This window comes from Scyliorhinus torazame, chromosome 23, assembly GCF_047496885.1.
Source record: "Scyliorhinus torazame isolate Kashiwa2021f chromosome 23, sScyTor2.1, whole genome shotgun sequence".
Lineage (NCBI taxonomy): Eukaryota > Metazoa > Chordata > Chondrichthyes > Carcharhiniformes > Scyliorhinidae > Scyliorhinus > Scyliorhinus torazame.
Genome location: NC_092729.1, coordinates 38,794,437 through 38,908,372, shown reverse-complemented (window position 1 = coordinate 38,908,372; position 113,936 = coordinate 38,794,437). Strand labels below are relative to the sequence as shown.

Below are 113,936 nucleotides of genomic sequence, written 5' to 3'. Positions count from 1 at the left end.
TTTGATGGGGACAGTGTAGAGGGAGCTTTACTCTGTATCTAACCCCGTGCTGTCCCTGTCCTGGGAGTGTTTGATGGGAACAGTGTAGAGGGAGCTTTACTCTGTATCTAACCCCGTGCTGTACCTGTCCTGGGAGTGTTTGATGGGGACAGTGTACAGGGAGCTTTACTCTGTATCTAACCCCGTGCTGTAACTGTCCTGGGAGTGTTTGATGGGGACAGTGTAGAGGGAGCTTTACTCTGTATCTAACCCCGTGCTGTACCTGTCCTGGGAGTGTTTGATGGGGACAGTGTAGAGGGAGCTTTACTCTGTATCTAACCCCGGGCTGTACATGTCCTGGTAGTGTTTGATGGGGACAGTGTAGAGGGAGCTTTACTCTGTATCGAACCCCGTGCTGTACCTGTCCTGGGAGTGTTTGATGGGCACAGTGTAGAGGGAGCTTTACTCTGTATCTAACCCCGGGCTGTACCTGTCCTGGGAGTGTTTGATGGGGACAGTGTAGAGGGAGCTTTACTCTGTATCTAGCCCCGTGCTGTACCTGTCCTGGGAGAGTTTGATGGGGACAGTGTAGAGGGAGCTTTACTCTGTATCTAACCCCGTGCTGTACCTGTCCTGGGAGAGTTTGATGGGGACAGTGTCGAGGGAGCTTTACTCTGTATCTAACCCCGTGCTGTACCTGTCCTGGGAGAGTTTGATGGGGACAGTGTAGAGGGAGCTTTACTCTGTATCTGACCCCGTGCTGTACCTGTCCTGGGAGTGTTTGATGGGGACAGTGTAGAGGGAGCTTTACTCTGTATCTAACCCCGTGCTGTCCCTGTCCTGGGAGTGTTTGATGGGAACAGTGTAGAGGGAGCTTTACTCTGTATCTAACCCCGTGCTGTACCTGTCCTGGGAGTGTTTGATGGGGACAGTGTACAGGGAGCTTTACTCTGTATCTAACCCCGTGCTGTACCTGTCCTGGGAGTGTTTGATGGGGACAGTGTAGAGGGAGCTTTACTCTGTATCTAACCCCGTGCTGTACCTGTCCTGGGAGTGTTTGATGGGGACAGTGTAGAGGGAGCTTTACTCTGTATCTAGCCCCGTGCTGTACCTGTCCTGGGAGTGTTTGATGGGGACAGTGTAGAGGGAGCTTTACTCTGTATCTAACCCCGTGCTGTCCCTGTCCTGGGAGTGTTTGATGGGGACAGTGTAGAGGGAGCTTTACTCTGTATCTAACCCCGTGCTGTACCTGTCCTGGGAGTGTTTGATGGGGACGGTGTAGAGGGAGCTTTACTCTGTATCTAACCCCGTGCTGTCCCTGTCCTGGGAGTGTTTGATGGGGACAGTGTAGAGGGAGCTTTACTCTGTATCTAGCCCCGTGCTGTACCTGTCCTGGGAGAGTTTGATGGGGACAGTGTAGAGGGAGCTTTACTCTGTATCTAACCCCGTGCTGTACCTGTCCTGGGAGAGTTTGATGGGGACAGTGTCGAGGGAGCTTTACTCTGTATCTAACCCCGTGCTGTACCTGTCCTGGGAGAGTTTGATGGGGACAGTGTAGACGGAGCTTTACTCTGTATCTAACCCCGTGCTGTACCTGTCCTGGGAGTGTTTGATGGGGACAGTGTAGAGGGAGCTTTACTCTGTATCTAACCCCGTGCTGTACCTGTCCTGGGAGTGTTTGATGGGGACAGTGTAGATGGAGCTTTACTCTGTATCTAACCCCGGGCTGTACCTGTCCTGGGAGTGTTTGATGGGGACAGTGTAGAGGGAGCTTTACTCTGTATCTAGCCCCGTGCTGTACCTGTCCTGGGAGTGTTTGATGGGGACAGTGTACAGGGAGCTTTACTCTGTATCTAACCCCGTGCTGTACCTGTCCTGGGAGTGGTTGATGGGGACAGTGTAGAGGGAGCTTTACTCTGTATCTAACCCCGTGCTGTACCTGTCCTGGGAGTGTTTGATGGGGACAGTGTAGAGGGAGCTTTACTCTGTATCTAACCCCTTGCTGTCCCTGTCCTGGGAGTGTTTGATGGGGACGGTGTAGAGGGAGCTTTACTCTGTATCTAACCCCGTGCTGTCCCTGTCCTGGGAGTGTTTGATGGGGACAGTGTAGAGGGAGCTTTACTCTGTATCTAGGCCCGTGCTGTACCTGTCCTGGGAGAGTTTGATGGGGACAGTGTAGAGGGAGCTTTACTCTGTATCTAACCCCGTGCTGTACCTGTCCTGGGAGAGTTTGATGGGGACAGTGTCGAGGGAGCTTTACTCTGTATCTAACCCCGTGCTGTACCTGTCCTGGGAGAGTTTGATGGGGACAGTGTAGACGGAGCTTTACTCTGTATCTAACCCCGTGCTGTACCTGTCCTGGGAGTGTTTGATGGGGACAGTGTAGAGGGAGCTTTACTCTGTATCTAACCCCGTGCTGTACCTGTCCTGGGAGTGTTTGATGGGGACAGTGTAGATGGAGCTTTACTCTGTATCTAACCCCGGGCTGTACCTGTCCTGGGAGTGTTTGATGGGGACAGTGTAGAGGGAGCTTTACTCTGTATCTAGCCCCGTGCTGTACCTGTCCTGGGAGAGTTTGATGGGGACAGTGTAGAGGGAGCTTTACTCTGTATCTAACCCCGTGCTGTACCTGTCCTGGGAGAGTTTGATGGGGACAGTGTCGAGGGAGCTTTACTCTGTATCTAACCCCGTGCTGTACCTGTCCTGGGAGAGTTTGATGGGGACAGTGTAGAGGGAGCTTTACTCTGTATCTGACCCCGTGCTGTACCTGTCCTGGGAGTGTTTGATGGGGACAGTGTAGAGGGAGCTTTACTCTGTATCTAACCCCGTGCTGTCCCTGTCCTGGGAGTGTTTGATGGGAACAGTGTAGAGGGAGCTTTACTCTGTATCTAACCCCGTGCTGTACCTGTCCTGGGAGTGTTTGATGGGGACAGTGTAGAGGGAGCTTTACTCTGTATCTAGCCCCGTGCTGTACCTGTCCTGGGAGAGTTTGATGGGGACAGTGTAGAGGGAGCTTTACTCTGTATCTAACCCCGTGCTGTACCTGTCCTGGGAGAGTTTGATGGGGACAGTGTCGAGGGAGCTTTACTCTGTATCTAACCCCGTGCTGTACCTGTCCTGGGAGAGTTTGATGGGGACAGTGTAGAGGGAGCTTTACTCTGTATCTGACCCCGTGCTGTACCTGTCCTGGGAGTGTTTGATGGGGACAGTGTAGAGGGAGCTTTACTCTGTATCTAACCCCGTGCTGTCCCTGTCCTGGGAGTGTTTGATGGGAACAGTGTAGAGGGAGCTTTACTCTGTATCTAACCCCGTGCTGTACCTGTCCTGGGAGTGTTTGATGGGGACAGTGTACAGGGAGCTTTACTCTGTATCTAACCCCGTGCTGTACCTGTCCTGGGAGTGTTTGATGGGGACAGTGTAGAGGGAGCTTTACTCTGTATCTAACCCCGTGCTGTACCTGTCCTGGGAGTGTTTGATGGGGACAGTGTAGAGGGAGCTTTACTCTGTATCTAACCCCGGGCTGTACATGTCCTGGTAGTGTTTGATGGGGACAGTGTAGAGGGAGCTTTACTCTGTATCTAACCCCGTGCTGTACCTGTCCTGGGAGTGTTTGATGGGGACAGTGTAGAGGGAGCTTTACTCTGTATCTAACCCCGTGCTGTACCTGTCCTGGGAGTGTTTGATGGGGACAGTGTAGAGGGAGCTTTACTCTGTATCTAACCCCGTGCTGTACCTGTCCTGGGAGTGTTTGATGGGGACAGTGTAGAGGGAGCTTTACTCTGTATCTAGCCCCGTGCTGTACCTGTCCTGGGAGTGTTTGATGGAGACAGTGTAGAGGGAGCTTTACTCTGTATCTAACCCCGTGCTGTACCTGTCCTGGGAGTGTTTGATGGGGACAGTGTAGAGGGAGCTTTACTCTGTATCTAACCCCGTGCTGTACCTGTCCTGGGAGTGTTTGATGGGGACAGTGTAGAGGGAGCTTTACTCTGTATCTAGCCCCGTGCTGTACCTGTCCTGGGAGTGTTTGATGGGGACAGTGTAGAGGGAGCTTTACTCTGTATCTAACCCCGTGCTGTCCCTGTCCTGGGAGTGTTTGATGGGGACAGTGTAGAGGGAGCTTTACTCTGTATCTAACCCCGTGCTGTACCTGTCCTGGGAGTGTTTGATGGGGACGGTGTAGAGGGAGCTTTACTCTGTATCTAACCCCGTGCTGTCCCTGTCCTGGGAGTGTTTGATGGGGACAGTGTAGAGGGAGCTTTACTCTGTATCTAGCCCCGTGCTGTACCTGTCCTGGGAGAGTTTGATGGGGACAGTGTAGAGGGAGCTTTACTCTGTATCTAACCCCGTGCTGTACCTGTCCTGGGAGAGTTTGATGGGGACAGTGTCGAGGGAGCTTTACTCTGTATCTAACCCCGTGCTGTACCTGTCCTGGGAGAGTTTGATGGGGACAGTGTAGACGGAGCTTTACTCTGTATCTAACCCCGTGCTGTACCTGTCCTGGGAGTGTTTGATGGGGACAGTGTAGAGGGAGCTTTACTCTGTATCTAACCCCGTGCTGTACCTGTCCTGGGAGTGTTTGATGGGGACAGTGTAGATGGAGCTTTACTCTGTATCTAACCCCGGGCTGTACCTGTCCTGGGAGTGTTTGATGGGGACAGTGTAGAGGGAGCTTTACTCTGTATCTAGCCCCGTGCTGTACCTGTCCTGGGAGTGTTTGATGGGGACAGTGTACAGGGAGCTTTACTCTGTATCTAACCCCGTGCTGTACCTGTCCTGGGAGTGTTTGATGGGGACAGTGTAGAGGGAGCTTTACTCTGTATCTAACCCCGTGCTGTACCTGTCCTGGGAGTGTTTGATGGGGACAGTGTAGAGGGAGCTTTACTCTGTATCTAACCCCTTGCTGTCCCTGTCCTGGGAGTGTTTGATGGGGACGGTGTAGAGGGAGCTTTACTCTGTATCTAACCCCGTGCTGTCCCTGTCCTGGGAGTGTTTGATGGGGACAGTGTAGAGGGAGCTTTACTCTGTATCTAGCCCCGTGCTGTACCTGTCCTGGGAGAGTTTGATGGGGACAGTGTAGAGGGAGCTTTACTCTGTATCTAACCCCGTGCTGTACCTGTCCTGGGAGAGTTTGATGGGGACAGTGTCGAGGGAGCTTTACTCTGTATCTAACCCCGTGCTGTACCTGTCCTGGGAGAGTTTGATGGGGACAGTGTAGACGGAGCTTTACTCTGTATCTAACCCCGTGCTGTACCTGTCCTGGGAGTGTTTGATGGGGACAGTGTAGAGGGAGCTTTACTCAGTATCTAACCCCGTGCTGTACCTGTCCTGGGAGTGTTTGATGGGGACAGTGTAGATGGAGCTTTACTCTGTATCTAACCCCGGGCTGTACCTGTCCTGGGAGTGTTTGATGGGGACAGTGTAGAGGGAGCTTTACTCTGTATCTAGCCCCGTGCTGTACCTGTCCTGGGAGAGTTTGATGGGGACAGTGTAGAGGGAGCTTTACTCTGTATCTAACCCCGTGCTGTACCTGTCCTGGGAGAGTTTGATGGGGACAGTGTCGAGGGAGCTTTACTCTGTATCTAACCCCGTGCTGTACCTGTCCTGGGAGAGTTTGATGGGGACAGTGTAGAGGGAGCTTTACTCTGTATCTGACCCCGTGCTGTACCTGTCCTGGGAGTGTTTGATGGGGACAGTGTAGAGGGAGCTTTACTCTGTATCTAACCCCGTGCTGTCCCTGTCCTGGGAGTGTTTGATGGGAACAGTGTAGAGGGAGCTTTACTCTGTATCTAACCCCGTGCTGTACCTGTCCTGGGAGTGTTTGATGGGGACAGTGTACAGGGAGCTTTACTCTGTATCTAACCCCGTGCTGTAACTGTCCTGGGAGTGTTTGATGGGGACAGTGTAGAGGGAGCTTTACTCTGTATCTAACCCCGTGCTGTACCTGTCCTGGGAGTGTTTGATGGGGACAGTGTAGAGGGAGCTTTACTCTGTATCTAACCCCGGGCTGTACATGTCCTGGTAGTGTTTGATGGGGACAGTGTAGAGGGAGCTTTACTCTGTATCGAACCCCGTGCTGTACCTGTCCTGGGAGTGTTTGATGGGCACAGTGTAGAGGGAGCTTTACTCTGTATCTAACCCCGGGCTGTACCTGTCCTGGGAGTGTTTGATGGGGACAGTGTAGAGGGAGCTTTACTCTGTATCTAGCCCCGTGCTGTACCTGTCCTGGGAGAGTTTGATGGGGACAGTGTAGAGGGAGCTTTACTCTGTATCTAACCCCGTGCTGTACCTGTCCTGGGAGAGTTTGATGGGGACAGTGTCGAGGGAGCTTTACTCTGTATCTAACCCCGTGCTGTACCTGTCCTGGGAGAGTTTGATGGGGACAGTGTAGAGGGAGCTTTACTCTGTATCTGACCCCGTGCTGTACCTGTCCTGGGAGTGTTTGATGGGGACAGTGTAGAGGGAGCTTTACTCTGTATCTAACCCCGTGCTGTCCCTGTCCTGGGAGTGTTTGATGGGAACAGTGTAGAGGGAGCTTTACTCTGTATCTAACCCCGTGCTGTACCTGTCCTGGGAGTGTTTGATGGGGACAGTGTACAGGGAGCTTTACTCTGTATCTAACCCCGTGCTGTACCTGTCCTGGGAGTGTTTGATGGGGACAGTGTAGAGGGAGCTTTACTCTGTATCTAACCCCGTGCTGTACCTGTCCTGGGAGTGTTTGATGGGGACAGTGTAGAGGGAGCTTTACTCTGTATCTAACCCCGGGCTGTACATGTCCTGGTAGTGTTTGATGGGGACAGTGTAGAGGGAGCTTTACTCTGTATCTAACCCCGTGCTGTACCTGTCCTGGGAGTGTTTGATGGGGACAGTGTAGAGGGAGCTTTACTCTGTATCTAACCCCGTGCTGTACCTGTCCTGGGAGTGTTTGATGGGGGCAGTGTAGAGGGAGCTTTACTCTGTGTCTAACCCCGTGCAGTACCTGTCCTGGGAGTGTTTGATGGGGACAGTGTGGAGGGAGCTTTACTCTGTATCTGGCCAGTGCTCTACCTGTCCTGGGAGTGTTTGATGGGGCAGTGTAGAGGGAGCTTTACTCTGTATCTAACCCCGTGCTGTACCTGTCCTGGGAGTGTTTGATGGGGACAGTGTAGAAGGAGCTTTACTCTGCATCTAACCCCGTGTTGTACCTGTCCTGGGTGTGTTTGATGGGGGCAGTGTAGAGGGAGCTTTACTCTGTGTCTAACCCCGTGCAGTACCTGTCCTGGGAGTGTTTGATGGGGACAGTGTAGAGGGAGCTTTACTCTGTATCAAACCCCGTGCTGTACCTGTCCTGGGAGTGTTTGATGGGGACAGTGTACAGGGAGCTTTACTCTGTATCTAACCCCGTGCTGTACCTGTCATGGGTGTGTTTGATGGGGACAGTGCAGAGGGAGCTTTACTCTGTATCTAACCCCGTGCTGTACCTGTCCTGGGACTGTTTGATGGGGACAGTGTAGAGCGAGCTTTACTCTCTATCCAACCCCGTGCTGTACCTGTCCTGGGAGTGTTTGATGGGGACAGTGTAGAGGGAGCTTTACTCTGTATCTAGTGTTTGATGGGGACAGTGTAGAGGGAGCTTTACTCTGTATCTAACCCTATGCTGTATCTGTCCTGGGAGTGTTTGATGGGGACAGTGTAGAGGGAGCTTTACTCTGTATCTAGTGTTTGATGGGGACAGTGTAGAGGGAGCTTTACTCTGTATCTAACCCCGTGCTGTACCTGTCCTGGGAGTGTTTGATGGGGACAGTGTCGAGGGAGCTTTACTCTGTGTCTAACCCCGTGCTGTACCTGTCCTGGGAGTGTTTGATGGGGACAGTGTAGAGGGAGCTCTACTCTGTATCTAACCCCGTGCTGTACCTGTCCTGGGAATGTTTGATGGGAACAGTGTAGAGGGAGCTTTACTCTGTATCTAACCCCGTGCTGTACCTGTCCTGGGAGTGTTTGATGGGGACAGTGTAGAGGGAGCTTTACTCTGTATCTAACCCCGTGCTGTACCTGTCCTTGAAGTGTTTGATGGGGACAATGTAGAGGGAGCTTTACTCTGTATCTAACCCCGTGCTGTACCTGTCCTGGGAGTGTTTGATGGGGACAGTGTGGAGGGAGCTTTACTCTGTATCTAACCCCGTGCTGTACCTGTCCTGGGAGTGTTTGATGGGGACAGTGTAGAAGGAGCTTTACTCTGTATCTAACCCCGTGCAGTACCTGTCCTGGGAGTGTTTGATGGGGACAGTGTGGAGGGAGCTTTACTCTGTATCTGACCCCGTGCTGTACCTGTCCTGGGAGTGTTTGATGGGGACAGTGTAGAGGGAGCTTTACTCTGTATCTAACAGCGTGCAGTACCTGTCCTGGGAGTGTTTGATGGGGACAGTGTGGAGGGAGCTTTACTCTGTATCTGACCCCGTGCTGTACCTGTCATGGGAGTGTTTGATGGGGACAGTGTAGAGGGAGCTTTACTCTGTATCTCACCCCGTGCTGTACCAGTCCTGGGAGTGTTTGATGGGGACAGTGTAGAGGGAGCTTTACTCTGTATCTAACCCCGTGCTGTACCAGTCCTGGGAGTGTTTGATGGGGACAGTGTAGAGGGAGCTTTACTCTGTATATAACCCCGTGCTGTACCTGTCCTGGGAGTGTTTGATGGGGACAGTGTAGAGGGAGCTTTACTCTGTATCTAACCCCGTGCTGTACCTGTCCTGGGAGTGTTTGATGGGGGCAGTGTAGAGAGAGCTTTACTCTGTATCTAACCCCGTGCAGTACCTGTCCTGGGAGTGTTTGATGGGGACAGTGTGGAGGGAGCTTTACTCTGTATCTGGCCAGTGCTCTACCTGTCCTGGGAGTGTTTGATGGGGCAGTGTATAGGGAGCTTTACTCTGTATCTAACCCCGTGCTGTACCTGTCCTGGGAGTGTTTGATGGGGACAGTGTAGAAGGAGCTTTACTCTGCATCTAACCCCGTGTTGTACCTGTCCTGGGTGTGTTTGATGGGGGCAGTGTAGAGGGAGCTTTACTCTGTGTCTAACCCCGTGCAGTACCTGTCCTGGGAGTGTTTGATGGGGACAGTGTAGAGGGAGCTTTACTCTGTATCAAACCCCGTGCTGTACCTGTCCTGGGAGTGTTTGATGGGGACAGTGTACAGGGAGCTTTACTCTGTATCTAACCCCGTGCTGTACCTGTCATGGGTGTGTTTGATGGGGACAGTGCAGAGGGAGCTTTACTCTGTATCTAACCCCGTGCTGTACCTGTCCTGGGACTGTTTGATGGGGACAGTGTAGAGCGAGCTTTACTCTCTATCTAACCCCGTGCTGTACCTGTCCTGGGAGTGTTTGATGGGGACAGTGTAGAGGGAGCTTTACTCTGTATCTAGTGTTTGATGGGGACAGTGTAGAAGGAGCTTTACTCTGTATCTAACCCTATGCTGTATCTGTCCTGGGAGTGTTTGATGGGGACAGTGTAGAGGGAGCTTTACTCTGTATCTAGTGTTTGATGGGGACAGTGTAGAGGGAGCTTTACTCTGTATCTAACCCAGTGCTGTACCTGTCCTGGGAGTGTTTGATGGGGACAGTGTCGAGGGAGCTTTACTCTGTGTCTAACCCCGTGCTGTACCTGTCCTGGGAGTGTTTGATGGGGACAGTGTAGAGGGAGCTTTACTCTGTATCTAACCCCGTGTTGTACCTGTCCTGGGAGTGTTTGATGGGGACAGTGTAGAGGGAGCTTTACTCTGTATCTAACCCCGTGCTGTACCTGTCCTGGGAGTGTTTGATGGGGACAGTGTAGAGGGAGCTTTACTCTGTATCTAACCCCGTGTTGTACCTGTCCTGGGAGTGTTTGATGGGGACAGTGTAGAGGGAGCTTTACTCTGTATCTAACCCCGTGCTGTACCTGTCCTGGGAGTGTTTGATGGGGACAATGTAGAGGGAGCTTTACTCTGTATCTAACCCCGTGCTGTACCTGTCCTGGGAGTGTTTGATGGGGACAGTGTGGAGGGAGCTTTACTCTGTGTCTAACCCCGTGCAGTACCTGTCCTGGGAGTGTTTGATGGGGACAGTGTGGAGGGAGCTTTACTCTGTATCTGACCCCGTGCTGTACCTGTCCTGGGAGTGTTTGATGGGGACAGTGTAGAAGGAGCTTTACTCTGTATCTAACAGCGTGCAGTACCTGTCCTGGGAGTGTTTGATGGGGACAGTGTGGAGGGAGCTTTACTCTGTATCTGACCCCGTGCTGTACCTGTCATGGGAGTGTTTGATGGGGACAGTGTAGAGGGAGCTTTACTCTGTATCTCACCCCGTGCTGTACCAGTCCTGGGAGTGTTTGATGGGGACAGTGTAGAGGGAGCTTTACTCTGTATCTAACCCCGTGCTGTACCAGTCCTGGGAGTGTTTGATGGGGACAGTGTAGAGGGAGCTTTACTCTGTATATAACCCCGTGCTGTAGCTGTCCTGGGTGTGTTTGATGGGGACAGTGCAGAGGGAGCTTTACTCTGTATCTAACCCCGTGCTGTACCTGTCCTGGGACTGTTTGATGGGGACAGTGTAGAGCGAGCTTTACTCTCTATCTAACCCCGTGCTGTACCTGTCCTGGGAGTGTTTGATGGGGACAGTGTAGAGGGAGCTTTACTCTGTATCTAACCCCGTGCTGTACCTGTCCTGGGAGTGTTTGATGGGGGCAGTGTAGAGGGAGCTTTACTCTGTGTCTAACCCCGTGCAGTACCTGTCCTGGGAGTGTTTGATGGGGACAGTGTGGAGGGAGCTTTACTCTGTATCTGGCCAGTGCTCTACCTGTCCTGGGAGTGTTTGATGGGGCAGTGTAGAGGGAGCTTTACTCTGTATCTAACCCCGTGCTGTACCTGTCCTGGGAGTGTTTGATGGGGACAGTGTAGAAGGAGCTTTACTCTGCATCTAACCCCGTGTTGTACCTGTCCTGGGTGTGTTTGATGGGGGCAGTGTAGAGGGAGCTTTACTCTGTGTCTAACCCCGTGCAGTACCTGTCCTGGGAATGTTTGATGGGGACAGTGTACAGGGAGCTTTACTCTGTATCAAACCCCGTGCTGTACCTGTCCTGGGAGTGTTTGATGGGGACAGTGTACAGGGAGCTTTACTCTGTATCTAACCCCGTGCTGTACCTGTCATGGGTGTGTTTGATGGGGACCGTGCAGAGGGAGCTTTACTCTGTATCTAACCCCGTGCTGTACCTGTCCTGGGACTGTTTGATGGGGACAGTGTAGAGCGAGCTTTACTCTCTATCTAACCCCGTGCTGTACCTGTCCTGGGAGTGTTTGATGGGGACAGTGTAGAGGGAGCTTTACTCTGTATCTAGTGTTTGATGGGGACAGTGTAGAAGGAGCTTTACTCTGTATCTAACCCTATGCTGTATCTGTCCTGGGAGTGTTTGATGGGGACAGTGTAGAGGGAGCTTTACTCTGTATCTAGTGTTTGATGGGGACAGTGTCGAGGGAGCTTTACTCTGTGTCTAACCCCGTGCTGTACCTGTCCTGGGAGTGTTTGATGGGGACAGTGTAGAGGGAGCTTTACTCTGTATCTAACCCCGTGTTGTACCTGTCCTGGGAGTGTTTGATGGGGACAGTGTAGAGGGAGCTTTACTCTGTATCTAACCCCGTGCTGTACCTGTCCTGGGAGTGTTTGATGGGGACAATGTAGAGGGAGCTTTACTCTGTATCTAACCCCGTGCTGTACCTGTCCTGGGAGTGTTTGATGGGGACAGTGTGGAGGGAGCTTTACTCTGTATCTAACCCCGTGCTGTACCTGTCCTGGGAGTGTTTGATGGGGACAGTGTAGAAGGAGCTTTACTCTGTATCTAACCCCGTGCTGTACCTGTCCTGGGTGTGTTTGATGGGGGCAGTGTAGAGGGAGCTTTACTCTGTGTCTAACCCCGTGCAGTACCTGTCCTGGGAGTGTTTGATGGGGACAGTGTGGAGGGAGCTTTACTCTGTATCTGACCCCGTGCTGTACCTGTCCTGGGAGTGTTTGATGGGGACAGTGTAGAAGGAGCTTTACTCTGTATCTAACAGCGTGCAGTACCTGTCCTGGGAGTGTTTGATGGGGACAGTGTGGAGGGAGCTTTACTCTGTATCTGACCCCGTGCTGTACCTGTCATGGGAGTGTTTGATGGGGACAGTGTAGAGGGAGCTTTAGTCTGTATCTAACCCCGTGCTGTACCTGTCCTGGGAGTGTTTGATGGGGACAGTGCAGAGGGAGCTTTACTCTGTATCTAACCCCGTGCTGTACCTGTCCTGGGACTGTTTGATGGGGACAGTGTAGAGCGAGCTTTACTCTCTATCTAACCCCGTGCTGTACCTGTCCTGGGAGTGTTTGATGGGGACAGTGTAGAGGGAGCTTTACTCTGTATCTAACCCCGTGCTGTACCTGTCCTGGGAGTGTTTGATGGGGGCAGTGTAGAGGGAGCTTTACTCTGTGTCTAACCCCGTGCAGTACCTGTCCTGGGAGTGTTTGATGGGGACAGTGTGGAGGGAGCTTTACTCTGTATCTGGCCAGTGCTCTACCTGTCCTGGGAGTGTTTGATGGGGCAGTGTAGAGGGAGCTTTACTCTGTATCTAACCCCGTGCTGTACCTGTCCTGGGAGTGTTTGATGGGGACAGTGTAGAAGGAGCTTTACTCTGCATCTAACCCCGTGTTGTACCTGTCCTGGGTGTGTTTGATGGGGGCAGTGTAGAGGGAGCTTTACTCTGTGTCTAACCCCGTGCAGTACCTGTCCTGGGAATGTTTGATGGGGACAGTGTACAGGGAGCTTTACTCTGTATCAAACCCCGTGCTGTACCTGTCCTGGGAGTGTTTGATGGGGACAGTGTACAGGGAGCTTTACTCTGTATCTAACCCCGTGCTGTACCTGTCATGGGTGTGTTTGATGGGGACAGTGCAGAGGGAGCTTTACTCTGTATCTAACCCCGTGCTGTACCTGTCCTGGGACTGTTTGATGGGGACAGTGTAGAGCGAGCTTTACTCTCTATCTAACCCCGTGCTGTACCTGTCCTGGGAGTGTTTGATGGGGACAGTGTAGAGGGAGCTTTACTCTGTATCTAGTGTTTGATGGGGACAGTGTAGAAGGAGCTTTACTCTGTATCTAACCCTATGCTGTATCTGTCCTGGGAGTGTTTGATGGGGACAGTGTAGAGGGAGCTTTACTCTGTATCTAGTGTTTGATGGGGACAGTGTCGAGGGAGCTTTACTCTGTGTCTAACCCCGTGCTGTACCTGTCCTGGGAGTGTTTGATGGGGACAGTGTAGAGGGAGCTTTACTCTGTATCTAACCCCGTGTTGTACCTGTCCTGGGAGTGTTTGATGGGGACAGTGTAGAGGGAGCTTTACTCTGTATCTAACCCCGTGCTGTACCTGTCCTGGGAGTGTTTGATGGGGACAATGTAGAGGGAGCTTTACTCTGTATCTAACCCCGTGCTGTACCTGTCCTGGGAGTGTTTGATGGGGACAGTGTGGAGGGAGCTTTACTCTGTATCTAACCCCGTGCTGTACCTGTCCTGGGAGTGTTTGATGGGGACAGTGTAGAAGGAGCTTTACTCTGTATCTAACCCCGTGCTGTACCTGTCCTGGGTGTGTTTGATGGGGGCAGTGTAGAGGGAGCTTTACTCTGTGTCTAACCCCGTGCAGTACCTGTCCTGGGAGTGTTTGATGGGGACAGTGTGGAGGGAGCTTTACTCTGTATCTGACCCCGTGCTGTACCTGTCCTGGGAGTGTTTGATGGGGACAGTGTAGAAGGAGCTTTACTCTGTATCTAACAGCGTGCAGTACCTGTCCTGGGAGTGTTTGATGGGGACAGTGTGGAGGGAGCTTTACTCTGTATCTGACCCCGTGCTGTACCTGTCATGGGAGTGTTTGATGGGGACAGTGTAGAGGGAGCTTTAGTCTGTATCTAACCCCGTGCTGTACCTGTCCTGGGAGTGTTTGATGGGGACAGTGTAGAGGGAGCTTTACTCTGTATCTCACCCCGTGCTGTACCAGTCCTGGGAGTGTTTGATGGGGACAGTGTAGAGGGAGCTTTACTCTGTATCTAACCCCGTGCTGTACCAGTCCTGGGAGTGTTTGATGGGGACAGTGTAGAGGGAGCTTTACTCTGTATATAACCCCGTGCTGTAGCTGTCCTGGGTGTGTTTGATGGGGACAGTGCAGAGGCAGCTTTACTCTGTATCTAACCCCGTGCTGTACCTGTCCTGGGACTGTTTGATGGGGACAGTGTAGAGCGAGCTTTACTCTCTATCTAACCCCGTGCTGTACCTGTCCTGGGAGTGTTTGATGGGGACAGTGTAGAGGGAGCTTTACTCTGTATCTAGTGTTTGATGGGGACAGTGTAGAGGGAGCTTTACTCTGTATCTAACCCTATGCTGTATCTGTCCTGGGAGTGTTTGATGGGGACAGTGTAGAGGGAGCTTTACTCTGTATCTAGTGTTTGATGGGGACAGTGTAGAGGGAGCTTTACTCTGTATCTAACCCCGTGCTGTACCTGTCCTGGGAGTGTTTGATGGGGACAGTGTAGAGGAAGCTTTACTCTGTATCTAATCCCGTGCTGTACCTGTCTGGGAGTGTTTGATGGGGACAATGTAGAGGGAGCTTTACTCTGTATCTAACCCCGTGCTGTACCTGTCCTGGGAGTGTTTGATGGGGACAGTGTAGAGGGAGCTTTACTCTGTATCTAACCCCGTGCTGTACCTGTCCTGGGAGTGTTTGATGGGGACAGTGTAGAGGGAGCTTTACTCTGTATCTAATCCCGTGCTGTACCTGTCTGGGAGTGTTTGATGGGGACAGTGTAGAGGGAGCTTTACACTGTATCTAACCCCGTGCTGTACCTGTCCTGGGAGTGTTTGATGGGGACAGTGTAGAGGGAGCTTTACTCTGTATCTAACCCCGTGCTGTACCTGTCCTGGGAGTGTTTGATGGGGACAGTGTAGAGGGAGCTTTACTCTGTATATAACCCTGTGCTTTATCTGTCCTGGGAGTGTTTGATGGGGACAGTCTAGAGGGAGCTTTACTCTGTATCAAATCCCGTGCTGTACCTGTCCTGGGAGTGTTTGATGGGGACAGTGTCGAGGGAGCTTTACTCTGTATCTAACCCCGTGCTGTACCTGTCCTGGGAGTGTTTGATGGGGACAGTGTAGAGGGAGCTTTACTCTGTATCTAACCCCGTGCTGTATCTGTCCTGAGAGTGTTTGATGGGGACAGTGTAGAGGGAGCTTTACTCTGTATCTAACCCCGTGCTGTACCTGTCCTGGGAGTGTTTGATGGGGACAATGTAGAGGGAGCTTTACTCTGTGTCTAACCCCGTGCTGTACCTGTCCTGGGAGTGTTTGATGGGGACAGTGTGGAGGGAGCTTTACTCTGTATCGACCCCCGTGCTGTACCTGTCCTGGGAGTGTTTGATGGGGACAGTGTGGAGGGAGCTTTACTCTGTATCTAACCCCGTGCTGTACCTGTCCTGGGAGTGTTTGATGGGGACAGTGTGGAGGGAGCTTTACTCTGTATCGACCCCCGTGCTGTACCTGTCCTGGGAGGGTTTGATGGGACAGTGTAGAGGGAGCTTTACTCTGTATCTAACCCCGTGCTGTACCTGTCCTGGGAGTGTATGATGGGGACAGTGTAGAGGGAGCTTTACTCTGTACCTAACACCGTGCTGTAGCTGTCCTGTGAGTGTTTGATGGGGACAGTGTAGAGGGAGCTTTACTCTGTATCTAACCCCGTGCTGTACCTGTCCTGGGATGTTTGATGGTGCAGGGTAGAGGGAGCTTTACTCTGTATCTAACCCCATTTTGTACCGGTACTGGGAGTGTTTGATGGGGACAGTGTGGAGGGAGCTTTACTCTGTATCTAACCCCGTGCTGTACCTGTCCTCGGAGTGTTTGATGGGGACACTGTAGAGGGAGCTTTACTCTGTATTTAACCCCGTGCTGTACCTGTCCTGGGATGTTTGATGGGGACAGTGGAGAGGGAGCTTTATTCTGTATCTAACCCCGTGCGGTACCTGTCCTGGGTGTGTTTGATGGGGACAGTGTAGAGGGAGCTTTATTCTGTATCTAACCCCGTGCTGTACCTGTCCTGGGAGTGTTTGATGGGAACAGTGTAGAGGGAGCTTTACTCTGTATCTAACCCTGTGCTGTACCTGTCCTGGGAGTGTATGATGGGGACAGTGTAGAGGGAGCTTTACTCTGTATCTAACACCGTGCTGTAGCTGTCCTGGGAGTGTTTGAAGGGGACAGTGTAGAGGGAGCTTTACTCTGTATCTAACACCGTGCTGTACCTGTCCTGGGAGTGTTTGATGGGGACAGTGGAGAGGGAGCTTTACTCTGTATCTAACCCCGTGCTGTACCTTTCCTGGGAGTGTTTGATGGGGACAGTGGAGAGGGAGCTTTACTCTGTATCTATCCCGTGCTGTACCTGTCCTGGGAGTGTTTGATGGGGACAGTGTAGAAGGAGCTTTACTCTGTATCTAACCCCGTGCTGTACCTGTCCTGGGAGTGTTTGATGGGGACAGTGTAGACGGAGCTTTACTCTGTATCTAACCCCGTGCTGTACCTGTCCTGGGAGTGTTTGATGGGGACAGTGTAGAAGGAGCTTTACTCTGTATCTAACCGCATGCTGTACCTGTCCTGGGAGTGTTTGATGGGGAGAGTGTAGAGGGAGCTTTACTCTGTATCTAACCCCGTGCTGTACCTGTCCTGGGAGTGTTTGATGTAGACAGTGTGGAGGGAGCTTTACTCTGTATCTAACCCCATGCTGTACCTGTCCTGGGAGTGTTTGATGGGGACAGTGTCGAGGGAGCTTTACTCTGTATCTAACCCCGTGCTGTACCTGTCCTGGGAGTGTTTGATGGGGACAGTGTAGAGGGAGTTTACTCTGTATCTAATCCCGTGCTGTACCTGTCCTGGGAGTGTTTGATGGGGAAAGTGTAGAGGGAGCTTTACTCAGTATCTAACCCCGTGCTGCACCTGTCCTGGGAGTGTTTGATGGGGACAGTGTAGAGGGAGCTTTACTCCGTATCTAACCCCGTGCCGTACCTGTCTGGGAGTGTTTGATGGGGACAGTGTAGAGGGAGCTTTACTCTGTATCTAACCCCGTGCTGTACCTGTCCTGGGAGTGTTTGATGGGGACAATGTAGAGGGAGCTTTACTCTGTGTCTAACCCCGTGCTGTACCTGTCCTGGGAGTGTTTGATGGGGACAGTGTGGAGGGAGCTTTACTCTGTATCGACCCCCGTGCTGTACCTGTCCTGGGAGTGTTTGATGGGGACAGTGTAGAGGGAGCTTTACTCTGTATCTAACCCCGTGTTGTACCTGTCCTGGGAGTGTTTGATGGGGACAGTGTAGAGGGAGCTTTACTCTGTATCTAACCCCGTGCTGTACCTGTCCTGGGAGTGTTTGATGGGGACAATGTAGAGGGAGCATTACTCTGTATCTAACCCCGTGCTGTACCTGTCCTGGGAGTGTTTGATGGGGACAGTGTGGAGGGAGCTTTACTCTGTATCTAACCCCGTGCTGTACCTGTCCTGGGAGTGTTTGATGGGGACAGTGTAGAAGGAGCTTTACTCTGTATCTAACCCCGTGCTGTACCTGTCCTGGGTGTGTTTGATGGGGGGAGTGTAGAGGGAGCTTTACTCTGTGTCTAACCCCGTGCAGTACCTGTCCTGGGAGTGTTTGATGGGGACAGTGTGGAGGGAGCTTTACTCTGTATCTGACCCCGTGCTGTACCTGTCCTGGGAGTGTTTGATGGGGACAGTGTAGAGGGAGCTTTACTCTGTATCTAACCCCATGCTGTACCTGTCCTGGGAGTGTTTGATGGGGACAGTGTAGAAGGAGCTTTACTCTGTATCTAACAGCGTGCAGTACCTGTCCTGGGAGTGTTTGATGGGGACAGTGTGGAGGGAGCTTTACTCTGTATCTGACCCCGTGCTGTACCTGTCATGGGAGTGTTTGAAGGGGACACTGTAGAGGGAGCTTTACTCTGTATCTATCCCCGTGCTGTACCTGTCCTGGGAGTGTTTGATGGGGACAGTGTAGAAGGAGCTTTACTCTGTATCTAACAGCGTGCAGTACCTGTCCTGGGAGTGTTTGATGGGGACAGTGTGGAGGGAGCTTTACTCTGTATCTGACCCCGTGCTGTACCTGTCATGGGAGTGTTTGATGGGGACAGTGTAGAGGGAGCTTTACTCTGTATCTCACCCCGTGCTGTACCAGTCCTGGGAGTGTTTGATGGGGACAGTGTAGAGGGAGCTTTACTCTGTATCTAACCCCGTGCTGTACCAGTCCTGGGAGTGTTTGATGGGGACAGTGTAGAGGGAGCTTTACTCTGTATATAACCCCGTGCTGTAGCTGTCCTGGGTGTGTTTGATGGGGACAGTGCAGAGGGAGCTTTACTCTGTATCTAACCCCGTGCTGTACCTGTCCTGGGACTGTTTGATGGGGACAGTGTAGAGCGAGCTTTACTCTCTATCTAACCCCGTGCTGTACCTGTCCTGGGAGTGTTTGATGGGGACAGTGTAGAGGGAGCTTTACTCTGTATCTAACCCCGTGCTGTACCTGTCCTGGGAGTGTTTGATGGGGGCAGTGTAGAGGGAGCTTTACTCTGTGTCTAACCCCGTGCAGTACCTGTCCTGGGAGTGTTTGATGGGGACAGTGTGGAGGGAGCTTTACTCTGTATCTGGCCAGTGCTCTACCTGTCCTGGGAGTGTTTGATGGGGCAGTGTAGAGGGAGCTTTACTCTGTATCTAACCCCGTGCTGTACCTGTCCTGGGAGTGTTTGATGGGGACAGTGTAGAAGGAGCTTTACTCTGCATCTAACCCCGTGTTGTACCTGTCCTGGGTGTGTTTGATGGGGGCAGTGTAGAGGGAGCTTTACTCTGTGTCTAACCCTGTGCAGTACCTGTCCTGGGAGTGTTTGATGGGGACAGTGTAGAGGGAGCTTTACTCTGTATCAAACCCCGTGCTGTACCTGTCCTGGGAGTGTTTGATGGGGACAGTGTACAGGGAGCTTTACTCTGTATCTAACCCCGTGCTGTACCTGTCATGGGTGTGTTTGATGGGGACAGTGCAGAGGGAGCTTTACTCTGTATCTAACCCCGTGCTGTACCTGTCCTGGGACTGTTTGATGGGGACAGTGTAGAGCGAGCTTTACTCTCTATCTAACCCCGTGCTGTACCTGTCCTGGGAGTGTTTGATGGGGACAGTGTAGAGGGAGCTTTACTCTGTATCTAGTGTTTGATGGGGACAGTGTAGAAGGAGCTTTACTCTGTATCTAACCCTATGCTGTATCTGTCCTGGGAGTGTTTGATGGGGACAGTGTAGAGGGAGCTTTACTCTGTATCTAGTGTTTGATGGGGACAGTGTAGAGGGAGCTTTACTCTGTATCTAACCCCGTGCTGTACCTGTCCTGGGAGTGTTTGATGGGGACAGTGTCGAGGGAGCTTTACTCTGTGTCTAACCCCGTGCTGTACCTGTCCTGGGAGTGTTTGATGGGGACAGTGTAGAGGGAGCTTTACTCTGTATCTAACCCCGTGTTGTACCTGTCCTGGGAGTGTTTGATGGGGACAGTGTAGAGGGAGCTTTACTCTGTATCTAACCCCGTGCTGTACCTGTCCTGGGAGTGTTTGATGGGGACAATGTAGAGGGAGCTTTACTCTGTATCTAACCCCGTGCTGTACCTGTCCTGGGAGTGTTTGATGGGGACAGTGTGGAGGGAGCTTTACTCTGTATCTAACCCCGTGCTGTACCTGTCCTGGGAGTGTTTGATGGGGACAGTGTAGAAGGAGCTTTACTCTGTATCTAACCCCGTGCTGTACCTGTCCTGGGTGTGTTTGATGGGGGCAGTGTAGAGGGAGCTTTACTCTGTGTCTAACCCCGTGCAGTACCTGTCCTGGGAGTGTTTGATGGGGACAGTGTGGAGGGAGCTTTACTCTGTATCTGACCCCGTGCTGTACCTGTCCTGGGAGTGTTTGATGGGGACAGTGTAGAAGGAGCTTTACTCTGTATCTAACAGCGTGCAGTACCTGTCCTGGGAGTGTTTGATGGGGACAGTGTGGAGGGAGCTTTACTCTGTATCTGACCCCGTGCTGTACCTGTCATGGGAGTGTTTGATGGGGACAGTGTAGAGGGAGCTTTACTCTGTATCTCACCCCGTGCTGTACCAGTCCTGGGAGTGTTTGATGGGGACAGTGTAGAGGGAGCTTTACTCTGTATCTAACCCCGTGCTGTACCAGTCCTGGGAGTGTTTGATGGGGACAGTGTAGAGGGAGCTTTACTCTGTATATAACCCCGTGCTGTAGCTGTCCTGGGTGTGTTTGATGGGGACAGTGCAGAGGGAGCTTTACTCTGTATCTAACCCCGTGCTGTACCTGTCCTGGGACTGTTTGATGGGGACAGTGTAGAGCGAGCTTTACTCTCTATCTAACCCCGTGCTGTACCTGTCCTGGGAGTGTTTGATGGGGACAGTGTAGAGGGAGCTTTACTCTGTATCTAGTGTTTGATGGGGACAGTGTAGAGGGAGCTTTACTCTGTATCTAACCCTATGCTGTATCTGTCCTGGGAGTGTTTGATGGGGACAGTGTAGAGGGAGCTTTACTCTGTATCTAGTGTTTGATGGGGACAGTGTAGAGGGAGCTTTACTCTGTATCTAACCCCGTGCTGTACCTGTCCTGGGAGTGTTTGATGGGGACAGTGTAGAGGGAGCTTTACTCTGTATCTAACCCCGTGCTGTACCTGTCCTGGGAGTGTTTGATGGGGACAGTGTAGAGGGAGCTTTACTCTGTATCTAGCCCCGTGCTGTACCTGTCCTGGGAGTGTTTGATGGGGACAGTGTAGAGGAAGCTTTACTCTGTATCTAATCCCGTGCTGTACCTGTCTGGGAGTGTTTGATGGGGACAATGTAGAGGGAGCTTTACTCTGTATCTAACCCCGTGCTGTACCTGTCCTGGGAGTGTTTGATGGGGACAGTGTAGAGGGAGCTTTACTCTGTATATAACCCTGTGCTGTACCTGTCCTGGGAGTGTTTGATGGGGACAAAGAACAACAAAGAACAAAGAAATGTACAGCACAGGAACAGGCCCTTCGGCCCTCCAAGCCCGTGCCGACCATACTGCCCGACTAAACTACAATCTTCTACACTTCCTGGGTCCGTATCCTTCTATTCCCATCCTATTCATATATTTGTCAAGATGCCCCTTAAATGTCCCTATCGTCCCTGCCTCCACTACCTCCTCCGGTAGTGAGTTCCAGGCACCCACTACCCTCTGCGTAAAAAACTTGCCTCGTACATCTACTCTAAACTTTGCCCCTCTCACCTTAAACCTATGCCCCCTAGTAATTGACCCCTCTACCCCGGGGAAAAGCCTCTGACTGTCCACTCTGTCTATGCCCCTCATAATTTTGTATACCTCTATCAGGTCGCCCCTCAACCTCCTTCGGTCCAGTGAGAACAAACCGAGTTTATTCAATCGCTCCTCATAGCTTATGCCCTCCATACCAGGCAACATTCTGGTAAATCTCTTCTGCACCCTCTCTAAAGCCTCCACATCCTTCTGGTAGTGTGGCGACCAGAATTGAACACTATACTCCAAGTGTGGCCTAACTAAGGTTCTATACAGCTGCAACATGACTTGCCAATTCTTATACTCAATGCCCCGGCCAATGAAGGCAAGCATGCCGTATGCCTTCTTGACTACCTTCTCCACCTGTGTAGCCCCTTTCAGTGATCTGTGGACCTGTACTCCTAGATCTCTTTGACTTTCAATACTCTTGAGGGTTCTACCATTCACTGTATATTCCCTACCTGCATTAGCCCTTCCAAAATGCATTACCTCACATTTGTCCAGGTTAAACTCCATCTGCCATCTCTCCGCCCAAGTCTCCAGACAATCTAAATCCTGCTGTATCCTCAGACAGTCCTCATCGCTATCCGCAATTCCACCAACCTTTGTGTCGTCTGCAAACTTACTAATCAGACCAGTTACATTTTCCTCCAAATCATTTATATATACTACAAAGAGCAAAGGTCCCAGCACTGATCCCTGTGGAACACCACTGGTCACAGCCCTCCAATTAGAAAAGCATCCCTCCATTGCTACCCTCTGCCTTCTATGGCCTAGCCAGTTCTGTATCCACCTTGCCAGTTCACCCCTGATCCCGTGTGACTTCACCTTTTGTACTAGTCTACCATGAGGGACCTTGTCAAAGGCCTTACTGAAGTCCATATAGACAACATCTACTGCCCTACCTGCATCAATCATACAGTCTAGAGGGAGCTTTACTCTGTATCAAATCCCGTGCTGTACCTGTCCTGGGAGTGTTTGATGGGGACAGTGTAGAGGGAGCTTTACTCTGTATCTAACCCCGTGCTGTACCTGTCCTGGGAGTGTTTGATGGGGACAGTGTAGAGGGAGCTTTACTCTGTATCTAACCCCGTGCTGTATCTGTCCTGAGAGTGTTTGATGGGGACAGTGTAGAGGGAGCTTTACTCTGTATCTAACCCCGTGCTGTACCTGTCCTGGGAGTGTTTGATGGGGACAATGTAGAGGGAGCTTTACTCTGTGTCTAACCCCGTGCTGTACCTGTCCTGGGAGTGTTTGATGGGGACAGTGTGGAGGGAGCTTTACTCTGTATCGACCCCCGTGCTGTACCTGTCCTGGGAGTGTTTGATGGGGACAGTGTGGAGGGAGCTTTACTCTGTATCTAACCCCGTGCTGTACCTGTCCTGGGAGTGTTTGATGGGGACAGTGTGGAGGGAGCTTTACTCTGTATCGACCCCCGTGCTGTACCTGTCCTGGGAGGGTTTGATGGGACAGTGTAGAGGGAGCTTTACTCTGTATCTAACCCCGTGCTGTACCTGTCCTGGGAGTGTATGATGGGGACAGTGTAGAGGGAGCTTTACTCTGTACCTAACACCGTGCTGTAGCTGTCCTGTGAGTGTTTGATGGGGACAGTGTAGAGGGAGCTTTACTCTGTATCTAACCCCGTGCTGTACCTGTCCTGGGATGTTTGATGGTGCAGGGTAGAGGGAGCTTTACTCTGTATCTAACCCCATTTTGTACCGGTACTGGGAGTGTTTGATGGGGACAGTGTGGAGGGAGCTTTACTCTGTATCTAACCCCGTGCTGTACCTGTCCTCGGAGTGTTTGATGGGGACACTGTAGAGGGAGCTTTACTCTGTATCTAACCCCGTGCTGTACCTGTCCTGGGATGTTTGATGGGGACAGTGGAGAGGGAGCTTTATTCTGTATCTAACCCCGTGCGGTACCTGTCCTGGGTGTGTTTGATGGGGACAGTGTAGAGGGAGCTTTATTCTGTATCTAACCCCGTGCTGTACCTGTCCTGGGAGTGTTTGATGGGAACAGTGTAGAGGGAGCTTTACTCTGTATCTAACCCTGTGCTGTACCTGTCCTGGGAGTGTTTGATGGGGACAGTGTAGAGGGAGCTTTACTCTGTATCTAACACCGTGCTGTAGCTGTCCTGGGAGTGTTTGAAGGGGACAGTGTAGAGGGAGCTTTACTCTGTATCTAACACCGTGCTGTAGCTGTCCTGGGAGTGTTTGAAGGGGACAGTGTAGAGGGAGCTTTACTCTGTATCTAACACCGTGCTGTAGCTGTCCTGGGAGTGTTTGAAGGGGACAGTGTAGAGGGAGCTTTACTCTGTATCTAACACCGTGCTGTACCTGTCCTGGGAGTGTTTGATGGGGACAGTGTAGAGGGAGCTTTACTCTGTATCTAACACCGTGCTGTAGCTGTCCTGGGAGTGTTTGAAGGGGACAGTGTAGAGGGAGCTTTACTCTGTATCTAACACCGTGCTGTACCTGTCCTGGGAGTGTTTGATGGGGACAGTGGAGAGGGAGCTTTACTCTGTATCTAACCCCGTGCTGTACCTTTCCTGGGAGTGTTTGATGGGGACAGTGGAGAGGGAGCTTTACTCTGTATCTATCCCGTGCTGTACCTGTCCTGGGAGTGTTTGATGGGGACAGTGTAGAAGGAGCTTTACTCTGTATCTAACCCCGTGCTGTACCTGTCCTGGGAGTGTTTGATGGGGACAGTGTAGACGGAGCTTTACTCTGTATCTAACCCCGTGCTGTACCTGTCCTGGGAGTGTTTGATGGGGACAGTGTAGAAGGAGCTTTACTCTGTATCTAACCGCATGCTGTACCTGTCCTGGGAGTGTTTGATGGGGAGAGTGTAGAGGGAGCTTTACTCTGTATCTAACCCCGTGCTGTACCTGTCCTGGGAGTGTTTGATGTAGACAGTGTGGAGGGAGCTTTACTCTGTATCTAACCCCATGCTGTACCTGTCCTGGGAGTGTTTGATGGGGACAGTGTAGAGGGAGCTTTACTCTGTATCTAATCCCGTGCTGTACCTGTCCTGGGAGTGTTTGATGGGGACAGTGTAGAGGGAGTTTACTCTGTATCTAATCCCGTGCTGTACCTGTCCTGGGAGTGTTTGATGGGGAAAGTGTAGAGGGAGCTTTACTCAGTATCTAACCCCGTGCTGCACCTGTCCTGGGAGTGTTTGATGGGGACAGTGTAGAGGGAGCTTTACTCCGTATCTAACCCCGTGCCGTACCTGTCTGGGAGTGTTTGATGGGGACAGTGTAGAGGGAGCTTTACTCTGTATCTAACCCCGTGCTGTACCTGTCCTGGGAGTGTTTGATGGGGACAATGTAGAGGGAGCTTTACTCTGTGTCTAACCCCGTGCTGTACCTGTCCTGGGAGTGTTTGATGGGGACAGTGGAGAGTGAGCTTTACTCTGTATCTAACCCCGTGCTGTACCTGTCCTGGGAGTGTTTGATGGGGACAGTGTGGAGGGAGCTTTACTCTGTATCGACCCCCGTGCTGTACCTGTCCTGGGAGTGTTTGATGGGGACAGTGTGGAGGGAGCTTTACTCTGTATCTAACCCCGTGCTGTACCTGTCCTGGGAGTGTTTGATGGGGACAGTGTGGAGGGAGCTTTACTCTGTATCGACCCCCGTGCTGTACCTGTCCTGGGAGGGTTTGATGGGACAGTGTAGAGGGAGCTTTACTCTGTATCTAACCCCGTGCTGTACCTGTCCTGGGAGTGTATGATGGGGACAGTGTAGAGGGAGCTTTACTCTGTACCTAACACCGTGCTGTAGCTGTCCTGGGAGTGTTTGATGGGGACAGTGTAGAGGGAGCTTTACTCTGTATCTAACTCCGTGCTGTACCTGTCCTGGGAGTGTTTGATGGGGACAGTGTAGAGGGAGCTTTACTCTGTATCTAACCCCGTGCTGTACCTGTCCTGGGAGTGTTTGATGGGGACAGTGGAGAGGGAGCTTTACTCTGTATCTAACCCCGTGCTGTACCTGCCCTGGGAGTGTTTGATGGGGACGGTGTAGAGGGAGCTTTACTCTGTATCTAACCCCGTGCTGTACCTGTCCTGGGATGTTTGATGGGGACAGTGAAGAGGGAGCTTTACTCTGTATCTAACCCTGTGCTGTACCTGTCCTGGGAGTGTTTGATGGGGACAGTGTAGAGGGAGCTATACTCTGTATCTAACCCCATTTTGTACCGGTACTGGGAGTGTTTGATGGGGACAGTGTAGAGGGAGCTTTACTCTGTATCTAACCCTGTGCTGTACCTGTCCTCGGAGTGTTTGATGGGGACACTGTAGAGGGAGCTTTACTCTGTATCTAACCCCGTGCTGTACCTGTCCTGGGATGTTTGATGGTGCAGGGTAGAGGGAGCTTTACTCTGTATCTAACCCCATTTTGTACTGGTACTGGGAGTGATTGATGGGGACAGTGTGGAGGGAGCTTTACTCTGTATCTAACCCCGTGCTGTACCTGTCCTCGGAGTGTTTGATGGGGACACTGTAGAGGGAGCTTTACTCTGTATCTAACCCCGTGCTGTACCTGTCCTGGGATGTTTGATGGGGACAGTGGAGAGGGAGCTTTATTCTGTATCTAACCCCGTGCTGTACCTGTCCTGGGAGTGTTTGATGGGAACAGTGTAGAGGGAGCTTTACTCTGTATCTAACCCTGTGCTGTACCTGTCCTGGGAGTGTATGATGGGGACAGTGTAGAGGGAGCTTTACTCTGTATCTAACACCGTGCTGTAGCTGTCCTGGGAGTGTTTGATGGGGACAGTGTAGAGGGAGCTTTACTCTGTATCTAACCCCGTGCTGTACCAGTCCTGGGAGTGTTTGATGGGGACAGTGTGGAGGGAGCTTTACTCTGTATCTAACCCCGTGCTGTACCTGTCCTGGGAGTGTTTGATGGGGACAGTGTGGAGGGAGCTTTACTCTGTATCTGACCCCGTGCTGTACCTGTCCTGGGAGTGTTTGATGGGGACAGTGTAGAAGGAGCTTTACTCTGTATCTAACAGCGTGCAGTACCTGTCCTGGGAGTGTTTGATGGGGACAGTGTGGAGGGAGCTTTACTCTGTATCTGACCCCGTGCTGTACCTGTCATGGGAGTGTTTGATGGGGACAGTGTAGAGGGAGCTTTACTCTGTATCTCACCCCGTGCTGTACCAGTCCTGGGAGTGTTTGATGGGGACAGTGTAGAGGGAGCTTTACTCTGTATCTAACCCCGTGCTGTACCAGTCCTGGGAGTGTTTGATGGGGACAGTGTAGAGGGAGCTTTACTCTGTATATAACCCCGTGATGTAGCTGTCCTGGGTGTGTTTGATGGGGACAGTGCAGAGGGAGCTTTACTCTGTATCTAACCCCGTGCTGTACCTGTCCTGGGACTGTTTGATGGGGACAGTGTAGAGCGAGCTTTACTCTCTATCTAACCCCGTGCTGTACCTGTCCTGGGAGTGTTTGATGGGGACAGTGTAGAGGGAGCTTTACTCTGTATCTAGTGTTTGATGGGGACAGTGTAGAGGGAGCTTTACTCTGTATCTAACCCTATGCTGTATCTGTCCTGGGAGTGTTTGATGGGGACAGTGTAGAGGGAGCTTTACTCTGTATCTAGTGTTTGATGGGGACAGTGTAGAGGGAGCTTTACTCTGTATCTAACACCGTGCTGTACCTGTCCTGGGAGTGTTTGATGGGGACAGTGTAGAGGAAGCTTTACTCTGTATCTAATCCCGTGCTGTACCTGTCTGGGAGTGTTTGATGGGGGCAATGTAGAGGGAGCTTTACTCTGTATCTAACCCCGTGCTGTACCTGTCCTGGGAGTGTTTGATGGGGACAGTGTAGAGGAAGCTTTACTCTGTATCTAATCCCGTGCTGTACCTGTCTGGGAGTGTTTGATGGGGGCAATGTAGAGGGAGCTTTACTCTGTATCTAACCCCGTGCTGTACCTGTCCTGGGAGTGTTTGATGGGGACAGTGTAGAGGGAGCTTTACTCTGTATCTAACCCTGTGCTTTATCTGTCCTGGGAGTGTTTGATGGGGACAGTGTAGAGGGAGCTTTACTCTGTATCTAACCCCGTGCTGTACCTGTCCTGGGAGTGTTTGATGGGGACAGTGTAGAGGGAGCTTTACTCTGTATCTAACCCCGTGCTGTACCTGTCCTGGGAGTGTTTGATGGGGACAGTGTAGAGGGAGCTTTACTCTGTATCTAACCCCGTGCTGTATCTGTCCTGAGAGTGTTTGATGGGGACAGTGTAGAGGGAGCTTTACTCTGTATCTAACCCCGTGCTGTACCTGTCCTGGGAGTGTTTGATGGGGACAATGTAGAGGGAGCTTTACTCTGTGTCTAACCCCGTGCTGTACCTGTCCTGGGAGTGTTTGATGGGGACAGTGTGGAGGGAGCTTTACTCTGTATCGACCCCCGTGCTGTACCTGTCCTGGGAGTGTTTGATGGGGACAGTGTGGAGGGAGCTTTACTCTGTATCTAACCCCGTGCTGTACCTGTCCTGGGAGTGTTTGATGGGGACAGTGTGGAGGGAGCTTTACTCTGTATCGACCCCCGTGCTGTACCTGTCCTGGGAGGGTTTGATGGGACAGTGTAGAGGGAGCTTTACTCTGTATCTAACCCCGTGCTGTACCTGTCCTGGGAGTGTATGATGGGGACAGTGTAGAGGGAGCTTTACTCTGTACCTAACACCGTGCTGTAGCTGTCCTGGGAGTGTTTGATGGGGACAGTGTAGAGGGAGCTTTACTCTGTATCTAACCCCGTGCTGTACCTGTCCTGGGAGTGTTTGATGGGGACAGTGGAGAGGGAGCTTTACTCTGTATCTAACCCCGTGCTGTACCTGTCCTGGGAGTGTATGATGGGGACAGTGTAGAGGGAGCTTTACTCTGTACCTAACACCGTGCTGTAGCTGTCCTGGGAGTGTTTGATGGGGACAGTGTAGAGGGAGCTTTACTCTGTATCTAACCCCTGCTGTACCTGTCCTGGGAGTGTTTGATGGGGACAGTGGAGAGGGAGCTTTACTCTGTATCTAACCCCGTGCTGTACCTGTCCTGGGAGTGTTTGATGGGGACAGTGGAGAGGGAGCTTTACTCTGTATCTAACCCCGTGCTGTACCTGTCCTGGGAGTGTTTGATGGGGACGGTGTAGAGGGAGCTTTACTCTGTATCTAACCCCGTGCTGTACCTGTCCTGGGATGTTTGATGGGGACAGTGTAGAGGGAGTTTTACTCTGTATCTAACCCTGTGCTGTACCTGTCCTGGGAGTGTTGGATGGGGACAGTGTAGAGGGAGCTATACTCTGTATCTAACCCCATTTTGTACCGGTACTGGGAGTGTTTGATGGGGACAGTGTAGAGGGAGCTTTACTCTGTATCTAACCCTGTGCTGTACCTGTCCTGTGAGTGTTTGATGGGGACAGTGTAGAGGGAGCTTTACTCTGTATCTAACCCCGTGCTGTACCTGTCCTGGGAGTGTTTGATGGTGCAGGGTAGAGGGAGCTTTACTCTGTATCTAACCCCATTTTGTACCGGTACTGGGAGTGTTTGATGGGGACAGTGTGGAGGGAGCTTTACTCTGTATCTAACCCCGTGCTGTACCTGTCCTCGGAGTGTTTGATGGGGACACTGTAGAGGGAGCTTTACTCTGTATCTAACCCCGTGCTGTACCTGTCCTGGGATGTTTGATGGGGACAGTGGAGAGGGAGCTTTATTCTGTATCTAACCCCGTGCGGTACCTGTCCTGGGTGTGTTTGATGGGGACAGTGTAGAGGGAGCTTTATTCTGTATCTAACCCCGTGCTGTACCTGTCCTGGGAGTGTTTGATGGGAACAGTGTAGAGGGAGCTTTACTCTGTATCTAACCCTGTGCTGTACCTGTCCTGGGAGTGTTTGATGGGGACAGTGTAGAGGGAGCTTTACTCTGTATCTAACACCGTGCTGTAGCTGTCCTGGGAGTGTTTGATGGGGACAGTGTAGAGGGAGCTTTACTCTGTATCTAACCCCGTGCTGTACCTGTCCTGGGAGTGTTTGATGGGGACAGTGGAGAGGGAGCTTTACTCTGTATCTAACCCCGTGCTGTACCTATCCTGGGTGTGTTTGATGTGGACAGTGTAGAGGGAGCTTTACTCTGTATCTGACCCTGTGCTGTACCTCTCCTGGGAGTGTTTGATGGGGACAGTGGAGAGGGAGCTTTACTCTGTATCTATCCCGTGCTGTACCTGTCCTGGGAGTGTTTGATGGGGACAGTGTAGAAGGAGCTTTACTCTGTATCTAACCCCGTGCTGTACCTGTCCTGGGAGTGTTTGATGGGGACAGTGTAGACGGAGCTTTACTCTGTATCTAACCCCGTGCTGTACCTGTCCTGGGAGTGTTTGATGGGGACAGTGTAGAAGGAGCTTTACTCTGTATCTAACCGCATGCTGTACCTGTCCTGGGAGTGTTTGATGGGGAGAGTGTAGAGGGAGCTTTACTCTGTATCTAACCCCGTGCTGTACCTGTCCTGGGAGTGTTTGATGTAGACAGTGTGGAGGGAGCTTTACTCTGTATCTAACCCCATGCTGTACCTGTCCTGGGAGTGTTTGATGGGGACAGTGTAGAGGGAGCTTTACTCTGTATCTAATCCCGTGCTGTACCTGTCCTGGGAGTGTTTGATGGGGACAGTGTAGAGGGAGTTTACTCTGTATCTAATCCCGTGCTGTACCTGTCCTGGGAGTGTTTGATGGGGAAAGTGTAGAGGGAGCTTTACTCAGTATCTAACCCCGTGCTGCACCTGTCCTGGGAGTGTTTGATGGGGACAGTGTAGAGGGAGCTTTACTCCGTATCTAACCCCGTGCCGTACCTGTCTGGGAGTGTTTGATGGGGACAGTGTAGAGGGAGCTTTACTCTGTATCTAACCCCGTGCTGTACCTGTCCTGGGAGTGTTTGATGGGGACAATGTAGAGGGAGCTTTACTCTGTGTCTAACCCCGTGCTGTACCTGTCCTGGGAGTGTTTGATGGGGACAGTGTGGAGGGAGCTTTACTCTGTATCGACCCCCGTGCTGTACCTGTCCTGGGAGTGTTTGATGGGGACAGTGTGGAGGGAGCTTTACTCTGTATCTAACCCCGTGCTGTACCTGTCCTGGGAGTGTTTGATGGGGACAGTGTGGAGGGAGCTTTACTCTGTATCGACCCCCGTGCTGTACCTGTCCTGGGAGGGTTTGATGGGACAGTGTAGAGGGAGCTTTACTCTGTATCTAACCCCGTGCTGTACCTGTCCTGGGAGTGTATGATGGGGACAGTGTAGAGGGAGCTTTACTCTGTACCTAACACCGTGCTGTAGCTGTCCTGGGAGTGTTTGATGGGGACAGTGTAGAGGGAGCTTTACTCTGTATCTAACTCCGTGCTGTACCTGTCCTGGGAGTGTTTGATGGGGACAGTGTAGAGGGAGCTTTACTCTGTATCTAACCCCGTGCTGTACCTGTCCTGGGAGTGTTTGATGGGGACAGTGGAGAGGGAGCTTTACTCTGTATCTAACCCCGTGCTGTACCTGTCCTGGGAGTGTTTGATGGGGACGGTGTAGAGGGAGCTTTACTCTGTATCTAACCCCGTGCTGTACCTGTCCTGGGATGTTTGATGGGGACAGTGTAGAGGGAGGTTTACTCTGTATCTAACCCTGTGCTGTACCTGTCCTGGGAGTGTTTGATGGGGACAGTGTAGAGGGAGCTATCCTCTGTATCTAACCCCATTTTGTACCGGTACTGGGAGTGTTTGATGGGGACAGTGTAGAGGGAGCTTTACTCTGTATCTAACCCTGTGCTGTACCTGTCCTCGGAGTGTTTGATGGGGACACTGTAGAGGGAGCTTTACTCTGTATCTAACCCCGTGCTGTACCTGTCCTGGGATGTTTGATGGTGCAGTGTAGAGGGAGCTTTACTCTGTATCTAACCCCATTTTGTACCGGTACTGGGAGTGATTGATGGGGACAGTGTGGAGGGAGCTTTACTCTGTATCTAACCCCGTGCTGTACCTGTCCTCGGAGTGTTTGATGGGGACACTGTAGAGGGAGCTTTACTCTGTATCTAACCCCGTGCTGTACCTGTCCTGGGATGTTTGATGGGGACAGTGGAGAGGGAGCTTTATTCTGTATCTAACCCCGTGCTGTACCTGTCCTGGGAGTGTTTGATGGGGACAGTGTAGAGAGAGCTTTACTCTGTATCTAACCCCGTGCTGTACCTGTCCTGGGTGTGTTTGATGGGGACAGTGTAGAGGGAGCTTTATTCTGTATCTAACCCCGTGCTGTACCTGTCCTGGGAGTGTTTGATGGGAACAGTGTAGAGGGAGCTTTACTCTGTATCTAACCCTGTGCTGTACCTGTCCTGGGAGTGTATGATGGGGACAGTGTAGAGGGAGCTTTACTCTGTATCTAACACCGTGCTGTAGCTGTCCTGGGAGTGTTTGATGGGGACAGTGTAGAGGGAGCTTTACTCTGTATCTAACCCCGTGCTGTACATGTCCTGGGAGTGTTTGATGGGGACAGTGGAGAGGGAGCTTTACTCTGTATCTAACCCCGTGCTGTACCTATCCTGGGTGTGTTTGATGTGGACAGTGTAGAGGGAGCTTTACTCTGTATCTGACCCTGTGCTGTACCTCTCCTGGGAGTGTTTGATGGGGACAGTGGAGAGGGAGCTTTACTCTGTATCTATCCCGTGCTGTACCTGTCCTGGGAGTGTTTGATGGGGACAGTGTAGAAGGAGCTTTACTCTGTATCTAACCCCGTGCTGTACCTGTCCTGGGAGTGTTTGATGGGGACAGTGTAGAGGGAGCTTTACTCTGTATCTAACCCCGTGCTGTACATGTCCTGGGAGTGTTTGATGGGGACAGTGTAGAGGGAGCTTTACTCTGTATCTAACCCCGTGCTGTACCTGTCCTGGGAGTGTTTGATGGGGACAGTGTAGAGGGAGCTTTACTCTGTATCTAACCCCGTGCTGTACCTGTCCTGGGAGTGTTTGATGTAGACAGTGTGGAGGGAGCTTTACTCTGTATCTAACCCCATGCTGTACCTGTCCTGGGAGTGTTTGATGGGGACAGTGTAGAGGGAGTTTACTCTGTATCTAATCCCGTGCTGTACCTGTCCTGGGAGTGTTTGATGGGGACAGTGTAGAGGGAGCTTTACTCTGTATCTAACCCCGTGCCGTACCTGTCTGGGAGTGTTTGATGGGGACAGTGGAGAGGGAGCTTTACTCTGTATCTAACCCCGTGCTGTACCTGTCCTGGGAGTGTTTGATGTAGACAGTGTGGAGGGAGCTTTACTCTGTATCTAATCCCGTGCTGTACCTGTCCTGGGAGTGTTTGATGGGGACAGTGTAGAGGGAGCTTTACTCTGTATCTAACCCCGTGCTGTACCTGTCCTGGGAGTGTTTGATGTAGACAGTGTGGAGGGAGCTTTACTCTGTATCTAATCCCGTGCTGTACCTGTCCTGGGAGTGTTTGATGGGGACAGTGGAGAGGGAGCTTTACTCTGTATCTAACCCCGTGCTGTACCTGTCCTGGGAGTGTTTGATGTAGACAGTGTGGAGGGAGCTTTACTCTGTATCTAATCCCGTGCTGTACCTGTCCTGGGAGAGTTTGATGGGGACAGTGTAGAGGGAGTTTACTCTGTATCTAATCCCGTGCTGTACCTGTCCTGGGAGTGTTTGATGGGGAAAGTGTAGAGGGAGCTTTACTCAGTATCTAACCCCGTGCTGTACCTGTCCTGGGAGTGTTTGATGGGGACAGTGCAGAGGCAGCTTTACTCTGTATCTAACCCCGTGCTGCACCTGTCCTGGGAGTGTTTGATGGGGACAGTGTAGAGGGAGCTTTACTCCGTATCTAACCCCGTGCCGTACCTGTCTGGGAGTGTTTGATGGGGACAGTGGAGAGGGAGCTTTACTCTGTATCTAACACCGTGCTGTACCTGTCCTGGGAGTGTTTGATGGGGACAGTGTAGAGGGAGCTTTACTCTGTATCTAACCCCGTGCTGTACCTGTCCTGGGAGTGTTTGATGGGGACAGTGTAGAGGGAGCTTTACTCTGTATCTAACCCCGTGCTGTACCTGTCCTGGGAGTGTTTGATGGGGAAAGTGTAGAGGGAGCTTTACTCAGTATCTAACCCCGTGCTGCACCTGTCCTGGGAGTGTTTGATGGGGACAGTGTAGAGGGAGCTTTACTCCGTATCTAACCCCGTGCCGTACCTGTCTGGGAGTGTTTGATGGGGACAGTGTGGAGGGAGCTTTACTCTGTATCGACCCCCGTGCTGTACCTGTCCTGGGAGTGTTTGATGGGGACAGTGTGGAGGGAGCTTTACTCTGTATCTAACCCCGTGCTGTACCTGTCCTGGGAGTGTTTGATGGGGACAGTGTGGAGGGAGCTTTACTCTGTATCGACCCCCGTGCTGTACCTGTCCTGGGAGGGTTTGATGGGACAGTGTAGAGGGAGCTTTACTCTGTATCTAACCCCGTGCTGTACCTGTCCTGGGAGTGTATGATGGGGACAGTGTAGAGGGAGCTTTACTCTGTACCTAACACCGTGCTGTAGCTGTCCTGGGAGTGTTTGATGGGGACAGTGTAGAGGGAGCTTTACTCTGTATCTAACTCCGTGCTGTACCTGTCCTGGGAGTGTTTGATGGGGACAGTGTAGAGGGAGCTTTACTCTGTATCTAACCCCGTGCTGTACCTGTCCTGGGAGTGTTTGATGGGGACGGTGTAGAGGGAGCTTTACTCTGTATCTAACCCCGTGCTGTACCTGTCCTGGGATGTTTGATGGGGACAGTGTAGAGGAAGCTTTACTCTGTATCTAACCCTGTGCTGTACCTGTCCTGGGAGTGTTTGATGGGGACAGTGTAGAGGGAGCTATACTCTGTATCTAACCCCATTTTGTACCGGTACTGGGAGTGTTTGATGGGGACAGTGTAGAGGGAGCTTTACTCTGTATCTAACCCCGAGCTGTACCTGTCCTGGGAGTGTTTGATGGGGACACTGTAGAGGGAGCTTTACTCTGTATCTAACCCCGTGCTGTACCTGTCCTGGGATGTTTGATGGTGCAGTGTAGAGGGAGCTTTACTCTGTATCTAACCCCATTTTGTACCGGTACTGGGAGTGATTGATGGGGACAGTGTGGAGGGAGCTTTACTCTGTATCTAACCCCGTGCTGTACCTGTCCTCGGAGTGTTTGATGGGGACACTGTAGAGGGAGCTTTACTCTGTATCTAACCCCGTGCTGTACCTGTCCTGGGATGTTTGATGGGGACAGTGGAGAGGGAGCTTTATTCTGTATCTAACCCCGTGCTGTACCTGTCCTGGGAGTGTTTGATGGGGACAGTGTAGAGAGAGCTTTACTCTGTATCTAACCCCGTGCTGTACCTGTCCTGGGTGTGTTTGATGGGGACAGTGTAGAGGGAGCTTTATTCTGTATCTAACCCCGTGCTGTACCTGTCCTGGGAGTGTTTGATGGGAACAGTGTAGAGGGAGCTTTACTCTGTATCTAACCCTGTGCTGTACCTGTCCTGGGAGTGTATGATGGGGACAGTGTAGAGGGAGCTTTACTCTGTATCTAACACCGTGCTGTAGCTGTCCTGGGAGTGTTTGATGGGGACAGTGTAGAGGGAGCTTTACTCTGTATCTAACCCCGTGCTGTACATGTCCTGGGAGTGTTTGATGGGGACAGTGGAGAGGGAGCTTTACTCTGTATCTAACCCCGTGCTGTACCTATCCTGGGTGTGTTTGATGTGGACAGTGTAGAGGGAGCTTTACTCTGTATCTGACCCTGTGCTGTACCTCTCCTGGGAGTGTTTGATGGGGACAGTGGAGAGGGAGCTTTACTCTGTATCTATCCCGTGCTGTACCTGTCCTGGGAGTGTTTGATGGGGACAGTGTAGAAGGAGCTTTACTCTGTATCTAACCCCGTGCTGTACCTGTCCTGGGAGTGTTTGATGGGGACAGTGTAGAGGGAGCTTTACTCTGTATCTAACCCCGTGCTGTACATGTCCTGGGAGTGTTTGATGGGGACAGTGTAGAGGGAGCTTTACTCTGTATCTAACCCCGTGCTGTACCTGTCCTGGGAGTGTTTGATGGGGACAGTGTAGAGGGAGCTTTACTCTGTATCTAACCCCGTGCTGTACCTGTCCTGGGAGTGTTTGATGTAGACAGTGTGGAGGGAGCTTTACTCTGTATCTAACCCCATGCTGTACCTGTCCTGGGAGTGTTTGATGGGGACAGTGTAGAGGGAGTTTACTCTGTATCTAATCCCGTGCTGTACCTGTCCTGGGAGTGTTTGATGGGGACAGTGTAGAGGGAGCTTTACTCTGTATCTAACCCCGTGCCGTACCTGTCTGGGAGTGTTTGATGGGGACAGTGGAGAGGGAGCTTTACTCTGTATCTAACCCCGTGCTGTACCTGTCCTGGGAGTGTTTGATGTAGACAGTGTGGAGGGAGCTTTACTCTGTATCTAATCCCGTGCTGTACCTGTCCTGGGAGTGTTTGATGGGGACAGTGTAGAGGGAGCTTTACTCTGTATCTAACCCCGTGCCGTACCTGTCCTGGGAGTGTTTGATGTAGACAGTGTGGAGGGAGCTTTACTCTGTATCTAATCCCGTGCTGTACCTGTCCTGGGAGTGTTTGATGGGGACAGTGTAGAGGGAGCTTTACTCTGTATCTAACCCCGTGCTGTACCTGTCCTGGGAGTGTTTGAAGGGGACAGTGTGGAGGGAGCTTTACTCTGTATCTAATCCCGTGCTGTACCTGTCCTGGGAGTGTTTGATGGGGACAGTGGAGAGGGAGCTTTACTCTGTATCTAACCCCGTGCTGTACCTGTCCTGGGAGTGTTTGATGTAGACAGTGTGGAGGGAGCTTTACTCTGTATCTAATCCCGTGCTGTACCTGTCCTGGGAGAGTTTGATGGGGACAGTGTAGAGGGAGTTTACTCTGTATCTAATCCCGTGCTGTACCTGTCCTGGGAGTGTTTGATGGGGAAAGTGTAGAGGGAGCTTTACTCAGTATCTAACCCCGTGCTGCACCTGTCCTGGGAGTGTTTGATGGGGACAGTGTAGAGGGAGCTTTACTCCGTATCTAACCCCGTGCTGTACCTGTCCTGGGAGTGTTTGATGGGGACAGTGTAGAGGGAGCTTTACTCTGTATCTAACCCCGTGCCGTACCTGTCTGGGAGTGTTTGATGGGGACAGTGGAGAGGGAGCTTTACTCTGTATCTAACACCGTGCTGTACCTGTCCTGGGAGTGTTTGATGGGGACAGTGTAGAGGGAGCTTTACTCTGTATCTAACCCCGTGCTGTACCTGTCCTGGGAGTGTTTGATGGGGACAGTGTAGAGGGAGCTTTACTCTGTATCTAACCCCGTGCTGTACCTGTCCTGGGAGTGTTTGATGGGGACAGTGTAGAGGGAGCTTTACTCTGTATCTAACCCCGTGCTGTACCTGTCCTGGGAGTGTTTGATGGGGACAGTGTAGAGGGAGCTTTACTCTGTATCTAACCCCGTGCTGTACCTGTCCGGGGAGTGTGTGATGGGGACAGTGTAGAGGGAGCTTTACTCTGTATCTCACACCGTGCTGTACCTGTCCTGGGAGTGTTTGATGGGGACAGTGGAGAGAGATTACAGACACACGGAGATTGACAGCGAGCTGTTTATTGAGTACGTGGACAGGGGCCTGGTTACTGGATGCCGCGCCAGCGCAGAGACGTGTAAATAACCGTCTTGTCCTTGGTGACAGAGCAAAGCAGGACAGTCTTCTTGACGTTGGAGCCCAGGCGACCGGCTGTCACCGTGTCGTGCAGAGGCAGCCCTTCCTCGTACGGGACGCAGATTGCGATGAAATGGGCGTGGAATCGCATTGGGTCACCTGGGAGGGAGGAGAGGGGGAAACAGAGAATCAGATAAACAGATAATCAGAGGGCTCTGACTGGCACCGGGGGGGGGGGGGGGGAGAGGGGGGGGGGGGGTGAGAGAGGGGGCACCGGGGGAGGGGAAAGAGAGGGGGCACCGGGGGGGGGGGAAAGAGAGGGGGCACCGGGGGGGGGAAAAGAGAGGGGGCACCGGGGGGGAAAGAGAGGGGGAACCGGGGGGGGGAAAGAGAGGGGGCACCAGGGGGGGGGAAAGAGAGGGGGCACCGGGGGGGGGGGGGAAAGAGAGGGGGCACCGGGGGGGGAAAGAGAGGGGGCACCGGGGGGGGAAAGAGAGGGGGCACCGGGGGGGGGAAAGAGAGGGGGCACCGGGGGGGGGGAAAAGAGAGGGGGCACCGGGGGGGGGGGGAAAGAGAGGGGGCACCGGGGGGGGGGGGAAAGAGAGGGGGCACCGGGGGGGGGAAAGAGAGGGGGCACCGGGGGGGGGAAGAGAGGGGGCACCGGGGGGGGGGAAAGAGAGGGGGCACCGGGGGGGGGAAAGAGAGGGGGCACCGGGGGGGGGAAAGAGAGGGGGCACCGGGGGGGGGGGGGGGGGGGAGAGAGGGGGCACCGGGGGAGGGGAAAGAGAGGAGGCACCGGGGGGGGGGAAAGAGAGGGGGCACCGGGGGGGGGGAAAGAGAGGGGGCACCGGGGGGGGGGGGGGGGGAAGAGAGGGGGCACCGGGGGGGGGAAAAAGAGAGGGGGCACCGGGGGGGGGAAAAAGAGAGGGGGCACCGGGGGGGGGAAAAAGAGAGGGGGCACCGGGGGGGGGAAAAAGAGAGGGGGCACCGGGGGGGGGAAAAAGAGAGGGGGCACCGGGGGGGGGAAAAAGAGAGGGGGCACCGGGGGGGGGGAAAGAGAGGGGGCACCGGGGGGGGGGAAAAGAGAGGGGGCACCGGGGGGGGGAAAGAGAGGGGGCACCGGGGGGGGGAAAGAGAGGGGGCACCGGGGGGGGGAAAGAGAGGGGGCACCGGGGGGGGGAAAGAGAGGGGGCACCGGGGGGGGGGGGGGGGGAGAGAGGGGGCACCGGGGGAGGGGAAAGAGAGGGGGCACCGGGGGGGGGGAAAGAGAGGGGGCACCGGGGGGGGGGAAAGAGAGGGGGCACCGGGGGGGGGGGAAAAGAGAGGGGGCACCGGGGGGGGGGGGGGGGGAAGAGAGGGGGCACCGGGGGGGGGGGAAGAGAGGGGGCACCGGGGGGGGGAAGAGAGGGGGCACCGGGGGGGGGAAGAGAGGGGGCACCGGGGGGGGGAAGAGAGGGGGCACCGGGGGGGGGAAGAGAGGGGGCACCGGGGGGGGAGGGAGGGGGGGCACCGAGGGGGGTGGAGAGAGGGGGCACCGGGGGGGGGGGGAGGGGGCACCGGGAGGGGAGAGAGGGGGCACCGGGAGGGGGCACCGGGAGGGGAGAGAGGGGGCACCGGGAGGGGGCACCGGGAGGGGAGAGAGGGGGCACCGGGAGGGGAGAGAGGGGGCACCGGGAGGGGAGAGAGGGGGCACCGGGAGGGGAGAGAGGGGGCACCGGGAGGGGGGGGCACCGGGAGGGGAGAGAGGGGGCACCGGGGGAGAGAGAGGGGGCACTGGGGGGGGAGAGGGGGCACTGGGGGGGGAGAGGGGGCACTGGGGGGGGAGAGGGGGCACTGGGGGGGGAGAGGGGGCACTGGGGGGGGGAGAGGGGGCACTGGGGGGGGGGGGGAAGAGAGGGGGCACCGGGGAGGGAGAGGGGGCACCGGGGGGGGGGAGAGGGGGCACCGGGGGGGGGGAGAGGGGGAAGAGGGGGGGGGGAGAGAGGGGGCACCGGGGAGGGGGGGGGAGAGGGGGCACCGGGGAGGGGGGGGAGAGGGGGCACCGGGGAGGGGGGGGAAGAGGGGAAAATTGTAGGGGCTGGAGGAGGTTACAGGGATAGGGAGGGACACGCGGGGAGGGGAGGGGGGACGAGGGAGGGAGAGAGGGGCGGGTGAGAGATGGGGTGAGGTTGGTGCGGGGGGGCGAGGGAGGGAGAGAGGGGCGGGTGAGAGAGGGGGTGACGTAGGGAGGGATGACTGGGTGGGGGGGTACTGGTCAGACCTGGGTAGATGAGGTAGTCTCCACCGAACTTGCCGCCACTGGTCAGCTGGTAGCCCTTGTCGTGGAGGTCCTTGAAGACGCAGTAGCGGAGAGCGTGGGCTGGGTCGCCGGGGTAGTGCCAGTCGGTGGAGGGAACACGCCAGTTCACCACATCCAGCTGGCGCGCGTGGGGGCAGGACGTGTGGATCTGCGTCAGCGTATTCTCCAGTGTGAAGGAGAAATTCCGATCCAAATCTTCCAGCTCCCTCGATGGGCCCAGCGAAACATCAACAGCCTCGGAGCCTGAAACCGAGAGAGGGGAACATCACTGACCGAGGGACACGGAGACGGGAACTGTGCACGGTGCTCCGAGTGTGGGTCTAACCGAGGGATACGGAGACCGGGACTCTGCACAGTGCTCCGAGTGTGGGTCTAACCGAGGGATAGGGAGACCGGGACTGTGCACGGTGCTCCGAGTGTGGGTCTAACCGAGGGATACGGAGACCGGGACTGTGCACGGTGCTCCGAGTGTGGGTCTAACCGAGGGATAGGGAGACCGGGACTGTGCACGGTGCTCCGAGTGTGGGTCTAACCGAGGGATACGGAGACCGGGACTGTGCACGGTGCTCCGAGTGTGGGTCTGACCGAGGGACACGGAGACCGGGACTGTGCACGGTGCTCCGAGTGTGGGTCTAACCGAGGGATACGGAGACCGGGACTGTGCACGGTGCTCCGAGTGTGGGTCTAACCGAGGGATACGGAGACCGGGACTGTGCACGGTGCTCCGAGTGTGGGTCTAACCGAGGGATACGGAGACCGGGACTGTGCACGGTGCTCCGAGTGTGGGTCTGACCGAGGGACACGGAGACCGGGACTGTGCACGGTGCTCCGAGTGTGGGTCTAACCGAGGGATAGGGAGACCGGGACTGTGCACGGTGCTCCGAGTGTGGGTCTAACCGAGGGATACGGAGACCGGGACTGTGCACGGTGCTCCGAGTGTGGGTCTGACCGAGGGACACGGAGACCGGGACTGTGCACGGTGCTCCGAGTGTGGGTCTGACCGAGGGACACGGAGACCGGGACTGTGCACGGTGCTCCGAGTGTGGGTCTAACCGAGGGATAGGGAGACCGGGACTGTGCACGGTGCTCCGAGTGTGGGTCTAACCGAGGGATACGGAGACCGGGACTGTGCACGGTGCTCCGAGTGTGGGTCTAACCGAGGGATACGGAGACCGGGACTGTGCACGGTGCTCCGAGTGTGGGTCTAACCGAGGGATACGGAGACCGGGACTGTGCACGGTGCTCCGAGTGTGGGTCTGACCGAGGGACACGGAGACCGGGACTGTGCACGGTGCTCCGAGTGTGGGTCTAACCGAGGGATACGGAGATCGGGACTGTGCACGGTGCTCCGAGTGTGGGTCTGACCGAGGGATAGGGAGACCGGGACTGTGCACGGTGCTCCGAGTGTGGGTCTGACCGAGGGACAGGGAAACCGGGACTGTGCACGGTGCTCCGAGTGTGGGTCTGACCGAGGGATACGGAGACTGGGACTGTGCACGGTGCTCCGAGTGTGGGTCTAACCGAGGGATACGGAGACCGGGACTGTGCACGGTGCTCCGTGTGTGGGTCTGACCGAGGGATACGGAGACCGGGACTGTGCACGGTGCTCCGAGTGTGGGTCTAACCGAGGGATACGGAGACCGGGACTGTGCACGGTGCTCCGAGTGTGGGCCTGACCGAGGGATACGGAGAGCGGGACTGTGCACGGTGCTCCGAGTGTGGGTCTGACCGAGGGATACGGAGACCGGGACTGTGCACGGTGCTCCGAGTGTGGGTCTGACCGAGGGATACGGAGACCGTGACTGCGCACGGTGCTCCGAGTGTGGGTCTGACCGAGGGATACGGAGACCGGGACTGTGCACGGTGCTCCGAGTGTGGGTCTGACCGAGTGATACTGAGACCGGGACTGTGCACGGTGCTCCGAGTGTGGGTCTGACCGAGGGACACGGAGACGGGAACTGTGCACGGTGCTCCGAGTGTGGGTCTGCCCGAGGGATACGGAGACCGGGACTGTGCACGGTGCTCCGAGTGTGGGTCTGACCGAGTGATACTGAGACCGGGACTGTGCACGGTGCTCAGAGTGTGGGTCTAACCGAGGGATACGGAGACCGGGACTGTGCACGGTGCTCAGAGTGTGGGTCTAACCGAGGGATACGGAGACCGGGACTGTGCACAGTGCTCCGAGTGTGGGTCTGACCGAGGGATAGGGAGACCGGGACTGTGCACGGTGCTCCGAGTGTGGGTCTGACCGAGTGATACTGAGACCGGGACTGTGCACGGTGCTCCGAGTGTGGGTCTGACCGAGGGATACGGAGACCGGGACTGTGCACGGTGCTCCGAGTGTGGGTCTAACCGAGGGATACAGAGACCGGGACTGTGCACGGTGCTCCGAGTGTGGGTCTGACGAGGGATACGGAGATCGGGACTGTGCACGGTGCTCCGAGTGTGGGTCTGACCGAGGGATACGGAGAACGGGACTGTGCACGGTGCTCCGAGTGTGGGTCGAACCGAGGGATACGGAGACCGGGACTGTGCACGGTGCTCCGAGTGTGGGTCTGCCCGAGAGATACGGAGACCGGGACTGTGCACGGTGCTCCGAGTATGTGTCTGACCAAGGGATACGGAGACCGGGACTGTGCACGGTGCTCCGAGTGTGGGTCTGACCGAGGGATACGGAGACTGGGACTGTGCACGGTGCTCCGAGTGTGGGTCTAACCGAGGGATACGGAGACCGGGACATTGCACGGTGCTCCGAGTGTGGGTCTAACCGAGGGATACGGAGACCGGGACTTTGCACGGTGCTCCAAGTGTGGGTCTGACCGAGGGATACGGAGACCGGGACTGTGCACGGTGCTCCGAGTGTGTGTCTAACGAAGGAATACGGAGACCGGGACTGTGCACGGTGCTCCGAGTGTGGGCCTGACCGGGGGATACGGAGACCGGGACTGTGCACGGTGCTCCGAGTGTGGGTCTGACCGAGGGATACGGAGACCGGGACTGTGCACGGTGCTCCGAGTGTGGGTCTAACCGAGGGATACAGAGACCGGGACTGTGCACGGTGCTCCAAGTGTGGGTCTAACCGAGGGATACGGAGACCGGGACTTTGCACGGTGCTCCAAGTGTGGGTCTGACCGAGGGATACGGAGACCAGGACTGTGCATGGTGCTCCGAGTGTGGGTCTGACCGAGGGATACGGAGACCGGGACTGTGCACGGTGCTCCGAGTGTAGGTCTGACCGAGGGATACGGAGACCGGGACTGTGCACGGTGCTCCGAGTGTAGGTCTGACCGAGGGATACGGAGACCGGGACTGTGCACGGTGCTCCGAGTGTGGGTCTCACCGAGGGATACGGAGATCGGGACAGCGCACGGTGTTCCGAATGTGGATCTAACCGAGGGATACGGAGACCGGGACTGTGCACGGTGCTCCGAGTGTGGGTCTCACCGAGGGATACGGAGATCGGGACAGCGCACGGTGCTCCGAGTGTGGGTCTGACCGAGGGATACGGAGACCGGGACTGTGCACGGTGCTCCGAGTGTGGGTCTGACCGAGGGATCCGGAGACCGGGACTGTGCACGGTGCTCCGACTGCGGGTCTAACCGAGGGACACGGAGACCGGGACTGTGCACGGTGCTCCGTGTATGGGTCTGACCGAGGGATACGGAGACGGGGACAGTGCACGGTGCTCCGAGTGTGGGTCTAACCGAGGGACACGGAGACCGGGACTGTGCACGGTGCTCCGAGTGTGGCTCTAACCGAGGGACACGGAGACCGGGACTGTGCACGGTGCTCCGAGTGTGGGTCTGACCGAGGGACACGGAGACCGGGACTGTGCACGGTGCTCAGAGTGTGGGTCTATCCGAGGGATACGGAGACCGTGACTGTGCACGGTGCTCCGAGTGTGGGTCTGACTGAGGGATACGGAGACCGGGACTGTGCACGGTGCTCCGAGTGTGGGTCTGACCGAGGGACACGGAGACCGGGACTGTGCACTGTGCTCCGAGTGTGGGTCTGACTGAGGGATACGGAGACCGGGACTGTGCACGGTGCTCCGAGTGTGGGTCTGACCGAGGGATAGGGAGACCGGGACTGTGCACGGTGCTCCGAGTGTGGGTCTGACTGAGGGACACGGAGACCGGGACTGTGTACGGTGCTCCGAGTGTGGGCCTGACCGAGGGATACGGAGACCGGGACTGTGCACGGTGCTCCGAGTGTGGGTCTGACTGAGGGATACGGAGACCGGGACTGTGCACGGTGCTCCGAGTGTGGGTCTGACTGAGGGACACGGAGACCGGGACTGTGTACGGTGCTCCGAGTGTGGGTCTAACCGAGGGATACGGAGACCGGGACTGTGCACGGTGCTCCGAGTGTGGGTCTGACCGAGGGATACGGAGACCGGGACTGTGCACGGTGCACCGAGTGTGGGTCTGACCGAGGGATACGGAGACCGGGACTGTGCACGGTGCTCCGAGTGTGGGTCTGACCGAGGGATACGGAGACCGGGACTGTGCACGGTGCTCCGAGTGTGGGTCTAACCGAGGGATACGGGGACCGGGATGTGCACGGTGCTCCGAGTGTGGGTCTAACCGAGGGATACGGAGACCGGGACTGTGCACGGTGCTCCGAGTGTGGGTCTAACCGAGGGATACAGAGACCGGGACTGTGCACGGTGCTCCGAGTGTGGGTCTGACGAGGGATACGGAGATCGGGACTGTGCACGGTGCTCCGAGTGTGGGTCTGACCGAGGGATACGGAGAACGGGACTGTGCACGGTGCTCCGAGTGTGGGTCTAACCGAGGGATACGGAGACCGGGACTCTGCACAGTGCTCCGAGGGTGGGTCTAACCGAGGGATACGGAGACCGGGACTGTGCACGGTGCTCCGAGTGTGGGTCTGCCCGAGAGATACGGAGACCGGGACTGTGCACGGTGCTCCGAGTGTGGGTCTAACCGAGGGACACGGAGACGGGGACTGTGCACGGTGCTCCGAGTATGTGTCTGACCAAGGGATACGGAGACCGGGACTGTGCACGGTGCTCCGAGTGTGGGTCTAACCGAGGGATACGGAGACCGGGACTGTGCACGGTGCTCCGAGTGTGGGTCTAACCGAGGGATACGGAGACCCTGACTTTGCACGGTGCTCCGAGTGTGGGTCTAACCGAGGGATACAGAGACCGGGACTGTGCACGGTGCTCCGAGTGTGGGTCTAACCGAGGGATACGGAGACCGGGACTGTGCACGGTGCTCCGAGTGTGGGTCTGACCGAGGGATACGGAGACCGGGACTGTGCACGGTGCTCCGAGTGTAGGTCTGACCGAGGGATACGGAGACCGGGACTGTGCACGGTGCTCCGAGTGTGGGTCTCACCGAGGGATACGGAGATCGGGACAGCGCACGGTGTTCCGAATGTGGATCTAACCGAGGGATACGGAGACCGGGACTGTGCACGGTGCTCCGAGTGTGGGTCTCACCGAGGGATACGGAGATCGGGACAGCGCACGGTGCTCCGAGTGTGGGTCTGACCGAGGGATACGGGGACCGGGATGTGCACGGTGCTCCGAGTGTGGGTCTAACCGAGGGATACGGAGACCGGGACTGTGCACGGTGCTCCGAGTGTGGGTCTAACCGAGGGATACAGAGACCGGGACTGTGCACGGTGCTCCGAGTGTGGGTCTGACGAGGGATACGGAGATCGGGACTGTGCACGGTGCTCCGAGTGTGGGTCTGACCGAGGGATACGGAGAACGGGACTGTGCACGGTGCTCCGAGTGTGGGTCTAACCGAGGGATACGGAGACCGGGACTCTGCACAGTGCTCCGAGGGTGGGTCTAACCGAGGGATACGGAGACCGGGACTGTGCACGGTGCTCCGAGTGTGGGTCTAACCGAGGGATACTGAGACCGGGACTGTGAACGGTGCTCCGAGTGTGGGTCTGCCCGAGAGATACGGAGACCGGGACTGTGCACGGTGCTCCGAGTATGTGTCTGACCAAGGGATACGGAGACCGGGACTGTGCACGGTGCTCCGAGTGTGGGTCTGACCGAGGGATTCGGAGACTGGGACTGTGCACGGTGCTCCGAGTGTGGGTCTAACCGAGGGATACGGAGACCGGGACTGTGCACGGTGCTCCGAGTGTGGGTCTAACCGAGGGATACGGAGACCGGGACTTTGCACGGTGCTCCGAGTGTGGGTCTAACCGAGGGATACGGAGACCGGGACTGTGCACGGTGCTCCAAGTGTGGGTCTGACCGAGGGATACGGAGACCGGGACTGTGCACGGTGCTCCGAGTGTGGGTCTAACGAAGGAATACGGAGACCGGGACTGTGCACGGTGCTCAGAGTGTGGGTCTAACCGAGGGATACGGAGACCGGGACTGTGCACGGTGCTCCGAGTGTGGGTCTAACCGAGGGATACAGAGACCGGGACTGTGCACGGTGCTCCGAGTGTGGGTCTAACCGAGGGATACGGAGACCAGGACTTTGCACGGTGCTCCAAGTGTGGGTCTGACCGAGGGATACGGAGACCGGGACTGTGCACGGTGCTCCGAGTGTAGGTCTGACCGAGGGATACGGAGACCGGGACTGTGCACGGTGCTCCGAGTGTAGGTCTGACCGAGGGATACGGAGACCGGGACTGTGCACGGTGCTCCGAGTGTGGGTCTCACCGAGGGATACGGAGATCGGGACTGTGCACGGTGCTCCGAGTGTGGGTCTGACCGAGGGATACGGAGACCGGGACTGTGCACGGTGCTCCGAGTGTGGGTCTGCCCGAGGGACACGGAGACCGGGACTGTGCACGGTGCTCCGAGTGTGGGTCTGACCGAGGGATACGGAGATCGGGACAGCGCACGGTGCTCCGAGTGTGGGTCTGACCGAGGGATACGGAGACGGGGACAGCGCACGGTGTTCCGAATGTGGATCTAACCGAGGGATACGGAGACCGGGACTGTGCACGGTGCTCCGAGTGTGGGTCTCACCGAGGGATACGGAGATCGGGACAGCGCACGGTGCTCCGAGTGTGGGTCTGACCGAGGGATACGGAGACGGGGACTGTGCACGGTGCTCCGTGTATGGGTCTGACCGAGGAATACGGAGACGGGGACAGTGCACGGTGCTCCGAGTGTGGGTCTAACCGAGGGACACGGAGACCGGGACTGTGCACGGTGCTCCGAGTGTGGCTCTAACCGAGGGACACGGAGACCGGGACTGTGCACGGTGCTCCGAGTGTGGGTCTGACCGAGGGACACGGAGACCGGGACTGTGCACGGTGCTCAGAGTGTGGGTCTAACCGAGGGATACGGAGACCGTGACTGTGCACGGTGCTCCGAGTGTGGGTCTGACTGAGGGATACGGAGACCGGGACTGTGCACGGTGCTCCGAGTGTGGGTCTGACCGAGGGACACGGAGACCGGGACTGTGCACTGTGCTCCGAGTGTGGGTCTGACTGAGGGATACGGAGACCGGGACTGTGCACGGTACTCCGAGTGTGGGTCTGACTGAGGGACACGGAGACCGGGACTGTGTACGGTGCTCCGAGTGTGGGCCTGACCGAGGGATACGGAGACCGGGACTGTGCACGGTGCTCCGAGTGTGGGTCTGACTGAGGGACACGGAGACCGGGACTGTGTACGGTGCTCCGAGTGTGGGTCTGACCGAGGGATACGGAGACTGGGACTGTGCACGGTGCTCCGAGTGTGGGTCTAACCGAGGGATACGGAGACCGGGACTGTGCACGGTGCTCCGAGTGTGGGTCTAACCGAGGGATACGGAGACCGGGACTGTGCACGGTGCTCCAAGTGTGGGTCTGACCGAGGGATACGGAGACCGGGACTGTGCACGGTGCTCCGAGTGTGTGTCTAACGAAGGAATACGGAGACCGGGACTGTGCACGGTGCTCCGAGTGTGGGCCTGACCGGGGGATACGGAGACCGGGACTGTGCACGGTGCTCCGAGTGTGGGTCTGACCGAGGGATACGGAGACCGGGACTGTGCACGGTGCTCCGAGTGTGGGTCTAACCGAGGGATACAGAGACCGGGACTGTGCACGGTGCTCCGAGTGTGGGTCTAACCGAGGGATACGGAGACCGGGACTTTGCACGGTGCTCCAAGTGTGGGTCTGACCGAGGGATACGGAGACCAGGACTGTGCATGGTGCTCCGAGTGTGGGTCTGACCGAGGGATACGGAGACCGGGACTGTGCACGGTGCTCCGAGTGTAGGTCTGACCGAGGGATACGGAGACCGGGACTGTGCACGGTGCTCCGAGTGTAGGTCTGACCGAGGGATACGGAGACCGGGACTGTGCACGGTGCTCCGAGTGTGGGTCTCACCGAGGGATACGGAGATCGGGACAGCGCACGGTGTTCCGAATGTGGATCTAACCGAGGGATACGGAGACCGGGACTGTGCACGGTGCTCCGAGTGTGGGTCTCACCGAGGGATACGGAGATCGGGACAGCGCACGGTGCTCCGAGTGTGGGTCTGACCGAGGGATACGGAGACCGGGACTGTGCACGGTGCTCCGAGTGTGGGTCTGACCGAGGGATCCGGAGACCGGGACTGTGCACGGTGCTCCGACTGCGGGTCTAACCGAGGGACACGGAGACCGGGACTGTGCACGGTGCTCCGTGTATGGGTCTGACCGAGGGATACGGAGACGGGGACTGTGCACGGTGCTCAGAGTGTGGGTCTATCCGAGGGATACGGAGACCGTGACTGTGCACGGTGCTCCGAGTGTGGGTCTGACTGAGGGATACGGAGACCGGGACTGTGCACGGTGCTCCGAGTGTGGGTCTGACCGAGGGACACGGAGACCGGGACTGTGCACTGTGCTCCGAGTGTGGGTCTGACTGAGGGATACGGAGACCGGGACTGTGCACGGTGCTCCGAGTGTGGGTCTAACGAAGGAATACGGAGACCGGGACTGTGCACGGTGCTCCGAGTGTGGGTCTAACCGAGGGATACGGAGACCGGGACTGTGCACGGTGCTCCGAGTGTGGGTCTAACCGAGGGATACAGAGACCGGGACTGTGCACGGTGCTCCGAGTGTGGGTCTAACCGAGGGATACGGAGACCAGGACTTTGCACGGTGCTCCAAGTGTGGGTCTGACCGAGGGATACGGAGACCGGGACTGTGCACGGTGCTCCGAGTGTAGGTCTGACCGAGGGATACGGAGACCGGGACTGTGCACGGTGCTCCGAGTGTAGGTCTGACCGAGGGATACGGAGACCGGGACTGTGCACGGTGCTCCGAGTGTGGGTCTCACCGAGGGATACGGAGATCGGGACTGTGCACGGTGCTCCGAGTGTGGGTCTGACCGAGGGATACGGAGACCGGGACTGTGCACGGTGCTCCGAGTGTGGGTCTGCCCGAGGGACACGGAGACCGGGACTGTGCACGGTGCTCCGAGTGTGGGTCTGACCGAGGGATAGGGAGACCGGGACTGTGCACGGTGCTCCGAGTGTGGGTCTGACCGAGGGATACGGAGATCGGGACAGCGCACGGTGCTCCGAGTGTGGGTCTGACCGAGGGATACGGAGACGGGGACAGCGCACGGTGTTCCGAATGTGGATCTAACCGAGGGATACGGAGACCGGGACTGTGCACGGTGCTCCGAGTGTGGGTCTCACCGAGGGATACGGAGATCGGGACAGCGCACGGTGCTCCGAGTGTGGGTCTGACCGAGGGATACGGAGACGGGGACTGTGCACGGTGCTCCGTGTATGGGTCTGACCGAGGGATACGGAGACGGGGACAGTGCACGGTGCTCCGAGTGTGGGTCTAACCGAGGGACACGGAGACCGGGACTGTGCACGGTGCTCCGAGTGTGGCTCTAACCGAGGGACACGGAGACCGGGACTGTGCACGGTGCTCCGAGTGTGGGTCTGACCGAGGGACACGGAGACCGGGACTGTGCACGGTGCTCCGAGTGTGGGTCTGACTGAGGGATACGGAGACCGGGACTGTGCACGGTGCTCCGAGTGTGGGTCTGACCGAGGGACACGGAGACCGGGACTGTGCACTGTGCTCCGAGTGTGGGTCTGACTGAGGGATACGGAGACCGGGACTGTGCACGGTACTCCGAGTGTGGGTCTGACTGAGGGACACGGAGACCGGGACTGTGTACGGTGCTCCGAGTGTGGGCCTGACCGAGGGATACGGAGACCGGGACTGTGCACGGTGCTCCGAGTGTGGGTCTGACTGAGGGACACGGAGACCGGGACTGTGTACGGTGCTCCGAGTGTGGGTCTGACCGAGGGATACGGAGACTGGGACTGTGCACGGTGCTCCGAGTGTGGGTCTAACCGAGGGATACGGAGACCGGGACTGTGCACGGTGCTCCGAGTGTGGGTCTAACCGAGGGATACGGAGACCGGGACTTTGCACGGTGCTCCAAGTGTGGGTCTGACCGAGGGATACGGAGACCGGGACTGTGCACGGTGCTCCGAGTGTGTGTCTAACGAAGGAATACGGAGACCGGGACTGTGCACGGTGCTCCGAGTGTGGGCCTGACCGGGGGATACGGAGACCGGGACTGTGCACGGTGCTCCGAGTGTGGGTCTGACCGAGGGATACGGAGACCGGGACTGTGCACGGTGCTCCGAGTGTGGGTCTAACCGAGGGATACAGAGACCGGGACTGTGCACGGTGCTCCGAGTGTGGGTCTAACCGAGGGATACGGAGACCGGGACTTTGCACGGTGCTCCAAGTGTGGGTCTGACCGAGGGATACGGAGACCAGGACTGTGCATGGTGCTCCGAGTGTGGGTCTGACCGAGGGATACGGAGACCGGGACTGTGCACGGTGCTCCGAGTGTAGGTCTGACCGAGGGATACGGAGACCGGGACTGTGCACGGTGCTCCGAGTGTAGGTCTGACCGAGGGATACGGAGACCGGGACTGTGCACGGTGCTCCGAGTGTGGGTCTCACCGAGGGATACGGAGATCGGGACAGCGCACGGTGTTCCGAATGTGGATCTAACCGAGGGATACGGAGACCGGGACTGTGCACGGTGCTCCGAGTGTGGGTCTCACCGAGGGATACGGAGATCGGGACAGCGCACGGTGCTCCGAGTGTGGGTCTGACCGAGGGATACGGAGACCGGGACTGTGCACGGTGCTCCGAGTGTGGGTCTGACCGAGGGATCCGGAGACCGGGACTGTGCACGGTGCTCCGACTGCGGGTCTAACCGAGGGACACGGAGACCGGGACTGTGCACGGTGCTCCGTGTATGGGTCTGACCGAGGGATACGGAGACGGGGACAGTGCACGGTGCTCCGAGTGTGGGTCTAACCGAGGGACACGGAGACCGGGACTGTGCACGGTGCTCCGAGTGTGGCTCTAACCGAGGGACACGGAGACCGGGACTGTGCACGGTGCTCCGAGTGTGGGTCTGACCGAGGGACACGGAGACCGGGACTGTGCACGGTGCTCAGAGTGTGGGTCTATCCGAGGGATACGGAGACCGTGACTGTGCACGGTGCTCCGAGTGTGGGTCTGACTGAGGGATACGGAGACCGGGACTGTGCACGGTGCTCCGAGTGTGGGTCTGACCGAGGGACACGGAGACCGGGACTGTGCACTGTGCTCCGAGTGTGGGTCTGACTGAGGGATACGGAGACCGGGACTGTGCACGGTGCTCCGAGTGTGGGTCTGACTGAGGGACACGGAGACCGGGACTGTGTACGGTGCTCCGAGTGTGGGCCTGACCGAGGGATACGGAGACCGGGACTGTGCACGGTGCTCCGAGTGTGGGTCTGACTGAGGGATACGGAGACCGGGACTGTGCACGGTGCTCCGAGTGTGGGTCTGACTGAGGGACACGGAGACCGGGACTGTGTACGGTGCTCCGAGTGTGGGTCTAACCGAGGGATACGGAGACCGGGACTGTGCACGGTGCTCCGAGTGTGGGTCTGACCGAGGGATACGGAGACCGGGACTGTGCACGGTGCACCGAGTGTGGGTCTGACCGAGGGATACGGAGACCGGGACTGTGCACGGTGCTCCGAGTGTGGGTCTGACCGAGGGATACGGAGACCGGGACTGTGCACGGTGCTCCGAGTGTGGGTCTAACCGAGGGATACGGGGACCGGGATGTGCACGGTGCTCCGAGTGTGGGTCTAACCGAGGGATACGGAGACCGGGACTGTGCACGGTGCTCCGAGTGTGGGTCTAACCGAGGGATACAGAGACCGGGACTGTGCACGGTGCTCCGAGTGTGGGTCTGACGAGGGATACGGAGATCGGGACTGTGCACGGTGCTCCGAGTGTGGGTCTGACCGAGGGATACGGAGAACGGGACTGTGCACGGTGCTCCGAGTGTGGGTCTAACCGAGGGATACGGAGACCGGGACTCTGCACAGTGCTCCGAGGGTGGGTCTAACCGAGGGATACGGAGACCGGGACTGTGCACGGTGCTCCGAGTGTGGGTCTAACTGAGGGATACGGAGACCGGGACTGTGCACGGTGCTCCGAGTGTGGGTCTGCCCGAGAGATACGGAGACCGGGACTGTGCACGGTGCTCCGAGTGTGGGTCTGACCGAGGGATACGGAGACTGGGACTGTGCACGGTGCTCCGACTGCGGGTCTAACCGAGGGATACGGAGACCCTGACTTTGCACGGTGCTCCGAGTGTGGGTCTAACCGAGGGATACAGAGACCGGGACTGTGCACGGTGCTCCGAGTGTGGGTCTAACCGAGGGATACGGAGACCGGGACTTTGCACGGTGCTCCAAGTGTGGGTCTGACCGAGGGATACGGAGACCGGGACTGTGCACGGTGCTCCGAGTGTGGGTCTGACCGAGGGATACGGAGACCGGGACTGTGCACGGTGCTCCGAGTGTAGGTCTGACCGAGGGATACGGAGACCGGGACTGTGCACGGTGCTCCGAGTGTGGGTCTCACCGAGGGATACGGAGATCGGGACAGCGCACGGTGTTCCGAATGTGGATCTAACCGAGGGATACGGAGACCGGGACTGTGCACGGTGCTCCGAGTGTGGGTCTCACCGAGGGATACGGAGATCGGGACAGCGCACGGTGCTCCGAGTGTGGGTCTGACCGAGGGATACGGGGACCGGGATGTGCACGGTGCTCCGAGTGTGGGTCTAACCGAGGGATACGGAGACCGGGACTGTGCACGGTGCTCCGAGTGTGGGTCTAACCGAGGGATACAGAGACCGGGACTGTGCACGGTGCTCCGAGTGTGGGTCTGACGAAGGATACGGAGATCGGGACTGTGCACGGTGCTCCGAGTGTGGGTCTGACCGAGGGATACGGAGAACGGGACTGTGCACGGTGCTCCGAGTGTGGGTCTAACCGAGGGATACGGAGACCGGGACTCTGCACAGTGCTCCGAGGGTGGGTCTAACCGAGGGATACGGAGACCGGGACTGTGCACGGTGCTCCGAGTGTGGGTCTGCCCGAGAGATACGGAGACCGGGACTGTGCACGGTGCTCCGAGTATGTGTCTGACCAAGGGATACGGAGACCGGGACTGTGCACGGTGCTCCGAGTGTGGGTCTGACCGAGGGATTCGGAGACTGGGACTGTGCACGGTGCTCCGAGTGTGGGTCTAACCGAGGGATACGGAGACCGGGACTGTGCAGGGTGCTCCGAGTGTGGGTCTAACCGAGGGATACGGAGACCGGGACTTTGCACGGTGCTCCGAGTGTGGGTCTAACCGAGGGATACGGAGACCGGGACTGTGCACGGTGCTCCAAGTGTGGGTCTGACCGAGGGATACGGAGACCGGGACTGTGCACGGTGCTCCGAGTGTGGGTCTAACGAAGGAATACGGAGACCGGGACTGTGCACGGTGCTCCGAGTGTGGGTCTAACCGAGGGATACGGAGACCGGGACTGTGCACGGTGCTCCGAGTGTGGGTCTAACCGAGGGATACAGAGACCGGGACTGTGCACGGTGCTCCGAGTGTGGGTCTAACCGAGGGATACGGAGACCGGGACTTTGCACGGTGCTCCAAGTGTGGGTCTGACCGAGGGATACGGAGACCGGGACTGTGCACGGTGCTCCGAGTGTAGGTCTGACCGAGGGATACGGAGACCGGGACTGTGCACGGTGCTCCGAGTGTAGGTCTGACCGAGGGATACGGAGACCGGGACTGTGCACGGTGCTCCGAGTGTGGGTCTCACCGAGGGATACGGAGATCGGGACTGTGCACGGTGCTCCGAGTGTGGGTCTGACCGAGGGATACGGAGACCGGGACTGTGCACGGTGCTCCGAGTGTGGGTCTGCCCGAGGGACACGGAGACCGGGACTGTGCACGGTGCTCCGAGTGTGGGTCTGACCGAGGGATACGGAGATCGGGACAGCGCACGGTGCTCCGAGTGTGGGTCTGACCGAGGGATACGGAGACGGGGACAGCGCACGGTGCTCCGAGTGTGGGTCTCACCGAGGGATACGGAGATCGGGACAGCGCACGGTGCTCCGAGTGTGGGTCTGACCGAGGGATACGGAGACGGGGACTGTGCACGGTGCTCCGTGTATGGGTCTGACCGAGGGATACGGAGACGGGGACAGTGCACGGTGCTCCGAGTGTGGGTCTAACCGAGGGACACGGAGACCGGGACTGTGCACGGTGCTCCGAGTGTGGCTCTAACCGAGGGACACGGAGACCGGGACTGTGCACGGTGCTCCGAGTGTGGGTCTGACCGAGGGACACGGAGACCGGGACTGTGCACGGTGCTCAGAGTGTGGGTCTCACCGAGGGATACGGAGACCGTGACTGTGCACGGTGCTCCGAGTGTGGGTCTGACTGAGGGATACGGAGACCGGGACTGTGCACGGTGCTCCGAGTGTGGGTCTGACCGAGGGACACGGAGACCGGGACTGTGCACTGTGCTCCGAGTGTGGGTCTGACTGAGGGATACGGAGACCGGGACTGTGCACGGTACTCCGAGTGTGGGTCTGACTGAGGGACACGGAGACCGGGACTGTGTACGGTGCTCCGAGTGTGGGCCTGACCGAGGGATACGGAGACCGGGACTGTGCACGGTGCTCCGAGTGTGGGTCTGACTGAGGGACACGGAGACCGGGACTGTGTACGGTGCTCCGAGTGTGGGTCTAACCGAGGGATACGGAGACCGGGACTGTGTACGGTGCTCCGAGTGTGGGTCTAACCGAGGGATACGGAGACCGGGACTGTGCACGGTGCTCCGAGTGTGGGTCTGACCGAGGGATACGGAGACCGGGACTGTGCACGGTGCACCGAGTGTGGGTCTGACCGAGGGATACGGAGACCGGGACTGTGCACGGTGCTCCGAGTGTGGGTCTGACCGAGGGATACGGAGACCGGGACTGTGCACGATGCTCCGAGTGTGGGTCTAACCGAGGGATACGGGGACCGGGATGTGCACGGTGCTCCGAGTGTGGGTCTAACCGAGGGATACGGAGACCGGGACTGTGCACGGTGCTCCTCCGAGTGTGGGTCTAACCGAGGGATACGGGGACCGGGATGTGCACGGTGCTCCGAGGGTGGGTCTAACCGAGGGATACGGAGACCGGGACTGTACACGGTGCTCCGAGTGTGGGTCTAACGAAGGAATACGGAGACCGGGACTGTGCACGGTGCTCCGAGTGTGGGTCTAACCGAGGGATACGGAGACCGGGACTGTGCACGGTGCTCCGAGTGTGGGTCTAACCGAGGGATACAGAGACCGGGACTGTGCACGGTGCTCCGAGTGTGGGTCTGACGAGGGATACGGAGATCGGGACTGTGCACGGTGCTCCGAGTGTGGGTCTGACCGAGGGATACGGAGAACGGGACTGTGCACGGTGCTCCGAGTGTGGGTCTAACCGAGGGATACGGAGACCGGGACTCTGCACAGTGCTCCGAGTGTGGGTCTAACCGAGGGATACGGAGACCGGGACTGTGCACGGTGCTCCGAGTGTGGGTCTGCCCGAGAGATACGGAGACCGGGACTGTGCACGGTGCTCCGAGTATGTGTCTGACCAAGGGATACGGAGACCGGGACTGTGCACGGTGCTCCGAGTGTGGGTCTGACCGAGGGATACGGAGACTGGGACTGTGCACGGTGCTCCGAGTGTGGGTCTAACCGAGGGATACGGAGACCGGGACTGTGCACGGTGCTCCGAGTGTGGGTCTAACCGAGGGATACGGAGACCGGGACTTTGCACGGTGCTCCAAGTGTGGGTCTGACCGAGGGATACGGAGACCGGGACTGTGCACGGTGCTCCGAGTGTGTGTCTAACGAAGGAATACGGAGACCGGGACTGTGCACGGTGCTCCGAGTGTGGGTCTAACCGAGGGATACGGAGACCGGGACTGTGCACGGTGCTCCGAGTGTGGGTCTAACCGAGGGATACAGAGACCGGGACTGTGCACGGTGCTCCGAGTGTGGGTCTAACCGAGGGATACGGAGACCGGGACTTTGCACGGTGCTCCAAGTGTGGGTCTGACCGAGGGATACGGAGACCAGGACTGTGCATGGTGCTCCGAGTGTGGGTCTGACCGAGGGATACGGAGACCGGGACTGTGCACGGTGCTCCGAGTGTAGGTCTGACCGAGGGATACGGAGACCGGGACTGTGCACGGTGCTCCGAGTGTAGGTCTCACCGAGGGATACGGAGATCGGGACAGCGCACGGTGCTCCGAGTGTGGGTCTGACCGAGGGATACGGAGACGGGGACTGTGCACGGTGCTCCGAGTGTGGGTCTAACCGAGGGATACGGAGACCGGGACTGTGCACGGTGCTCCGAGTGTGGGTCTAACAGAGGGATACGGAGACCGGGACTGTGCACGGTGCTCCGAGTGTGGGTCTGACCGAGGGATACGGAGACCGGGACTGTGCACGGTGTTCCGAGTGTGGGTCTAACCGAGGGATACGGAGACCGGGACTGTGCACGGTGCTCCGAGTGTGGGTCTAACCGAGGGATACGGAGACCGGGACTGTGCACGGTGCTGCGAGTGTGGGTCTGACCGAGGGATACGGAGACCGGGACTGTGCACGGTGCTCCGAGTGTGGGTCTGACCGAGGGACATGGAGACGGGGACTGTGCACGGTGCTCCGAGTGTGGGTCTGACCGAGGGATACGGAGACCGGGACAGTGCACGGTGCTCCGAGTGTGGGTCTGACCGAGGGATACGGAGACCGGGACTGTGCACGGTGCCCCGAGTGTGGGTCTGACCGAGGGATACGGAGACCGGGACTGGGCGCGGTGCTCCGAGTGCGGGTCTGACCGAGGGTCACGGAGACCGGGACTGTGCACGGTGCTCCGAGTGCGGGTCTGACCGAGGGATACGGAGACCGGGACTGTGCACGGTGCTCCGAGTGTGGGTCTGACCGAGGGATACGGAGACCGGGACTGTGCACGGTGCTCCGAGTGTGGGTCTGACCGAGGGATACGGAGACCGGGACTGGGCGCGGTGCTCTGAGTGTGGGTCTGACCGAGGGATACGGAGACCGGGACTGTGCACGGTGCTCCGAGTGTGGGTCTGACCGAGGGATACGGAGACCGGGACTGTGCACGGTGCTCCGAGTTTGGGTCTGACCGAGGGATACTGAGACCGGGACTGTGCACGGTGCTCCAAGTGTGGGTCTGACCGAGGGATACGGAGACCGGGACTGTGCACGGTGCTCCGAGTGTAGGTCTGACCGAGGGATACGGAGACCGGGACTGTGCACGGTGCTCCGAGTGTAGGTCTGACCGAGGGATACGGAGACCGGGACTGTGCACGGTGCTCCGAGTGTGGGTCTCACCGAGGGATACGGAGATCGGGACTGTGCACGGTGCTCCGAGTGTGGGTCTGACCGAGGGATACGGAGACCGGGACTGTGCACGGTGCTCCGAGTGTGGGTCTAACCGAGGGATACTGAGACCGGGACTGTGAACGGTGCTCCGAGTGTGGGTCTGCCCGAGAGATACGGAGACCGGGACTGTGCACGGTGCTCCGAGTATGTGTCTGACCAAGGGATACGGAGACCGGGACTGTGCACGGTGCTCCGAGTGTGGGTCTGACCGAGGGATTCGGAGACTGGGACTGTGCACGGTGCTCCGAGTGTGGGTCTAACCGAGGGATACGGAGACCGGGACTGTGCACGGTGCTCCGAGTGTGGGTCTAACCGAGGGATACGGAGACCGGGACTTTGCACGGTGCTCCGAGTGTGGGTCTAACCGAGGGATACGGAGACCGGGACTGTGCACGGTGCTCCAAGTGTGGGTCTGACCGAGGGATACGGAGACCGGGACTGTGCACGGTGCTCCGAGTGTGGGTCTAACGAAGGAATACGGAGACCGGGACTGTGCACGGTGCTCAGAGTGTGGGTCTAACCGAGGGATACGGAGACCGGGACTGTGCACGGTGCTCCGAGTGTGGGTCTAACCGAGGGATACAGAGACCGGGACTGTGCACGGTGCTCCGAGTGTGGGTCTAACCGAGGGATACGGAGACCAGGACTTTGCACGGTGCTCCAAGTGTGGGTCTGACCGAGGGATACGGAGACCGGGACTGTGCACGGTGCTCCGAGTGTAGGTCTGACCGAGGGATACGGAGACCGGGACTGTGCACGGTGCTCCGAGTGTAGGTCTGACCGAGGGATACGGAGACCGGGACTGTGCACGGTGCTCCGAGTGTGGGTCTCACCGAGGGATACGGAGATCGGGACTGTGCACGGTGCTCCGAGTGTGGGTCTGACCGAGGGATACGGAGACCGGGACTGTGCACGGTGCTCCGAGTGTGGGTCTGCCCGAGGGACACGGAGACCGGGACTGTGCACGGTGCTCCGAGTGTGGGTCTGACCGAGGGATACGGAGATCGGGACAGCGCACGGTGCTCCGAGTGTGGGTCTGACCGAGGGATACGGAGACGGGGACAGCGCACGGTGTTCCGAATGTGGATCTAACCGAGGGATACGGAGACCGGGACTGTGCACGGTGCTCCGAGTGTGGGTCTCACCGAGGGATACGGAGATCGGGACAGCGCACGGTGCTCCGAGTGTGGGTCTGACCGAGGGATACGGAGACGGGGACTGTGCACGGTGCTCCGTGTATGGGTCTGACCGAGGAATACGGAGACGGGGACAGTGCACGGTGCTCCGAGTGTGGGTCTAACCGAGGGACACGGAGACCGGGACTGTGCACGGTGCTCCGAGTGTGGCTCTAACCGAGGGACACGGAGACCGGGACTGTGCACGGTGCTCCGAGTGTGGGTCTGACCGAGGGACACGGAGACCGGGACTGTGCACGGTGCTCAGAGTGTGGGTCTAACCGAGGGATACGGAGACCGTGACTGTGCACGGTGCTCCGAGTGTGGGTCTGACTGAGGGATACGGAGACCGGGACTGTGCACGGTGCTCCGAGTGTGGGTCTGACCGAGGGACACGGAGACCGGGACTGTGCACTGTGCTCCGAGTGTGGGTCTGACTGAGGGATACGGAGACCGGGACTGTGCACGGTACTCCGAGTGTGGGTCTGACTGAGGGACACGGAGACCGGGACTGTGTACGGTGCTCCGAGTGTGGGCCTGACCGAGGGATACGGAGACCGGGACTGTGCACGGTGCTCCGAGTGTGGGTCTGACTGAGGGACACGGAGACCGGGACTGTGTACGGTGCTCCGAGTGTGGGTCTGACCGAGGGATACGGAGACTGGGACTGTGCACGGTGCTCCGAGTGTGGGTCTAACCGAGGGATACGGAGACCGGGACTGTGCACGGTGCTCCGAGTGTGGGTCTAACCGAGGGATACGGAGACCGGGACTGTGCACGGTGCTCCAAGTGTGGGTCTGACCGAGGGATACGGAGACCGGGACTGTGCACGGTGCTCCGAGTGTGTGTCTAACGAAGGAATACGGAGACCGGGACTGTGCACGGTGCTCCGAGTGTGGGCCTGACCGGGGGATACGGAGACCGGGACTGTGCACGGTGCTCCGAGTGTGGGTCTGACCGAGGGATACGGAGACCGGGACTGTGCACGGTGCTCCGAGTGTGGGTCTAACCGAGGGATACAGAGACCGGGACTGTGCACGGTGCTCCGAGTGTGGGTCTAACCGAGGGATACGGAGACCGGGACTTTGCACGGTGCTCCAAGTGTGGGTCTGACCGAGGGATACGGAGACCAGGACTGTGCATGGTGCTCCGAGTGTGGGTCTGACCGAGGGATACGGAGACCGGGACTGTGCACGGTGCTCCGAGTGTAGGTCTGACCGAGGGATACGGAGACCGGGACTGTGCACGGTGCTCCGAGTGTAGGTCTGACCGAGGGATACGGAGACCGGGACTGTGCACGGTGCTCCGAGTGTGGGTCTCACCGAGGGATACGGAGATCGGGACAGCGCACGGTGTTCCGAATGTGGATCTAACCGAGGGATACGGAGACCGGGACTGTGCACGGTGCTCCGAGTGTGGGTCTCACCGAGGGATACGGAGATCGGGACAGCGCACGGTGCTCCGAGTGTGGGTCTGACCGAGGGATACGGAGACCGGGACTGTGCACGGTGCTCCGAGTGTGGGTCTGACCGAGGGATCCGGAGACCGGGACTGTGCACGGTGCTCCGACTGCGGGTCTAACCGAGGGACACGGAGACCGGGACTGTGCACGGTGCTCCGTGTATGGGTCTGACCGAGGGATACGGAGACGGGGACAGTGCACGGTGCTCCGAGTGTGGGTCTAACCGAGGGACTCGGAGACCGGGACTGTGCACGGTGCTCCGAGTGTGGCTCTAACCGAGGGACACGGAGACCGGGACTGTGCACGGTGCTCCGAGTGTGGGTCTGACCGAGGGACACGGAGACCGGGACTGTGCACGGTGCTCAGAGTGTGGGTCTATCCGAGGGATACGGAGACCGTGACTGTGCACGGTGCTCCGAGTGTGGGTCTGACTGAGGGATACGGAGACCGGGACTGTGCACGGTGCTCCGAGTGTGGGTCTGACCGAGGGACACGGAGACCGGGACTGTGCACTGTGCTCCGAGTGTGGGTCTGACTGAGGGATACGGAGACCGGGACTGTGCACGGTGCTCCGAGTGTGGGTCTAACGAAGGAATACGGAGACCGGGACTGTGCACGGTGCTCCGAGTGTGGGTCTAACCGAGGGATACGGAGACCGGGACTGTGCACGGTGCTCCGAGTGTGGGTCTAACCGAGGGATACAGAGACCGGGACTGTGCACGGTGCTCCGAGTGTGGGTCTAACCGAGGGATACGGAGACCAGGACTTTGCACGGTGCTCCAAGTGTGGGTCTGACCGAGGGATACGGAGACCGGGACTGTGCACGGTGCTCCGAGTGTAGGTCTGACCGAGGGATACGGAGACCGGGACTGTGCACGGTGCTCCGAGTGTAGGTCTGACCGAGGGATACGGAGACCGGGACTGTGCACGGTGCTCCGAGTGTGGGTCTCACCGAGGGATACGGAGATCGGGACTGTGCACGGTGCTCCGAGTGTGGGTCTGACCGAGGGATACGGAGACCGGGACTGTGCACGGTGCTCCGAGTGTGGGTCTGCCCGAGGGACACGGAGACCGGGACTGTGCACGGTGCTCCGAGTGTGGGTCTGACCGAGGGATAGGGAGACCGGGACTGTGCACGGTGCTCCGAGTGTGGGTCTGACCGAGGGATACGGAGATCGGGACAGCGCACGGTGCTCCGAGTGTGGGTCTGACCGAGGGATACGGAGACGGGGACAGCGCACGGTGTTCCGAATGTGGATCTAACCGAGGGATACGGAGACCGGGACTGTGCACGGTGCTCCGAGTGTGGGTCTCACCGAGGGATACGGAGATCGGGACAGCGCACGGTGCTCCGAGTGTGGGTCTGACCGAGGGATACGGAGACGGGGACTGTGCACGGTGCTCCGTGTATGGGTCTGACCGAGGGATACGGAGACGGGGACAGTGCACGGTGCTCCGAGTGTGGGTCTAACCGAGGGACACGGAGACCGGGACTGTGCACGGTGCTCCGAGTGTGGCTCTAACCGAGGGACACGGAGACCGGGACTGTGCACGGTGCTCCGAGTGTGGGTCTGACCGAGGGACACGGAGACCGGGACTGTGCACGGTGCTCCGAGTGTGGGTCTGACTGAGGGATACGGAGACCGGGACTGTGCACGGTGCTCCGAGTGTGGGTCTGACCGAGGGACACGGAGACCGGGACTGTGCACTGTGCTCCGAGTGTGGGTCTGACTGAGGGATACGGAGACCGGGACTGTGCACGGTACTCCGAGTGTGGGTCTGACTGAGGGACACGGAGACCGGGACTGTGTACGGTGCTCCGAGTGTGGGCCTGACCGAGGGATACGGAGACCGGGACTGTGCACGGTGCTCCGAGTGTGGGTCTGACTGAGGGACACGGAGACCGGGACTGTGTACGGTGCTCCGAGTGTGGGTCTGACCGAGGGATACGGAGACTGGGACTGTGCACGGTGCTCCGAGTGTGGGTCTAACCGAGGGATACGGAGACCGGGACTGTGCACGGTGCTCCGAGTGTGGGTCTAACCGAGGGATACGGAGACCGGGACTTTGCACGGTGCTCCAAGTGTGGGTCTGACCGAGGGATACGGAGACCGGGACTGTGCACGGTGCTCCGAGTGTGTGTCTAACGAAGGAATACGGAGACCGGGACTGTGCACGGTGCTCCGAGTGTGGGCCTGACCGGGGGATACGGAGACCGGGACTGTGCACGGTGCTCCGAGTGTGGGTCTGACCGAGGGATACGGAGACCGGGACTGTGCACGGTGCTCCGAGTGTGGGTCTAACCGAGGGATACAGAGACCGGGACTGTGCACGGTGCTCCGAGTGTGGGTCTAACCGAGGGATACGGAGACCGGGACTTTGCACGGTGCTCCAAGTGTGGGTCTGACCGAGGGATACGGAGACCAGGACTGTGCATGGTGCTCCGAGTGTGGGTCTGACCGAGGGATACGGAGACCGGGACTGTGCACGGTGCTCCGAGTGTAGGTCTGACCGAGGGATACGGAGACCGGGACTGTGCACGGTGCTCCGAGTGTAGGTCTGACCGAGGGATACGGAGACCGGGACTGTGCACGGTGCTCCGAGTGTGGGTCTCACCGAGGGATACGGAGATCGGGACAGCGCACGGTGTTCCGAATGTGGATCTAACCGAGGGATACGGAGACCGGGACTGTGCACGGTGCTCCGAGTGTGGGTCTCACCGAGGGATACGGAGATCGGGACAGCGCACGGTGCTCCGAGTGTGGGTCTGACCGAGGGATACGGAGACCGGGACTGTGCACGGTGCTCCGAGTGTGGGTCTGACCGAGGGATCCGGAGACCGGGACTGTGCACGGTGCTCCGACTGCGGGTCTAACCGAGGGACACGGAGACCGGGACTGTGCACGGTGCTCCGTGTATGGGTCTGACCGAGGGATACGGAGACGGGGACAGTGCACGGTGCTCCGAGTGTGGGTCTAACCGAGGGACACGGAGACCGGGACTGTGCACGGTGCTCCGAGTGTGGCTCTAACCGAGGGACACGGAGACCGGGACTGTGCACGGTGCTCCGAGTGTGGGTCTGACCGAGGGACACGGAGACCGGGACTGTGCACGGTGCTCAGAGTGTGGGTCTATCCGAGGGATACGGAGACCGTGACTGTGCACGGTGCTCCGAGTGTGGGTCTGACTGAGGGATACGGAGACCGGGACTGTGCACGGTGCTCCGAGTGTGGGTCTGACCGAGGGACACGGAGACCGGGACTGTGCACTGTGCTCCGAGTGTGGGTCTGACTGAGGGATACGGAGACCGGGACTGTGCACGGTGCTCCGAGTGTGGGTCTGACTGAGGGACACGGAGACCGGGACTGTGTACGGTGCTCCGAGTGTGGGCCTGACCGAGGGATACGGAGACCGGGACTGTGCACGGTGCTCCGAGTGTGGGTCTGACTGAGGGATACGGAGACCGGGACTGTGCACGGTGCTCCGAGTGTGGGTCTGACTGAGGGACACGGAGACCGGGACTGTGTACGGTGCTCCGAGTGTGGGTCTAACCGAGGGATACGGAGACCGGGACTGTGCACGGTGCTCCGAGTGTGGGTCTGACCGAGGGATACGGAGACCGGGACTGTGCACGGTGCACCGAGTGTGGGTCTGACCGAGGGATACGGAGACCGGGACTGTGCACGGTGCTCCGAGTGTGGGTCTGACCGAGGGATACGGAGACCGGGACTGTGCACGGTGCTCCGAGTGTGGGTCTAACCGAGGGATACGGGGACCGGGATGTGCACGGTGCTCCGAGTGTGGGTCTAACCGAGGGATACGGAGACCGGGACTGTGCACGGTGCTCCGAGTGTGGGTCTAACCGAGGGATACAGAGACCGGGACTGTGCACGGTGCTCCGAGTGTGGGTCTGACGAGGGATACGGAGATCGGGACTGTGCACGGTGCTCCGAGTGTGGGTCTGACCGAGGGATACGGAGAACGGGACTGTGCACGGTGCTCCGAGTGTGGGTCTAACCGAGGGATACGGAGACCGGGACTCTGCACAGTGCTCCGAGGGTGGGTCTAACCGAGGGATACGGAGACCGGGACTGTGCACGGTGCTCCGAGTGTGGGTCTAACTGAGGGATACGGAGACCGGGACTGTGCACGGTGCTCCGAGTGTGGGTCTGCCCGAGAGATACGGAGACCGGGACTGTGCACGGTGCTCCGAGTGTGGGTCTGACCGAGGGATACGGAGACTGGGACTGTGCACGGTGCTCCGACTGCGGGTCTAACCGAGGGATACGGAGACCCTGACTTTGCACGGTGCTCCGAGTGTGGGTCTAACCGAGGGATACAGAGACCGGGACTGTGCACGGTGCTCCGAGTGTGGGTCTAACCGAGGGATACGGAGACCGGGACTTTGCACGGTGCTCCAAGTGTGGGTCTGACCGAGGGATACGGAGACCGGGACTGTGCACGGTGCTCCGAGTGTGGGTCTGACCGAGGGATACGGAGACCGGGACTGTGCACGGTGCTCCGAGTGTAGGTCTGACCGAGGGATACGGAGACCGGGACTGTGCACGGTGCTCCGAGTGTGGGTCTCACCGAGGGATACGGAGATCGGGACAGCGCACGGTGTTCCGAATGTGGATCTAACCGAGGGATACGGAGACCGGGACTGTGCACGGTGCTCCGAGTGTGGGTCTCACCGAGGGATACGGAGATCGGGACAGCGCACGGTGCTCCGAGTGTGGGTCTGACCGAGGGATGCGGGGACCGGGATGTGCACGGTGCTCCGAGTGTGGGTCTAACCGAGGGATACGGAGACCGGGACTGTGCACGGTGCTCCGAGTGTGGGTCTAACCGAGGGATACGGAGACCGGGACTGTGCACGGTGCTCCGAGTGTGGGTCTGACCGAGGGATACGGAGACCGGGACTGTGCACGGTGCACCGAGTGTGGGTCTGACCGAGGGATACGGAGACCGGGACTGTGCACGGTGCTCCGAGTGTGGGTCTGACCGAGGGATACGGAGACCGGGACTGTGCACGATGCTCCGAGTGTGGGTCTAACCGAGGGATACGGGGACCGGGATGTGCACGGTGCTCCGAGTGTGGGTCTAACCGAGGGATACGGAGACCGGGACTGTGCACGGTGCTCCTCCGAGTGTGGGTCTAACCGAGGGATACGGGGACCGGGATGTGCACGGTGCTCCGAGGGTGGGTCTAACCGAGGGATACGGAGACCGGGACTGTACACGGTGCTCCGAGTGTGGGTCTAACGAAGGAATACGGAGACCGGGACTGTGCACGGTGCTCCGAGTGTGGGTCTAACCGAGGGATACGGAGACCGGGACTGTGCACGGTGCTCCGAGTGTGGGTCTAACCGAGGGATACAGAGACCGGGACTGTGCACGGTGCTCCGAGTGTGGGTCTGACGAGGGATACGGAGATCGGGACTGTGCACGGTGCTCCGAGTGTGGGTCTGACCGAGGGATACGGAGAACGGGACTGTGCACGGTGCTCCGAGTGTGGGTCTAACCGAGGGATACGGAGACCGGGACTCTGCACAGTGCTCCGAGTGTGGGTCTAACCGAGGGATACGGAGACCGGGACTGTGCACGGTGCTCCGAGTGTGGGTCTGCCCGAGAGATACGGAGACCGGGACTGTGCACGGTGCTCCGAGTATGTGTCTGACCAAGGGATACGGAGACCGGGACTGTGCACGGTGCTCCGAGTGTGGGTCTGACCGAGGGATACGGAGACTGGGACTGTGCACGGTGCTCCGAGTGTGGGTCTAACCGAGGGATACGGAGACCGGGACTGTGCACGGTGCTCCGAGTGTGGGTCTAACCGAGGGATACGGAGACCGGGACTTTGCACGGTGCTCCAAGTGTGGGTCTGACCGAGGGATACGGAGACCGGGACTGTGCACGGTGCTCCGAGTGTGTGTCTAACGAAGGAATACGGAGACCGGGACTGTGCACGGTGCTCCGAGTGTGGGTCTAACCGAGGGATACGGAGACCGGGACTGTGCACGGTGCTCCGAGTGTGGGTCTAACCGAGGGATACAGAGACCGGGACTGTGCACGGTGCTCCGAGTGTGGGTCTAACCGAGGGATACGGAGACCGGGACTTTGCACGGTGCTCCAAGTGTGGGTCTGACCGAGGGATACGGAGACCAGGACTGTGCATGGTGCTCCGAGTGTGGGTCTGACCGAGGGATACGGAGACCGGGACTGTGCACGGTGCTCCGAGTGTAGGTCTGACCGAGGGATACGGAGACCGGGACTGTGCACGGTGCTCCGAGTGTAGGTCTGACCGAGGGATACGGAGACCGGGACTGTGCACGGTGCTCCGAGTGTGGGTCTCACCGAGGGATACGGAGATCGGGACAGCGCACGGTGTTCCGAATGTGGATCTAACCGAGGGATACGGAGACCGGGACTGTGCACGGTGCTCCGAGTGTGGGTCTCACCGAGGGATACGGAGATCGGGACAGCGCACGGTGCTCCGAGTGTGGGTCTGACCGAGGGATACGGAGACGGGGACTGTGCACGGTGCTCCGAGTGTGGGTCTAACCGAGGGATACGGAGACCGGGACTGTGCACGGTGCTCCGAGTGTGGGTCTAACAGAGGGATACGGAGACCGGGACTGTGCACGGTGCTCCGAGTGTGGGTCTGACCGAGGGATACGGAGACCGGGACTGTGCACGGTGTTCCGAGTGTGGGTCTAACAGAGGGATACGGAGACCGGGACTGTGCACGGTGCTCCGAGTGTGGGTCTGACCGAGGGATACGGAGACCGGGACTGTGCACGGTGCTCCGAGTGTGGGTCTGACCGAGGGACATGGAGACCGGGACTGTGCACGGTGCTCCGAGTGTGGGTCTGACCGAGGGATACGGAGACCGGGACAGTGCACGGTGCTCCGAGTGTGGGTCTGACCGAGGGATACGGAGACCGGGACTGTGCACGGTGCCCCGAGTGTGGGTCTGACCGAGGGATACGGAGACCGGGACTGGGCGCGGTGCTCCGAGTGCGGGTCTGACCGAGGGTCACGGAGACCGGGACTGTGCACGGTGCTCCGAGTGCGGGTCTGACCGAGGGATACGGAGACCGGGACTGTGCACGGTGCTCCGAGTGTGGGTCTGACCGAGGGATACGGAGACCGGGACTGTGCACGGTGCTCCGAGTGTGGGTCTGACCGAGGGATACGGAGACCGGGACTGGGCGCGGTGCTCTGAGTGTGGGTCTGACCGAGGGATACGGAGACCGGGACTGTGCACGGTGCTCCGAGTGTGGGTCTGACCGAGGGATACGGAGACCGGGACTGTGCACGGTGCTCCGAGTTTGGGTCTGACCGAGGGATACTGAGACCGGGACTGTGCACGGTGCTCCGAGTGCGGGTCTGACCGAGGGTCACGGAGACCGGGACTGTGCACGGTGCTCCGAGTGTGGGTCTGACCGAGGGATACGGAGACCGGGACTGTGCACGGTGCTCCGAGTGTGGGTCTAACCGAGGGATACGGAGACCGGGACTGTGCACGGTGCTCCGAGTGTGGGTCTGACCGAGGGATACGGAGACCGGGACTGTGGACGGTGCTCCGAGTGTGGGTCTGACTGAGGGATACGGAGACCGGGACTGTGCACGGCGCTCCGAGTGTGGGTCTGACCGAGGGATACGGAGACCGGGACTGTGCACGGTGCTCCGAGTGTGGGTCTAACCAAGAGATAGGGAGACCGGGACTGTGCACGGTGCTCCGAGTGCGGGTCTGACCGAGGGATACGGAGACCGGGACTGTGCACGGTGCTCCGAGTGTGGGTCTGACCGAGGGATACGGAGACCGGGACTGTGCACGGTGCTCCAAGTGTGGGTCTGACCGAGGGATACGGAGACCGGGACTGTGCACGGTGCTCCGAGTGTGGGTCTAACCGAGGGATACGGAGACCGGGACTGTGCACGGTGCTCCGAGTGTGGGTCTAACCGAGGGATACAGAGACCGGGACTGTGCACGGTGCTCCGAGTGTGGGTCTGACCGAGGGATACGGAGATCGGGACTGTGCATGGTGCTCCGAGTGTGGGTCTAACCGAGGGATACAGAGACCGGGACTGTGCACGGTGCACCGAGTGTGGGTCTAACCGAGGGATACAGAGACCGGGACTGTGCACGGTGCTCCGAGTGTGGGTCTGACCGAGGGATACGGAGAACGGGACTGTGCACGGTGCTCCGAGTGTGGGTCTAACCGAGGGATACGGAGACCGGGACTCTGCACAGTGCTCCGAGTGTGGGTCTAACCGAGGGATACGGAGACCGGGACTGTGCACGGTGCTCCGAGTGTGGGTCTGCCCGAGAGATACGGAGACCGGGACTGTGCACGGTGCTCCGAGTATGTGTCTGACCAAGGGATACGGAGACCGGGACTGTGCACGGTGCTCCGAGTGTGGGTCTGACCGAGGGATACGGAGATCGGGACTGTGCACGGTGCTCCGAGTGTGGGTCTGACCGAGGGATACGGAGACCGGGACTGTGCACGGTGCTCCGTGTGTGGGTCTGACCGAGGGATAGGGAGTCCGGGACTGTGCACGGTGCTCCGTGTGTGGGTCTGACCGAGGGATAGGGAGTCCGGGACTGTGCACGGTGCTCCGTGTGTGGGTCTGACCGAGGGATAGGGAGTCCGGGACTGCGCACGGTGCTCCGAGTGTGGGTCTGACCGAGGGATACGGAGACCGGGACTGTGCACGGTGCTCCGAGTGTGGGTCTGACCGAGGGATACGGAGACTGGGACTGTGCACGGTGCTCCGAGTGCGGGTGTGACCGAGGGTCACGGAGACGGGGACTGTGCACGGTGCTCCGAGTGTGGGTCTGACCGAGGGACACGGAGACCGGGACTGTGCACGGTGCTCCGAGTGTGGGTCTGACCGAGGGATACGGAGACCGGGACTGTGCACGGTGCTCCGAGTGTGGGTCTAACCGAGGGACACGGAGACCGGGACTGTGCACGCTGCTCCGAGTGTGGGTCTGACCGGGGGATACGGAGACCGGGACTGTGCACGGTGCTCCGAGTGTGGGTCTGACCGAGGGATACGGAGACCGGGACTGTGCACGGCGCTCCGAGTGTGGGCCTGACCAAGGGACACAGAGACCGGGACTGTGCACGGTGCTCCGAGTGTGGGTCTGACCGAGGGACACGGAGACCGGGACTGTGCACGGTGCTCAGAGTGCGGGTCTAACCGAGGGATACGGAGACCGTGACTGTGCACGGTGCTCCGAGTGTGGGTCTGACTGAGGGATACGGAGACCGGGACTGTGCACGGTGCTCAGAGTGTGGGTCTGACCGAGGGACACGGAGACCGGGACTGTGCACGGTGCTCCGAGTGTGGGTCTAACCGAGGGATACAGAGACCGGGACTGTGCACGGTGCTCCGAGTGTGGGTCTAACCGAGGGATACGGAGACCGGGATTTTGCACGGTGCTCCAAGTGTGGGTCTGACCGAGGGATACGGAGACCGGGACTGTGCACGGTGCTCCGAGTGTGGGTCTAACCGAGGGATACAGAGACCGGGACTGTGCACGGTGCTCCGAGTGTGGGTCTAACCGAGGGATACGGAGACCGGGACTTTGCACGGTGCTCCAAGTGTGGGTCTGACCGAGGGATACGGAGACCAGGACTGTGCATGGTGCTCCGAGTGTGGGTCTGACCGAGGGATACGGAGACCGGGACTGTGCACGGTGCTCCGAGTGTAGGTCTGACCGAGGGATACGGAGACCGGGACTGTGCACGGTGCTCCGAGTGTAGGTCTGACCGAGGGATACGGAGACCGGGACTGTGCACGGTGCTCCGAGTGTGGGTCTCACCGAGGGATACGGAGATCGGGACAGCGCACGGTGTTCCGAATGTGGATCTAACCGAGGGATACGGAGACCGGGACTGTGCACGGTGCTCCGAGTGTGGGTCTCACCGAGGGATACGGAGATCGGGACAGCGCACAGTGCTCCAAGTGTGGGTCTGACCGAGGGATACGGAGACCGGGACTGTGCACGGTGCTCCGAGTGTGGGTCTGACCGAGGGATCCGGAGACCGGGACTGTGCACGGTGCTCCGACTGCGGGTCTAACCGAGGGACACGGAGACCGGGACTGTGCACGGTGCTCCGTGTATGGGTCTGACCGAGGGATACGGAGACGGGGACAGTGCACGGTGCTCCGAGTGTGGGTCTAACCGAGGGACACGGAGACCGGGACTGTGCACGGTGCTCCGAGTGTGGCTCTAACCGAGGGACACGGAGACCGGGACTGTGCACGGTGCTCCGAGTGTGGGTCTGACCGAGGGACACGGAGACCGGGACTGTGCACGGTGCTCAGAGTGTGGGTCTATCCGAGGGATACGGAGACCGTGACTGTGCACGGTGCTCCGAGTGTGGGTCTGACTGAGGGATACGGAGACCGGGACTGTGCACGGTGCTCCGAGTGTGGGTCTGACCGAGGGACACGGAGACCGGGACTGTGCACTGTGCTCCGAGTGTGGGTCTGACTGAGGGATACGGAGACCGGGACTGTGCACGGTGCTCCGAGTGTGGGTCTGACTGAGGGACACGGAGACCGGGACTGTGTACGGTGCTCCGAGTGTGGGCCTGACCGAGGGATACGGAGACCGGGACTGTGCACGGTGCTCCGAGTGTGGGTCTGACTGAGGGATACGGAGACCGGGACTGTGCACGGTGCTCCGAGTGTGGGTCTGACTGAGGGACACGGAGACCGGGACTGTGTACGGTGCTCCGAGTGTGGGTCTAACCGAGGGATACGGAGACCGGGACTGTGCACGGTGCTCCGAGTGTGGGTCTGACCGAGGGATACGGAGACCGGGACTGTGCACGGTGCACCGAGTGTGGGTCTGACCGAGGGATACGGAGACCGGGACTGTGCACGGTGCTCCGAGTGTGGGTCTGACCGAGGGATACGGAGACCGGGACTGTGCACGGTGCTCCGAGTGTGGGTCTAACCGAGGGATACGGGGACCGGGATGTGCACGGTGCTCCGAGTGTGGGTCTAACCGAGGGATACGGAGACCGGGACTGTGCACGGTGCTCCGAGTGTGGGTCTAACCGAGGGATACAGAGACCGGGACTGTGCACGGTGCTCCGAGTGTGGGTCTGACGAGGGATACGGAGATCGGGACTGTGCACGGTGCTCCGAGTGTGGGTCTGACCGAGGGATACGGAGAACGGGACTGTGCACGGTGCTCCGAGTGTGGGTCTAACCGAGGGATACGGAGACCGGGACTCTGCACAGTGCTCCGAGGGTGGGTCTAACCGAGGGATACGGAGACCGGGACTGTGCACGGTGCTCCGAGTGTGGGTCTGCCCGAGAGATACGGAGACCGGGACTGTGCACGGTGCTCCGAGTATGTGTCTGACCAAGGGATACGGAGACCGGGACTGTGCACGGTGCTCCGAGTGTGGGTCTGACCGAGGGATACGGAGACTGGGACTGTGCACGGTGCTCCGAGTGTGGGTCTAACCGAGGGATACGGAGACCGGGACTGTGCACGGTGCTCCGAGTGTGGGTCTAACCGAGGGATACGGAGACCCTGACTTTGCACGGTGCTCCGAGTGTGGGTCTAACCGAGGGATACAGAGACCGGGACTGTGCACGGTGCTCCGAGTGTGGGTCTAACCGAGGGATACGGAGACCGGGACTTTGCACGGTGCTCCAAATGTGGGTCTGACCGAGGGATACGGAGACCGGGACTGTGCACGGTGCTCCGAGTGTGGGTCTGACCGAGGGATACGGAGACCGGGACTGTGCACGGTGCTCCGAGTGTAGGTCTGACCGAGGGATACGGAGACCGGGACTGTGCACGGTGCTCCGAGTGTGGGTCTCACCGAGGGATACGGAGATCGGGACAGCGCACGGTGTTCCGAATGTGGATCTAACCGAGGGATACGGAGACCGGGACTGTGCACGGTGCTCCGAATGTGGGTCTGACGAGGGATACGGAGATCGGGACTGTGCACGGTGCTCCGAGTGTGGGTCTGACGAGGGATACGGAGATCGGGACTGTGCACGGTGCTCCGAGTGTGGGTCTAACCGAGGGATACGGAGACCGGGACTGTGCACGGTGCTCCGAGTGTGGGTCTGACCGAGGGATACGGAGAACGGGACTGTGCACGGTGCTCCGAGTGTGGGTCTAACCGAGGGATACGGAGACCGGGACTCTGCACAGTGCTCCGAGGGTGGGTCTAACCGAGGGATACGGAGACCGGGACTGTGCACGGTGCTCCGAGTGTGGGTCTGCCCGAGAGATACGGAGACCGGGACTGTGCACGGTGCTCCGAGTATGTGTCTGACCAAGGGATACGGAGACCGGGACTGTGCACGGTGCTCCGAGTGTGGGTCTGACCGAGGGATTCGGAGACTGGGGCTGTGCACGGTGCTCCGAGTGTGGGTCTAACCGAGGGATACGGAGACCGGGACTGTGCACGGTGCTCCGAGTGTGGGTCTAACCGAGGGATACGGAGACCGGGACTTTGCACGGTGCTCCGAGTGTGGGTCTAACCGAGGGATACGGAGACCGGGACTGTGCACGGTGCTCCAAGTGTGGGTCTGACCGAGGGATACGGAGACCGGGACTGTGCACGGTGCTCCGAGTGTGGGTCTAACGAAGGAATACGGAGACCGGGACTGTGCACGGTGCTCCGAGTGTGGGTCTAACCGAGGGATACGGAGACCGGGACTGTGCACGGTGCTCCGAGTGTGGGTCTAACCGAGGGATACAGAGACCGGGACTGTGCACGGTGCTCCGAGTGTGGGTCTAACCGAGGGATACGGAGACCGGGACTTTGCACGGTGCTCCAAGTGTGGGTCTGACCGAGGGATACGGAGACCGGGACTGTGCACGGTGCTCCGAGTGTAGGTCTGACCGAGGGATACGGAGACCGGGACTGTGCACGGTGCTCCGAGTGTAGGTCTGACCGAGGGATACGGAGACCGGGACTGTGCACGGTGCTCCGAGTGTGGGTCTCACCGAGGGATACGGAGATCGGGACTGTGCACGGTGCTCCGAGTGTGGGTCTGACCGAGGGATACGGAGACCGGGACTGTGCACGGTGCTCCGAGTGTGGGTCTGCCCGAGAGACACGGAGACCGGGACTGTGCACGGTGCTCCGAGTGTGGGTCTCACCGAGGGATACGGAGATCGGGACAGCGCACGGTGCTCCGAGTGTGGGTCTGACCGAGGGATACGGAGACGGGGACTGTGCACGGTGCTCCGTGTATGGGTCTGACCGAGGGATACGGAGACGGGGACAGTGCACGGTGCTCCGAGTGTGGGTCTAACCGAGGGACACGGAGACCGGGACTGTGCACGGTGCTCCGAGTGTGGCTCTAACCGAGGGACACGGAGACCGGGACTGTGCACGGTGCTCCGAGTGTGGGTCTGACCGAGGGACACGGAGACCGGGACTGTGCACGGTGCTCAGAGTGTGGGTCTAACCGAGGGATACGGAGACCGTGACTGTGCACGGTGCTCCGAGTGTGGGTCTGACTGAGGGATACGGAGACCGGGACTGTGCACGGTGCTCCGAGTGTGGGTCTGACCGAGGGATACGGAGACCGGGACTGTGCACGGTGTTCCGAGTGTGGGTCTAACAGAGGGATACGGAGACCGGGACTGTGCACGGTGCTCCGAGTGTGGGTCTGACCGAGGGATACGGAGACCGGGACTGTGCACGGTGCTCCGAGTGTGGGTCTGACCGAGGGACATGGAGACCGGGACTGTGCACGGTGCTCCGAGTGTGGGTCTGACCGAGGGATACGGAGACCGGGACAGTGCACGGTGCTCCGAGTGTGGGTCTGACCGAGGGACACGGAGACCGGGACTGTGCACTGTGCTCCGAGTGTGAGTCTGACTGAGGGATACGGAGACCGGGACTGTGCACGGTACTCCGAGTGTGGGTCTGACTGAGGGACACGGAGACCGGGACTGTGTACGGTGCTCCGAGTGTGGGCCTGACCGAGGGATACGGAGACCGGGACTGTGCACGGTGCTCCGAGTGTGGGTCTGACTGAGGGACACGGAGACCGGGACTGTGTACGGTGCTCCGAGTGTGGGTCTAACCGAGGGATACGGAGACCGGGACTGTGTACGGTGCTCCGAGTGTGGGTCTAACTGAGGGATACGGAGACCGGGACTGTGCACGGTGCTCCGAGTGTGGGTCTGACCGAGGGATACGGAGACCGGGACTGTGCACGGTGCACCGAGTGTGGGTCTGACCGAGGGATACGGAGACCGGGACTGTGCACGGTGCTCCGAGTGTGGGTCTGACCGAGGGATACGGAGACCGGGACTGTGCACGATGCTCCGAGTGTGGGTCTAACCGAGGGATACGGGGACCGGGATGTGCACGGTGCTCCGAGTGTGGGTCTAACCGAGGGATACGGAGACCGGGACTGTGCACGGTGCTCCTCCGAGTGTGGGTCTAACCGAGGGATACGGGGACCGGGATGTGCACGGTGCTCCGAGGGTGGGTCTAACCGAGGGATACGGAGACCGGGACTGTACACGGTGCTCCGAGTGTGGGTCTAACGAAGGAATACGGAGACCGGGACTGTGCACGGTGCTCCGAGTGTGGGTCTAACCGAGGGATACGGAGACCGGGACTGTGCACGGTGCTCCGAGTGTGGGTCTAACCGAGGGATACAGAGACCGGGACTGTGCACGGTGCTCCGAGTGTGGGTCTGACGAGGGATACGGAGATCGGGACTGTGCACGGTGCTCCGAGTGTGGGTCTGACCGAGGGATACGGAGAACGGGACTGTGCACGGTGCTCCGAGTGTGGGTCTAACCGAGGGATACGGAGACCGGGACTCTGCACAGTGCTCCGAGTGTGGGTCTAACCGAGGGATACGGAGACCGGGACTGTGCACGGTGCTCCGAGTGTGGGTCTGCCCGAGAGATACGGAGACCGGGACTGTGCACGGTGCTCCGAGTATGTGTCTGACCAAGGGATACGGAGACCGGGACTGTGCACGGTGCTCCGAGTGTGGGTCTGACCGAGGGATACGGAGACTGGGACTGTGCACGGTGCTCCGAGTGTGGGTCTAACCGAGGGATACGGAGACCGGGACTGTGCACGGTGCTCCGAGTGTGGGTCTAACCGAGGGATACGGAGACCGGGACTTTGCACGGTGCTCCAAGTGTGGGTCTGACCGAGGGATACGGAGACCGGGACTGTGCACGGTGCTCCGAGTGTGTGTCTAACGAAGGAATACGGAGACCGGGACTGTGCACGGTGCTCCGAGTGTGGGTCTAACCGAGGGATACGGAGACCGGGACTGTGCACGGTGCTCCGAGTGTGGGTCTAACCGAGGGATACAGAGACCGGGACTGTGCACGGTGCTCCGAGTGTGGGTCTAACCGAGGGATACGGAGACCGGGACTTTGCACGGTGCTCCAAGTTAGGGTCTGACCGAGGGATACGGAGACCAGGACTGTGCATGGTGCTCAGAGTGTGGGTCTGACCGAGGGATACGGAGACCGGGACTGTGCACGGTGCTCCGAGTGTAGGTCTGACCGAGGGATACGGAGACCGGGACTGTGCACGGTGCTCCGAGTGTAGGTCTGACCGAGGGATACGGAGACCGGGACTGTGCACGGTGCTCCGAGTGTGGGTCTCACCGAGGGATACGGAGATCGGGACAGCGCACGGTGTTCCGAATGTGGATCTAACCGAGGGATACGGAGACCGGGACTGTGCACGGTGCTCCGAGTGTGGGTCTCACCGAGGGATACGGAGATCGGGACAGCGCACGGTGCTCCGAGTGTGGGTCTGACCGAGGGATACGGAGACGGGGACTGTGCACGGTGCTCCGAGTGTGGGTCTAACCGAGGGATACGGAGACCGGGACTGTGCACGGTGCTCCGAGTGTGGGTCTAACAGAGGGATACGGAGACCGGGACTGTGCACGGTGCTCCGAGTGTGGGTCTGACCGAGGGATACGGAGACCGGGACTGTGCACGGTGTTCCGAGTGTGGGTCTAACAGAGGGATACGGAGACCGGGACTGTGCACGGTGCTCCGAGTGTGGGTCTGACCGAGGGATACGGAGACCGGGACTGTGCACGGTGCTCCGAGTGTGGGTCTGACCGAGGGACATGGAGACCGGGACTGTGCACGGTGCTCCGAGTGTGGGTCTGACCGAGGGATACGGAGACCGGGACAGTGCACGGTGCTCCGAGTGTGGGTCTGACCGAGGGATACGGAGACCGGGACTGTGCACGGTGCCCCGAGTGTGGGTCTGACCGAGGGATACGGAGACCGGGACTGGGCGCGGTGCTCCGAGTGCGGGTCTGACCGAGGGTCACGGAGACCGGGACTGTGCACGGTGCTCCGAGTGCGGGTCTGACCGAGGGATACGGAGACCGGGACTGTGCACGGTGCTCCGAGTGTGGGTCTGACCGAGGGATACGGAGACCGGGACTGTGCACGGTGCTCCGAGTGTGGGTCTGACCGAGGGATACGGAGACCGGGACTGGGCGCGGTGCTCTGAGTGTGGGTCTGACCGAGGGATACGGAGACCGGGACTGTGCACGGTGCTCCGAGTGTGGGTCTGACCGAGGGATACGGAGACCGGGACTGTGCACGGTGCTCCGAGTTTGGGTCTGACCGAGGGATACTGAGACCGGGACTGTGCACGGTGCTCCGAGTGCGGGTCTGACCGAGGGTCACGGAGACCGGGACTGTGCACGGTGCTCCGAGTGTGGGTCTGACCGAGGGATACGGAGACCGGGACTGTGCACGGTGCTCCGAGTGTGGGTCTAACCGAGGGATACGGAGACCGGGACTGTGCACGGTGCTCCGAGTGTGGGTCTGACCGAGGGTTACGGAGACCGGGACTGTGGACGGTGCTCCGAGTGTGGGTCTGACTGAGGGATACGGAGACCGGGACTGTGCACGGCGCTCCGAGTGTGGGTCTGACCGAGGGATACGGAGACCGGGACTGTGCACGGTGCTCCGAGTGTGGGTCTAACCGAGAGATAGGGAGACCGGGACTGTGCACGGTGCTCCGAGTGCGGGTCTGACCGAGGGATACGGAGACCGGGACTGTGCACGGTGCTCCGAGTGTGGGTCTGACCGAGGGATACGGAGACCGGGACTGTGCACGGTGCTCCAAGTGTGGGTCTGACCGAGGGATACGGAGACCGGGACTGTGCACGGTGCTCCGAGTGTGGGTCTAACGAAGGAATACGGAGACCGGGACTGTGCACGGTGCTCCGAGTGTGGGTCTGACCGAGGGATACGGAGACCGGGACTGTGCACGGTGCTCCGAGTGTGGGTCTAACCGAGGGATACGGAGACCGGGACTGTGCACGGTGCTCCGAGTGTGGGTCTAACCGAGGGATACAGAGACCGGGACTGTGCACGGTGCTCCGAGTGTGGGTCTGACCGAGGGATACGGAGATCGGGACTGTGCATGGTGCTCCGAGTGTGGGTCTAACCGAGGGATACAGAGACCGGGACTGTGCACGGTGCACCGAGTGTGGGTCTGACCGAGGGATACGGAGATCGGGACTGTGCACGGTGCTCCGAGTGTGGGTCTAACCGAGGGATACAGAGACCGGGACTGTGCACGGTGCTCCGAGTGTGGGTCTGACCGAGGGATACGGAGAACGGGACTGTGCACGGTGCTCCGAGTGTGGGTCTAACCGAGGGATACGGAGACCGGGACTCTGCACAGTGCTCCGAGTGTGGGTCTAACCGAGGGATACGGAAACCGGGACTGTGCACGGTGCTCCGAGTGTGGGTCTGCCCGAGAGATACGGAGACCGGGACTGTGCACGGTGCTCCGAGTATGTGTCTGACCAAGGGATACGGAGACCGGGACTGTGCACGGTGCTCCGAGTGTGGGTCTGACCGAGGGATACAGAGATCGGGACTGTGCACGGTGCTCCGAGTGTGGGTCTGACCGAGGGATACGGAGACCGGGACTGTGCACGGTGCTCCGTGTGTGGGTCTGACCGAGGGATAGGGAGTCCGGGACTGTGCACGGTGCTCCGTGTGTGGGTCTGACCGAGGGATAGGGAGTCCGGGACTGTGCACGGTGCTCCGTGTGTGGGTCTGACCGAGGGATAGGGAGTCCGGGACTGCGCACGGTGCTCCGAGTGTGGGTCTGACCGAGGGATACGGAGACCGGGACTGTGCACGGTGCTCCGAGTGTGGGTCTGACCGAGGGATACGGAGACTGGGACAGTGCACGGTGCTCCGAGTGCGGGTGTGACCGAGGGTCACGGAGACGGGGACTGTGCACGGTGCTCCGAGTGTGGGTCTGACCGAGGGACACGGAGACCGGGACTGTGCACGGTGCTCCGAGTGTGGGTCTGACCGAGGGATACGGAGACCGGGACTGTGCACGGTGCTCCGAGTGTGGGTCTAACCGAGGGACACGGAGACCGGGACTGTGCACGCTGCTCCGAGTGTGGGTCTGACCGGGGGATACGGAGACCGGGACTGTGCACGGTGCTCCGAGTGTGGGTCTGACCGAGGGATACGGAGACCGGGACTGTGCACGGCGCTCCGAGTGTGGGCCTGACCAAGGGACACAGAGACCGGGACTGTGCACGGTGCTCCGAGTGTGGGTCTGACCGAGGGACACGGAGACCGGGACTGTGCACGGTGCTCAGAGTGTGGGTCTAACCGAGGGATACGGAGACCGTGACTGTGCACGGTGCTCCGAGTGTGGGTCTAACCGAGGGATACGGAGACCGGGACTTTGCACGGTGCTCCGAGTGTGGGTCTGACTGAGGGATACGGAGACCGGGACTGTGCACGGTGCTCCGAGTGTGGGTCTGACTGAGGGATACGGAGACCGGGACTGTGCACGGTGCTCCGAGTGTGGGTCTGACCGAGGGATACGGAGACCGGGACTGTGCACGGTGCTCCGAGTGTGGGTCTGACTGAGGGATACGGAGACCGGGACTGTGCACGGTGCTCCGAGTGTGGGTCTGACTGAGGGATACGGAGACCGGGACTGTGCACGGTGCTCCGAGTGTGGGTCTGACTGAGGGACACGGAGACCGGGACTGTGTACGGTGCTCCGAGTGTGGGCCTGGCCGAGGGATACGGAGACCGGGACTGTGCACGGTGCTCCGAGTGTGGGTCTGACTGAGGGATACGGAGACCGGGACTGTGCACGGTGCTCCGAGTGTGGGTCTGACTGAGGGACACGGAGACCGGGACTGTGTACGGTGCTCCGAGTGTGGGTCTCACCGAGGGATACGGAGACCGGGACTGTGCACGGTGCTCCGAGTGTGGGTCTGACCGAGGGATACGGAGACCGGGACTGTGCACGGTGCACCGAGTGTGGGTCTGACCGAGGGATACGGAGACCGGGACTGTGCACGGTGCTCAGAGTGTGGGTCTGACCGAGGGATACGGAGACCGGGACTGTGCACGGTGCTCCTCCGAGTGTGGGTCTAACCGAGGGATACGGGGACCGGGATGTGCACGGTGCTCCGAGGGTGGGTCTAACCGAGGGATACGGAGACCGGGACTGTACACGGTGCTCCGAGTGTGGGTCTAACGAAGGAATACGGAGACCGGGACTGTGCACGGTGCTCCGAGTGTGGGTCTGACCGAGGGATACGGAGACCGGGACTGTGCACGGTGCTCCGAGTGTGGGTCTGACCGAGGGATACTGAGACCGGGACTGTGCACGGTGCTCCGAGTGTGGGTCTAACCGAGGGATACGGAGACCGGGACTGTGCACGGTGCTCCGAGTGTGGGTCTGACCGAGGGATACGGAGATCGGGACTGTGCACGGTGCTCCGAGTGTGGGTCTGACCGAGGGATACGGAGAACGGGACTGTGCACGGTGCTCCGAGTGTGGGTCTAACCGAGGGATACGGAGACCGGGACTCTGCACAGTGCTCCGAGTGTGGGTCTAACCGAGGGATACGGAGACCGGGACTGTGCACGGTGCTCCGAGTGTGGGTCTGCCCGAGAGATACGGAGACCGGGACTGTGCACGGTGCTCCGAGTATGTGTCTGACCAAGGGATACGGAGACCGGGACTGTGCACGGTGCTCCGAGTGTGGGTCTGACCGAGGGATACGGAGACTGGGACTGTGCACGGTGCTCCGAGTGTGGGTCTAACCGAGGGATACGGAGACCGGGACTGTGCACGGTGCTCCGAGTGTGGGTCTAACCGAGGGATACGGAGACCGGGACTTTGCACGGTGCTCCGTGTATGGGTCTGACCGAGGGATACGGAGACGGGGACTGTGCACGGTGCTCCGAGTGTGGGTCTAACCGAGGGATACGGAGACCGGGACTGTGCACGGTGCTCCGAGTGTGGGTCTAACAGAGGGATACGGAGACCGGGACTGTGCACGGTGCTCCGAGTGTGGGTCTGACCGAGGGATACGGAGACCGGGACTGTGCACGGTGTTCCGAGTGTGGGTCTAACAGAGGGATACGGAGACCGGGACTGTGCACGGTGCTCCGAGTGTGGGTCTGACCGAGGGATACGGAGACCGGGACTGTGCACGGTGCTCCGAGTGTGGGTCTGACCGAGGGACATGGAGACCGGGACTGTGCACGGTGCTCCGAGTGTGGGTCTGACCGAGGGATACGGAGACCGGGACAGTGCACGGTGCTCCGAGTGTGGGTCTGACCGAGGGATACGGAGACCGGGACTGTGCACGGTGCCCCGAGTGTGGGTCTGACCGAGGGATACGGAGACCGGGACTGGGCGCGGTGCTCCGAGTGCGGGTCTGACCGAGGGTCACGGAGACCGGGACTGTGCACGGTGCTCCGAGTGCGGGTCTGACCGAGGGATACGGAGACCGGGACTGTGCACGGTGCTCCGAGTGTGGGTCTGACCGAGGGATACGGAGACCGGGACTGTGCACGGTGCTCCGAGTGTGGGTCTGACCGAGGGATACGGAGACCGGGACTGGGCGCGGTGCTCTGAGTGTGGGTCTGACCGAGGGATACGGAGACCGGGACTGTGCACGGTGCTCCGAGTGTGGGTCTGACCGAGGGATACGGAGACCGGGACTGTGCACGGTGCTCCGAGTTTGGGTCTGACCGAGGGATACTGAGACCGGGACTGTGCACGGTGCTCCGAGTGCGGGTCTGACCGAGGGTCACGGAGACCGGGACTGTGCACGGTGCTCCGAGTGTGGGTCTAACCGAGGGATACGGAGACCGGGACTGTGCACGGTGCTCCGAGTGTGGGTCTGACCGAGGGATACGGAGACCGGGACTGTGCACGGTGCTCCGAGTGTGGGTCTAACCGAGGGATACGGAGACCGGGACTGTGCACGGTGCTCCGAGTGTGGGTCTGACCGAGGGATACGGAGACCGGGACTGTGGACGGTGCTCCGAGTGTGGGTCTGACTGAGGGATACGGAGACCGGGACTGTGCACGGCGCTCCGAGTGTGGGTCTGACCGAGGGATACGGAGACCGGGACTGTGCACGCTGCTCCGAGTGTGGGTCTAACCGAGAGATAGGGAGACCGGGACTGTGCACGGTGCTCCGAGTGCGGGTCTGACCGAGGGATACGGAGACCGGGACTGTGCACGGTGCTCCGAGTGTGGGTCTGACCGAGGGATACGGAGACCGGGACTGTGCACGGTGCTCCAAGTGTGGGTCTGACCGAGGGATACGGAGACCGGGACTGTGCACGGTGCTCCGAGTGTGGGTCTGCCCGAGAGATACGGAGACCGGGACTGTGCACGGCGCTCCGAGTGTGGGTCTAACGAAGGAATACGGAGACCGGGACTGTGCACGGTGCTCCGAGTGTGGGTCTGACCGAGGGATACGGAGACCGGGACTGTGCACGGTGCTCCGAGTGTGGGTCTAACCGAGGGATACGGAGACCGGGACTGTGCACGGTGCTCCGAGTGTGGGTCTAACCGAGGGATACAGAGACCGGGACTGTGCACGGTGCTCCGAGTGTGGGTCTGACCGAGGGATACGGAGATCGGGACTGTGCACGGTGCTCCGAGTGTGGGTCTGACCGAGGGATACGGAGAACGGGACTGTGCACGGTGCTCCGAGTGTGGGTCTAACCGAGGGATACGGAGACCGGGACTCTGCACAGTGCTCCGAGTGTGGGTCTAACCGAGGGATACGGAGACCGGGACTGTGCACGGTGCTCCGAGTGTGGGTCTGCCCGAGAGATACGGAGACCGGGACTGTGCACGGTGCTCCGAGTATGTGTCTGACCAAGGGATACGGAGACCGGGACTGTGCACGGTGCTCCGAGTGTGGGTCTGACCGAGGGATACGGAGATCGGGACTGTGCACGGTGCTCCGAGTGTGGGTCTGACCGAGGGATACGGAGACCGGGACTGTGCACGGTGCTCCGTGTGTGGGTCTGACCGAGGGATAGGGAGTCCGGGACTGTGCACGGTGCTCCGTGTGTGGGTCTGACCGAGGGATAGGGAGTCCGGGACTGTGCACGGTGCTCCGTGTGTGGGTCTGACCGAGGGATAGGGAGTCCGGGACTGCGCACGGTGCTCCGAGTGTGGGTCTGACCGAGGGATACGGAGACCGGGACTGTGCACGGTGCTCCGAGTGTGGGTCTGACCGAGGGATACGGAGACTGGGACTGTGCACGGTGCTCCGAGTGCGGGTCTGACCGAGGGTCACGGAGACGGGGACTGTGCACGGTGCTCCGAGTGTGGGTCTGACCGAGGGACACGGAGACCGGGACTGTGCACGGTGCTCCGAGTGTGGGTCTGACCGAGGGATACGGAGACCGGGACTGTGCACGGTGCTCCGAGTGTGGGTCTAACCGAGGGACACGGAGACCGGGACTGTGCACGCTGCTCCGAGTGTGGGTCTGACCGGGGGATACGGAGACCGGGACTGTGCACGGTGCTCCGAGTGTGGGTCTGACCGAGGGATACGGAGACCGGGACTGTGCACGGCGCTCCGAGTGTGGGCCTGACCAAGGGACACAGAGACCGGGACTGTGCACGGTGCTCCGAGTGTGGGTCTGACCGAGGGACACGGAGACCGGGACTGTGCACGGTGCTCAGAGTGTGGGTCTAACCGAGGGATACGGAGACCGTGACTGTGCACGGTGCTCCGAGTGTGGGTCTGACTGAGGGATACGGAGACCGGGACTGTGCACGGTGCTCCGAGTGTGGGTCTGACCGAGGGATACTGAGACCGGGACTGTGCACGGTGCTCCGAGTGCGGGTCTGACCGAGGGATACGGAGACCGGGACTGCGCACGGTGCTCCGAGTGTGGGTCTGACGGCGGGATACGGAGACCGGGACTGTGCACGGTGCTCCGAGTGTGGGTCTAACCGAGGGATTCGGAGGCCGGGACTGTGCACGGTGCTCCGAGTGTGGGTCTGACCGAGGGATACGGAGACCGGGACTGTGCACGGTGCTCCGAGTGTGGGTCTGACGGCGGGATACGGAGACCGGGACTGTGCACGGTGCTCCGAGTGTGGGTCTAACCGAGGGATACGGAGACCGGGACTGTGCACGGTGCTCAGAGTGTGGGTCTGACCGAGGGACACGGAGACCGGGACTGTGCACTGTGCTCCGAGTGTGGGTCTGACTGAGGGATACGGAGACCGGGACTGTGCACGGTGCTCCGAGTGTGGGTCTGACTGAGGGACACGGAGACCGGGACTGTGTACGGTGCTCCGAGTGTGGGCCTGGCCGAGGGATACGGAGACCGGGACTGTGCACGGTGCTCCGAGTGTGGGTCTGACTGAGGGATACGGAGACCGGGACTGTGCACGGTGCTCCGAGTGTGGGTCTGACTGAGGGACACGGAGACCGGGACTGTGTACGGTGCTCCGAGTGTGGGTCTCACCGAGGGATACGGAGACCGGGACTGTGCACGGTGCTCCGAGTGTGGGTCTGACCGAGGGATACGGAGACCGGGACTGTGCACGGTGCACCGAGTGTGGGTCTGACCGAGGGATACGGAGACCGGGACTGTGCACGGTGCTCAGAGTGTGGGTCTGACCGAGGGATACGGAGACCGGGACTGTGCACGGTGCTCCTCCGAGTGTGGGTCTAACCGAGGGATACGGGGACCGGGATGTGCACGGTGCTCCGAGGGTGGGTCTAACCGAGGGATACGGAGACCGGGACTGTACACGGTGCTCCGAGTGTGGGTCTAACGAAGGAATACGGAGACCGGGACTGTGCACGGTGCTCCGAGTGTGGGTCTGACCGAGGGATACGGAGACCGGGACTGTGCACGGTGCTCCGAGTGTGGGTCTGACCGAGGGATACGGAGATCGGGACTGTGCACGGTGCTCCGAGTGTGGGTCTGACCGAGGGATACGGAGATCGGGACTGTGCACGGTGCTCCGAGTGTGGGTCTGACCGAGGGATACGGAGAACGGGACTGTGCACGGTGCTCCGAGTGTGGGTCTAACCGAGGGATACGGAGACCGGGACTGTGCACGGTGCTCCGAGTGTGGGTCTGACCGAGGGATACGGAGATCGGGACTGTGCACGGTGCTCCGAGTGTGGGTCTGACCGAGGGATACGGAGAACGGGACTGTGCACGGTGCTCCGAGTGTGGGTCTAACCGAGGGATACGGAGACCGGGACTCTGCACAGTGCTCCGAGTGTGGGTCTAACCGAGGGATACCGAGACCGGGACTGTGCACGGTGCTCCGAGTGTGGGTCTGACCGAGGGATACTGAGACCGGGACTGTGCACGGTGCTCCGAGTGTGGGTCTAACCGAGGGATACGGAGACCGGGACTGTGCACGGTGCTCCGAGTGTGGGTCTGACCGAGGGATACGGAGATCGGGACTGTGCACGGTGCTCCGAGTGTGGGTCTGACCGAGGGATACGGAGAACGGGACTGTGCACGGTGCTCCGAGTGTGGGTCTAACCGAGGGATACGGAGACCGGGACTCTGCACAGTGCTCCGAGTGTGGGTCTAACCGAGGGATACGGAGACCGGGACTGTGCACGGTGCTCCGAGTGTGGGTCTGCCCGAGAGATACGGAGACCGGGACTGTGCACGGTGCTCCGAGTATGTGTCTGACCAAGGGATACGGAGACCGGGACTGTGCACGGTGCTCCGAGTGTGGGTCTGACCGAGGGATACGGAGACTGGGACTGTGCACGGTGCTCCGAGTGTGGGTCTAACCGAGGGATACGGAGACCGGGACTGTGCACGGTGCTCCGAGTGTGGGTCTAACCGAGGGATACGGAGACCGGGACTTTGCACGGTGCTCCGTGTATGGGTCTGACCGAGGGATACGGAGACGGGGACTGTGCACGGTGCTCCGAGTGTGGGTCTAACCGAGGGATACGGAGACCGGGACTGTGCACGGTGCTCCGAGTGTGGGTCTAACAGAGGGATACGGAGACCGGGACTGTGCACGGTGCTCCGAGTGTGGGTCTGACCGAGGGATACGGAGACCGGGACTGTGCACGGTGTTCCGAGTGTGGGTCTAACAGAGGGATACGGAGACCGGGACTGTGCACGGTGCTCCGAGTGTGGGTCTGACCGAGGGATACGGAGACCGGGACTGTGCACGGTGCTCCGAGTGTGGGTCTGACCGAGGGACATGGAGACCGGGACTGTGCACGGTGCTCCGAGTGTGGGTCTGACCGAGGGATACGGAGACCGGGACAGTGCACGGTGCTCCGAGTGTGGGTCTGACCGAGGGATACGGAGACCGGGACTGTGCACGGTGCCCCGAGTGTGGGTCTGACCGAGGGATACGGAGACCGGGACTGGGCGCGGTGCTCCGAGTGCGGGTCTGACCGAGGGTCACGGAGACCGGGACTGTGCACGGTGCTCCGAGTGCGGGTCTGACCGAGGGATACGGAGACCGGGACTGTGCACGGTGCTCCGAGTGTGGGTCTGACCGAGGGATACGGAGACCGGGACTGTGCACGGTGCTCCGAGTGTGGGTCTGACCGAGGGATACGGAGACCGGGACTGGGCGCGGTGCTCTGAGTGTGGGTCTGACCGAGGGATACGGAGACTGGGACTGTGCACGGTGCTCCGAGTGTGGGTCTGACCGAGGGATACGGAGACCGGGACTGTGCACGGTGCTCCGAGTTTGGGTCTGACCGAGGGATACTGAGACCGGGACTGTGCACGGTGCTCCGAGTGCGGGTCTGACCGAGGGTCACGGAGACCGGGACTGTGCACGGTGCTCCGAGTGTGGGTCTAACCGAGGGATACGGAGACCGGGACTGTGCACGGTGCTCCGAGTGTGGGTCTGACCGAGGGATACGGAGACCGGGACTGTGCACGGTGCTCCGAGTGTGGGTCTAACCGAGGGATACGGAGACCGGGACTGTGCACGGTGCTCCGAGTGTGGGTCTGACCGAGGGATACGGAGACCGGGACTGTGGACGGTGCTCCGAGTGTGGGTCTGACTGAGGGATACGGAGACCGGGACTGTGCACGGCGCTCCGAGTGTGGGTCTGACCGAGGGATACGGAGACCGGGACTGTGCACGCTGCTCCGAGTGTGGGTCTAACCGAGAGATAGGGAGACCGGGACTGTGCACGGTGCTCCGAGTGCGGGTCTGACCGAGGGATACGGAGACCGGGACTGTGCACGGTGCTCCGAGTGTGGGTCTGACCGAGGGATACGGAGACCGGGACTGTGCACGGTGCTCCAAGTGTGGGTCTGACCGAGGGATACGGAGACCGGGACTGTGCACGGTGCTCCGAGTGTGGGTCTGCCCGAGAGATACGGAGACCGGGATTGTGCACGGCGCTCCGAGTGTGGGTCTAACGAAGGAATACGGAGACCGGGACTGTGCACGGTGCTCCGAGTGTGGGTCTGACCGAGGGATACGGAGACCGGGACTGTGCACGGTGCTCCGAGTGTGGGTCTAACCGAGGGATACGGAGACCGGGACTGTGCACGGTGCTCCGAGTGTGGGTCTAACCGAGGGATACAGAGACCGGGACTGTGCACGGTGCTCCGAGTGTGGGTCTGACCGAGGGATACGGAGATCGGGACTGTGCACGGTGCTCCGAGTGTGGGTCTGACCGAGGGATACGGAGAACGGGACTGTGCACGGTGCTCCGAGTGTGGGTCTAACCGAGGGATACGGAGACCGGGACTCTGCACAGTGCTCCGAGTGTGGGTCTAACCGAGGGATACGGAGACCGGGACTGTGCACGGTGCTCCGAGTGTGGGTCTGCCCGAGAGATACGGAGACCGGGACTGTGCACGGTGCTCCGAGTATGTGTCTGACCAAGGGATACGGAGACCGGGACTGTGCACGGTGCTCCGAGTGTGGGTCTGACCGAGGGATACGGAGATCGGGACTGTGCACGGTGCTCCGAGTGTGGGTCTGACCGAGGGATACGGAGACCGGGACTGTGCACGGTGCTCCGTGTGTGGGTCTGACCGAGGGATAGGGAGTCCGGGACTGTGCACGGTGCTCCGTGTGTGGGTCTGACCGAGGGATAGGGAGTCCGGGACTGTGCACGGTGCTCCGTGTGTGGGTCTGACCGAGGGATAGGGAGTCCGGGACTGCGCACGGTGCTCCGAGTGTGGGTCTGACCGAGGGATACGGAGACCGGGACTGTGCACGGTGCTCCGAGTGTGGGTCTGACCGAGGGATACGGAGACTGGGACTGTGCACGGTGCTCCGAGTGCGGGTCTGACCGAGGGTCACGGAGACGGGGACTGTGCACGGTGCTCCGAGTGTGGGTCTGACCGAGGGACACGGAGACCGGGACTGTGCACGGTGCTCCGAGTGTGGGTCTGACCGAGGGATACGGAGACCGGGACTGTGCACGGTGCTCCGAGTGTGGGTCTAACCGAGGGACACGGAGACCGGGACTGTGCACGCTGCTCCGAGTGTGGGTCTGACCGGGGGATACGGAGACCGGGACTGTGCACGGTGCTCCGAGTGTGGGTCTGACCGAGGGATACGGAGACCGGGACTGTGCACGGCGCTCCGAGTGTGGGCCTGACCAAGGGACACAGAGACCGGGACTGTGCACGGTGCTCCGAGTGTGGGTCTGACCGAGGGACACGGAGACCGGGACTGTGCACGGTGCTCAGAGTGTGGGTCTAACCGAGGGATACGGAGACCGTGACTGTGCACGGTGCTCCGAGTGTGGGTCTGACTGAGGGATACGGAGACCGGGACTGTGCACGGTGCTCCGAGTGTGGGTCTGACCGAGGGATACTGAGACCGGGACTGTGCACGGTGCTCCGAGTGCGGGTCTGACCGAGGGATACGGAGACCGGGACTGCGCACGGTGCTCCGAGTGTGGGTCTGACGGCGGGATACGGAGACCGGGACTGTGCACGGTGCTCCGAGTGTGGGTCTAACCGAGGGATTCGGAGGCCGGGACTGTGCACGGTGCTCCGAGTGTGGGTCTGACCGAGGGATACGGAGACCGGGACTGTGCACGGTGCTCCGAGTGTGGGTCTGACGGCGGGATACGGAGACCGGGACTGTGCACGGTGCTCCGAGTGTGGGTCTAACCGAGGGATACGGAGACCGGGACTGTGCACGGTGCTCAGAGTGTGGGTCTGACCGAGGGACACGGAGACCGGGACTGTGCACTGTGCTCCGAGTGTGGGTCTGACTGAGGGATACGGAGACCGGGACTGTGCACGGTGCTCCGAGTGTGGGTCTGACTGAGGGACACGGAGACCGGGACTGTGTACGGTGCTCCGAGTGTGGGCCTGGCCGAGGGATACGGAGACCGGGACTGTGCACGGTGCTCCGAGTGTGGGTCTGACTGAGGGATACGGAGACCGGGACTGTGCACGGTGCTCCGAGTGTGGGTCTGACTGAGGGACACGGAGACCGGGACTGTGTACGGTGCTCCGAGTGTGGGTCTCACCGAGGGATACGGAGACCGGGACTGTGCACGGTGCTCCGAGTGTGGGTCTGACCGAGGGATACGGAGACCGGGACTGTGCACGGTGCACCGAGTGTGGGTCTGACCGAGGGATACGGAGACCGGGACTGTGCACGGTGCTCAGAGTGTGGGTCTGACCGAGGGATACGGAGACCGGGACTGTGCACGGTGCTCCTCCGAGTGTGGGTCTAACCGAGGGATACGGGGACCGGGATGTGCACGGTGCTCCGAGGGTGGGTCTAACCGAGGGATACGGAGACCGGGACTGTACACGGTGCTCCGAGTGTGGGTCTAACGAAGGAATACGGAGACCGGGACTGTGCACGGTGCTCCGAGTGTGGGTCTAACCGAGGGATACGGAGACCGGGACTGTGCACGGTGCTCCGAGTGTGGGTCTGACCGAGGGATACGGAGATCGGGACTGTGCACGGTGCTCCGAGTGTGGGTCTGACCGAGGGATACGGAGAACGGGACTGTGCACGGTGCTCCGAGTGTGGGTCTAACCGAGGGATACGGAGACCGGGACTCTGCACAGTGCTCCGAGTGTGGGTCTAACCGAGGGATACGGAGACCGGGACTGTGCACGGTGCTCCGAGTGTGGGTCTGCCCGAGAGATACGGAGACCGGGACTGTGCACGGTGCTCCGAGTATGTGTCTGACCGAGGGATACGGAGACTGGGACTGTGCACGGTGCTCCGAGTGTGGGTCTAACCGAGGGATACGGAGACCGGGACTGTGCACGGTGCTCCGAGTGTGGGTCTAACCGAGGGATACGGAGACCGGGACTTTGCACGGTGCTCCAAGTGTGGGTCTGACCGAGGGATACGGAGACCGGGACTGTGCACGGTGCTCCGAGTGTGGGTCTAACGAAGGAATACGGAGACCGGGACTGTGCACGGTGCTCCGAGTGTGGGTCTAACCGAGGGATACGGAGACCGGGACTGTGCACGGTGCTCCGAGTGTGGGTCTAACCGAGGGATACAGAGACCGGGACTGTGCACGGTGCTCCGAGTGTGGGTCTAACCGAGGGATACGGAGACCGGGACTTTGCACGGTGCTCCAAGTGTGGGTCTGACCGAGGGATACGGAGACCGGGACTGTGCACGGTGCTCCGAGTGTGGGTCTGACCGAGGGATACGGAGACCGGGACTGTGCACGGTGCTCCGAGTGTAGGTCTGACCGAGGGATACGGAGACCGGGACTGTGCACGGTGCTCCGAGTGTAGGTCTGACCGAGGGATACGGAGACCGGGACTGTGCACGGTGCTCCGAGTGTGGGTCTGACCGAGGGACAGGGAGACCGGGACTGTGCACGGTGCTCCGAGTGTGGGTCTCACCGAGGGATACGGAGATCGGGACAGCGCACGGTGTTCCGAATGTGGATCTAACCGAGGGATACGGAGACCGGGACTGTGCACGGTGCTCCGAGTGTGGGTCTCACCGAGGGATACGGAGATCGGGACAGCGCACGGTGCTCCGAGTGTGGGTCTGACCGAGGGATACGGAGACGGGGACTGTGCACGGTGCTCCGAGTGTGGGTCTAACCGAGGGATACGGAGACCGGGACTGTGCACGGTGCTCCGAGTGTGGGTCTAACAGAGGGATACGGAGACCGGGACTGTGCACGGTGCTCCGAGTGTGGGTCTGACCGAGGGATACGGAGACCGGGACTGTGCACGGTGTTCCGAGTGTGGGTCTAACAGAGGGATACGGAGACCGGGACTGTGCACGGTGCTCCGAGTGTGGGTCTGACCGAGGGACACGGAGACCGGGACTGTGCACGGTGCTCCGAGTGTGGGTCCGACCGAGGGATACGGAGACCGGGACTGTGCACGGTGCTCCGAGTGTGGGTCTGACCGAGGGACATGGAGACCGGGACTGTGCACGGTGCTCCGAGTGTGTGTCTGACCGAGGGACACGGAGACCGGGACTGTGCACGGTGCTCCGAGTGTGGGTCTGACCGAGGGATACGGAGACCGGGACTGTGCACGGTGCTCCGAGTGTGGGTCTGACCGAGGGATACGGAGACCGGGACTGTGCACGGTGCTCCGAGTGTGGGTCTGACCGAGGGATACGGAGACCGGGACTGTGCACGGTGCCCCGAGTGTGGGTCTGACCGAGGGATACGGAGACCGGGACTGGGCGCGGTGCTCCGAGTGCGGGTCTGACCGAGGGTCACGGAGACCGGGACTGTGCACGGTGCTCCGAGTGTGGGTCTGACCGAGGGATACGGAGACCGGGACTGTGCACGGTGCTCCGAGTGTGGGTCTGACCGAGGGATACGGAGACCGGGACTTTGCAAGGTGCTCCGAGTGCGGGTCTGACCGAGGGATACGGAGACCGGGACTGTGCACGGTGCTCCGAGTGTGGGTCTAACCGAGGGACACGGAGACCGGGACTGTGCACGGTGCTCCGAGTGTGGGTCTGACTGAGGGACACGGAGACCGGGACTGTGTACGGTGCTCCGAGTGTGGGTCTGACCGAGGGATACGGAGACCGGGACTGTGCACGGTGCCCCGAGTGTGGGTCTGACCGAGGGATACGGAGACCGGGACTGTGCACGGTGCTCCGAGTGTGGGTCTGACCGAGGGATACTGAGACCGGGACTGTGCACGGTGCTCCGAGTGTGGGTCTGACCGAGGGATACTGAGACCGGGACTGTGCACGGTGCTCCGAGTGCGGGTCTGACCGAGGGTCACGGAGACCGGGACTGTGCACGGTGCTCCGAGTGTGGGTCTGACCGAGGGACACGGAGATCGGGACAGCGCACGGTGTTCCGAATGTGGATCTAACCGAGGGATACGGAGACCGGGACTGTGCACGGTGCTCCGAGTGTGGGTCTCACCGAGGGATACGGAGATCGGGACAGCGCACGGTGCTCCGAGTGTGGGTCTGACCGAGGGATACGGAGACGGGGACTTTGCACGGTGCTCCGAGTGTGGGTCTAACCGAGGGATACGGAGACCGGGACTGTGCACGGTGCTCCGAGTGTGGGTCTGACCGAGGGATACGGAGACCGGGACTGTGCACGGTGTTCCGAGTGTGGGTCTGACCGAGGGATACGGAGACCGGGACTGTGCACGGTGCTCCGAGTGTGGGTCTGACCGAGGGACATGGAGACCGGGACTGTGTACGGTGCTCCGAGTGTGGGTCTGACCGAGGGATACGGAGACCGGGACTGTGCACGGTGCCCCGAGTGTGGGTCTGACCGAGGGATACGGAGACCGGGACTGGGCGCGGTGCTCCGAGTGCGGGTCTGACCGAGGGTCACGGAGACCGGGACTGTGCACGGTGCTCCGAGTGTGGGTCTGACCGAGGGATACGGAGACCGGGACTGTGCACGGTGCTCCGAGTGTGGGTCTGACCGAGGGATACGGAGACCGGGACTGAGCACGGTGCTCCGAGTGTGGGTCTGACCGAGGGATACGGAGACCGGGACTGGGCGCGGTGCTCTGAGTGTGGGTCTGACCGAGGGATACGGAGACCGGGACTGTGCACGGTGCACCGAGTGTGGGTCTGACCGAGGGACACGGAGACCGGGAGTGTGCACGGGGCTCCGAGTGTGGGTCTGACCGAGGGATACGGAGACCGGGACTGTGCACGGTGCTCCGAGTGCGGGTCTGACCGAGGGATACGGAGACCGGGACTGTGCATGGTGCTCCGAGTGTGGGTCTGACCGAGGGATACGGAGACCGGGACTTTGCACGGTGCTCCGAGTGCGGGTCTGACCGAGGGATACGGAGACCGGGACTGTGCATGATGCTCCGAGTGTGGGTCTGACCGAGGGATACGGAGACCGGGACTGTGCACGGTGCCCCGAGTGTGGGTCTGACCGAGGGATACGGAGACCGGGACTGTGCACGGTGCTCCGAGTGTGGGTCTGACCGAGGGATACTGAGACCGGGACTGTGCACGGTGCTCCGAGTGCGGGTCTGACCGAGGGTCACGGAGACCGGGACTGTGCACGGTGCTCCGAGTGTGGGTCTGCCCGAGGGACACGGAGACCGGGACTGTGCACGGTGCTCCGAGTGTGGGTCTAACCGAGGGATACGGAGACCGGGACTGTGCACGGCGCTCCGAGTGTGGGTCTGACCGAGGGATACGGAGACCGGGACTGTGCACGGTGCTCCGAGTGTGGGTCTGACCGAGGGATACGGAGACCGGGACTGTGCACGGTGTTCCGAGTGTGGGTCTAACAGAGGGATACGGAGACCGGGACTGTGCACGGTGCTCCGAGTGTGGGTCTGACCGAGGGATACGGAGACCGGGACTGTGCACGGTGCTCCGAGTGTGGGTCTGACCGAGGGACATGGAGACCGGGACTGTGTACGGTGCTCCGAGTGTGGGTCTGACCGAGGGATACGGAGACCGGGACTGTGCACGGTGCCCCGAGTGTGGGTCTGACCGAGGGATACGGAGACCGGGACTGGGCGCGGTGCTCCGAGTGCGGGTCTGACCGAGGGTCACGGAGACCGGGACTGTGCACGGTGCTCCGAGTGTGGGTCTGACCGAGGGATACGGAGACCGGGACTGTGCACAGTGCTCCGAGTGTGGGTCTGACCGAGGGATACGGAGACCGGGACTGAGCACGGTGCTCCGAGTGTGGGTCTGACCGAGGGATACGGAGACCGGGACTGGGCGCGGTGCTCTGAGTGTGGGTCTGACCGAGGGATACGGAGACCGGGACTGTGCACGGTGCACCGAGTGTGGGTCTGACCGAGGGACACGGAGACCGGGAGTGTGCACGGGGCTCCGAGTGTGGGTCTGACCGAGGGATACGGAGACCGGGACTGTGCACGGTGCTCCGAGTGCGGGTCTGACCGAGGGATACGGAGACCGGGACTGTGCATGGTGCTCCGAGTGTGGGTCTGACCGAGGGATACGGAGACCGGGACTTTGCACGGTGCTCCGAGTGCGGGTCTGACCGAGGGATACGGAGACCGGGACTGTGCACGGCGCTCCGAGTGTGGGTCTGACCGAGGGATACGGAGACCGGGACTGTGCACGGTGCTCCGAGTGTGGGTCTAACCGAGAGATAGGGAGACCGGGACTGTGCACGGTGCTCCGAGTGCGGGTCTGACCGAGGGACACGGAGACCGGGACTGTGCACGGTGCTCCGAGTGTGGGTCTGACCGAGGGATACGGAGACCGGGACTGTGCACGGTGCTCCGAGTGTGGGTCTGACCGAGGGATACGGAGACCGGGACTGTGCACGGTGCTCCGAGTGTGGGTCTGACCGAGGTATACGGAGACCGGGACTGTGCACGGTGCTCCGAGTGTGGGTCTCACCGAGGGACACAGAGACCGGGACTGTGCACGGTGCTCCAAGTGTGGGTCTGACCGAGGGATACGGAGACCGGGACTGTGCACGGTGCTCCGAGTGTGGGTCTAACCGAGGGATACGGAGACCGGGACTGTGCACGGTGCTCCGAGTGTGGGTCTAACCGAGGGATACAGAGACCGAGACTGTGCACGGTACTCCGAGTGTGGGTCTGACCGAGGGATACGGAGATCGGGACTGTGCACGGTGCTCCGAGTGTGGGTCTGACCGAGGGATACGGAGAACGGGACTGTGCACGGTGCTCCGAGTGTGGGTCTAACCGAGGGATACGGAGACCGGGACTCTGCACAGTGCTCCGAGTGTGGGTCTGACCGAGGGATACGGAGACCGGGACTGTGCACGGTGCTCCGAGTGTGGGTCTAACCGAGGGATACGGAGACCGGGACTGTGCACGGTGCTCCGAGTGTGGGTCTAACCGAGGGATACGGAGACCGGGACTGTGTACGGTGCTCCGAGTGTGGGTCTAACCGAGGGATACGGAGACCGGGACTGTGCACGGTGCTCCGAGTGTGGGTCTAACCGAGGGATACGGAGACCGGGACTGTGCACGGTGCTCCGAGTGTGGGTCTGCCCGAGAGATACGGAGACCGGGACTGTGCACGGTGCTCCGAGTATGTGTCTGACCAAGGGATACGGAGACCGGGACTGTGCACGGTGCTCCGAGTGTGGGTCTGACCGAGGGATACGGAGACCGGGACTGTGCACGGTGCTCCGTGTGTGGGTCTGACCGAGGGATAGGGAGTCCGGGACTGTGCACGGTGCTCCGTGTGTGGGTCTGACCGAGGGATAGGGAGTCCGGGACTGTGCACGGTGCTCCGTGTGTGGGTCTGACCGAGGGATAGGGAGTCCGGGACTGCGCACGGTGCTCAGAGTGTGGGTCTGACCGAGGTATACGGAGACCGGGACGGTGCACAGTGCTCCGAGTGTGGGTCTAACCGACGGGTACGGAGACCGGGACTGTGCACGGTGCTCCGAGTGTGGGTCTGACCGAGGGATACGGAGACCGGGACTGGGCGCGGTGCTCCGAGTGCGGGTCTGACCGAGGGTCACGGAGACGGGGACTGTGCACGGTGCTCCGAGTGTGGGTCTGACCGAGGGACACGGAGACCGGGACTGTGCACGGTGCTCCGAGTGTGGGTCTGACCGAGGGATACGGAGACCGGGACTGTGCACGGTGCTCCGAGTGTGGGTCTAACCGAGGGACACGGAGACCGGGACTGTGCACGGTGCTCCGACTGTGGGTCTAACCGAGGGATACGGAGACCGGGACTGTGCACGGTGCTCCGAGTGTGGGTCTAACCGAGGGACACGGTGACCGGGACTGTGCACAGTGCTCCGAGTGTGGGTCTGACCGGGGGATACGGAGACCGGGACTGTGCACGGTGCTCCGAGTGTGGGCCTGACCAAGGGACACAGAGACCGGGACTGTGCACGGTGCTCCGAGTGTGGGTCTGACCGAGGGATACGGAGACCGGGACTGTGCACGGTGCTCCGAGTGTGGGTCTAACCGAGAGATACGGAGACCGGGACTGTGCACTGTGCTCCGAGTGTGGGTCTGACCGATGGATACGGAGACCGGGACTGTGCACGGTGCTCCGAGTGTGGGTCTGACCGAGGGATACGGAGACCGGGACTGTGGACGGTGCTCCGAGTGTGGGTCTAACCGAGGGATACGGAGACCGGGACTGTGCACGGTGCTCCGAGTGTGGGTCTAACCGAGGGATAGGGAGACCGGGACTGTGCACGGTGCTCCGAGTGTGTGTCTGACCGAGGGATACGGAGACCGGGACTGTGCACGGTGCTCCGAGTGTGGGTCTGACCGAGGGATACGGAGACCGGGACTGTGGACGGTGCTCCGAGTGTGGCTCTGACCGAGGGATACGGAGACCGGGACTGTGCACGGCGCTCCGAGTGTGGGCCTGACCAAGGGACACAGAGACCGGGACTGTGCACGGTGCTCCGAGTGTGGGTCTGACCGAGGGATACGGAGACCGGGACTGCGCACGGTGCTCCGAGTGTGGGTCTGACCGAGGGATACGGAGACCGGGACTGTGCACGGTGCTCCGAGTGTGGGTCTAACCGAGGGATACGGAGACCGGGACTGTGCACGGTGATCCGAGTGTGGGTCTGACCGAGGGATACGGAGACCGGGACTGTGCACGGTGCTCCGAGTGTGGGTCTAACGAAGGAATACGGAGACCGGGACTGTGCACGGTGCTCCGAGTGTGGGTCTGACCGAGGGACACGGAGACCGGGACTGTGCACGGTGCTCCGAGTGTGGGTCTACCCGAGGGATACGGAGACCGGGACTGGGCGCGGTGCTCCGAGTGCGGGTCTGACCGAGGGTCACGGAGACCGGGACTGTGCACGGTGCTCCGAGTGTGGGTCTGACCGAGGGATACAGAGACCGGGACTGTGCACGGTGCTCCGAGTGTGGGTCTGCCCGAGAGATACGGAGACCGGGACTGTGCACGGTGCTCCGAGTATGTGTCTGACCAAGGGATACGGAGACCGGGACTGTGCACGGTGCTCCGAGTGTGGGTCTGACCGAGGGATACGGAGACCGGGACTGTGCACGGTGCTCCGTGTGTGGGTGTGACCGAGGGATAGGGAGTCCGGGACTGTGCACGGTGCTCCGTGTGTGGGTCTGACCGAGGGATAGGGAGTCCGGAACTGTGCACGGTGCTCCGTGTGTGGGTCTGACCGAGGGATAGGGAGTCCGGGACTGCGCACGGTGCTCAGAGTTTGGGTCTGACCGAGGTATACGGAGACCGGGACGGTGCACAGTGCTCCGAGTGTGGGTCTAACCGACGGGTACGGAGACCGGGACTGTGCACGGTGCTCCGAGTGTGGGTCTGACCGAGGGATACGGAGACCGGGACTGGGCGCGGTGCTCCGAGTGCGGGTCTGACCGAGGGTCACGGAGACGGGGACTGTGCACGGTGCTCCGAGTGTGGGTCTGACCGAGGGACACGGAGAACGGGACTGTGCACGGTGCTCCGAGTGTGGGTCTGACCGAGGGATACGGAGACCGGGACTGTGCACGGTGCTCCGAGTGTGGGTCTAACCGAGGGACACGGAGACCGGGACTGTGCACGGTGCTCCGACTGTGGGTCTAACCGAGGGATACGGAGACCGGGACTGTGCACGGTGCTCCGAGTGTGGGTCTAACCGAGGGACACGGTGACCGGGACTGTGCACAGTGCTCCGAGTGTGGGTCTGACCGGGGGATACGGAGACCGGGACTGTGCACGGTGCTCCGAGTGTGGGTCTGACCGAGGGATACGGAGACCGGGACTGTGCACGGCGCTCCGAGTGTGGGCCTGACCAAGGGACACAGAGACCGGGACTGTGCACGGTGCTCCGAGTGTGGGTCTGACCGAGGGATACGGAGACCGGGACTGTGCACGGTGCTCCGAGTGTGGGTCTAACCGAGAGATACGGAGACCGGGACTGTGCACGGTGCTCCGAGTGTGGGTCTGACCGAGGGATACGGAGACCGGGACTGTGCACGGTGCTCCGAGTGTGGGTCTAACCGAGGGATAGGGAGACCGGAACTGTGCACAGTGCTCCGAGTGTGGGTCTGACCGAGGGATACGGAGACCGGGACTGTGCACGGTGCTCCGCGTGTGGGTCTGACCGAGGGATACGGAGACCGGGACTGTGGACGGTGCTCCGAGTGTGGCTCTGACCGAGGGATACGGAGACCGGGACTGTGCACGGTGCTCCGAGTGTGGGTCTGACCGAGGGATACGGAGACCGGGACTGTGCACGGCGCTCCGAGTGTGGGCCTGACCAAGGGACACAGAGACCGGGACTGTGCACGGTGCTCCGAGTGTGGGCCTGACCAAGGGACACAGAGACCGGGACTGCGCACGGTGCTCAGTGTGTGGGTCTGACCGAGGGATACGGAGACCGGGACTGTGCACGGTGCTCCGAGTGTGGGTCTAACCGAGAGATACGGAGACCGGGACTGTGCACTGTGCTCCGAGTGTGGGTCTGACCGATGGATACGGAGACCGGGACTGTGCACGGTGCTCCGAGTGTGGGTCTAACCGAGGGATAGGGAGACCGGGACTGTGCACGGTGCTCCGAGTGTGGGTCTGACCGAGGGATACGGAGACCGGGACTGTGCACGGTGCTCCGAGTGTGGGTCTGACCGAGGGATACGGAGACCGGGACTGTGGACGGTGCTCCGTGTGGCTCTGACCGAGGGATACGGAGACCGGGACTGTGCACGGTGCTCAGAGTGTGGGTCTGACCGAGGGATACGGAGACCGGGACTGTGCACGGTGCTCCGAGTGTGGGTCTGCCCGAGAGATACGGAGACCGGGACTGTGCACGGTGCTCCGAGTATGTGTCTGACCAAGGGATACGGAGACCGGGACTGTGCACGGTGCTCCGAGTGTGGGTCTGACCGAGGGATACGGAGACCGGGACTGTGCACGGTGCTCAGTGTGTGGGTCTGACCGAGGGATAGGGAGTCCGGGACTGTGCACGGTGCTCCGTGTGTGGGTCTGACCGAGGGATAGGGAGTCCGGGACTGTGCACGGTGCTCCGTGTGTGGGTCTGACCGAGGGATAGGGAGTCCGGGACTGCGCACGGTGCTCAGAGTGTGGGTCTGACCGAGGTATACGGAGACCGGGACGGTGCACAGTGCTCCGAGTGTGGGTCTAACCGACGGGTACGGAGACCGGGACTGTGCACGGTGCTCCGAGTGTGGGTCTGACCGAGGGATACGGAGACCGGGACTGGGCGCGGTGCTCCGAGTGCGGGTCTGACCGAGGGTCACGGAGACGGGGACTGTGCACGGTGCTCCGAGTGTGGGTCTGACCGAGGGACACGGAGACCGGGACTGTGCACGGTGCTCCGAGTGTGGTCTGACCGAGGGATACGGAGACCGGGACTGTGCACGGTGCTCCGAGTGTGGGTCTAACCGAGGGACACGGAGACCGGGACTGTGCACGGTGCTCCGACTGTGGGTCTAACCGAGGGATACGGAGACCGGGACTGTGCACGGTGCTCCGAGTGTGGGTCTAACCGAGGGACACGGTGACCGGGACTGTGCACAGTGCTCCGAGTGTGGGTCTGACCGGGGGATACGGAGACCGGGACTGTGCACGGTGCTCCGAGTGTGGGTCTGACCGAGGGATACGGAGACCGGGACTGTGCACGGCGCTCCGAGTGTGGGCCTGACCAAGGGACACAGAGACCGGGACTGTGCACGGTGCTCCGAGTGTGGGTCTGACCGAGGGATACGGAGACCGGGACTGTGCACGGTGCTCCGAGTGTGGGTCTAACCGAGAGATACGGAGACCGGGACTGTGCACGGTGCTCCGAGTGTGGGTCTGACCGAGGGATACGGAGACCGGGACTGTGCACGGTGCTCCGAGTGTGGGTCTAACCGAGGGATAGGGAGACCGGAACTGTGCACAGTGCTCCGAGTGTGGGTCTGACCGAGGGATACGGAGACCGGGACTGTGCACGGTGCTCCGAGTGTGGGTCTGACCGAGGGATACGGAGACCGGGACTGTGGACGGTGCTCCGAGTGTGGGTCTGACCGAGGGATACGGAGACCGGGACTGTGGACGGTGCTCCGAGTGTGGCTCTGACCGAGGGATACGGAGACCGGGACTGTGCACGGTGCTCCGAGTGTGGGTCTGACCGAGGGATACGGAGACCGGGACTGTGGACGGTGCTCCGAGTGTGGGTCTGACTGAGGGATACGGAGACCGGGACTGTGCACGGCGCTCCGAGTGTGGGCCTGACCAAGGGACACAGAGACCGGGACTGTGCACGGTGCTCCGAGTGTGGGTCTGACCGAGGGATACGGAGACCGGGACTGCGCACGGTGCTCAGAGTGTGGGTCTGACCGAGGGATACGGAGACCGGGACTGTGCACGGTGCTCCGAGTGTGGGACTAACCGAGGGATACGGAGACCGGGACTGTGCACGGTGATCCGAGTGTGGGTCTGACCGAGGGATACGGAGACCGGGACTGTGCACGGTGCTCCGAGTGTGGGTCTAACGAAGGAATACGGAGACCGGGACTGTGCACGGTGCTCCGAGTGTGGGTCTGACCGAGGGACACGGAGACCGGGACTGTGCACGGTGCTCCGAGTGTGGGTCTACCCGAGGGATACGGAGACCGGGACTGGGCGCGGTGCTCCGAGTGCGGGTCTGACCGAGGGTCACGGAGACCGGGACTGTGCACGGTGCTCCGAGTGTGGGTCTGACCGAGGGATACAGAGACCGGGACTGTGCACGGTGCTCCGAGTGTGGGTCTGACCGAGGGATACGGAGACCGGGACTGTGCACGGTGCTCCGAGTGTGGGTCTAACCGAGGGATACGGGGACCGGGATGTGCACGGTGCTCCGAGTGTGGGTCTGACCGAGGGACACGGAGACCGGGACTGTGCACGGTGCTCCGAGTGTGGGTCTAACCGAGGGATAGGGAGACCGGAACTGTGCACAGTGCTCCGAGTGTGGGTCTGACCGAGGGACAGGGAGACCGGGACTGTGCACGGTGCTCCGAGTGTGGGTCTAACCGAGGGACACGGAGACCGGGACTGTGCACGGTGCTCCGAGTGTGGGTCTAACCGAGGGATAGGGAGACCGGAACTGTGCACAGTGCTCCGAGTGTGGGTCTGACCGAGGGACAGGGAGACCGGGACTGTGCACGGTGCTCCGAGTGTGGGTCTGACCGAGGGATACGGAGACCGGGACTGTGCACGGTGCTCCGAGTGTGGCTCTGACCGAGGGATACGGAGACCGGGACTGTGCACGGTGCTCCGAGTGTGGGTCTGACCGAGGGATACGGAGACCGGGACTGTGCACGGTGCTCCAAGTGTGGGCCTGACCAAGGGACACAGAGACCGGGACTGTGCACGGTGCTCCGAGTGTGGGTCTGACCGAGGGACACGGAGACCGGGACTGTGCACGGTGCTCCGAGTGTGGGTCTCACCGAGGGATACGGAGATCGGGACAGCGCACGGTGTTCCGAATGTGGATCTAACCGAGGGATACGGAGACCGGGACTGTGCACGGTGCTCCGAGTGTGGGTCTGACCGAGGGATACGGAGACCGGGACTGTGCACGGTGCTCCGAGTGTGGGTCTAACCGAGGGATACAGAGACCGTGACTGTGCACGGTGCTCCGAGTGTGGGTCTAACCGAGGGTTACGGAGACCGGGACTCTGCACAGTGCTCCGAGTGTGGGTCTGACCGAGGGATACGGAGACCGGGACTGAGCACGGTGCTCCGAGTGTGGGTCTAACCGAGGGATACGGAGACCAGGACTGTGCACGGTGCTCCGAGTGTGGGTCTAACCGAGGGGTACGGAGACCGGGACTGTGCACGGTGCTCCGAGTGTGGGTCTGACCGAGGGATACGGAGACCGGGACTGTGCACGGTGCTCCGTGTGTGGGTCTGACCGAGGGATAGGGAGTCCGGGACTGTGCACGGTGCTCCGTGTGTGGGTCTGACCGAGGGATAGGGAGTCCGGGACTGCGCACGGTGCTCAGAGTGTGGGTCTGACCGAGGTATACGGAGACCGGGACGGTGCACAGTGCTCCGAGTGTGGGTCTAACCGACGGGTACGGAGACCGGGACTGTGCACGGTGCTCCGAGTGTGGGTCTGACCGAGGGATACGGAGACCGGGACTGGGCGCGGTGCTCCGAGTGCGGGTCTGACCGAGGGTCACGGAGACGGGGACTGTGCACGGTGCTCCGAGTGTGGGTCTGACCGAGGGACACGGAGACCGGGACTGTGCACGGTGCTCCGAGTGTGGTCTGACCGAGGGATACGGAGACCGGGACTGTGCACGGTGCTCCGAGTGTGGGTCTAACCGAGGGACACGGAGACCGGGACTGTGCACGGTGCTCCGACTGTGGGTCTAACCGAGGGATACGGAGACCGGGACTGTGCACGGTGCTCCGAGTGTGGGTCTAACCGAGGGACACGGTGACCGGGACTGTGCACAGTGCTCCGAGTGTGGGTCTGACCGGGGGATACGGAGACCGGGACTGTGCACGGTGCTCCGAGTGTGGGTCTGACCGAGGGATACGGAGACCGGGACTGTGCACGGCGCTCCGAGTGTGGGCCTGACCAAGGGACACAGAGACCGGGACTGTGCACGGTGCTCCGAGTGTGGGTCTGACCGAGGGATACGGAGACCGGGACTGTGCACGGTGCTCCGAGTGTGGGTCTAACCGAGAGATACGGAGACCGGGACTGTGCACGGTGCTCCGAGTGTGGGTCTGACCGAGGGATACGGAGACCGGGACTGTGCACGGTGCTCCGAGTGTGGGTCTAACCGAGGGATAGGGAGACCGGAACTGTGCACAGTGCTCCGAGTGTGGGTCTGACCGAGGGATACGGAGACCGGGACTGTGCACGGTGCTCCGAGTGTGGGTCTGACCGAGGGATACGGAGACCGGGACTGTGGACGGTGCTCCGAGTGTGGCTCTGACCGAGGGATACGGAGACCGGGACTGTGCACGGTGCTCCGAGTGTGGGTCTGACCGAGGGATACGGAGACCGGGACTGTGGACGGTGCTCCGAGTGTGGGTCTGACTGAGGGATACGGAGACCGGGACTGTGCACGGCGCTCCGAGTGTGGGCCTGACCAAGGGACACAGAGACCGGGACTGTGCACGGTGCTCCGAGTGTGGGTCTGACCGAGGGATACGGAGACCGGGACTGCGCACGGTGCTCAGAGTGTGGGTCTGACCGAGGGATACGGAGACCGGGACTGTGCACGGTGCTCCGAGTGTGGGTCTAACCGAGGGATACGGAGACCGGGACTGTGCACGGTGATCCGAGTGTGGGTCTGACCGAGGGATACGGAGACCGGGACTGTGCACGGTGCTCCGAGTGTGGGTCTAACGAAGGAATACGGAGACCGGGACTGTGCACGGTGCTCCGAGTGTGGGTCTGACCGAGGGACACGGAGACCGGGACTGTGCACGGTGCTCCGAGTGTGGGTCTACCCGAGGGATACGGAGACCGGGACTGGGCGCGGTGCTCCGAGTGCGGGTCTGACCGAGGGTCACGGAGACCGGGACTGTGCACGGTGCTCCGAGTGTGGGTCTGACCGAGGGATACAGAGACCGGGACTGTGCACGGTGCTCCGAGTGTGGGTCTGACCGAGGGATACGGAGACCGGGACTGTGCACGGTGCTCCGAGTGTGGGTCTAACCGAGGGATACGGGGACCGGGATGTGCACGGTGCTCCGAGTGTGGGTCTGACCGAGGGACACGGAGACCGGGACTGTGCACGGTGCTCCGAGTGTGGGTCTAACCGAGGGATAGGGAGACCGGAACTGTGCACGGTGCTCCGAGTGTGGGTCTAACCGAGGGACACGGAGACCGGGACTGTGCACGGTGCTCCGAGTGTGGGTCTAACCGAGGGATAGGGAGACCGGAACTGTGCACAGTGCTCCGAGTGTGGGTCTGACCGAGGGACAGGGAGACCGGGACTGTGCACGGTGCTCCGAGTGTGGGTCTGACCGAGGGATACGGAGACCGGGACTGTGCACGGTGCTCCGAGTGTGGCTCTGACCGAGGGATACGGAGACCGGGACTGTGCACGGTGCTCCGAGTGTGGGTCTGACCGAGGGATACGGAGACCGGGACTGTGCACGGTGCTCCAAGTGTGGGCCTGACCAAGGGACACAGAGACCGGGACTGTGCACGGTGCTCCGAGTGTGGGTCTGACCGAGGGACACGGAGACCGGGACTGTGCACGGTGCTCCGAGTGTGGGTCTCACCGAGGGATACGGAGATCGGGACAGCGCACGGTGTTCCGAATGTGGATCTAACCGAGGGATACGGAGACCGGGACTGTGCACGGTGCTCCGAGTGTGGGTCTAACCGAGGGATACAGAGACCGTGACTGTGCACGGTGCTCCGAGTGTGGGTCTAACCGAGGGTTACGGAGACCGGGACTCTGCACAGTGCTCCGAGTGTGGGTCTGACCGAGGGATACGGAGACCGGGACTGAGCACGGTGCTCCGAGTGTGGGTCTAACCGAGGGATACGGAGACCAGGACTGTGCACGGTGTTCCGAGTGTGGGTCTGACCGAGGGACACGGAGACCGGGACTGTGCACGGTGCTCCGAGTGTGGGTCTGACCGAGGGACACGGAGACCGGGACTGTGCACGGTGCTCCGAGTGTGGGTCTAACCGAGGGGTACGGAGACCGGGACTGTGCACGGTGCTCCGTGTATGGGTCTGACCGAGGGATACGGAGACCGGGACTGTGCACGGTGCTCCGAGTGTGGGTCTGATTGAGAGATAGGGAGACCGGGACTGTGCACGGTGCTCCGAGTGTGGGTCTGATTGAGAGATAGGGAGACCGGGACTGTGCACGGTGCTCCGAGTGTGGGTCTAACAGAGGGGTACGGAGACCGGGACTGTGCACGGTGCTCCGTGTATGGGTCTGACCGAGGGATACGGAGACCGGGACTGTGCACGGTGCTCCGAGTGTGGGTCTGACCGAGGGATACAGAGACCGGGACTGTGCACGGTGCTCCGAGTGTGGGTCTGACCGAGGGATACGGAGACCGGGACTGTGCACGGTGCTCCGAGTGTGGGTCTGACCGAGGGATACGGAGACCGGGACTGTGCACGGTGCTCCGAGTGTGGGTCTGACCGAGGGATACGGAGACCGGGACTGTGCACGGTGCTCCGAGTGTCAGTCTGACCGAGGGACACGGAGACCGGGACTGTGCACGGTGCTCCGAGTGTGGGTCTGACCGAGGGATACGGAGACCGGGACTGTGCACGGTGCTCCGAGTGTGGGTCTGACCGAGGGATACGGAGACCGGGACTGTGCACGGTGCTCCCGAGTGTGGGTCTGACCGAGGGATACGGAGACCGGGACTGTGCACGGTGCTCCGAGTGTGGGTCTAACCGAGGGATACGGAGACCGGGACTGTGCACGGTGCTCCGAGTGTGGGTCTGACCGAGGGATACGGAGACCGGGACTGTGCACGGTGCTCCGAGTGTGGGTCTAACCGAGGGATACGGAGACCGGGACTGTGCACGGTGCTCCAAGTGTGGATCTAACAGAGGGATAGGGAGACCGGGACTGTGCACGGTGCTCCGAGAGTGGGTCTGACTGAGGGATACGGAGACCGGGACTGTGCACGGTGCTCCGAGTGTGGGTCTGACCGAGGGATACGGAGACCGGGACTGTGCACGGTGCTCCGAGTGTGGGTCTGACCGAGGGATACGGAGACCGGAATTGTGCACGGTGCTCCGAGTGTGGATCTAACAGAGGGATAGGGAGACCGGGACTGTGCACGGTGCTCCGAGTGTGGGTCTGACCGAGGGATACGGAGACCGGGACTGTGCACGGTGCTCCGAGTGTGGGTCTGACCGAGGGATACGGAGACCGGGACTGTGCACGGTGCTCCGAGTGTGGGTCTAACCGAGGGATACGGAGACCGGGACTGTGCACGGTGCTCCGAGTGTGGGTCTGACGAGGGATACGGGGACCGGGATGTGCACGGTGCTCCGAGTGTGGGTCTAACCGAGGGATACGGAGACCGGGACTGTGCACGGTGCTCCGAGTGTGGGTCTGACCGAGGGACACGGAGACCGGGACTGTGCACGGTGCTCCGGGTGTGGGTCTGACCGAGGGACACGGAGACCGGGACTTTGCACGGTGCTCCGAGTGTGGGTCTGACCGAGGGATACAGAGACCGGGACTGTGCACGGTGCTCCGAGTGTGGGTCTGACCGAGGGATACGGAGACCGGGACTGTGCACGGTGCTCCGAGTGTGGGTCTAACCGAGGGATACGGAGACCGGGACTGTGCACGGTGCGCCGAGTGTGGGTCTGACCGAGGGATACAGAGACCGGGACTGTGCACGGTGCTCCCAGTGTGGGTCTGACCGAGGGATACGGAGACCGGGACTGTGCACGGTGCTCCGAGTGTGGGTCTAACCGAGGGATACGGAGACCGGGACTGTGCACGGTGCTCCGAGTGTGGGTCTGACCGAGGGATACGGAGACCGGGACTGTGCACGGTGCTCCCAGTGTGGGCCTGACCGAGGGATACGGAGACCGGGACTGTGCACGATGCTCCGAGTGTGGGTCTGACCGAGGGACACGGAGACCGGGACTGTGCACGGTGCTCCGGGTGTGGGTCTGACCGAGGGACACGGAGACCGGGACTTTGCACGGTGCTCCGAGTGTGGGTCTGACCGAGGCATACAGAGACCGGGACTGTGCACGGTGCTCCGAGTGTGGGTCTGACCGAGGGATACGGAGACCGGGACTGTGCACGGTGCTCCGAGTGTGGGTCTAACCGAGGGATACGGAGACCGGGACTGTGCACGGTGCGCCGAGTGTGGGTCTGACCGAGGGATACAGAGACCGGGACTGTGCACGGTGCTCCCAGTGTGGGTCTGACCGAGGGATACGGAGACCGGGACTGTGCACGGTGCTCCGAGTGTGGGTCTAACCGAGGGATACGGAGACCGGGACTGTGCACGGTGCTCCAAGTGTGGGTCTGACCGAGGGATACGGAGACCGGGACTGTGCACGGTGCTCAGAGTGTGGGTCTAACCGAGGGATACGGAGACCGGGACTGTGCACGGTGCTCCGAGTGTGGGTCTGACCGAGGGGTACGGAGACCGTGACTGTGCACGGTGCTCCGATTGTGGGTCTGACCGAGGGATACGGAGACCGGGACTGTGCACGGTGCTCCGAGTGTGGGTCTGACCGAGGGATACGGAGACCGGGACTGTGCACGGTGCTCCGAGTGTGGGTCTGACCGAGGGATACGGAGACCGGGACTGTGCACGGTGCTCCGAGTGTGGGTCTGACCGAGGGATACGGAGACCGGGACTGTGCACGGTGCTCCGAGTGTGGGTCTGACCGAGGGATACAGAGACCGGGACTGTGCACGGTGCTCCGAGTGTGGGTCTGACCGAGGGATACGGAGACCGGGACTGTGCACGGTGCTCCGAGTGTGTGTCTGACCGAGGGATACGGAGACCGGGACTGTGCACGGTGCTCCGAGTGTGGGTCTGACCGAGGGATACGGAGACCGGGACTGTGCACGGTGCTCCGAGTGTGGGTCTGACCGAGGGATACAGAGACCGGGACTGTGCACGGTGCTCCGAGTGTGGGTCTGACCGAGGGATACGGAGACCGGGACTGTGCACGGTGCTCCGAGTGTGGGTCTGACCGAGAGATACGGAGACCGGGACTGTGCACGGTGCTCCGAGTGTGGGTCTGACCGAGGGATACGGAGACCGGGTCTGTGCACGGTGCTCCGAGTGTGGGTCTAACCGAGGGATACAGTGACTGGGACTGTGCACGGTGCTCCGAGTGTGGGTCTAACCGAGGGATACCGAGACCGGGACTGTGCACGGTGCTCCGAGTGTGGGTCTGACCGAGGGATATGGAGACCGGGACTGTGCACGGTGCTCCGAGTGTGTGTCTGACCGAGGGATAGGGAGACCGGAACTGTGCACGGGGCTCCGAGTGTGGGTCTAACCGAGGGATACGGAGACCGGGACTGTGCATGGTGCTCCGAGTGTGGGTCTAACCGAGGGATACGGAGACCGGGACTGTACACGGTGCTCCGAGTGTGGGTCTAACCGAGGGATACGGAGACCGGGACTGTGCACGGTGCACCGAGTGTGGGTCTAACCGAGGGATACGGAGACCGGGACTGTGCACGGTGCTCCGAGTGTGGGTCTAACCGAGGGATACGGAGACCGGGACTGTGCATGGTGCTCCGAGTGTGGGTCTGACTGAGAGATACGGAGACCGGGACTGTGCACGGTGCTCCGAGTGTGGGTCTAACCGAGGGATACGGAGACCGGGACTGTGCATGGTGCTCCGAGTGTGGGTCTGACCGAGAGATACGGAGACCGGGACTGTACACGGTGCTCCGAGTGTGGGTCTGACCGAGGGATACGGAGACCGGGACTGTGCACGGTGCTCCGAGTGTGGGTCTGACCGAGGGATACGGAGACCGGGACTGTGCACGGTGCTCCGAGTGTGGGTCTGACCGAGGGATACGGAGACCGGGACTGTGCACGGTGCTCCGAGAGTGGGTCTGACCGAGGGATACGGAGACCGGGACTGTGCACGGTGCTCCGAGTGTGGGTCTAACCGAGGGACACGGAGACCGGGACAGTGCACGGTGCTCTGAGTGTGGGTCTGACCGAGGGATAGGGAGACCGGGACTGTGCACGGTGCTCCGAGTGTGGGTCTGACCGAGGGATACGGAGACCGGGACTGTGCACGGTGCTCCGAGTGTGGGTCTGACCGAGGGATACGGAGACCGGGACTGTGCACGGTGCCCCGAGTGTGGGTCTGACCGAGGGATACGGAGACCGGGACTGTGCACGGTGCTCTGAGTGTGGGTCTGACCGAGGGATAGGGAGACCGGGACTGTGCACGGTGCCCCGAGTGTGGGTCTGACCGAGGGATACGGAGACCGGGACTAACATTGGTGCCTTTCAATCCTGCCCTTGCGGAAACTCGTCACTGTTCGCAGTTTCGATTCTCTGTGCCCCACCCCCCCCCGCCGCTCTCTCACCCGCGCCTGGCTGACGTCTCCTGCCTCTCTTCATCTGCCGGCCCTGCTTGATGTGCTCCGAGAGCCCCTCCAGCAAGGCCCTCTTCTCCTCCAGGGCCAGCGCGCGTTGGTCAGCGTGCAGCCGCTCGAGGAGCTGTCCGTTTCCCTGCTCCTCCTCGCTCGGGCCAGGGCCCGCTCCCCCTCGGCCCCGGGCCTTGACGAGCAGTGCCAGCCCCCTCTCGGCCAGCAGGGTAGCCTCCTCGGGCAGCAGGCGCAGGGGGAGCCCGAGGCGACCGTTCTGCCGGGGCTGCCGGGCCAGCGAGCCCACCGGGGTGCCGCAAAGCCCGTGCCGCTCCCGGAGCTCCCGCGCCTCCTCGGCGCTCCAGACCAGAGCTTGGCCCTCCGCCACGTGGATGAGGATCATGGCCCTCAGCCCTGGAACGAAAGAAAGAGCCGGCGGACAATTAGAGGGCCGTTCAGAGTCGCCAACACGCCCGGCAGACTCTCTCCGCCCCGGGATCTCCATTCCCACACCCCAAACTCTCACTTCTCCCCCATTTCCCACCTTCACTCCCTCCATTTACTCCTCTCCTTCCCAGGCCACAAAAGGCTGGAAAAACGGGATTGGGGGAGAGTGTGTGCTCGACGGGCCGAAGGGCGTTTTAAAAAGCTCACCCTGCGACAGAGAAGAGGGTCTGATCCCCGAGATGGAGGAGGGAGGGACCGAGGGAGATGGAGGAGGGAGGGAGTGGGGAAGGGAGAGAGGAGGAGACAGAGGGACGGGGAAGGGAGGGACCGAGGGAGAGAGTGGGGAAGAGACGGAGGGACGGAGAGACCGAGGGGCACGGGGAGGGAGAGACTGAGGAGGGAGTGGGGAAGAGACGGAGGGACGGAGTGGGGAAGAGACGGAGGGATGGGGGAGGGAGATGGAGGAGGGAGGAAGAGACGGAGGGGGGAGGGAGGGGGGAAGAGACGGAGGGGGGAGGGAGTGGGGAAGAGACGGAGGGATGGGGGAGGGAGGGAGTGGGGAAGAGACGGAGGGACGGAGTGGGGAAGAGACGGAGGGATGGGGGAGGGAGATGGAGGAGGGAGGAAGAGACGGAGGGGGGAGGGAGTGGGGAAGAGACGGAGGGATGGGAGGGAGTAGGGAAGAGACGGAGGGATGGGGGAGGGAGGGAGTGGGGAAGAGACGGAGGGGGGAGGGAGTGGGGAAGAGACGGAGGGGGGAGGGAGTGGGGAAGAGACGGAGGGGGGAGGGAGTGGGGAAGAGACGGAGGGATGGGAGGGAGTGGGGAAGAGACGGAGGGATGGGGGAGGGAGGGAGTGGGGAAGAGACGGAGGGACGGAGTGGGGAAGAGACGGAGGGATGGGGGAGGGAGTGGGGAAGAGACGGGTGACGGAGTGGGGAAGAGACGGAGGGATGGGAGGGAGTGGGGAAGAGACGGAGGGATGGGGGAGGGAGTGGGGAAGAGACGGAGGGGGGAGGGAGTGGGGAAGAGACGGAGGGATGGGGGAGGGAGGGGGGAAGAGACGGAGGGGGGAGGGAGTGGGGAAGAGACGGAGGGATGGGAGGGAGTGGGGAAGAGACGGAGGGATGGGGGAGGGAGGGAGTGGGGAAGAGACGGAGGGACGGAGTGGGGAAGAGACGGAGGGATGGGGGATGGAGGGGGAAGAGACGGAGGGATGGGGGAGGGAGTGGGGAAGAGACGGAGGGACGGAGTGGGGAAGAGACGGAGGGATGGGGGAGGGAGGGAGTGGGGAAGAGACGGAGGGACGGAGTGGGGAAGAGACGGAGGGATGGGGGAGGGAGGGAGTGGGGAAGAGACGGAGGGAGGGAGTGGGGAAGAGACGGAGGGACGGAGGAGGGAGTGGGGAAGAGACGGAGGGATGGGGGAGGGAGGGAGTGGGGAAGAGACGGAGGGAGGGAGTGGGGAAGAGACGGAGGGACGGAGGAGGGAGTGGGGAAGAGACGGAGGGACGGGGGGAGGGAGATGGAGGAGGGAGGGAGTAAGAGACGGAGGGAGTGGGGGGGAAGAGACGGAGGGACGGGGCCCCCTCCTCTCCCCTCCTCCTTCACTCCACCCGCTCCTCCCTCTGGCCACCCTTCAGAGGGAGTGGGCGGCCTCAATGGGCCTCCTGCTGCACTCCCACCTCCCTCTCCTCCGGGGCCGGGCCTCGAACCCGGCACCCTCAGCTCCACAACCCCGAGCGCTGTCACTGAGCCACGCCCACAGCCGTCACGTCAGCCCCGCGCCCGGCCACCCTTCAATGCTGCAGCCACTCCGATCCGCACGTCACAATAGCAGATTACGTCATCGGGCCGCCCCCACCCGCACTCGGCGCTCCCCATTGTCGCCGTCACACACCATCCTCCGCCATTGGTTAGCCCGCACGTCCATCAACGCAGCCCGCCGCCGCCCATTGGTCAGCGCCCCGGGTGGGCGGGCGCTGATCGCGGACGCCGCCGCTGATTGGCCGTGCGGGCTGTCCATCCAGGCGGGAGCGGCCTGTGATTGGGCGGCGCCGCTGTCAATCAACCGCCCCACTGCCCCCTCACCTCTACTGCTCCTTCTTGCCCGCGGCCTGGGCCCGCTCCCGCTGCATCCGCGCCTCCAGCCGCCGCCTCTGGTAGTGCTTGGCGCCGGCGAAGGCCAGGCAGAGCAGCAGGGTCTTGGCGGCCAGCAGGTAGAGGAGGAAGGGCACGTTGCCGAGGGCCTGCCAGTTCACCATGCTGCTGCTGCTGCCAATCACAGCCCGCCCCGGGGAGGCGGAGCCGCGTCTCCGCCAATCACAGCCCGAGCCCGCCCGCCGTCCAATCAGCGACGCGGCCCCGCTGGGTGCTGGCCAATCCGGGCCCGCGGCCCACGTGGGGGAAGCTCGGTCGATCACATAGGCGGAATCGAACACGTCACAACAGAGCGCTGACCAATCCCGCCAGCGGCAAGGCACGAACGTCACAAAGGTGGCTCTGATTGACGGACGGCGTGGCCAGTCAGCGGACGCGGCTCCGCTGGGTGCTGGCCAATCCGAGCCCGCGGCCCACGTGGGGGAAGCTCGGTCATCACAAACATAGAATCGAACACGTCACAATAGAGCGCTGAGCAATCCCGGCAGCGGCAAGGCACGAACGTCACAAAAGCTGCCCTGATTGACGGACGGGGTGGCCAGTCAGCGACGCGGCTCCGCTGGGTGCTGGCCAATCCAATCCCGCGGCCCACATGGGGGCGGCTGGGTCAATCACCTCCGTCGAATCGACACGTCACAATAGAGCGCTGACCAATCCCGGCAGCGTGAAGGCACCAACGTCACAAAAGCTTGTCTGATTGACGGACAGCGCGCGGCCAATCAGCGTCAGGGGGAATGTGAGAGTGAGGAGGGGGAGTAGAGTTGGGGGTGAGTAGAGTTGGGGGGAGGGGGGAGGGGGGAGTAGAGTTGGGGGAGGGGGAGTAGAGTTGGGGGAGGGGGGAGTAGAGTTGGGGGAGGGGGAGTAGAGTTGGGGGAGGGGGGAGTAGAGTTGGGGGAGGGGGGAGTAGAGTTGGGGGAGGGGGTAGTGGGGAGTAGAGTTGGGGGAGGGGGGAGTAGAGTTGGGGGGGGGGAGTAGAGTTGGGGGAGGGGGGAGTAGAGTTGGGGGAGGGGGAGTAGAGTTGGGGGAGGGGGAGTAGAGTTGGGGGAGGGGGGAGTAGAGTTGGGGAGGGGGAGTAGAGTTGGGGGAGGGGGAGTAGAGTTGGGGGAGGGGGGAGTAGAGTTGGGAGTGGGGGAGTAGAGTTGGGGAGGGGGGAGTAGAGTTGGGGGAGGGGGGGAGTAGAGTTGGGGGAGGGGGGAGTGAGTTGGGGAGGGGGAGTAGAGTTGGGGGAGGGGGAGTAGAGTTGGGGGAGGGGGAGTAGAGTTGGGGGAGGGGGGAGTAGAGTTGGGGGAGGGGGGAGTAGAGTTGGGAGGGGAGTAGAGTTGGGGAGGGGGAGTAGAGTTGGGAGTAGGGGGGAGGGGGGAGTTGAGTTGGGGGAGGGGGGAGTAGGAGTTGGGGGAGGGGGAGTAGAGTTGGGGAGGGGGAGTAGAGTGGAGGGGGGAGTAGAGTTGGGGGAGGGGGGAGTAGAGTTGGGGGAGGGGGGGAGTAGAGTTGGGGAGGGGGGAGTAGAGTTGGGGGAGGGGGGAGTAGAGTTGGGGAGGGGGAGTAGAGTTGGGGGAGGGGATTGGTTGGGGGAGGGGGAGTAGAGTTGGGGGAGGGGGGGAGTAGAGTGGGGGAGGGGGAGTAGAGTTGGGGGAGGGGAGTAGAGTTGGGGGAGGGGGAGTAGAGTTGGGGGAGGGGGGAGTAGAGTTGGGGGAGGGGGGAGTAGAGTTGGGGAGGGGGAGTAGTGTTGGGGAGGGGGAGTAGAGTTGGGAGGGGGGGAGTTGGGTGGGAGTAGAGTTGGGGGAGGGGGAGTGAGTTGGGGGAGTGGGGAGTAGAGTTGGGGGAGGGGGGGAGTAGGTTGGGGGAGGGGGAGTTGTGGTGGGGGGGGAGTAGAGTTGGGGAGGGGGGAGTAGAGTTGGGGGAGGGGGGAGTAGAGTTGGGGGAGGGGGGAGTAGAGTTGGGGGAGGGGGGAGTAGAGTTGGGGGAGGGGGAGTAGAGTTGGGGGAGGGGGAGTAGAGTTGGGGGAGGGGGAGTAGAGTTGGGGGAGGGGGGAGTAGAGTTGGGGGAGGGGGGAGTAGAGTTGGGGGAGGGGGAGAGAGCTGGGGGAGTAGAGTTGGGGGGGAGGGGGGAGTAGAGTTGGGGGAGGGGGGGGAGTAGAGTTGGGGAGGTGGGAGTAGAGTTGGGGAGGGGGAGTAGAGTTGGGGGAGGGGGAGTAGAGTTGGGGGAGGGGGGAGTAGAGTTGGGGGAGGGGGGAGTAGAGTTGGGGAGGAGGGAGTAGAGATGGGGAGGGGGAGTAGAGTTGGGGGAGGGGGGAGTAGAGTTGGGGGAGGGGGAGTAGAGTTGGGGGGAGGGGGAGTAGAGTTGGGGGAGGGGGAGTAGAGTTGGGGGAGGGGGGAGTAGAGTTGGGGGAGGGGGAGTAGAGTTGGGGGAGGGGGAGTAGAGTTGGGGGAGGGGGGAGTAGAGTTGGGGGAGGAGGGAGTAGAGTTGGGGGAGGGGGAGTAGAGTTGGGGAGGGGGGAGTAGAGTTGGGGGAGGGGGGAGTAGAGTTGGGGGAGGGGGGAGTAGAGTTGGGGGAGGGGGGAGTAGAGTTGGGGGAGGGGGGAGTAGAGCTGGGGGGAGTAGAGTTGGGGGAGGGGGAGTAGAGTTGGGGGAGGGGGAGTAGAGTTGGGGGAGGGGGAGTAGAGTTGGGGAGGAGGGGAGTAGAGATGGGGAGGGGGAGTAGAGTTGGGGAGGGGGGAGTAGAGTTGGGGGAGGGGGGAGTAGAGTGGGGGGAGGGGGGAGTAGAGTTGGGGGAGGGGGGAGTAGAGTTGGGGGAGGGGGGAGTAGAGTTGGGGGAGGCGGGGGGGGGAGAGT

General features: G+C 60.5%; 1 protein-coding gene across 1 annotated transcript; it reads right to left on the bottom strand.

The window, feature by feature from the left end:
- Window positions 1-36,961: 36,961 nt before the first annotated feature.
- On the bottom strand, window positions 36,962-111,189 carry tsen34 (TSEN34 tRNA splicing endonuclease subunit). The gene is made up of 4 exons (XM_072489124.1): window positions 111,037-111,189; window positions 108,501-108,914; window positions 39,293-39,574; window positions 36,962-37,191 (listed from the first exon to the last, which is right to left on the bottom strand). The coding sequence occupies exons 2-4, from the start codon at window positions 108,901-108,903 to the stop codon at window positions 37,004-37,006; spliced, it is 873 nt and encodes a 290-aa protein (XP_072345225.1). The 5' UTR covers window positions 108,904-108,914; window positions 111,037-111,189; the 3' UTR covers window positions 36,962-37,003.
- Window positions 111,190-113,936: the final 2,747 nt, after the last annotated feature.

What these genes read in the sequence shown, in the direction of transcription:
- tsen34 (XM_072489124.1), bottom strand. Translation starts at nt 108,903, where the DNA reads ATGATCCTCATCCACGTGGCGGAGGGCCAAGCTCTGGTCTGGAGCGCC. An exon ending in GAGACGTCAGCCAGGCGCGG is followed by an intron (nt 39,575 to 108,500) that starts GTGAGAGAGCGG and finishes TCTCGGTTTCAG; the next exon opens with GCTCCGAGGCTGTTGATGTT. An exon ending in AGACTACCTCATCTACCCAG is followed by an intron (nt 37,192 to 39,292) that starts GTCTGACCAGTA and finishes CCTCCCTCCCAG; the next exon opens with GTGACCCAATGCGATTCCAC.